The sequence below is a fragment of the Artibeus jamaicensis genome, unplaced genomic scaffold, assembly GCF_021234435.1.
Source record: "Artibeus jamaicensis isolate MK-2021 breed Jamaican fruit bat unplaced genomic scaffold, CSHL_Jam_final contig_685, whole genome shotgun sequence".
NCBI classification, from domain to species: Eukaryota; Metazoa; Chordata; class Mammalia; order Chiroptera; family Phyllostomidae; genus Artibeus; species Artibeus jamaicensis.
In genome coordinates this window covers 12,014,375-12,157,588 of record NW_026521924.1, presented here as the reverse complement: position 1 = coordinate 12,157,588, position 143,214 = coordinate 12,014,375, and the positions used below count along the sequence as shown (strand labels likewise).

Genomic DNA, 143,214 nt, shown 5'->3' with positions numbered 1-143,214 from the left:
CAGCCCCGCCCAGCTCAGCCCAGCCCCACCCCATACCCTCATTGAACACCTGCCTGATTGTGATAGGATTTCTGGGGGGCACAGAGAAACAGGAGGAATGAGAGTCAGAGAGGAAGTTTTAGAGTAGCATTTTCCAGAATCTTTCACAGTTGTTCACAACTGTTATGTGAAAAAGGGTTAAAGAAAATAATACTATAATTACTGTTTTAGTTAGCATTTGTTGAGCCTAAACTATATGCTAAGCATATGTTCTTAGCCTTTCATGTATATGAACTCATTTAATCCTTGTAACAGTCTTTTACAGTAGGTACAGTTATTAACCCCACCTTACAGATGAGTAAAGTGAGGTACAGAGAGTTTAAGGAACTTTGCCTGTACAAGGTTATGTGGCTAGAAAGCAGTAGAGCTGGATTTGACTGTGGGCAGGCAAACACCAGTATGGATTAGACATGCTTTGCAGTGTAGGACTTCTCATGGCCTTTAGTGTACCTAAAGGCTTTATCCGCCTGTAAGTAAGAGAGAATATGCTACATGGGATCTCTTTATGTCCAGAGCCTTCCAAAAGCCTGGGATCCACAGAGTACAGTTTGGGAAACACTGTTCCAGGTGGGGTGGGGTTTGTCCAGCCAAGGGTGGCTGGCCTTGGGCCTTCCCTTCCTAGACAGAGTCAGCAGGTGCCAGAATCTCCTGGTCCCTGTGCGTTCTGGAGGGAGGGAGGAAGGTTGACACTCTGGGACAGCCCTCTGTCAGACTTCTGCCATCCACTGGTTTCTCTGGGCCTCTGCACCCTCCTGTGACACAGAAAACCAGACAGATTCCTTTCAGACCATCTTGTGTACTGCCCAAGTTGGAGGGCAGTTCAGGAGGGTTCAGCGAGTGCTTGCAGAAGCCTGGATGGTCAAGGGAAAGGTCTTTCTTTTTTATTTGGGGAGGGTTGCAGGATGGGATGAGGGTGGAGAGTGTGGACAGCCCAGGGTGGACCTGGCTTTGACACCACGTCTCCCTGATTGCTTTTGTTTATGTTGAGAAGGCCTCTGTGAAGCAGGTGTGTCAGGATCTTCCCCAGGTACCCTTTTCTAGCTCAAGGAACTGCGTTCAAAACCTTCCTTCTCTTGGCCACACTGAAATGATTCAGGGCCCGGAGACTGGAGCCTGGATTTACATTCCAGCTTACACTTCCTTCTCTGGGGCCCCAGGCAGGTCATTGAGTCTTTCTGGGACTCAGTTTCTTTATCTCAGATATGGGGATAATGGCATCTCCCATCTCCAGGGGTGATCATGAGGATGACAGAAGTTGTTGACCCACCTACTCCCCCCAGGCAGGTGGAGTCCATGTGCCGGCTACAGCAGCAGGCATCTGGCAGGCCCCCCATGGACCTGCAGCCCCAGTCCTCAGACGAGCCGGTGCCCCTGCACGAGGCCCCACAAGGGGCCTTCCGCCTGGAGGCAGGGGACCCTTTCCAGCAGCCTCGAACAGTGGTGTGGCTGGGTGTGCTCTCATTAGGCTTTGCACTGGTGCTGGATGCCCACGAGAACCTGCTGCTGGCCGAGGGCACACTCCGGCTGCTGGCACGCCTCCTCTTCGACCACCTCCGGCTCCTGGTCCCTGGCTCCAATCTCCTGCTGCGGGCTGACCGAATTGAGGGGATCCTGGCCCGCTTCCTGCCCCATGGGCAGCTGCTCTTCCTCAACGACCAGTTTGTCCAGGGTCTGGAGAAGGAATTCAGTGCTGCCTGTCCCCGCTGACCCCTCACCGAATGGGACTTTCCAAAAGGGCAAGGAGAAAGGGCAAAGATGTTTACACACAGCCAGGTAAAACTAGGCATCCACCTTCTACCCAGCTTGCTCCCAGCTCTGGTGTGCTGCTGTACCCAGGACAAGTGCACAGGACAAGGTGGCAGGACAGAAGGTGGAGGGGAGGAATCACAGAACATTCTGTGCCTGGAGCTGCCTCATGACTTACTCAGACTGCTACAGTGAGCTCGCCCTACAAGTTCTTGAGCCCACTTTCTCCCATTCCCACCAGCCAGCCCATGGAGTCCACCAGCCCCCTAGTGCTAGGGTGATGAAGAGCAGCGACCTGGAACTCGGCCCACCTTTTTCTTCTAAACACACTGTCATCACAGGACAAAAGGAGTCCGAGACTCAGCTCCACCACAGTTCACAAATATGTCAGTTCAAGGGGATTTTGTAGGTCTTTTCGGGCCAGCCCATGCCCACCGGGCAGCCTCAAAATAATCATGGGCTTCCCTGTCTGCACGGAGAGGGTGCCATCAGATGGGTGTAAGAGTTTTGGCCTGGATGATGTTGTCTTTCTCACTTTGAATTAGAAGCACCGACTATGATGTTGTTACCCCCATGGGTTGGGGACCCAAAATCATTGTTATTCTGTTCAGTGTTGCTTGGCACCAATAAAACAAAACCGTTTGATAAAGCAGATCAGAAAGTTTTTTCTTTGGTGAAGGAATTGAGAAGGACAAGTTGTGCTCAGAAGATCCTTTTCCCCTCAATTCCATGGAGATAGGAAAGTCTTAAAGGGTTTGGGGGAAGTTAGGCAGGCTCAGGGGGCAGAGATTTCCAAGGGAGGGTGGAGGGTTCAAAATTCCCCAGGGAGCATGCACAGTCCCCAAACATGCTTGAAACATGCCTAGCCATACATTGCATGTCTCATTTTATTTTTTTAAGTTTTTTTTTTTTTTTAGATTTTATTTATTTATCTTTAGAGGGGAAGGGAAGGAGAGAGGGAGAGAAATGTCAATGTATGGTTGCCTCTCGTGTGTCCCCTGCTGGGAACTGGCCTGCAACCCAGGCATGTGCCCTGACTGGGAATCGAACCGTGATACTCTGGTTCGCAGGCCCATGCTCAATCCACTGAGCCACACCAGTCAGGGCCACATGTCTCCTTTTAATATTAAGTCTCCATCCCTAGGCATAATTTTTAGTATGCTATTGAAGGAAAGTTTGTCAAAGGTCACTTGGGGAAGGGGTTTCAGACACCATCTTGGATCTTTCTGGTGCAAACCAGTTCCTTAATTGTGGTCCTTGGGTTCCTCGTCTGGGTCCTGGCTCTAGGCTCAGCTAGCCTCCTTGGAATTTCTCTTTCCTCATGATGTGTTCAACCTGCTGTGTGAGAGGAGCTCTTGGGGAGAATACAAGAAAGTTAATGGAAGTTTAAAAATTAATAATGGGGCAAAACTCAGTGACGGTTTCACCCTCCATTTCTGTGAACTCCATTAATACATATCAGCTACTGTGAGTAAGTCCTCTATGGCCCTGAGCTGGGTCTGAGCCCTCATGGTCAAGGATGCCCCCAAGAGGCTTCTTGTGAGGTCTCTGCTGCTTGTCTGCCATGTCACCTCTGCCTCCTTCTGTGCCTTCTTTGAATGGTAGCACTTGATTCCTTTACCAAAATGTGATGGTTTGGTGGATCCCTGAGAAGTAGGCTGAGATGAGGGTTAGGTGCATGTGGGAGGTGATCCCAGGAAGCTCTGGAAGGGGAGGCAGCCCATACAGGTGCGTTATCCGGGCAGGTGAGGAGCTTAGTGCCTCTGGGGACCCGCACGCAACCGGCACCTCGGGAAGACCTCACCTGAGGGGAAAGGGGCTCTCGGTGTTTGTCTGCCACTCTCTTCAGTCAGTGGCCATGGAGCCCGTTCCAGGGGAAATTTCCTGGGTCTTTGCGCCCCCAGAAAAAGCTCTCCAGCTGCCCGGAGCTTTGGCCGCCCTCCTGAACAGTGGTCAGCCCCAAAGGGATGTGGGTGGGGCATGAAACTGCCGGTACAGAGTCGTTCATCAGCAGCTCCTAAGTGGTGGCTTAAAATAACTCCATTGGAAGAAAACCTTAGCTTACATCTGTTTTCCTGATCTTCCTGTTACCTGTGAAGTGTGACTTTCTTAGCCTCTTCCTGGATTGTCAGGGTGCACACATCAGCTCTGTCTCCCTCCCGCTGAGCATCAGTTGCTCTTTGGCATCCAGGAAGGACCCACCCACACCCGCTGGGGAGGCAGCACTTGTGATTGGGGTTTTGCCCTTCCAAGTTTGCAGCCAAGGCCACCAAGCATGCTGTGCCTTTCACCACTGTCACCACTGGGATGAGTCCACCTTCTCCACAAATCACTCTCTGACCGTGAAGACTTAAAGGGACCTCAGGATGTGCATGCGGCAAACCGCACCACTGGAATGTCCCACAGGTTCCCAGAGGGACACCCCTACCCCGTACAGTCTGCTCTCCTGGGCCCCTCCCCTCATTCCACGCTGGTGGTCCTGGGGGAGTGGCCGTGCTGTTATAGGAACAGGCCCCTGTGGCCTCTGTTGAAGGGCCCACGCTTGGCTGGGCTGAAACCTTCCTGCCTATTTTTCAAATTGACCTGGAGGAAGAGGGTGAGACCAGCTCCCCTGGAAGCTGTGGGAAGTTGGGACTAAGCAGGCTGGTGGCCTTGGTTCCCATGGAGGAAACTGGTGTGTGGGGAATGGCGCCGACTGAAACCCTGCCCCGGCGCCATTGTTCGGGGGCCCTCACAGCTTGCCTAGCACCCTCTCCGTATGTTCCCAGTGTCGCCCCGCCCCTCTGGGCCAGGTTTCCACCACTACTTTTTATTTTAATCCCCGCCCAAGGATATATGTATTGATTTTAAAGGAGGGAGGGAGGGAGGGGGAAACATCAGTCAGTTGCTTCCCACCTGCACCCCAACCAGGGACTGAATCCGCAACCTAGGTGTGTGTTTGGACTGGGTACGGAACCCGCAGACTTTCGGTGTGTGGGGTGACGCACCAGCCACCCGAGCCACCTGGCCAGCGCTCCGCCGCTTCCTCTGCTTAATGGCCTCCCCTCCATCCAGCCTGCCTTGGGCCCGAGGCTGCTGCTCCCTTCCTTCTCATTTATTTATTTTTATTAAAAATTGTTTATATTATAAAATATATGTAGCATAAAATTGACCACTGTATTAAGGGTATAGTTCTGTAGGGCCAGGTACATTCCCGGGATTTTACCTGTTTTCATCGTCTGAAACAGAAACTCTGTGCCCGCCAAGCGGTAACTTTCCCGTTTCCCTCCTGCGCTCTGGTCTTTAGCACCCTCATCGTTCCTGTTCGTCCGCCTTGCCTGTTCACACCGAGCAGTTCAGGGCTCCTCTTTCACCGGACTTGGTGCCAGGCCTAGATTTTGATAGCCTAGCTGTGCCCACGTAAAAAAGAGAAAAGACTGTTCTGGGGCTCCATCTTCATCAACTCAAAGCGCATTTTCCATTCTGTTTTGAAATCACAAACTCTTATGGGACGTGATTAAATTCTCAGGCAAGACTTCCTTCCCCACTAATGTTTGCAAGCTGGACCATAAAAAGATATTTCCTTCCAGAGATGAATCATAACATTCCCCTTTAGAGACTGGTATAGCTCTACTAATTCTGTTTGCTTTTTTATTTAGTGATTTTAGAGAGAAAGGGAGAGAGAAAGAAACATTGATTTGTTGTTCTACTTATTTATACATTTATTGGTTGCTTCTTGTGTGTGCCCTGACTGGAGATCGAACCTGCAACCTTGGTGTATCAGGATGATGGTCTCACCAACTGAACTATCCTGCCAGGGCCTGTACTAATTTTTTTTAAAGATTTTATTTATTTATGTTTAGAAAGGAAGGGAAGGAGAGAGGGAGAGAAATATCAATGAATGGTTGCTTTTTGTGCACCCCCTTCTGGGAACTGGCCTGCAACCCAGGCATGTGCCCTGACTGGGAATTGAACCACGATCCTTTGCTATGTAGGCCCGCTCTCAATCCACTGAGCTACACTAGCCAGGGCCTGTACTAATTTTTTAACAGCCTTCTCCACCTACCTCATTCTCAGTTACATATGTTTATTCGTATGTTATTTAATGTTTCTTTTCCCAGCAGGTTATAACCCCCAGGAGGGTTTATATTGTGTCTCTTTGGTATTAATGCCTGGCATAGCACGGGCACATAGGAGGTACCCAGTATAAATTGGAGAAGTGAATGAATGAATGTTCGCTGGTTTATAGGAGACTGTTGGGGCCAGGGACTCTGTAGCATCACCATGTAACATCTTTTTCTTTCTCTGAGGAAGCAAATAGAAACAATACACTGTGTCTGTTATCTCTCAGGGACAGTAGCCCAGGATCACATGTCCGTTTCCCAAATGATAAACTCGCAACAGCAGCGGAAGCAGTCATGTTGCACGTGCATGTTTCCTGCTACACAGCCCCTTGTCTTTGTAAGTTACGCCAGCTTGCCTTCTACACCACTGCCAAGGAGTAGAAGTGATCTTTCCTCCCAGTGCTCTCAAAGAGGGCAGAGTTAAGATTGGGTATTGCTAAGGCCTGTGATTTCTGCCCCTAGAAAAGCTGAATGAAGTATCCCGAACTCTTCCTCTCTCTGAAACAGTCTCCTAAGTTTACCAAGCCTAGCAGGGTTCAGAACGACAGACACCTTCTAGGTGCACCTCTGTTATACCAGCCTTGAGGGTCCAGATGTCTTTGAACCAGTAAAGATTCCACCTTAAGCTAGAGCTGGGAGCAGAACCTTTACTGTCTGGGTGTTGCTTGGGAGTGAGACTTGATCGCAAGTAAAATGATCAGGGCCCTGTGACAGCCCTGACTGGCGTGGCTCTCGGTTGGTTGAGTATTGTCCCGCCCGCAGAGCAAAAAGTCGCGGTTTGATTCCTGGTCAGGCGCGTGCCTGGATTGCAGGCCTGCATGCGTGAGAGGGAACCAATTGATGTTTCTCTCACACACCGATGTTTCTCTCCTTTTTTCCCTCCCTTCCCCTCTCTCTAAATATACATAAATAAAATCTTTTTTAAAAAGCAACCAACTCTGTGGCAGATCTCTGGCTCATCTGATAGTAGCCATGCGATGAAAACAGGAAGTTCTGGCCAAGAGAGGAGCCTTCCCGGTCCTGGAGACGCCCTCCGGCAGGTGGCTGATAAGTGATGAGCCGCCCTGGCTGGTGTGGCTCAGTGGACTGAGTGCTGGCCTGCAGAGCAACGGGTTGTTGATTCGATTCCTGGTCAGGGCACATGCTTGGGTGCCGGACCGGCCCCCAGTTGGGGATGTGTGAGAGGCAACCAATCAACGTGACGTTTTTCTTGTACATCAGTGGTTCTATTCTCTTCTCCTACCTTTCCCCTCTCTCTTAAAAAAAAAAAAAAAGTAATGAGCAAAAATCAGTACTTTCCCATGTCAACAAAAATAAACATAGTGAAAGACAAGATCCTATTCAGCGTAAAGACAAAAAATATAAATACCTAGGATCAGACATAATTGGAAATACACTGGGTCTGTACAAAGATCGATGAACAGTCCCGAGATGCTAAAACCAGTGGGTGAAAGGTCGATGAAGAACAGGATTTTTACATGGCCTCTAAGTGCCTTTCCATGAATTACTACTTCTTAATGAAAAAATGGGGAAATAGTAAATCTGCAGAGAACCCTGGAGGGCCCTCCCTTTCCCAGGTAGTCAAAGTGAGCACCCTCAGTAATGAGACAAACGAACCTCCTGTTCATCTGCACATCTGCCTCCGAGGTGCAGCAGGACACGCAGTCACCTCTGGCCGTCAACATTGCTTAGCGTGACTTCGAGAGGAAGAAAGCCCAGGCAGACCCAAAGGGGGGGGGGGTGCGGAATTCTGGCCTGTCTTCAAACTTACGACAGTGAAGGGCTGAGGAATGGCTTCAGACTAAAGGAGACAAAGAACTAGGATGACTCAAGGCAAAGCGTGATCACACAGATTTGTGGGGGGGAAGCAGTTTATGTCACCCCACCTTGCATTTTGTGTTTCAGTTATTTTTAATATTTCCTTGTAAACATTTTGTAATATTGTAGCAAAGTGGGTTGCAATGTAATAATAGAAAGCCAAATGTGTGGGAAGAAAATGTACAGTTCTTTAAAATCGTTTCCCACTGACCTAAACTCTAAGTGTTTCATGGAATAAATAAATACATGTCCTATGCCAAGAAAAAAAATGCTTTTCTTGAGTGAGGAAAAAACTGTTATTGTTAGGGCATTGGTGGGACAGTGATGGGAGCCTGGAGCCACAGACCACAAGGGACGCGCAGGTAAAACTCAGGGATTCTGCCAACTTAGATGGGAAAGAAAATGCATCTTTTCTAATCATCATTTATTGAAATTAACATCTCCATATTTTTTTGGAAAATGGTTACAGTTTTATGAGGTATGGTTGGCGTGCAGTAAGCTGCTGTCAGGATAAACAAAATGATTTTGTTGTTGTTTGATGAAGTAGCTGCTTCTCCCGTCACGTTAGGCCGACTCCTTAGACTCGTCATAGGCCCAGCGGGTTGGTGAGAAATCAGACGAGCCCGGTCTCTGGATTCCACAGGGCAGGCCCTCTCGCCTCGGACCCCGGCCCGCCAGCCTCTGAAAGTGACTCAGGCTCTCTCGTCAGGTGGACAGAAAACAATTCGTTTGTCTCCCAAGAAGCTGAGAGAAGTTTTCACTGTTCCTCCTTCTCCTTCACTAGACAGGAAGGGGAAAATGCTGCCCAGATGCTGAGTGTCTAACGAAGTACCTGCATGCTTGTAATCTGGCCAAAATTTTAACACTAGTGTTTTCTCTCTATAGATTGGTGTACGAGGGTCTTTCTGTTGTCAGGATTCTTTATTTCCCCCAAATTGTACATAGTTCCAGTGTATAGTTTGATGAGATTTGATATATGTACATACCCATGAAAGCATCACCACAAACAAGATAATTAATACGTATCCATTACTCCCCCAAAGTGGGCCTTTTTAAATTTGCTTTCATTTTATATGTTGGCCACAAATGACAATGGTATTAGCAGAATATGAGACTTGTTCATCAAAAGAAATTATGGATATTTTCTTTCTAATTTTTATTGATTGATTTTAGAGAGGAGGGGGAGAGAGAGAGAGAGAAAGAGATCAATTTGTCCTTCCACTATTTATGCATTCGTTGGTTGATTCTTGTATGTGCCCTGCCAGGCTACTGACCCCACAACCTTGGCGTATCGGGACAACACTCTAAACCAACGGGGCAGCCTGGCCGGGGCTGGACATTTTCACCTCACCATAGGGTTGATGTAGAGACCTCAGATTGTCATTTATGCACGACAGTACTTAAGTATTTCATTTACTGCAACAAACATTTATTTAGTACTTTACTAATTTTTTGGTAACCTTAGTAACCCTGTGTGTCTCTAAATGCCTATAAAAACATTGTTCTGGCCCATGGACTTGACCTTGTCAGGTGGACAGGCAGAACCAGGCAGGTGACAGGCCTGAACAAGGCAGGTGACGTGCCTTGCTCTAAAGAAACAGAACAGCCCCATGTGAGAGACCCTCGTGTTCTGGCCTGTAGGGGGTCTTCTACAGTGGGTCCCCACCTGGACCCCCCAAAAGGAAGCTAGCCAGGAGATGCACACACAGTATCCTCAGTGTTTCGGTTGTCTCGGTTTTAATGTGAACAGTGGTCCCCAGACAGCTGGGGACAGCCTGCCACACTAAAGAGAAACTCAGTAAGCAAACAGCAAAAAAATGGTTTCCGAGAAAAAGCATGCAGGGAGCATAAGAGAATTATAGAAACAAATTTAAAAGGGCTCTCTAATTACTATTCTTAGTAATTAGATTCAGGAAGATATAACATCCATAAAGCAAAGACGAGAACAAGAACAAATTCTCAGAAAAGTGTTTGTACTTACATTAAAAATTAATTAGATTTGGAAAGTAAAGTAACCCAGGAAACAGGACAAAATGAAGGAACAGAAAAGGTAAGATACAAGGAATCTTGTTGCTTTGCACAAAAGAGAAGCAGGGTGCTCGGGAGTTGCCGGCTGGTTTCGGGAGGGGCAGGGACAGCGGGTGCTGTGGACTAGTGTGCAGATCGCCCTGATTTTTCATTTGCCCTTTGACCACAGCCTTGCAATATGGCTCTACACCACCTCCTGGAGGAGGTGGAGCCCATTTCCACTCTCCTAGCTAAGCCCAGCCCCAAATCACCAACCCATAGAACTGCGAGCTGAGTACATGGCTGCTGTTATGTTTTGGGGTAGCTTTCTTTTTTTTTTTTTTTTAAATATTTTATTTTTATTAGAGGGGGGAGAGGAGAGAGGGGGAGGTAGGGACTGGGAAAATTGTGCTTTCTATTCAACAAAAGCTAACTGATACAGCGGGCTCTCTCTACCTCCCTACAGGGCGCTTTCCTACATTTTGTAGAAGCTGGAAAGAAAAAAAACCCTAAGTTTCCCAGACTCCTTTGCAGCCAGAGTTATGACTATAAAATGAAGTCTGGCAATTAAGTACCCCATCAGAGATTTAGGGGGTAGAAGCTGTCTTCCTGCTGCCACTTCTGCTGAGAGCAAGGACACAAAAGATGTGAGGGTCCAGAGCCATTATCCACAGCCAGACTCAGCATTTCCTTACCAGCCAGACGCTGAGACAGAGGCAAGTGGAGCTGGGGGGGCAGCAGTGGCCCCCTCACTTCTGACCATGGTCATAGTGACGTGCTCTTGATTCAGCTACTGTGCTGGCAGTCTGCTGACTCCGGCTCCTCCAGCCCTGCTCACAGTTTCACAACCAACTAATTTTCTGTATTAACTCCCTGTGAAGGAAGGCCAGGTTGCTCAGTTGGTTGGAGCATCATTCTGTACACAAAAAAGTTGTGGGTTGGATTCCCATCAGGGCACCTAGGTTGCGGGTTGGGACGTGTGTGGGAGGCGATCTATGGATGTGTCTCTATTCTCTCACCTCCTTCCTCTGTCTCTAAAATCAACGAACGTATCCTCTAGTAAGTAGCAAAAAAACTTCTTCCTGTGAAAATGCAGTCCATGTCAAGTGTTGGTGAAGAAAACTGGACCGTAGCGCCCGGGGCCGTCCATACACCGCTGGTGGGAGTGGAAAGGGGTGCAGCCGCTCCACAGAAATGTGTGGGAGCTGCTAACACAGCCAAACGTGCCCTGCCCTACGGTGCAGCTCTTTTAAAATAACTCCACAAAAGACATCTATGTGAATGTCGGCAGCATTCGTTCCTACTAGCCCAAACGTGGAAAAGCCCAAATATTCCATTAAAATATAGAATGAATAAGCGAATTGTGGTACTACTGGTACCATTGTGGTACCACAATGGACTACTACTCAACAATGAAAGAACAGATTCCTGATACCTGCAGCGACCTACATGGATGTCAAAAACTTGGGGAGGGAAAGATGCCAGGCACAAAATGGCATGCAGTATCTGATTCCATTGGTATTAAATTCAAGAACAGGCAAAACCAAACCACGGTGATGAAATCAGAGTAATGGTTGGGGATTGATGAACAAGGATTACAAGGGAACTTTCTGGGGAGATGGAAATATTCCAGATCTTGATGTAGGTGCTGGTCACACAAGTATTTCTTTAGATAAGTATCCAATTGCACAGTTAAGACTGATCTATTTCCCTGTCATGCTATGCCTCTTGTTCTCCCTCTCATGTCTTTCCCTTTTCCCGTCCACCTTTTCTTCCTCATCCGACCGGTTACCTTTTTTTTTTTTTTAATCCTCATCTGAGAATTTTTTAACTGATGGGAGGAAGGGGGAGAGAGAGACATTGATGTGAGAGAAACATCCATTGGTTGCGTCCTGTATGCACTCCAACCAATCAAACCCTAAACCTTTTGATATGCGGGACGATGCTCCAACCAGCTGAACCGCCTGGCCAGGGCAGGCGTGTTGCCTTTGACTTTCTGTCTCCGAAGCTCCAGGGGCGCTTCTTCTGCCTCTGTAACTGGTTTCCTGAGCCTACACAGCCCAGCTGGCTTGCTTCTACTACCTCTGAAACTTTCCAAATAAACTTCTTTTTATAATTTGAAAAAATAAAAATGAACAAAACCCTTTCTGTACAAACTACTGCCAGTGGTCTTGGTTTTGTGCTCTGAGCTCCAGGTCCTGGGGGAGGGGCCCAGGACAACAGACAAGGAGAAGAACGGCTGAAAGCAAGCCGGGCACCAGCAGTGCGGTAGGAAGCTGGGGCCCTGGGAGGGTGTGGCCGGGAAAAGTCTGCACTGCGGGAGGTCTGTGAATTTTAGGAACTCTGATGTCTTCGGTTCGAGGGCATGTCCTGGCCACGCACTCACTTCCGTTTCCCACCAACCCCCATGTACATGTCTGTCGGCAGACAACTTATACCAGTGTTCTCAGGAATGAGTAGCAGGATGGCAGCCCCTGAGTGGCAGGTGACCAGCAACACAATGTCCCGAGGCTGATTAGGAGGCCACACTGGCCACAGGAGCAGGACAGCTCTGGAGAAGCTGGATGCAGCAGCTGACATGGCCCAAGTCCCCTCGTTCTCCTGAGGCCCCGGAGAGATAAAGGATCTTCCAGAGACGCCAGCATATCCTAGATGGTGACTTGAGCCATCTCATGTGGCTGGTCAAAGCAAGGGGGACTGCAGGAAGCCAGAGAAAAAGAGAATACTAGAAGAGAAGACACCAGGTATCACTAGCACTTTCTCCTGGGTGGTGACATTGAGTCCGGATTTTGATTTTCTTCATCAAACACATCTGCTTTCCCTTATATGAATATATGGACGTATACTAATTTTCTCCCAGCTTCACTGAGCATGTTATTTTTTTTGTAATAAAACCGACAGTATGAAAATATAAAGTAGTTTAAAGAGTTAAGAAACTTACTTGAAACAAGGTTGTAAAGGCAGAGATTATACTTTGTTTTCCAGTTTTGAAGAGTTCCCTGAAGGGACTCAGACGTGAGAACATGTCCCTTTTTGGGGCTCTCTGGCACTGTCTTTGGGCCTGACTTTGCCCTGTGGGGGAAATGTGAGCTGGCGGTTGCTGAGTCATCACATGGGAGCCCTGTAAGCCACAGCCTGCCTTGGAGTGCTGGCAGGCAGACACGGGCCACCTGTCTGGGGTGAGCTTTCCTGGTGGGGGGAGCTCTGGGGCCATCACTGGGGGAGCGGCCTGGTGTATGGATCACTCTCTGGACTCACCCTTCCACTAGTAAATGGACAATAATCAGTGAATTCTACTCAGGAAATAGGGTGGGACGCAATCAGCAGTAAAAGATAACACAAGTAGCCGGTTGGGTTTGACCCAACACTTGCCATTTTCTATTCTTCGGTTTTAGTAATAGCCATCTTTGTGGTTGATATCTGCCATAGACTGAATGCTTATGTCTGCCCCTCCCATTCATACGTGGAAAACTGATCCCCAGTGTGATGATACTTGCATGTGGGGCCCTTGGGGGTGCTTAACTAGGTCATAAGGGTGAAGGCTTCAGGAATAGAATCAGTGCTGTCTTAAAGAAGACCCCAGAGAGCTCCCAAATCTGCCAGCCCCTTGATCTTAGACTGCCAAGCCTCCAGGATTGAGCAATAAACTTGTTTAAGCCACCCAGTCTGTGGTATTTTATGGCATCCCTAGTGAACTGAGATACTATCTCACTATACTATGTACAGTATATACATATTAAATATACACATTTAATGCCCTGTGAGGGCCAGCCAAAATGAGTGACAACTGCATTTGAAAGCAAGTCACCACATTCTCAATGCTCTTCCTGCAAGAATTAGAAATGAAGTCACTGGATCTGGGGTGGGTAATTTTCGAACCATTCCACATTCAGGAGTAATTTTTGAACCATTCCACATTCACCCTGTCTTGGCTGAACTAAACAAGGAAGGCATAGCTGACTTTATAACAGTTAGTTGAATTCCGGCTGATATTAACATTTTGTAGATGCTGAATGTTGGGAAATAGCAACAACGTTACCAAGTAAAGAGAGAAAATGTCATCCGAAAAGTGTTCAGGCAGTGCTGGCTTTGGAGACGGGTATGTATTCAGGCATTTGCACATGATCTTGGCCAAACCTTTTAATCCTCAGGTATCTTTTTTTTTTTAGAGATTTTATTTTTAGAGAGAGGGGAAGGGAGGGAGAAAGAGAGGGAGAGAAACATCGATGTGTGAGAGAAACATTGATTGGTTGCCTCTTGCACGCCCCCAACTGGGACCTGGCCCACAACCCAGGCGTGTGCCCTGACCCAGAATTGAACCAGCCAGCTTTTGGTTCACAGGAAGACGTCCAATTCTCTGAGTTACATCAGTCAGGGTTGTCTTTTTTTTTTTAATTTAATTTATTTATCTTTAGAAGGGAAGGGAAGGAGAGAGGGAGAGAAACATCAATGTATGGTTGCCTCTCGTGCGTCTCCTGCTGGGAACTGGCCTGCAACCCAGGCATGTGCCCTGACTGGGAATCGAATTGAGATCCTTTGGTTCGCAGGCCCTTGCTCAATCCACTGAGCTACACCAGCCAGGGCAGGGCTGTCTTTTTTAAGTTGTAGTATAAAGTATAACAATCTGAAGTGTACAGCTGATGCATTTTTACATAGGCACAAGCCAACGTTCCCAAAACTCACATCAATATACACATTATGTCCATCCCTACAGAAGGCTCCTTCGTACCCATCCCTCAACGTCCCCAGAGGTAACGAGTGATTTAATTTCTATTTATGTAGATGAGTTTTGTCTGTTTTGGAGCCTGACCTTGTGACTGGGAACAGACAGTATGTATCTACTCTCTGTGCTTGACTTGGTTAGCCAGGGGGCCCATTCATCCTGTGAGAGTTAGTGTGTATCAGTAGTTTGTTACTTTTCACTGTTGTATACTATTCCATGATGTGAGCACACCGGAATTTGTCTCTCCATTCTCCAGCTCGTAGACCTTTGTGTTGTTTCTAGAATTCGCCTATTGTGAATAAAGCTGCTATGAACTTTATCTGTTGTGCATGTTTCTAGGTCAGTGATTTTTAAGCAGTGTGCTACAAGAATTTTTAAAAAAGAATTTTAATAAGGATTTAAAAAACATTTTTATTTATTTTAGAGAGGAGAAGGGAGAAACATCAATGTGTGCACCCCCCACTGGGGACGTGGCCCACAGTCCAGGCATGTGCCCTGACTGGGAATTGAACCGGCAACCCTTTGGTTTGCAGGCTGGTGCTCAGTCCACTGAGCTACACCAGCCAGGGCTGCTGCATTAATTTTTCAAACATGTAATACTTGACTTTTTAGTCAGCAGCACTGATCTCTTTTCTCTTAGACTGTCAAATAAAAAAAGATAATAGCCAACACAACAATAACTGTGTGTTGTGAATGAGTCAAAATTATACCTACTTTTGAATCAAAGTTATCCTCCTGATCTGTATGGCTCAGTTGGTTGGGCGTTGTTCAGCAAAGCAAAGGGTTGTGGGTTTCATTCCCCTGTCAGGGCACATGCCTGGGTTAAGGGATCGGTCCCCAGTCAGGTTGCACAGGTGAGGCAAACCCCTGGAAGTTTCTCTCCCTGTCTTTCTCCTCACCTTCCCTGCTCTCTAAAAGTAAATAAATACATATCATTTAAAAAAATCACACCTATTTTTGTCAGATCAGCCAAAATAATATATCTTTTGGTGTGCTGCAGAACTTTAGTAATTAGTTTATTTGTCCCATTAGATGAAAAGGCTGACAATCGCTGTTCTAGGTGGATGCATGTTATAGAACAGACCCAAGGGGGGGTTCAGTATACTGTTACCGAAATGATCCCCCACTAGGTTCCCTATGCCTGCCACCAGATGAAAGACGTCTCTCAATGCCAGAGATTTGGGAGAAGGAAAGGACATATTTACTTAAAACTTATACAGACTATAAGTCCTTTAGGGTACCCACAGAGACACACAGTCCTTCCTTCTCCCTTTGCCCTAATCTGAGCTGCTGTATCTCAGGAAAAGAACTAGAAGTCCGCCATTTGAGCTCCTGGCACCATCAGCTGTGTCACCACCAGGATCTCCAGTTAATCCAGAGCCATGTGGCACCGTCTCATGGCCCACCAGCAAGAATCCTTTCACCCCTTTTCTTCCAGGCAAAGTCTCTCCTGCTTCCTAAGCCATGTGGTCCCCACTCTGCCAAAGCCGCCCGATTCTCCCCTCGCATGGCTGCTGCATCTGGGTTTAAATTCCCACGCCAGTCTTCCTCTGCAGCTCCATTTCCCACTCCTCCTACAATCGGTTACACCTGCCAGCATTCCTGTATTGTTCCAGCTTTTCTGGGCTGCCATAATGAGTTTGGGCAGGCGTGGCCCCAGGGCAGGAAGCCATCCTTCTCTAAGCTCTCATGTAGGTGCTATAACCAGGGCAAGTTGCCTCCCAGTTACATCTTGGGTGGAAGTCTCTTCCATCCCCCTGGCTCAGAGCATGGCCACAGCTATTTAACATATCTATGCAACCACTTAAAAGTTATAGATATGTTAAATGGCCATGCCAGAGGTTAGCTGCAAAGCTGGTGCTGTAGGAAACAGCTCTCAATGGCCCTGCTCCATCTGTCCCATTCCCCCAGCTCAGACTTGTGGGGCGAAGACATCCCATATATATTTTTCTAATATTTCCTGGACACCTTGAGTTCTGGACCCCATTACAAATGCCTATTTGGGGCCCCCCTCTTACCCTCCCCCCTGTTACATGCATACCCGGGAGTAGTTGCTGAGTTGGTATGTTTAAACCTTGGGAAGAACTGCCAGACATTTTCCCAAAACTTTAAATCTACCTTTAAGTCAGAAAAAAGTAAACCTGTATCTCGTTATTGTGAGAGATTTAATGGCTCTAAGTAGGGACTTTAAGTCTGTATGTAGAACACAATAGGGCTCAGTAGTGCTGGCTTCGGCCCCAGTACATGTCCTCTGCCCCGTCAGAGGAAGGACAAGGCGGTCGGCAAGCACCGAGGGGAGGCACCCGCGGGGGCGGGGAAACCTGTCCGGTGCGGAGCTCAAGGCCCGCACTTAGGGTGCAGGAGAGCCAACCTTGGCGCTCACGCCCTGCATCCAGATCCTGCTTCCTCCGGCCCAGCCTGCGCCCTTGGCTGGCTGGGCGCTTGCGCCATGTAAACTTTGCGAGTCACCGAGGTTTACTGAACACTGTGTGCCAGGCTCTGGGCTCCCAAGAGAGAACGACAGAAAGCCTCTTCCCTCCTTTAAATTACTCTGCGAGAGGAGGGTCGCTTCTCAGACTTGGAGGTCTGCCGCCCACTTGGTTTCCAGCCAGACCCTGGACTTCCCCTGAACGTTGCTCGAAAGGAACAAGGAAAAAAAAAAAAATCTCCTTCGGGTCCCAGCAAGAACTTAGGTCTGTCCAGAGCGAGGGTCCAGCGGATCCAGTCCCCAGTTCCCCAGTCCCAGGCCAAGCGTCCACCCCGGCAGTCCAGCTGCCCCCGCCAGCCGCGAAGTCCCGCCCCAGCAGCCCGCCAGTGGCCCCGCAGCCCTGGCCCGGCCCCTGCCCCTCCCTCCGCGCAGGGAGGGTTCCGGGTTGTAGGTGACGGTCGGTGGCTGTCCGCAGGTCGCCGGGTCGTGGCTACCCGAGGTAAGATCGCCGTCCCGCGCACTCATTCCTTTGGGCCAAGGGCGCACGGACGCCTTTCGGGGAGGCGGCCCGCGGAGGCAGGAGCCAAGTGGGACTCGGAGTCCGCCGGGGCGCACGGGATGTGGGGCGCGCGGGGGGCGGGGGAGGACACAGGGCGCGCGGGGCTCGGGGCAGCGAGGGCTCCACGCACCGCATCCAGCACGGGGGGTGGGGGTGCGGAGGCGGGTTCCGGGGCGTCTGCTCGGGCCGTGGCGGAGGTGAGGCCGGAAGGAGACGGCTCGGGCGGCAGGGCTCCTCCCGCCGCCCGCAGGCCCTGCGTGACCCCGGGGCGCGGCCTACTCCGGGGGCACTAACCTCAGGCGGCAGCTGCAGAGCCTGGCAGTGGACGGGTACCGCCCTTCTCTAGGTCTTGACAGTTTTCGATGGTGACAGCCACTCGGAGGAGCGGCCTCCCTCCCTCTGTGGTCCGGGGCCCGGCCCAGACACCCGGGAATCGGAGCCGAGGCGGCGAGGCCTGGCCTCTCCCGTGCGGTTGGATACTTCTCTCTTCAATGCGCTCGGAGCAACCAGGGCAACCAGCCCACTCCGCCGCCTAGGTTCTCCGAGACCGTAAAGAGGGGGCAGGGAAACTGGGGGGGAAACAAACCAACCCAGAACGACGTTCTCCGCACAGATGTTGAGCAGCCTCGAAAACATCAGGGAGGGGAATCAGCGACCTGATACCATGGAGGGCACGGTTAGAGAAGTTCCTCGGCCCTTTCTGGTGAGAGACTGCCGTTTCTCACCAGAGAAGGGACTAAATGTTGCATCCTCCAAGGCACAGCCTCCCTCAGCAACATGCTGCAACAACGCCCCCCTCCCCCGCAGCCCCAGCTCAAGCAGTGACCTTGGCAGGCACTGGGCTGTGTGAGTCTCGCTGGCTGCAGGGCCTCAGTGCCCTGCAAAGTCTATGGTGAGCTGCAGCGCGGCAGGAAGTCAGTTCTAGGGTCAGACCCTGTCAGGGCCACCAGTCAGCTGTGCAACTTGGCATCACTTCTGCTCTCATGGGATTGTGGCAAGGATTAAATGGAAATTACGATGTGCCTGCCTATAGTGGATCCTCAATAAATGTGAAAAATATGGGCTTCCTTTCTTCTTGGTGGGATCATACATATCATGAAACCCTATCCCCCAAACTCTGAGTCTTAAGGGCTGAGGCTGGGATGCAGAAGAATGTATCACCTTTCGCCTGGTATATTCCTGGATGTCATGGGAGGGAAGGAGAAATGGGTCTTTTCGGTGCCAGAGTTGTTCTTTGCTCATCTCCTGAAGCCTCCGAGGACCCCTGCCCCACCTCCCTGATCCTCTTCACCTCTGTCATGAGCACTTGCCTCACCAGGAATGTAACTCCTGGTTGGTTGGCAAAGCAAGTCATGCAGCTGTGCCAGTCTCTTTCCCAGGTGATGAGGAACTGGTGAGCTCAGCAGCTTTGGGGCACTCTCTGCTCTGAAGCACTGTCTCCTGGAGGTCTCACTCAGGCCTGCCACCCACGTTTCCACTCCAGCCAGGCCTTCTCTGCCCCTTCCCTCCCTGAAAGCCCATTTGGACATCCAGTAGCATCTCAAGCTTCACTTGTTCCGAATGGAGCTTGGGAGTCTCTCGACATTACTCCTCCCCCTGAATTCCATGGCTGGCTAAATGGTACCATCCATCCACCCTGCACCCAAGGAGTCATCCTTGATTCTTCTCTTTTCCTCACCTCCCAAGTCCACAAAACACCAGGAATTCAACCATCTCTTGCACCTCCATGGTTATCATTCCAGTCATACTCATCATGTGTTTGTCACCTGCGGTGGCCTCCTGACTTGTCTCCCTGTGTCCATCCTGGCCCCTCCACAATCCAAGGTCCTTACAACTGCCACAAAGGTCTTTGACATAAGTCCTCTCCCTTTCCTGCTCAGAACCCTCCAAGAGCGCCCTGTTTCCCTCCAAATAAAACCCAATAACATGATACGTGAGTCCCTTCCAACCTCCTTGACCTTGATCTCTGCCTTTCCCCCTACCTTCCTAACGCTGGCCCACCTGGACTAGCTTTCTATTCTTTAAACATATCAAACTTGTTTCCACCTTAGGACTTCTTACTTGCTGTGCCCTCTCTGCCCAAAACACAATCTCACAGGCAAGAATGGCTCTGCTCAAATGTGGCCAATTCTGAAAGGCTTCTCTGACTATCCCATTTCAAGTGGTGTGCCCTTCTGCATGGGCTCTTTCCCTTATCCTGCTTTATTTTCTTTGTAACCTTTATTACTATCCGGGATTCTTCTTCATGTATATGTTTACTAATTTGCTATGTGCCCCACAAAATAGAATATAAATTGGACGAAGACAGAGATCTTGTCTCATTCCCTGCAGCTCTCCCCAGGGGGTGAAGCAAATAAACAAACAGACGCATCTGTAATCACAAATTGTGGTAAGTGCTACATAAGCAACTGCCAGGAATTGCTTGTATTTGAGGCACTGGTAAATTTCAACTTATAAGGCAGAACAGTATTGTCTGAACAAGCTCTCTGAGCAGTTTCAGGATAAAACTGGTAACTTGCCCCAGGTCAACAGTGTGCGCAGGGCAGAGGGACTCAGCCTCCTGTCCTAAGCACATGTATGTAGCAAGCTTTAAATGGTGAACCTGCAGTAATGCCCTGGAAAGAGCCTGATCCCAGAGACTGCGGTTCTCTGCTGTTCCACTAACTGGCAAACCCCCTTCTTTTCTTAGTACTTTATTTTCTTTACCTTTCAAGTAGGATGGATCCCATGATTATCACGTTGGGCTGCCGCTTCTTGTTTTCCCAGGGTACTGCAAAGGAACAGCACCTCTAGGTGGAGCCCTCTGGCTCTCAGCGGCTAGGGGCCCACGCACACTGTCCACCCGTCAGAGCCCTCCGTCACTTCAGAACCTGAACAGTGATGACGGTTGCAGAGGACAAGACTTACGAGTATATCCGCCACCATTTCCGCAATTTTTACCATATTCATGTTCTGGAGATTCTGCCTTACTTGTCTTGCCTCACAGCAAGTGACCAGGTGAGCCAGGGTGTGACAGCCAGCCAGACTCGGGGGCCAGGGCCATGGACTTCAGAGCTTCACCCAAGCCAGCTCCCACTCCTTCCTTCCCAGTTGTCTATCCCGCTTCTTGCCCTTGTCCCTTTTCTAACTTTCAGAATGAAGTGTGGTTCAGGCTGGCTTTCCCCACTCTCCTGAGCTCCCTCTGGTGTTGTTTTGGTGTAGTGCTCAACAACGTGGCCCTCGGCTGCCTGAAATTTGCATTCCGGGCCCCTCACCAACTTTATCAAAACCGGCTTTTTCTTTATCTCGTTTTGTTGGCTCAGTTTAGAGTCAATTCTCCCCATGGGATCCTGTTCTGGTATGAAGCCCAGGACTCAGCTTTGAGAGTTTATGAGTACCAGACCACCCTAGCCCCCTCAGAGCCACCTGGGGTCCCCTAGCGAAGTGGGCCAGACCTTTCCCAGCTTTTGCTGTTCTTAGATCGAACCCCCCTGTTCTCTGCTTCTTCCCCCACAGATGCCCCGCAGATGTTGGTAGCACCAGTTTGTGGCTGATTGAGCTTAGTGGGGATACTTTGTTACCTTGTTGTTTAAAGATTTTATTGATTTATATTTAAAGAGAGGGGAAGGGAGGGAGAAAGAAAAGGGGGGGAAACCTTGATGTGCTAGAGATACACTGATAGGTTGCCTCTCTCACACCCCCAACTGGGGACCTGGCCCACATCCCAGGCATGTGCCCTGATTGGGAATGGAACCGGTGACCTTTCGGTTTGCAGGCCAGCACTCACTGCACTGAGTGAGCCACACCAGCCAGGACTCGTTACCTTGTTTAACAGTAAATGTTTTCTGTGCCTGCTGTCTGGTTGCTTGTTTGTATGTGGGAATTCAGGTGGATTTTAAAACTGCAGCTGCTACATTATCCCAGAGTCTCCCGAGTCCCTCATCTCTCCTAGTTCGTGTTGTTGGCCTCTCTTCTCCATTACGTCCTTCTTCATCCGCTGTTTCCTACACACCTTTTCCTCCTCAGCTAATCTAAACCTTTGTACCTCGGAGGCTGTACAAACAAACCGCAGGCTTTGGCACCAGACCATCAGACCAGCCGCTGCAGAGTCCTGCCCCGCTGCTGCAGGGTCTTTGCTGCCTTACTGTGCAAAGTCGCTGTTTCCTCATCAGCAGAGTAGGAATAATTGCATTTTCGTGAAATAAGATAATTCATGAAAAGTCCTGAGTTGGAGAGCCCAGGGCACAGGAAGAGCCTCTTTCTTGGTAGCTGCTTTTAAACTGGAACTCAACCCCTAGCCTTGTCCTGAGTTCTGACCCAGTTTTACATGGCTGCCCCCCCGCCTGCCGCTGTCCCCTCTGGGGTGGGGAAAGGGCCAGGGCCACCTGGCTTGAGCAAGGTCGTGGGCTGTGTCTTCCAGGATCTACTGCGGGCCCACTACAATCTCAAGGGGAACCGGAACACTATCTGGGAACTCTTCAACAGCCTTCAGCGGCGGAGTGGTTGGGTGGAGTCCCTCATCCGGGCACTGAGGGCCTGCGAGCTGACTGGTCTCGCCGACGAAGTGGCCCACGTCTACCAGAGCAACCTGCCCTGTAAGCCTCCTGCCCCGGGCCTTCTCTTGGAATTCCTGCCTGGTCCCCTAGCCTCCATGTTCCCTGTCCCCTCACTCCTGTACCTCTTTCCTTCCTCCATCACCCCTGGGCAATAGACAAACCTGGGTTTCGATCTCAGCTTAGCTACTTATTAGCTGTGTCCCTTTGGCCAAGTCCCTTAATTTCCCTGAGCCGTGGTCTTCTCCTCAGTAAAACAGGGCTAATGGGGTCATCTGCCTCGTGGGGCTGCAGTGGGTGCCAGGGGAGGTTGGCTTTTCTAGTGCTTTGGCGGGGCCGGGCCCCTCCCAGTGCTCAGCACATTGGGCCTCCTCTCATTTTTGTGGCTGTGACATTTGCCTCTCGGTCCTGTTCTCACTTCCTCCTGTCTCCTCGCCCTCAGTTTGCTTTCTTTCTCTGCCCTCCTCTCTCCTCCTTCCCCTTTGCAGTCTCCTTTCTCTCCCTTGTGAGTTTTCTTTTTCCCTCATCGCTTCCCATCTGCTGGCTTCCCTTAGCCTCCTAAGGTTCCCCACCCCAGTTGCCCCTTGGCTCCTTCGGATACTCCCAGCCACAGATGCCCGCGGGGGGTTCTGTGAGGTCGGGGTCTGAGGAACCGAGACAGGAAGAAAAGGCAAGCCAGCGCCAATTATTTGTATGTCAGACTAGACACCACTCCTGAAGTCCCGGCTGGATTCGGAGCCTTAGAATGTCCCCGTTTGTCTTCCGTTGCTTTTCTGTGCCTTCCGTCCTCCCCTTCTGCCTCTCCTTTCAAACATGTGTCTTCATTTGTGGAGATTCACAGTGATTCTCTAAATACAGACGGCTGCGGTGGGGCCCGTGCTGAGTGGTGGGAGTTACGGAGGAAGGGCTGAGGAGGACACCGCATCGGGTCGGGGGTCAGTGGGTGGTGACAGACACCCACGAGGGGGAGAAAGGCACTGGGTCCCAGAACGCCTGGGGGCAGGGAAGCGGTAACTGCTGACCCAGTCTGGGCGGCCAGAGACCAGCGAGGCCCCCTGCACGCTCCCCCTCCGTCTCACTCCGCCTTTCTCTCCTTGTCCTCCCCAACCCCCGCCTCCCTCCTCGTCTGCCTCCCACGAAGCGAAGCCTGTCTCCTCCGAGGAGTACATTCTGTGTCGGGGCAGCCCCTGGCGCCGTGGGAGTCCAACGGCCATGGCCCTGAGGGTCGGTCCAAGAGCACCCAGGCCTTTCCCCGCCCTGGGGACACACCCGACTCCTCCGTGACATCACTGTGTCTTTGTCCTCCAGTGAACCAAAGAGGCCCCCAGCCGTCAGCTTCAGCTGAGGCTCCAGGGCCCTCCGCGCCTGCTGTGGCCTCCAGTGCCTCCCACGACAGCTATAGAGACGAGGAGTCGAGTTACCCCATACCCGTCCAGGACACCCAGTCGCCAGCATCCCTGGGAGAGGTGCGTCCTCACCATCCACCTTCTACCCTGTGCTTTGTGTTGCCACCTGCCTGCTTCCGCTCACCCTGCCTTCCAGGAGCCCTCTCCTGCCCCCTGCAAATTGTGCCTAATCTCTGATCAGAACCCAGGGCCCCCCTAGTGGGGATCTGCCCCAGACCAGCTCCCAGACTGCTGACCAGGGCTTTACTCTGTGGCCCCAATCTTCTCATCAGCCAGCTGTGAGGTCCCAGGCTGGGGTCTTTGCAGTGGTACTTGTGAGGTGTCCAGGGACCAGCAGCTGACCAGATGAGGGGGAGTGAGGGGCCAGAAGGTGATGGGGTAGTGGGTGGATGGTGGCACTATAATTATTGCCAGTAACGTGAACTTTCGGAAAAGGTGACTGACTCTATTGGGATATGATGAATGGGCAGTGGGTGCCCAAGAGACACAAAACCGTGCATGTGAAGCGCAAGAAAGGGGTCTATGCAAGGAGGGCCTTACAGAGGGGGACCTTTCTACAGGGCCAGGCAGATAAGGACTCCCCAGGGGATGGTACGTGTGTGTTATGAGGTGGGTTGAAAGTCACTTGTAGACCGAGGGCCTGGCAGGGACCGAAGTCAAGACAGCAGCTTCCTTGTTTCCTGTGCTCCGTGACATGGGCTGAGGTCTGTAGATGCTGCCCTATGAACATCACCTGTCCTTTACCATCTCCTGGGAAAAGCAACTACCTCATTCATATTTTCCCTCTTGCAGAGTTCCAGGAAGGGCCCACAGACACCCAGCCCTGGGACTGTCCTGAGGAGGTCCAGTGGCCCCCAGAATCCTTCCTCTGACATGGCAACCCTCAGCCCTCAGCCCTCCAGTGGGCCACAGGAGCAGGACTCAGAACCGGGCAGTACCCACACAGAAGGTATGTGTGGGACCTGTAATTCTAGGGCCTTTCTGACCTCTCAGTGAGGGTGAGGGTTAGAGTCGTCCCTCTGGCTTTTCTTGGACAAGAGGCAAGGGTGGGAATAAAGGGAGCGTACCCCAGGGAGCAACCCAGTTCCTTAGAGGGTGTATTGGTTAGCATTTGCTGTATAACAAACAGTTCCCCAAATTTAATAGCTTAAAATATGCCTATTTATTTAGTTCACGCCTCTGTGGGTCAGCAGTTTGGGCTGGTTCAGATCTTGGCTGAATTCCGTCTTGCGTACACACTGGTGTAGCGTGTGGCTGTTGTCCGGGGCACCTTGGTTCTCTTCCATGAGTCCCTCGTCCTCCAGCAACAAGCTCATTTGTTGGCACCTGGGGCACAGGCTCAGAACTGGCGCAGTGTTCCTTTGGCCTCCTCCTGTGGGCCAAAGCAAGTCACAGGTCAGCCCGAAGTCAAGGAGCAGGGAAATACTCTGTCCTTCAGTGAGAGGACCGACAAAGTCACATTGCAGAGGGTATAGATACAGGTAGGAGAAGAGAATTAGGGCCACTTCTGCTCTCTACCAAAGGGGCTCTGTAGGGATCTGCCAGCACCTGGGGGGTAGCACGGAAGGGAGAGTATAGGGCTGGGTCTGCTCTTGGCAGGTGAGCCCTTGGGAAGGGCCCTGCCATAAGATGGTCTCTAGCTCCCCCAAAAATCACTAAAATTTCTCATCCCCCAGAGGAAGTGTGGTCTTCATCAGCCAAGGGCCTGGATCCCCACACCAGACCTCAGTGTTCTCCCTCAGGAATGTGCACACACAGGTCCCACAAGGTTCCGTGGTGTTATATTTGGGGCGGAGGGAACATCAGAAGGATGCCTGGCCTTTGTCAGCCACGGGGCCTGGCATGTGCATTCTCAGAGTTCCACCGAAATCCTGATTGAACGGCTTTCTGGACCGTCACTTCCTGCTCCCTTCCGCTTCCCCCAGAGCAGGCCCTTCTCCCGGGGGTGGGTTTCCCTAGGAGAGTTGCACACGCTAGGGGTTGGTTGGTTGGGCCACTGGGACCACAGGACCGGTGTGAGCTCTTCCGCTTGAGCCGTCCTGCTGGCCCTTGCCCTGGTCCAGGATCGCTCCTGCTGGGGGTGGGGCGGGGAGGAGAGATGGCAGTGGAAGGAGTATCCAGGATTCCACCGGGCTACGGAAAAGGTGGAAAAGGTGGAAAAGGTAGACACAGGAGGAGAGGGAGGGTCTCCCGGGCAGGAGAAGAAAAAGCAGAGCAGGTAATGAATGATATTCAAGCTCCTAGGGGCTGTGGGAGAGAACAGACTCAGGAGGACAGGTCAAGGTGTGTGGACAGACAACACCAAGTATGTGCCTGCAGCTGTCGGGCCTTGAGGCCTGGGAGCAGTGACCAAAGGGACTGTGGAGACTCCTCCATGGGCAGGAGGCTGGGAGGCCTTGATGCCATAGAGATGGTGTAAGCTGGGGCAGAGGGGCCCTTCTCCAGACCGCTGATTCCAGCCTTCCTGTGGCTCTGTGTTTCTCCTTTAGCTTTGCCACCTGCGGGCACGGTCTCCAGCCTCACATCGTCACCTCATGGGCCCGTATCTCCGACTGTGTCCTTCCAGCCCCTGGCCCGTTCCACCCCCAGGGCAAGCCGCTTGCCTGGACCTGCAGTGTCAGCTCTGTCTACCGCCACCTCCTCCTCCTCTGTAGGGGGTGCTGGTGGCCAGGCTGAGGCTACTGTCTGCTCCAGTGGGGTAGGGGTGCCCACCAACTCTACGACCACCAGCATAGCGCCCTCCAAGGTGCCCACCCACTCGGCATTTACCAGCACAGTGCCTTCTAACTTGCCCACCTGCTCAAAGCCTCCCACTAATGTGCCCACCAGTCTACCACCATCCAAATTGCCTATCAACACAACACGCGCTGGCACAGTGCCACCCAAGGTGCCTGCTGGCTTGGTGCCTGACCACAGGATGCCCACGAGTTCGGTGCCCAGCAAGGTGCCTGCCAACAAAGCACCCCCCATCAGGAGCAGCAACAGACCCGCAGAGGTGAGTCCTCGCCCCTCCTAGCAGTGATCTGGGCCCCTTCCCTAGCCCTGTCCTTGGCCCCTGCCCTGTCTCCATTCTAGGCTGATCCAGGGCCTCCTTTAAAGGTATAGGGATCACTGAGAAGTAGCCTCATCCAGACCCCGCACTACTCCTTTGGAGTCATAATTAATAATCATTCGAGCTCTTAAGTGTGGATGCCTCAGGAGAGTCAGGCATGGTGGGCCACCCCCACTGGTCACGTGTGTTAATCCATTTAGATTTCCCAGCTCCCTGGTAAGCTTGGTAATTCCATTTTGCAGAGGAGGAAGCAGTGACGGATAGGATGGGATGGCCTGTTGGTCGCGACAGCTCCGTGACCCGGGTTTCACTGACAGCAGTCCCAGCCCGTCCAACCTGGGCAGCTGCTCTGACCCAGCGGCCCTCCCACAGTTGTCCCCCCTCTCCAAGCTTTCACATACCACCCTACTTCTGCTGTCTGCCCAGAGGAGCCAGTCCCATGGAGTCTCTTGAGTGCACAACCAGGCCTCTGACACTGTGGCTGGCCACTCCATGGCCCTCAAGCCCGGGCAGAACGTTGATGCAAGATGAGGCCTCACACCACCAACGGCTCCCAGGGGTGGGGCTGAATTCACAGGCAGGCCACTGAGTAGGGACTGAGCTGCCCTGGGGGGTCACCACCGATGCTGTTGCAGTGCCTGGGTCCCCCTCGTATTGCCTGCCTTCCTGCACTGTCAGTGGGTTGGCTCCCTGAGAAAAGGTGGCCTCCCAGGCACTGTGGGCTGGGAATTGTGAGGTTGGGCTGCTAGTTCATGCCCTGGCCCAGGAATGAGGCCGCACAACCTGGCTTTTCCCCCCGTCACCCCCAGTCCCGTCTATCCTTTCTCTCTCTCTCTTTTTTTTAACCAGGAGACACCAGTGTCTCCAGTGCCCACAGGTGCCCCTGCTGGAGGCAGCTCGTCGAGTGCAGACAGAAGCTCTGACAGCTGGGGCTCAGGGCCAGAGCTGAGCAAACCAGGCAGGCTGTCTTCCCAGGACAGCCCGCTGTTCTCCGGCTGCTCCGAGGACCTTGCCATTAGCAGCGACTCCTCGGGCCCAAAACCTAACAATGCCCCAGAGGAGAATGAGTACAGTTCGGTGAATGGCCTGAGCATCCACGTGGCTGAGGGTCCCAGTGTTGACCTCATGGCGGGCAACTCTGGGGTGCAGGCTGTCCCCCTGCACAGGGCAGAGGAGGAGGAGGAGTCCCAGCTTGTGGGGACACCAGTGCCATGGGCTCCACAGGCTCTGTGGCTCGGGGCGGCTGCTGCTGGGGCGCTCCTGGCCGCACTGCTGGCTGTGCTGTACCGGCGGCGCCTGCTCCAGTGAGGCCCCTCTGCTCTCCCGGTCATGTATCTGCTCCCTTCCCCTCAGTACATTTGGCCTGAGTCACGGAGCTGGTCCCATCCACTTTGTCCCTTTCTTGGGATTGGCAGAGGCTGGATCAGAGGGGACTCGAGGCCGTAGCCTTGTGTGGAGGCTGAGCCATTGCCAACTGAGTCCTGGGAGGCCACATTTCTGTCGCACGCAGCTGGTGCACCCTGCAGCTCCCTTACCATCCTTGGCTTCCTGGGTCCAGGGTTGCCCCATTTCTCCAGACCTGCCACCTGGCAATCTGGGTTGTCGCCCTTGTCCTCTGGAGGAGGTGCCTCCATCCAGGCCTCATTTCTCTTTGTCCAAGCCCATGGATGGGGAGGTGCCACTGAAGAGTGCAGGGGATTGGCAACACCCAGCCCCAGCCCCACCCCAGTCCTGCCCTGGTCCCTGGCTGCTGCTGACCCATGTCTGGGAAAAGGAATCCACAAGACCTCCCTCCCGGCCCCCAGCAGCGCAGCCGGAGGCCGTTGCCCTTGAGAGCACCCTAGAGAAGACCAGAGCTGCTGCTGGCCCTCCACTCGTGCTGGGCAAGGTTGGGGAAAGGTCTGGAGGTCCCTGTAGACCCCTGGGAAGCCTGACACAGCTGCCAGCCCTGAGGATCCCCTCCGAAGCCCCTCTCCAGCTTCCTCCCCTCCCCTTCTCTTTCCCTTCCTCTTGGTCCCCATCCCCATGCAGAGTGGGGAGGGGCCCTTTGGGAACGGGAGGGGACCTTCTGGACAGAGCTCAGGTCAAAAGTTTGGACTGCAGCTTCACCCCTTCCTGGGCTGTGTGGTTTGGGCAGATGATCTGACTTCTCTGGTCTTGTCTCCCCACATGGACTGTATCATGGCTCATCCTTCACTGGTTTCTAATGAGACGGAAGCATACACGTGTGTGTCAAGTGCCTGCCTGGCCCAGAGTAGGTGGCCACTAAATGCTTCTCCCACCTCTCCCCTGCCCACCCTAGTAGAGACGATGGCAGGAGAGGCAGGGTGCCCGTTGGTAAGGGTGCAGCTGCAGCACAGGGTAGCCTGGGCCTGAATCCCGCTGTGCCTCTCATCACTGTGCTCTTGGGTAAGGTGTTAACCTCTGTGCGTCTGTTTTCTTAGCTGTGAAAGAGGGATGAAAAATACTAAGGGATGAAAGGGAGTAAAAAATAATAATAAATAAGTGTATGTGTATATATATATATATATATACATACATACACACATATATACACACACACACTGGGCTAATATATATATATTTCTCTTAGTGTTGTTGTGAGGATTAGAAGAGTTTATAGAAATCTTAGACTGGCTCCTGGCACTCACTAAGGGTGGGAAACGTGCTACTATCACTGTTCACACTGGAGCGGCCGGAGCACTTGGCTGCACCTTTAGAGGCAGACTCAGACCCCACTGCTGCCCCTCACACCTTTATATTTGCCCCGTACTTGATCCTGTGTGCTGGAGGATTCTTAGGGATTGGGGAGAGAGGCACATGCACTGAGGTAGCCGTGCAGGGTGAGGGCTGAGATGCCCTCCAGCAGCCAGATGGATTAGGTCTCCTTGTGGGTTCTTTTCAGGCGGCCATCAAAGGACACAGGGCAGGCAAGGGACCTTGGGAGCCGATTCCATTTCGGAGTTCTGTAAGGGACAGGGACTAGAACCCTGGAGACGCGGGGGGTGTCACTGTGGCCCGCCTCAAGCTGTCAGCCTGCGGGGTTCTGCACTGTGCTTTGGCTACTGCGGTCTTTCTTTGCACTGCCCCAGGGGACTCCAGCAACCTCTACCTTTAATGACCTCTGCCTCTGAACTTCTTTTCAGCCCTCACTCCAAACCCAGTAATTTGCACACTGAAACTAGGAGGGGTCCCTGCCCAAGCTGCCTGTACAACTCCCCGTCACCCTTACTTTTAACCTATCCTCTCTGCTTCCCCTGCCCTCCCAGGTACCCAGGTCAGTCAGTAAACAATTCATGCACAGGTATGAGCTTTTTTTGTTTGTTTTTGTTTTTTTAATTAATCTTCACCTGAGGACATTTTTTCCCCATGACTATTAGAGAGAAAGAGGGAGAGAGAAACATCTATATGAGGGAAATATTGACCCGCCGCCTCCTGCATGCACCCCACCTGGGGAGTGAACCCACAACCCAGGTATGTGCCCCAACTGGGAACCTAACCTGCAACCTTTTGGAGCACACGATGATGCTCCAACCAACTGTGCCACTGGCCAGGGCGCCCAGGCACCAGTTTTAATGCATTCCCCTCCCAGGGCATCTCTGGAAAAGTTTCTCAAGAAAGTAATGCGTAACTCCAAAGAACGCTGTTTAAATGGAATTTCAAGCACAGTGACTGGTGCGTCAGATGGCAGTGGGCCTCTGGCCCCAGCCCAGCCTTCAGCCCAAGGTGAAGTGTGTCTCCCCGACAGTGTGGGAGGCATTCAGGCACTTTTCAGATTACGCTGCCCAGAAGCCCTGCCTTGGCCTGCACTGAACGGCATCCCTGTATTGGCTGTTGTTAACCCGAGTGCCTCTAAAATGCCAGCTTCAAGCAGGTTGGGAATTGACCCGTGTATCGAGGCCTGTGGTCACAAGAGGGCTTGGGGCAGTTGATAAGAGGTGTCAGATGTCACAGCCTTGTCCTGAATGGTGGAGGCCAGAACCCAAGGAAAGGAGGGAGACCCTCCACCCCGAGTGGGGAGTTGAGGCACCTATACTCAGAGACTTGGGAAAGCACACTTTACCTTGTGCTAAAGGTTGGGCTGGGGCCAGAGACCCAGTGCTAATAAGCTACATGCTTGGGGCAGACTCACCAGCAGCCAAAGTACCTTCATGTAAGTGCCTATCCACCTTCTGCTGAAACGACCTTTATGTCAAAGCTCAGAAGCTGTCACTGCTGCTTTCTCCCTGGAAAACACCTGTGCATCCTGCTTGTTCACTTACTAAATCCAGACCGGTGCCACACCCTCACCCTACTTCCCTTCTGGATGTGCTCAGTTCTAATTGCATTTAGGGGGAACTCCCAGTCAAAGATCAGGAAATTTTACCTTTTACCCTGCAGGCCTTGAATTATTCAGAGCTTCTTTTAAGAAACATTTTTTATTATGGAAAACTTTCAATACACAAAAATAGAACATAAGCTACCACTTACCCTACACTTTGCTGTGTGCCAGGCACTGGGCTAAGCACTTTATATGCATTAACTCCTTTAACCCTCACCATGACCTATGAAGGGGGCATCATTATGACCCAGTTTACAGCTAGTCTGCAAGACTGGGAGGGAGGATCAGAAGGGACAATGGAAGCGAAAACTGGACTCTGAGCCCCAGAGCTGTGTGTGTCTATGCCCATGGCCCATTGCAGATTGGGTGTCGAGCCCAGGAGCCCATTTAAAGTGAGATTTCAGCCCTCACCAGTGTGGCTCAGTTGGTTGGGTATCATCCCACAAAGCAAAGGGTCACCGGTTCCTGGCCAGGTCCCCTGAATGTGCCTTGGCTGTGGGTTCGGTCCCAGTTGGAACACAGGAAGGAAGCAATCAATTGATGCTTTTCTCTCACATTGATGTTTCTGAACCTCTCTTCTTCCCTTCCTCTCAAAAAACAAAATCTTATTTTAAAAAAAGTGAGATTTCATACTGACACATCTCTGTCCAGTGTGCCAAGATCTGCTGCCTGCTATAATAGTGTAATAACATGCAATAAATAATGAATATAGTCTTAGGGATGACTATAATCATCGCGTGTGTCCAGGCTCAATGGTCTGAGGCTATCTGGGTGAGGCAGGGCAGGGGCACAGGCCTGACATGCCGGTTCTCCAGAAGCCAGTTTGGTGTAGTGGACATTGTTCATTAAAGGATTTCCCTCCTCTGGGTCTAAGACCTGAAATGAGGAAGACACCCACTTGCATACCCTGCCTTGGTTGGGGATGGCTTACCAAATGTGGAGACAAACGAGCTTTCATGTCATCAGCTCATGTATTTATACAGTATATATTTTGTACCTACTGTGCGCAGAGTACTGGGGAAGGCTTTGGAGACACAATAATACAGCAAAGACCCACCCTAAGAGTCCCCTTCCCCCACCCATTATTTCCAGTACAGTAATGAGCGGTGTAAGGGAACGTTCTGAAGCATGGGTAGGGATGGATGGGGAGACAAGTATGGTTTTGATCAGTTAGATACCATTAATCATTGTAACACCGAAACCCTGGAAAACAGTAACACTTAGAGCTGGTAGGGAATAAGAAAAACATTACAATGGCACCTACCAGAAAGGCTAAAATGAAAGTGTCTTGACAGGCCCTGGCTGGGTAGTTGGTTGGAGCGTCGTCCTGATGCACTGAGGTTGCCAATTTGATCCTTGGTCAGGGCACATACAGGAATCAACCAATGAATGCATGGATGGGTGGAACAACAAATCAATATTTCTCTCTCTCAATAAATAAGTAAATAAATAAAAAATTTAAGAAAAGTGTTTGACAAGATCAACTGTTGGTGAAAATATACAGCAACGAATGCTCATGAACTGTTGGGGGCATGTAAGTTGGTATGTACCCTTTAGCAAAACTGGCAGTACCTACTAAAGCTAAATACACGCATAACCTATGACTCAGCAGTTCCACCCTTGGGTATGTACACAGCAGCAACAAGAGTTCCTGCCTACCAAGATATGTGCAAGAATGTCTCTAATGGCACTGTTTGTGATACCTTCAAACGGGCATCAACTCGGATATCTATTCCCAGTAGCACGGATGTGTAAGTGGCGGTAAAGTCACACAGGGGAATGCTGGTATACAGCCATGAGCATGAATGAACACGAATGCACATAACCATAGGGACATATCTCATAGGATGTTGAGCAAGAGAAGTCAGTATACACAAAAATATGCTCACTGTATGATTCCATTCATGTTAAAAGTACAGAAATAAGCAAAACTGGTCCATGGCATTGAAAGTCAGAATGGTTACATTTGGGAGAGAGTCTCCAACCCCTGCAGGTCAGGGACCCCAAATTGTGGTGGTTCTGTCCCGTGTCGCTCACATCAATGGACGAGATTGTTCCATAAAGCAGGTCAGGAACTTTATTCGTTGGCCAAGAAATGGAGAAGGATAATTCAATGCTGTAATGATTCCTCCTTCCTGATTCTGGGGAATTAGGAAAGTATAAAGGGTCTTGGGGGAAGGAGGCAGGTTCAAGAAAGGATTTTTGAGGAAGGGTGGTGGGTCCTCAGCTTCCAAGGGAGCATGGCCAGTCCTCAAACATGCTTGGACCATGCCTAGTCATCGCCTGTATCATTTTAATGTTAAATCTGCACCCGAGTGGTATTTTCAGTATGCTAATTTAAAAAGTTTATCAAAGGTCACTTGGAAAGGGGTTTCAGCTGCTATCTTGGATTTTTCTGGCATGAACTGGTTTCTTGGTGGTGGTCCCTGGGTTCTTTATCTGATTTCCTGCTGGCAGGCTCAGCTAGCCCTGGAATTTCCACCTTTTCTTGACAAATTCGGCCTGCTTTTGTCAGAGGATGTGTTGGAAAGAGTACAAGAAAGTAGAAGTTTAAAGATTAACCGATGATGTGGTGGCACAACCCAGTGACAACAGAACCGAAAGGGACGTGGGTGGGGGGTGGCTCTACCTCCCGATTTGGGTTTTGGTTTCATGCATATGCTCAGTCTGTTTCCGGACTCCCTGTTGGAGATATGGAAGGAAACCAAGATCATTCAAATGAGAACAAATAGGCTATTCATTCAGAACTTGCAGGAGTCGGCCACCATCAAGTGCATTTGGTAGGGAGGCACTCAAAGAATCTGAAACAGTATTTAGTAATCATGTTGTTGAAAATTATATTGGAATTTTTATTCTGAAACTATCATTTATTAGCATATTTAATGATAAAGCAAAAAAGTAGTGAATGTTGTTAAGAACTTAGATTTTCAGGTAAAAGAGAAATATTACACCAAAAAAATTAAGTAAAAACTCTGTAACCTTACAAACAGATGGCTGATGTGGCTCAGTGAATTGAGCACCGGCCTGTGAACCTTGTGAACCGAAGGGTTGCTGGTTGGATTCCCAGTCAAGGCACATGCCTGGGTTGAGAGCCTAGTCGTCCCCCAGTAGGGGGCGCGCGAGAGAGGCAACCGCACATTGATGTTTCCCTCTCTTCCCTTTCTCTAAAAATAAACAAAATATTTTTTTAAAAACCTGGAAAATAAATTCATGATCCGGTTTTCTCTTTGAAAATGTATTTTGTAGTCCTACTCACCTAAAGAGCCTGGAAACAATGAACAACACAATAGCAGTGAGCACTTCTAGTGGCTTTGAAATACCATTGCTCATTGAAAAGGAGCAATTACTCCTTGGAGAAATTGCTAATTCAGGATCTGGACAGAGCTGAGGTTGGAAACTTATCAAACCAAAAGAAAAAAAATGAGGCTACTTAAGACTACTAGAGTCATGTTTAAATGAATATGGAATTATTCTGGAGAACTTTCATTGGCCAAATGTGGGACAATTTGTACATCAAAGTAGATTGAAATTCATCAAAAATGTTTCTACAATGTGTAAGTTCATAATAATACTAAAAAGAAAATAATTCATTAGATGCTTCTACAGGATGCTAGGAAACCACTTCATTCTGAGACTGGTGAATGAAAAGAATCAATTGTGCCTTTCTATACTTCAGAATAAATAGAGTCAATGAGGGAAGGTTCTTCATTACCAGAGAATTATACTTATTGGGTGCAGAAGAAACAATAAAATTAGAATATCACAATTTTGGACTATGTCATCATTAGTCAATATCATGAATAGCTGCTATAACCAGTAGGTGAAAAGCTGATGGAGAACTTTATTAAGGATGAAACAGTTTCAGGATCCCTGTCCCAACAGACCAATATTAACACCTCAAAAACAGATCATAATGAAAATATGTCGTTAATGTTATGAAGTAGGATTTTCCTGGTGAGATGAATAGATGTAATAGCATCACCTGTAAAAAATTCTTTTAAAGAAAGCAAACCTAAATCTAATCACGCACCTCCATCTAACTACCAGTATACAGAAATATAAAGGACAGAAGAACACATTTAACTACAAGAATGAAGTCATCAAAATCCTGAATGTGGAAAATTCTTCTGGGCAAACAATCTGGTTTATCCAATAAATATATTGCAAGGGAAAATAAGTAGAGGGGAAACCTATAAGTTAAAGAAGATTTAAAAGATGAAGCAATCAAAATAATATGTTGACCTTGTTTGGATACTAGCTCGTACAAAAACAATTGTAAAAAAAAGGTTGACAATCAGGGAAATTTAAACACTAGTATTTAATGATATTAGGAAATTATTTTTAGGTGTTAAAATGATTCTGTGGGAGTGTTACAAAAAGCATCCTCATCTTTTATAGGTACATATTAAAGTATCTACTTTTCCTCCTTTTTTCCAATAGTTTATTTTTTATTGTATTTTTCCCATTACCATTTACCTCCCGGTGTTAAAGTATTTCTGATGAAGAGTGAAATGTCTGGGATTTACGTATTTCTGATGAAGAGTGATTTATCTGAAATTTACTTCAAAATAACCCAGGGAGGCATGGAAGGAGGGAGGGTAGAGATGGAAGAAGGAAGCCTACGAAGTAGGGTTATCGGAATGTGAGGGTTCATTGATAGTTGACGTTTGTACATTTTTGAAGCTTCTCATAACAAAAGGTTAATAAGCCCACATTTTTATTTTGTATCCTGCTAGCATGAGATTTCTCTAAGTGCCTTACTGAAACCGTGGCATAACAGAGCCACAGCATCCACATCATTTCTCTGAGCTGCCTGCTAGTAACTGAGGAATAACGATACCTGCTATTTGTTAAGCACTTCACTATTTATAGAAACAATGCTAATGGTTTTCTATATATTATTTAATTTTTCCCTAATGCCCATTAAAATTTTTTTTCTGTTTAAACAATATATGTGTATACTTTTCCTTTTTTTTTTAAGTTAAAATCTGTGGGAATCACTCCATAGTGTCTAAAGACATTACAAATTCCTTCTTATGGCTGCATAGTGTTCCATTGTGTGAACCTGTCATAGTTTATTCAATTGAAGTTCAGCTAGTTTAAATATCTTAACCAGTATCCGTTAGCTGGTGCAGCCAGGATTAGAATCAAGATTCAGCTGACTCCAAAGCCTATCTTCTACACTGGTGCTTCCAAAATTTAACACATATGAGTCAACTAACAGTCTTTCTAAAAATGCAGAAAAGGTGGATGTGGGGTGGGGCCTGAAATTCTGCATTTCTTACAAACTACTAATTATGCTAAAGACAGACCAGCCTGGAACACTGGATCTCAACCTTAACTGCACATTGGAATCACCTTTAAACACTACTGATGCTTGGTCCCGCCCCCAGATGCCAACTTCATTTGTCTGGGATACACGCAGCCTGGCTATCTTCCCCCCACCCCCAAACTCCCCAGGTGATACCAGGTGCAACCTGGGATGAAACTGTCCCAGAAGCCTGCTTGTTTTGAGGAATTCCTCCACAATCACGAATCTACTCTATCCAGCTGGCTCCTGGGTAGTTGATTGGCATCAAGTGACAGCTAATTAGGGCAGCCTGGTGCCATATTATATATCCTGCTCCAATTACTTTATCTTGAGTTAGTTCTACTTTTACATATGATGGCCCACTGTGTGCCAGCCACGTACTACTGGGCTGGGGGAAGTGTACACAAAAGATGACAAAATCGCAGCTCCTTCTCTCAAGGACAAGGTGTTTACAACCCAGATGCTTTTCTCCTGAAGGTAAGCCCCAGAAACAGTAAGAAAAATAGAGGTTTGGGATTTATGGGCCCAAAGCACCATAACCATTTCTATTTTTCTGAGACAAGAATAGCAATCAGATAATAATAAAAATACCATCTTTTTACACTTCTGAATATGGTTTTAGGCCTATGGCTGAGTGCTCAAGCCTTGAATTTGACAGACTTCTCCGGCTGTTCACAGCAATTCTGGATACTTCAGACCTCCTCTGATCTCCACAGGGGTGCCTCTTACCAGGTGGCAGCTAGCAGACCAGAAAGCACAGACCCCACAAGCCCCTGACACCACAGGGAAGGGAGTTAGGGCCCAGTGAAACATGCCCAGTTCCTTCTTCCAAACTTACCAATCGGATAATACATTTCTTCTCCTATGGGGAGGACAGTTTCCTCACTTTGGACTGCATCGGCAGCTGCCTCCTTCGGCCATGTTTAGGGTCCACCCCACTGCCTAATGGTATGTGGTGCCCATAACCAGAACTCGCTGGCTCTTCAGTTATGTCAGGTTGATCTGCTAGCTTCCCAGAAGCCCAGCGCCTCTGACTTTTGTGGTATTCAGGTCATGAAGCATACCTTTTAAAAAATTATATTTTATTGATTATGCTATTACGGTTCTCCAAAATTTGTCCCCTTTGCCCCCCTCCATCCAGCAATCCCCATTCCCTCGGGAAATCCCTACACCATTGTTCATGTCCATCAGTCATGTGAAGGTTCTTTGGCCATTCCATTTTCTACACTGTACTTTATATCCCCAGGGATATTCAGTAACTACTTAATTCCCTCACTTCTTCACCCATTCCCCCGCACCTGCCTCCCATCTGGCAACCATCAAAATGCTCTCCGTATCCATGATTCTGTCTGTTGTTCTTATTTGCTTAGTTTGTTTTTTAGATTCAATTGTTGATAGGTATGTATTAACTGCTATTTTATTGTTCATAGTTTAGATCTTCTTTTTCTTAAATTAAGTCCCTTTAACATTTCATATAATGACGGCTTGGTGATGTTGAACTCCTTTAGTTTTTTCTTGTCTGGGAAGCTCTTTATCTGCCCTTTGATTCTAAATGATATAATTGCTGAGTAGAGCGATTTGGGCTGTAGGTCCCTGCTTTTCATGACTTTGAAAATTTTTTGCCAGTCCCTTCTAGCCTGGAAGGTTTCTTTTGAGAAATCAGCTGACAGTCTTAGGGGAATTCCCCTGTAGGTAACTAACCTCTCTTCTCTTGCTGCTTTTAAGATCTTTATCTTTAACCTTTGGCTTTTAAATTGTGATATATCTTGGAGTGGGCCTCTTTGCATCCATCTTGTTTGGGACTCTGTGCTTCCTGGACTAGCATGTCTATTTCCTTCACCAAATTAGGGAAGTTTTCTTTCATTATTTTTTCAAATAGATTTCCAATTTCTTGCTTCTTACTTTTTCCTTTTGGCACCCCTATGATGCAAACGTTGGACCTCTTGAAGTGGTCCCCGAGGCTACATTCTCTATCCTTGTTTTTTTCTTGTTGTTCTGATCAACTGTTTTTTGCTTCCTTATGTTCCAAATCATTGATTTGATTCTTGGCTTCTCCCACTCTATTGTTGTTTCCTTGTAAAGTTGTTCTTTATTTCAATTAGTGTGCCCTTTGTTTCTGACTGGATCTTTTACATGCTGTTGAAGTCCTAAGTTCCTTTGGCATCCTTATAACCAGTGTTTTGAACTCTGCATCCGGTAGGTTGCTTATCTCCATTTTATTTAGTTCTTTTTCTGGATTTCTGATCTGTTCTTTTCATTTGGGCCATGTTTCTTTTTCTGCTCATGTTGGCAACCTCCCTATGTTTGTTTTTGTGTATTAGGTAGAGCTGCTGACTCTGTGTCTTGGTAGTGTGGCCTAATGTAGTAGACATCCTGTAGCGTCGACGAGCGGCACAGCCTCCCCTTTCACCCAAGCTGGGTATTCAAGGTGCACCCTTCGTGTGGGCTAAGTACACCCTCCTCCTGTAGTTGAGCCTTGATTGCTGTTGTCAGGTCAATGGAAGGGATTTATCTAGGCATGTCAACTACAACTACTACTATATAGGCCTGGCTGTGACCACTGACCATGAACCACCTCCCCTGTGTGAGGAGGTGAGCCATGTTTACCTATGCTGCTATCATGACTGGATATCTTAACCTTCTGCACTGATAGATGTTTTGAAGAGATTTATTTTTTTAATATTTTATTTATTTTTAGAGAGTGCAAAAGGGAGGGAGAAAAAGAGGGAGAGAAACATCGGTGTGTGATAACATTGCTCTGTTGTCTTTGCAACTCAGGCATGTGCCCTGACTGGGAATTGAACCAGTGACCTTTTGGTTCACAGGCCAGCACTCAACCCACCGAGCCACACCAGCCAGGGCTGAATAAAATTTTTTTTAATTTTAAAATTTTTATTAAAAAATAAATTATTCAAAATTTTTTGGAGTTTATAGTTAAGGCCTCATTCATTTGAGCCTTTTAATTTCAAATTCATGATATTTCAAGCAAGATCAATTTAATTTTTTTTCTATTCAAACACTCAATCAAAAACATTCATGCCCGGACTGGTGCAGCTCAGTGGATTGAGCATGGGCCTGTGAATCAAAAAGAACGCGGTTCGATTCCCCGTCAGGGCACATGCCTGGGTTGCAGGCCAGTTTCCAGCAGGGGATGCACCAGAAGCAATCATACATTGATGTTTTTCTCCTTCTCTCCTTCCCTTCCCTTCTAAAGATAAATAAATAAAAATTAAAAAAAAATTCATTAAGGCTCCAGCTGGAGTGGCTCAATTGGTTGGGCATTGCCCCACAAAGCAAAAGTTCACTGGTTTGATTCCTGATCCAGGCACATGCCTAGGCTGCGGGTTCAATCCCTGGTCGGGCACATACGGAAGGCAACCAATCGATGTTTAATTACAGTGTAATGGAGAGATGGGTAAATGAAAGGGAAGAATCAAGTTACCTGGGGCAACAGAAATGGCAGTACCATTAAAAGAACTGAGGAGCCCTGGCTGGTGTGGCTCAGCAGATTCAGCACTGGACTGCAAATCAAAGGGTCACTGGTTCGATTCCTAGTCAGGGCACATGCCTGGGTTGTGGGACCAGGTCTGCAGTTGGGGGCACTTGAGAGGCAACCACACATTGATGTTTCTCTCCCTTTTTCTCCCTCCCTTCCCTTCTCCAAAAATAAATAAATAAAATATTTAAAAGAAAAAAAACCCTAAGGAAAGATGAACTATTCAAAGAATAAGAGGACAAACTTGTTTTCAAAAAACAGATGCCAGGGTAGGGGGAGGGTATATAAAAGGATTAAATGGTAATAGAAAAAATACAATAAAAAGCTTTTAAAAATAAAATAAAATGCATTATTTAGAAACAGAAAACCAGATGCTTTTACAAATATGTTTATTTGGAAACAAAATGCTATCAAGCTTTCAAAACGGAAAGAATTATACGTTCACTGCCATTAATATAAGAGATGCCAATGATTTTTATACCCAAAGATGATTTTCAGAAAGTGTGTCTGAGGAATACATTCTGTGAAAAAAGGGCCCATGCTCAATCCCATTTGGAAGATAGATGCATACATGTCTCCTCTTAGAGATTTGTCTTTCCCTTCAGCACATTAAAATCTTTTAAGAAATTGCACTAAACTAAACCTCATATTTTCCAAGCTCATTTGAGTACAGGTTGCTTTCCTAACAATTATTAAAGTGCAAAACTATTAGTGGTTATCTAATATTAGTATACAAATCAGGGATATTTAGTCAAAGATAAGCTAGGCCTTGAGCTTGAAAACTAAGAGAAAATAGTCCTTTCAATACTTGGAAGGAATGGGATTTTCTTCGCATTTAGGAAACTCTTGAGTTGTTCTAAACTCACTGTCATTTCATCTTGAATTTTCTTTCTTTATTCTCCTGAGACAAGTTGAGCTTTTTTGTGTGAAAGCAGGCAAGAGTATGTTTATATTGCCTGTGAGCTCTGGTGATGCTCAGAGCCGCAGGCTAGCTATGCTGCGTGTGTGTGCAGCGCAGACTGGCCCACCTCCATCCCTCTTCGAAGTGGACTCTGGGCCAGGGGCCAGGTATGGGAATAACGTCTAGAGGCTTAAGAACTTCAGGTTCTTCATATTGTTCTTCGTATTGTTGTCCTTTGGTAGGGATAATAGGCAAGGTTTTCCCAAATTCCCATCATGACACTTTGGAAAAAAGGCCTTGTGCTTGAAAGGGGCTTGAGCTACACCCTTCAATTTCCTGCCTCCAATGAAACCCAATGAAAGAACTTGGTCTATAAACCTTGTGGCCTGGCACTCTTGAGAAAAGACTTTAATTTTACTCTACTTTAGCTGTAGAAAATGAATACTCAGAGAGGGTCTGTCCCCTGGCTCTTAGAAAGTGGTAAGATGATGTAAATCTCACATTCTCGGGGGCGAGAGTGCAGACTGTGGGTTCCAAGATGGCCTCCAGGGATTCTCTCCCTCCTGGCATTTAAGTCCTTGGGTGATACCAACCCATGCTGAATAGGGCTAATCTGTGTAATAATAAGATTTGCAGTCCTAGCTGGTGTGGCTCAGTGGATTGAGTGCTGGACTGTGAAACAAAAGGTCACCAGTTTGATTCCCAGTCAGAGCACATGCCTAGGTTGTGGGCTAGGTCCCCAGTAGGGGATGCATGAGAGGCAACCACACATTGATGTTTCTCTTCCTCTCTCTAAAAATAAATAAATAAATAAATAAAATCTAAAAAAAAAAAGATATTGCAGAAACAATGAAGTGTGACTTTCCTGTCTACATCTTAAGACATATTGTGACTTTGCCTGGCTAGTGTGGCTCAGTGGACTGAGTGCTGGCCTGTGGGCTGAAATGTTGCCAGTTTGATGCCCCATTGGGGCACATGCCTGGGGTTGTGGGCCAGGTCCCCAGGTGGGGGTGTGCAGGAGGCGACTGATGGATGTATCTCTCGCTCATTGATATTTCTCTTTCCCTACTCTTTAAAAATAAAGAAAATCTTAAGAGAAAAAGAAATATATACATATGGTGACTAGTCTAGACTTCTCTTGCCTCACTAGCTCTGAAAGAAGCGAGTGTCAAGAGGACACTCAAGCAACCCTTTGGTGAGGTCCACGTTGTGGGAACTGAGGACTCTTGCTGAAAGCCGTTTTGTAAGTGGATCCTCCAGGGCATGATGGCGACTTTATGGAAGACCTCGAACCAGAACCACACCTGTAAGCCACTTGCAAATTCTTGACCTACAGAAACTGAGGTAATACAAAATATTTATTACTGTTTCAAGCCACTAAGTTTTGGAGTTTTTACCTTGCCATAAGCAACCAATATGGTAGATATGTTTTGTATGATGTCTTGTCACCAAAATGGCTCTAGATTTGCAAGTCATTATCTAGAATTTGGTCAGTTCCTCTGAAGCACAATGCTTGTCATGACTTCAGTGCTTCTTATTCTGGTGTGTACACCAGAAAATTAGCCTCTCCCCAAGGGTAAATAACTGACAGTGATAAAGAACTTAAATTATTGTTATTATTTATCTTAGAGGGGAAGAGAGAGAGAAATAAAAGGGAAACTTCGATCGTTTGCTACTCCATATATGCCCCAACTGGGCACCTGAACCTGCAACCCAGGCATTATGTCCAGACTGGGAATTGAACTGGCAACCTTCCACTTTGTGGGAACAAGCCAAACAACTGAGCCACACCAAAAATAAATTATAGTAACTCAGAGAAAGGAAATCTCTTAATTGCTCCTTTCACTTTTTGAAAAAAAAACTTACTCATGGGTTTATTTTGCTCCAAGGCAAATCTTTCTTTTAAAAAAATTTTTTAATTTTTAAAAGATTTATTTAGAGAGGGGAAGAGGGAGAGAAATATTGGTGTGAGAGAGAAACCTCAACTGGTTGCCTCTTGCGTGCACCCTGAACAAGACTTAACTCACAATCTGGGTGTACCGTGGCTGGGAATCAAACCCGCTGAGAACTTTTGGTTTACAGGATGATGCCCAAACAACCAAGACACTCCAGTCAGGGCTCAGTGTCTTCTTTTGATTATCATAGGCAGAGTAGTTAACTTCTCTGAGGTTCTGTCTTTTTTTTTCATTAATTTATTTATTTTCAGACAGAGAGGAATGAAGGGAGAAAGGAGGAGAAACAGCGATTAGTTGCCTTTTGAGACCCCCCAACTGCAGAACTGGCTTCCAGCCGAGGCATGTGTCCTGACTGGGAATTGAGGGCAGATTCTGCCATTTTTAAAAACTCTGTGCTGCTGGGTAAGTTGCCTTATCATCCAAATGTTGCTAGGAGTGAGACGTAAAGACACTGTGTAAATTGTAAAAAATGCTACATATATTTCAGGTGTTGTTTTCATGTTGAGATTCACCTTGACAGCCTCAGATGATACTGATTCTCTGATTCCGCAGGATGCTCTATGAAAGCTCAAAGACTTGGATAGAAGCTTCCTCCTGCCAAGGAGGACCTTATACATTTTTTTTTTTTTTGTGGTGATGGCAGGGGAGGGGAAGGAGGCAGAAAGATAGGCAAGGCTAGGCACTGATATTTGGAAGAGAAGATATAGTTGTTTGGTTCTTGTAGGATCCATTTGGGGGTAGCTTCCTGAAGGAGCTAGGATTTCCAGAGTTGGATAATTGGGGTTCCAGAGTTATTCCTACAGTGAGGGGAGCAAGTTTGCAGTGAGCATGGTCATTCTATTCAACAAGCAAGAAAGAAGCTCATCTTTCTTTTTTTTATTTTTTGAAAAATATTTTATTTATTTATCTTTAGAGAGGAAGGGAAGGAGAGAAAGAGAGAATTATCAATGTATGGTTGCCTCTTGTGAGTCCCCTGCTGGGAACTGGTGTTCAACCCAGGCACATGCCCTGACTGGGAATCGAACCACAATCGTGTGGTTCGCAGGCCTGTGCTCAATCCACTGAGCTACACCAGCCAGGGCTCATCTTTCTCTTTTTATGTGTAATTTATTTATTTTGATCTTCAGAAGAAAACTTCCTTGTTTACATTCGTTTTTATTTTTCATTTAAAATTTTATTTTATTTTTTCTATTACCATTTATCCCCCCTCCCCATATCCTCCACCACCTCCAACCACCCCAAAGGTCATCTTTTTTGCTCGGCCTGCTACCAGCAGTCATTACAGAAAAGGTGAAGAAACTAAAGGACATCACCCAAGGGCCATTAGTCTCCCAGTTTCTAACGAAATAATTTGCAAGTAAGATGAACCCACAGTCTCTTTAAACTTGATGGGGTGAGGGCCTTCCATTAAGGTAGAGAGGGGCGGGATCATAACAGACTTGGGTTAACTCTCTGAGAGAAGGGGTGCTTGGAAGGCCCTTAGGTAGATGTGCGAGGTTAGGCTCTCAGGGCTGGAGGTGACCATGTTCTTGCCCCCAAAGAGAAGGGAAGGATACTTAAAAAAAAAAAAAAAAAAAAAAAAAACGCCCGTCCCCACTAGGCTCCCAGGAGGCCACCATATCCTTCTGTGTCCCCTAGTGCATCACGCAGAAAGAGGGGTCAGACTCCTTCAAAAAGCCAACCTTACTTCGTCTCCCATACTCCTTCCTTCATCACAGGAGGGTGGCAAAAGATTCATAACCCACCTTTTTCATCCAGTTGTCATGGAGACCTACCCAGTCTTTTCATCCCTTCTGGTACCAGGAACATTTCTCCAACGCAGGCGGATGGAGGGGGATTAATCCAAAAGCACCAGTGGTGGTTCTGGGGGAGGGGGTGGTAGTAAAAAATAGCATGGAAGGGCTGGCGTCCTAGACCGCAGCGGAGGAACCAGGCCGAGGGACAAAGGCTATAAGTCAGCCGCAGTTCCAGCCCTTCAGTCGGCCGACTGAAGCTGCGGGGGCGCTGCTGGGCTGGAGGAAGGAACAGGGAGGATGGAACGGAGCAGCATGGCGAGACTCGGGGGCGCGCGGCGGGTCCCGGGAGAGTTCTTGGGCCCCAGAGCACCGACTTGTCCACACAAGCAGGGGGGTGTTACAGGCGGAGGGCACAAGCCCCTCCACCCCGACGTCCTTTGGGCGGTGCCGCCATCACTTCCCCCTTAGCCACACTGCCTTTTCCTCCTCCGCGGATCCCCCCCCTCTCTGCCCCGCCACCGAATTAAGAGTCTCTCATTGGACAGAGTTGAAGTCAATCTATCTCGAGTCAGGAAGTCGATTGGATACGAGGCCTGCGGGCCTCCCGTAGCCTGTTGGGATTGGTTTGTTGCCCATTGGCGCAACGGAAGAGGCTGACGGTCGAGGGTTCGCCTCTGCTCCTGCTGGACTGCCGCGGAGGAGGCAACCAGGAGTTTGACCCTGGGTGGCTGGTTCAGGAGGTAGCCGTGGCTGCTGTGGATGGGAGCGGACCTGCTCGGTGTGCCCATGGAGCACCAAGGCAGGGCCGCCACCACCTCCGCTTTGTCGACCCGGGACCCGGCGTCTGAGGAGCCAGATGGGCGGCGGCAGGAGCCGCTGCGGCGCCGGTCGAATAGTGCGTCGGCACCCGCGGTCGGAGCCTCGGCCTTTACTGAGGAAGTAAGGCGGGACCGACCCAGCTCGTACAGCGGCAATACCTCGGTCTCCCGCCAGCGCGTGGAAACACTCAGGAAGAAGCGGCCGCGTAAGTGCCCGGCGGGGCGCCCTCGCGGCTCGCCCTGCCCCCTTCAGGCCCAGCCGCCGTTTTTCCCGCGCGCCCGCGAGGGGACAGTGCCCCCTCACGGTGGTCCCAGGTTGGTGCGTGGTCAGAGAGCGGGTTGGAGGCCTGGGGTCCCACAGACACTGTGGCTTCGGGGTTCGGCTCTTGCGCACAGTCATCTCCGTGGTCATTTCCCCAGGACCCTTCCTCCCTCCTAGCTCCTTAGACATTCCATGCCCGAGAGTCACATGATTTTACCCTGGAGAAGGCTTCTTTTGATTCATTTCCACTGCCTCCCTTCCCCCCAAGACCTTCGAATCCACAGTCTGTCTTGTGTGGGTTTTTAAAGAGTTGCTCTCCAGGACAAATCTTTTTTTGTCTGGACATTTCAGGCTTACTGGAAGATGGTTCACTGACCCCTGCAAGCCTAAAACTAGATTCCATGTTTTGTGCACTAAGCTTTGGCTCTTTTTCTTCCCATGAGAATTCGGGTCATCTCTCACCCAGATATCACATCACCTCTTTCCTTTACATCTATTTGCTGTTAGGATTCAGGGCTGGAGTGTTCTGGGCATTAAGGCTTTTTGTTTTCAGGGAAAATGACGTCTTCTTGCATCTCACCTTGGGGCTTGCACACACTTATCAGAGAATCGTTTTCTCCATTTTATTAGTTTTTTTTTTCCTGTTTTTACATCTTACAGGTCTTTAATTCAGGCCGTCTTCCTAGCACCATGGGTGCTGTTGAAAGTACTTACTGTCCGGATACTCTAATATTAGCCTTACAATATAGTGGCATTTTACATATGATTAGACTTATTGTTGATGTTGTAGCCAAATTCCCACGTTAGGAAATTAACTTGTTTTAAATGCAGATTTGAGAGAGAGAAAGTGGCAGGATGGGTGTGAAGTGTTTATTGGATGGCTTTGTCTTGTACCTTGGTCCAACCACCCATTTGCTTTAGTTTTAACGCATTATGATGGAGATGATTAAATACAATCATATTTTGCTATGGAATGTGTGGAGAGTTTTCATTCCCTTTGTTTTTCTTATCCTCTTGAAAGATTTATTTGGAAAACATCTCTCAACCTACCATTTTTAGAGCTTGGTTTATGTTTTATTTGAGGAGCACTTGATTTTTTAAAAAATGCATGTTATTTACTTTTAGAGGGGAAGAGTAAAGACAGGGAGAGAGAGAAACATCTGTGTGAGGAGAAACATCAGTGGGTTGCCTCTCTTGTTACACAGTCAGGGGGAGCGGGCGCTGAACCTGCAACCCAGGCATATGTCCTGTTTGGCGGGGGGGCTGAACTGGTGATCTTTTGCTTTGCAGGACTATGCTCAACCAAACTCCACACTGGTCAGGGTGCGCCTGATTTTTAAACAGTATAAAACATTAGTTCCTTCGTGGTTTTGTATTGTATCATTGGATATAGATGCAAATTCAGAGACTCAGCAGGTAAGATTCACAGCCATATAGCCAGCTGTTTGTGGACATTGGCCACAAGGATTTGAAATAATTATTGTATTTTGAGTGTTGGACGGGTCAGGCACTCTAAAAACTTTTTTTAGTTAAAAAAATTTTTTTTCAGCCCTGGCTGGTGGGGTTGAATGGATTGAGCACTGGCCTGCTAACCAAACGGTCATCTGGGCACATGCCTGGATTGTGGGCCAGGTCCCCAATAGGGGATGCATGAGAAGCAACCACATACTGAATTTCTCTCTCTCTCTTTCTCCCTTTCTTCTCCTCTAAAAATAAATAAGTAAAATATTTAAAAATTTTTTTCAGATATTCCTCTGAGAGTTTTAATAACTCATTAACCCTCACAACTCTGAGATAGGTAGTAGTAATTTATTTTGCAGACGAGAAAATTGGGGCTCATTTGCCCAGTGTCAAATGGCTAGTGAACAGAATTGTAAACTCAGGAACTGTAGCTTCATAGTATCTGCTCTTAGCGACCGTTGCTTTACAGATTGTCATGTTCTAGTAGCTAATTTTTATTGCTTTAAGAGCAAGCATAGTCATGATCTTTTTTTTTTTTTTTTAAGATTTTATTTTTTTATCTTTAGAGGGCAAGGGAAGGAGAGAGGGAGAAAAATATCAATGTATGGTCACCTCTCCCGCGTCTCCTGCTGGGAATTGACCTGCAATCTAGTCGTGTGCCCTGACTGGGAACTGAACCACGGTTGTTTGGTTCGGAGGCCTGCGCTCAGTCCACTGAGCTGTACCAGCCAGTACGAGTCATGATCTTTTGTGTTCAAGGTTTTTTTTACCTAAGGTGAACATTTCTAGCTACCTGCAAATTTTGAGCATAAAAATGACCTGGGGAGTTAAAAATGCAGATTCCCTGGGTTTGGTTCTCTTTTGAATCAAAATATGGAAAGGGTTCTAAGAAGCACCTCATATCATTCAGATACTGGTGACTCAAAGAACACTCTGAAAAACACAGGTTTAGACCAGTGAAGGGGGGAGTCATATAAGGTGGTTTTGAAACTTCTTTTAGGAACTAAGACAAATTTTCAGGTTGTAGGATTTACTTTTTTTGTTGTTGTCTATTGTTTGGTGTCTCTCAGGTATAGATCTACTAAAGAAATAAGGTGTTATTCTTCCATTTGCACTTTCTCTACAATGCCAGGTGTACCCGTTAGAGGGAGAAACAGCATGTTAGACTGCTGAACCCTCCAAGAATATACATACAGTTGACCCTGGAACAATATGAGTCTGAACTGCATGGGTGCAGTTATATGAGGATTTTTTTTTCAGTAGACATGTGTTGTTTCCATTTGTAGATGCAGAGTGCCAGCTGTATGCATTGGTCTGTGCCATTTTATATTACATCTTGGTATCTGGGCGGGGGTCCTTAACTTCCTTTTAGATACTGTGAGACAACTAAGATTTTTGGGAGTCAGGTTACATGGATTTTAAAATGTTTTAAAAAATATTTAGTTTCTTTTTAAGAGAGAGGAAGGGGGTGAGAAGGAAGAATAACATCAATGTGGGAGAGAAACATCAGAAACATCAATCAGGCCTCTTGTGCATCCCCAAGTTGGGACCTGGCCCGCAACCCAGGCATGTGCCCTGACTGGGAATCAACCAGTGACCCTTTGGTTTGTAGGTTGGCATTCAGTCCACTGAGCCACACCAGTCAGGGCACATCTTTTAAAATTTTTTTTAAAGATTTTATTCATTTATTTTTTGAGGGGAAAGGAAGGAGAGAAGGAGAGAAATATCAGTGTATGGTTGCCTCTTGTGTGTCCCCCACTAGGAACTGGCCTGCAACCCAGGCATGTGCCCTGACTGGGAATCGAACTGTGATCCCTTAGTTTGTAGGCCCGTGCTCCATCCTCTGAGCTACACCAGCCAGGGTGAATCTTTTCATTAAAAAAAATAATAAATATTATTTTTAGAGAGAGGGGATGGGAAAGAGAAAGAGTGGGAGAGAAACATCAGTGTGTGGTTGTCTCTCATGTGTCCCCTACTGGGGTCCTGGCCTGCAACTCAGGCATGTGCCCTGACTGGGAATCGAACCAGTGACCCTTTGCTTCACAGGCCTGTGCTCAATCCACTGAGCTACAACACCCAGGGCTAATTTTTAAAATTTTAATGAGGCATAATTACATATGGTAAAACGTATAATTTTGACAAATGTGTACACTCATGTATTCAGAGAACTTTTTTTTAAATCCCCATTTGAGGACATTTCTTTATAGCTTCTAGAGAGAGAGGAAGTTGTAGGGAGCAGAGAGAGAAACAAACATGGAACATCCATGGCTGCCTTTTCATACACACTCTGACTGAGTTGGGGGGGAATAAAACCAACCTGGGTATGTGACCTGACTGGTCCTGACTTGGAATCGAACCTATGACCTTTTGGTCTGTGCAACGTTTCAAGCCAACTGAACCATGTTGCTCCAGCTGGTTGAGCCACACCGCCAGGGCTGGAGAATATTTTAATCAAGGGCCCCAGATGTGCAGAAGATGTGGGAACCCTGGGATCAGAGCGTTCTGTAGCAGTGGGTGAGCTGGCTCTTTCAGGGTGATTCCCAAGCATGTTGTAACTCCATTAGTTTAGAAAATAAAACTTTTTTGTTTGTAGCTTGACAATTTTAAAGCAGAAAATGGATTGCTTTTCCTTGACTTCAGGAGAGTATCAGTATCTGCAGAATGGAACTGGTGTGGGGGCCTCAGGAGATGGCCTTTTATCAGATGCAGTGTTTCATCTTTAGTAGGGAATTAGGAAGCACTGCCCACTGGAAACTAGGTATCTTTTGCTTTGTAGCTCATTTTTGAGAAACAGTGGGAGAGGATGCTTTGGACCTATATCATTAACTTTAAATGAAATTGAAGAAAACATGACCCCTCTTTGGAATGTAAAACAAATATAAAATGTTAAGTAGGGCCTAAAAATAGCCCCATTGTGCAAGTGTATAAAATGGTACAGTTTGTTACTTTAGGGAAGTTATATATGAGTTACATATTTAGGTAATATGATTGCTCAATGTTGGCATCCCTGCCCTCTGTTTATCTGGGGGAATGGTAAGCAAGAGACGAATGCTATTAAAAACATTTGCTTAGTCCTGGCTGGGTGGCTCAGTTGGTTGGAGCATTGTCCTGTACACCAGAAGGTTGTGGGTTTGATTCCTTGTCAGGCACACACCTAGGTTGTGGGTTCCATCCCTTGGTGGGGTGCTTATGATAGGCAACTGATCAATGTTTTTTTCTCACATTGATATTTCTCTTGTCTCTTTATCTCTCTAAAATCAATAAACATATCCTTGGGTGAGAATTAAAAAATAAATATTTAAATAATTGCTTAAACACATTAAAAATTATTTATTTATTTTTTTAGCAAGAGGGGGAGGGAGAAAGGGAGAAAAACATCAGTCACTTGCCTCTTGTTTGGGCCCCGCCTGGGACTGAACCTGCAACCTGAACTTGTGCCCTGACCAGGAATTCAACCAGTGGCCTTTTGCTGTGGCGGACAATGTTCAACCAACTAAGCCACGCAGGCCAGGGCTTTGCTTAAACACATTTGAAAGGAAAGGCTATGGGAGAAGATTTTATCAGAAAGTGGTAAGAATGGCTATTTCAACTGGTCATAGAAGGTTGGTGATGTCCCTCTGGCTAAATTTATATAATGAGCATTTTTCAGGTTCATAACGTGGGGACTCTTTATCTTCAGACACTTTTTCTTTCTCAGTTTATATCAGTGAGAATGACTAGGATGTGAAAATCCACCTTTTAAAATAATGTCTTAAATTTTGCTGTCTGAAAGGGAAAGCCATCTAGCAGTTTTAGTAGTCTTTATTTTGTGTGTTTTTTTTTCCTGAATGTAAAGTTTATCATTGAGCCTGCTGATTTTATAACAGTATTTTGTAAGTATCTAGTCCCTGAGTTAAAAACTATTTTGTGACTAGGAATAATTGTTAGTAAGATACATCTTTTTAAAAATTTATTGATTTGAGAAAGAGATGAAGTGGGGGGGGAGACAGGGAGAGAGAAATTTGTTGTTCTGCTCATTTATGCGTTTATTGGGTGATTCTTTTATGTGCTCTGTCTGGGATTTGGACTGTCCACCCTTTGGTTCACAGGCCAACACTGAATCCACTGAGCAACACGAGCTAGGGCTCTAATTTCGTTTATATCTTTTATCTTTAATAACTTCATTCTGTTTATTTTTTGGCTCTGTTTGATTTGTTTTATTTTTTTCTAGCATCTCAAGTTGTATGTGATATTCCCTTTTATTCACACTTTCTTCTTTTAAAATACATTTGATAAGCATTTATGGCTAGAGTTTCCCTTTGAGTATTACCTTGGTTGTATCATGCTGTTTTTGATATGTAGTGATATCATTGTCATTCATTTTAAAATTACTTTGATTTTTTCTTTAATCGCAGAGTTAATAATAGTGGATTTAAAAATTCCCAGGTGGGCCCTGGCTGATGTGGCTAGGTGGATTGAGTGCTGGCCTGAGAACCAAAGGGTTGCTGGTTTGATTCCCAGTCAGGACACGTGCCCAGGTTGTGGGCCAGGTGCCCGGTAGGGGGTGTGTGAGAGGCAACCACACATTAATGTTTCTCTTCCTTCCTCTTTTTCCTCTCTTTAAAAATAAATAAAGATCTTTAAAATTTTTTTCCAGGTGGATGCATTTTTTGTCTGTTGGACTAATTTCTTTTTCTTTTTTTTTAACGATTTTATTTAGTCCTGGCTGGCGTGGCTCAGTGGATTGAGGGTGGGGCTATGAACCAAACAACTGCAGTTCAATCCCCAGTCAGGTCACATGCCTAAGTTGCAGGCTGGTTCCCAGCAGGGGACGCATGAGAGGCAACCGTACATTGATATTTCTCTCCCTCTCTTCTTCCCTTCCCCTCTAAAGATAAATAAATAAAATCTTTTTAAAAATTAAAAAAATAGTCCTGGCTGGTGTAGCTCAGTGGATTGAGCACAGGCCTGTGAAGCAAAGGGTCACTGGTTCGATTCCCAGTCAGGGCACATGCCTGGATTGCAGGCCAGGACCCCAGTAGGGGACACATGAGAGGCAACCACACATTGATGTTTCTCCACTCTTTCTTCTTCCTATCCCCTCCCCCCAAAATAAATACATAAAATATTTTTAAAAATTAAAAAAACAAAAGATTTTATTTTAGAGAGGGGAAGGAAGAGGGAAAGAAGAATTAATATCTAATTTTGAAGTACTGTGGAAAGTAAATGTTTTTGTTCTTTGGAATTTGAGGTTCTTTAACTAGACTGACTAACTAATACAGTTAATTTTTGTGAAGGGTTTATGGGTATTTGAAAGGAAAGTGTATTTTTTTTAAAAAACATTTTATTTATTTTTAGAGAGAGGGGAAGGGAAGGAGAAGAAGAGGGAAACATCAATCAGTTGCCTGTCATGTGTCCCCAATCACAGTCTATAACCCAGGTTTGTGCCCTGACCAAGAATTTAACTGGCAATTTTTTGGTTTGCAGGATAAGGCTCAATGCACTGATCAACATTAGTCAGGGCAAAAGGAAAGTGTATTTGGTTTTTTGATACAGTTATATTTTTAATAGATCACCTTATTAGCTGTGGTAGTCACATCCTCTGAACATCTTTATTTTGTGTGTGTATGTGGGCACATTTCTGAGACCTGTATCATTCTCACACTGGTTTGTAGATTAGTCAGTTTCTCCTTATGTTTAAATTTTTTTAATGTAATTTTAAGGAAATATTTTTTAAACTTTATTTATCTTTAAGAGGAAGGGAAGGAGAGAAGGACAGAAACATCAGTGTGTGGTTGCCTCTCGTGAGTCCCTTGCTGGGAACTGGCCTGGAACCCAGGCAGGTGCACTAACTGGGAATTGAACCGTGATCATGTGGTTCGCAGGCTCGCACTCAATACACTGAGCTACACTAGCCAGGGCGTTCAATTATACTGTTTTATGCAATGACATAATTCCTTTTTTGTCCCTTCACCCTTTTTTAATATTTTCTTTTTAGTTTTTCATTCAGCAGGGAAGGGAGGGAGAAAGAGATGGCAAGAAACATAGATGTGAGAGGGAAACTGGCTACCTCGTGCATATGCCTATCTCAGGGGACTGAACCTGCAGCCTAGGCATGTGCTCTGGCTGGGAATTGAACCAGCGACTTTTCATTGTGCTGGATGATGCCCAACCAGCTGAGCCCACTGTTGGGGATGGACTTTTTTTTCCCCTCTAATGCTTTTTGTGTGAATTTTGATTAGTTTCTTTGTATTGTATTGGTTTGCTCTGAACATTTGCTTGATACAGTGGAGTAGCATTGTCCAAGCATTTATTTTGCATACACAAATTTAACTGTGTAAGTATAGCTGATAAGTTACTTAAATAGTGCCAGTGATTTCTACCCACTGATTTGGTCAGTGAATATGTACATAATTCGGAGTAAACATAGGTATGAGAGTTGTGAATCTTATTTTCTTGGTAGGTTATTGCTTGCAGGGGTGGGGCACCTTTCATCTTGTGAGTGTAGCACCTGTTAAATGCAGTGCTGGTCTTGAAACATGGGTTTCACTTTGAAAATACCATGGTTCCTACCTGTAAGTCAAGTGCTCTGTCAGTCTTCAGTGAAGTGCTTAAGATTTTGATATGAGTACTTTTGACTAGAAGCTGATTTTATGTTGAAAAGTATCTGACTCTTCCTTATTATGGGACTCCATCGTGGCTGTTTTGCCGTTTGTTTATCTTCACTCTACTTGTATAATCTTGTTTTAGATGTATTTTTTAAAGTAAGAATATAGTTGAATTTCCTCTTGAGTCTGGAAGAGACATTTGATCTATTTCTGATTACTGACACATTTAGCTATAATTTTTAACTTTGTATTTATCATATTTTTATTTCTTTGTTTTAAAAAGATTTAAAATCTCACTTATTTTTAGAGAGCGAGGAAGGGACGGAGAAAGAGAGGGAGAGAAATACCATTGTGTGGCTGCTTCTTGTGTCCCACAATGGGGACCTGGCCCACAACCCAGGCATGTTCCCTGACCCGGAATTGAATGGGCGACCCCTTGGTTTATAGGCCAGCACTCAGTCCACTGAGCCAAACCAGCCAGGGTGTGTTACTTTGTTTTTTAACTGATTTTTTTTTCCTACTTATTTGAAGGTCATATGTTCATTTCTTTTCTTTTGGGTGGTTCAATGCATATAGACTATCACTCTGAATTAGTGAGAATCCATATCTTTTTTTACTCAAAAGGACAAAACTGCTGCTTACTTTCACTTCCTTCTCTTTCTCTTCCCTCTTCTTCTTCCCGTCTTGAAATTATCTAAGTATTTTAGTTTCAGATTGCTTCTTTTTTTTTTTTTTTTTTAAGACTTTATTTATTTTTAGAGAGAGGGGAAGGGAGGGAGAAAGAGGGAGAGAAAAATTGATCAGTTGCCTCTGTGCCCCTAACTGGGGATCCTGCCCACAACCCAGGCATGTGCTCTGACTAGGAATCAAACCAGACCTTTGGGTTTGCAGACCTGCACTCAATCCACTGAGCCACACCAGCCAGGGCAGATTACTTATTTTTCTAAAAGTTAGCATGTGTTGCTTCTTTTGCTTATTACTATTGTTCCTCATAGCTCATTTTTTAGATGCTTTTAAAAACATATTGGAGTGCATTTTACTAATTACTTCAGAGAAGCTCTTTGGGTAGTAAATGTTGAGCTCTTTTATGTGTGAAAATGTCTTTTGCACTGCCACTTGAAAGCTGGCTTATCTGGAGCTCAAAGTTTTTCAAAGTTTTTCCTTATCACTTTGAAGTTATTGCACCATTGTCTTCTGCCATCTGTGTTGTTGATGAAGTCTTAATTTTATGTGAGACTTGTTTTATGTGACTTGTTTATCTTTGTAGGAATTCACTTATTTCTTTGGAAGTTTTTAGGATTTCCTGAAATTTCAATACGGTATTTCCAAGTCTTCCCTTTCTCTACTAATTGATTGTTTAACACTTAGTGAATCTTTCAACCTGATGATTGATGTCCTTCCTATATCCCCTGTTTTCCCCCAGAAAAATTCTAGCACTCATGTAAGATGGATGTTGGACTGTGGTTCTGCATTCTGTATATCTACCTTTCCTTTATACTCAAGAGACATTTTGGGATATTTTCTCAGTTTTCCATTTTTTTTTCCTGTGCCTATTTTCTTGTTGAATGTACTTGTTAAGCTTTATTTTAGAAATCAGTTTTTCTCCTTTTTTGTAAATGTGTCTTTATTGCAGTATAATCTACATAAAATAAACTGCTTTCATTACAAGTGTACAGTTCCATACATTTTGACAGATACGTACACCTATGGTGCTTCCCCCAACCCCCACCCCAACAATCATGATTTGGGTGACTGTGGAAAGTTTTCTTTTGCCCCTGGCGGTCCTTCCTCCTTTCCTCCAGCCTGTGATCTGCTTTCTCTCAGATGCAGGAATAATTAGTTTGTACTTTCTGGTTTCATAGAAATGGAATCATATAGCATGTAGCCTTCTGTGTAAGTCTGTTTTTGAGATTCATCTATGTTAAGTATATAGTAGTTTGTCTTTTATTTGGTTTTGAACCTTGCCCCCACAAATGTGGATACAGCTCACAGACATTAATTTCTCATTTTTTAAATGGTAGCTTATTCATTTTTCAAGGATAAAATCTCATTTTACCTCTGAGATATTAGTGATTGTTAAGTCTTCTCTTTGTCCTTGCAACTCTTTCTTCATATGTTTTGCTTCTTGTTTTTGTGGTGTTGATTTCTCTTGGTGATTCTAATTTGCGAAATGATCATCTCTGGTTGGAGGATTGCTGTTTCCCTGTCCATGGATACAGTGTCTGTTTACTGGTCTGTCAGTTGGATTATAGGCGAGAGGTGGGATATATGGCCGGAGCTGGACACATTTCTTCTGGTTAATAACTGCTGCTTGGGTGCCATGCTGAGTCGGGCTCAAGTGCCTGTACTCTTGGAAATCTTTGCCTCCCTTGGCTGGAGGAAGGGAGGTGGGGAGTGAGTCTCAGTAGAGGAAAGTGACTGGCTTGTCCATGATTGTACCAGAGCTCCTGTTTCCCCATGGCAGTCACGCCATCTGTAGCTTGGATAGAACACCCCATTCTCCACCCACCCTCATAGCTACTCCCCAATTATTATAGTATTCTTCTTTTGAAGTTTCTGGACAGTTACTGCCTTTGTGAGCCTAGTTCTGCTGATAGTGTCACTTCTTGTTTCCAGAATTATTTTAGAAAATGGTATATCAATAAATGTATTATCTTTAGTCATTTCTGGGATTTAGAGTGAGAAGGGAAGACATGTATATCTATGCAGTCTATCTTGATCCAACCTCCTGAAGCCATTCCCTTGGGAAGGATCTTTTTGGTTACAGATAATAACTTTGAAACCTCTGTTCCATTGAAACGTTGGGTTTTGAGAGAAATTGAACACTGGAGCTTATATTATGTTACATGGGGTGGGGAGTTTTCCTTTACCCCTAATTTGAGTACTAAACCAGAGTTCTGAGAGCTTCCAAGATTTCTTCTGTAAGCTGAGGGGAAGGGTGGTTTTCATTTTCATTTTTTCCCAAGAAGGTTCATAGGTAGTCATTTTGTTGTTTTTATTTATTTATTTATTTATTTTTTTAAAGAGTTATTTATTTATCTTTTAGAGGGGAAGGGGAGAGGGAGAGAAATATCAATGTATGGTTGCCTCTAGTGCACCCCCTGCAGGGAACTGGCTTGCAGGGAACCTGCCTGCAACCCAGGCATGTGCCCTGACTGGGAATTGAACCGCGATCCTCTGGTTCACAGGCCCGTGCTCAATCCACTGAGCTACACCAGCCAGGTGTTGTTTTTAAATATTTCATAGTGTAGTTTGGGCATGTCTGTTGTATAAGAGTGTTGGGTTGGCTCAATATTCTGAAATTTTTCTTCTTGGTCTTGATAACTTTTTTTAAAAAGTCTGCTTCCAGATCATGCAGTTGTATTTCTTTTCCTCCAAGCCTGTTTGTTTATATAGTCCTAGGGAAACTTTAGGGTATGGAATAAGTTTCTGATCTAGTAAGTGTAAATTTAGTTTTCATGAAAAAGCTGTTTTTGACTTTTTTTTTCCTCCCCATTTAGTTTTTCCATGGTTTGGCTTGGATATTGGTGGAACACTAGTCAAGCTGGTTTATTTTGAACCCAAAGACATCACTGCTGAAGAAGAAGAGGAAGAAGTGGAAAGCCTTAAAAGCATTCGGAAGTACCTGACCTCCAATGTGGCTTATGGGTCCACGGGTATTCGGGACGTGCACCTGGAACTGAAGGACCTGACTCTGTGTGGACGCAAAGGCAATCTGCACTTTATACGCTTTCCCACTCATGACATGCCTGCTTTTATTCAAATGGGCAGAGATAAAAACTTCTCAAGTCTCCACACTGTCTTTTGTGCCACTGGAGGTGGAGCGTACAAATTTGAGCAGGATTTTCTCACAGTATGCATTTTTTTAGCTTGTATACCATTTATGATAATCTGTTAAAAATAACCAGTAGCAAGTGGTGGAATCATTTCCATCTCTAATGGAACTTAAATATTCTTGAGTCAAATTAAGATTAAATATAACTTAGTGATAGGAGTTAGCCATCTAGAGATTGGGGTATAGTTTACTTTTTTGCCCAGTTCAGATGGATTGATGAGAACCACTAAAAAGAGAGCATTTTGTTCTTTAGTATGAAAAAATAGTGAAGCTGTGATAAACAGAGTAAATGACCGGGATGAGCAACATCTGGAACAATGAGATTGAAAAATAATAAAATTAATGTCATTTCATGTCATAATATTGTTCCAATCTCCTCTACCTCATAGCGTTTCTTGTCCCCTTCAGTTGTTTCTTGGCAAGTGTAAAGAAAAAAAACAAAAACAAAAACAAGATAAAAATAAGACCAGAAAACCCTCTTAAGGAAATGCAGATCTCTAAACTAGTTAGAGATGGTTGACAGCAGACCCACCTCTCCCCTAACGCCTTCTGATGTGTTCTGTGCAGCACGCTCATTAACAGGAGTCTCTAGACCGTGTCTGGGAATAGGCACTGTGTGCAGGACCTTGAGGCTAGCACCTGAAGTGGATATGGGGGTAGGTGGGAAAATTGGTAAGTGTGTTGTTGGCCAAGACTCGGACCTTCAGGTTTAAAATACTTTCAGTGGCCATGTTTTTAATGCCACCAGTGAGAATATTATTGCAGAGATTCTGCCTTTGTGTTATTCTACATGTCTTCCCTCCACCCTGTGTCACTGTATGATTTATGAGCTTGTTTTCTTTGTTCTTTATCTCATGACGTTCTCTCATAATGACCATAATCATAATATAGAATAGAATTTTGAAAATTAATTTTTAAATATGGTTTTATATTCTTTGTATTTTCCTTGGTTGTTGGTTTTCAGTGGTTTCTTTTCACCTGTGAGGAGAGAAAGTTCTGCTTGTGGACTCTGGACCATGACTGATAGGTAGAGGAGAAAACCTATTTTCAGGACCCTGCAGAGATGCCCTTTGGAACATATGTGAAAACCATTCAGGCTGTTACCGGAGGTTCAGAGTTGTGTGGTAAATTCAGGGGGGGTACAAAGTGGATTTTAGATCTTAGGGACGGCTTTTTAGGCTGTCAGGGCTTCTCGTTTGTGTGCACCAGTACCATCTTTGAAAACTGAGAACAAAATTCCTGTCAAATCCTGTTTGTGCTTTAGGAGTGAGTAATGTTTAATAAACCACAGTGAAATCGTTTTTTAAAATTCTGTTTTAAATTATTTTTTAATTTTTCAATTATAGTTGACATAACTTACTATATTAGTTTCAGGTGTATACCCCAGTGATTAGATATTACATAACTTACTTAGTGATCATCCTGATAAATCTTGTATCTGTCTGGCACCATACATAGTTATTAGAACATTATTGACTATATTCTCTGTACTGTACTTTACATACCCATGGCTGTTCTATAACAGTCAATTTGTGTTTAATTTCTTCACCTTTTTTACTCACCCCCAAAGCCACTTCCTCTTTTGCAACCATCAAAATGTTCTCTGCATCTCTGAATCTGTTTTCTGTTTTGCTCGGTCTGTTTTTTATAGTCATTTGTTGATAGATATGTATTTTTTGCCATTTTCATACTTTCAATCTTTTTTTTTTTTCTTAAAGAAGACTCTAACATTTCATATAATACTGGTTTGGTGGTGATGAACTCCTTTAGCTTTTTCTTGTCTGAGAAGCTCTTTATCTTTGATTTCTAAATGATAGAAGTTCTTTGATTCTAAATGATAGCTTTGCTGGGTAGATTAATCTTGGTTGTAGGTCCTTGCTTTTCATCACTTTGAATATTTCCAGTCCTTTCTGGCCTGCTGATAGTGCCTGGCCTGGGGCCACTTAGTGAGAGGTATGGGCAAAATGCTGCTTGTTTGAGAGTTTTTAGGAAAATCCGAAGGATAAGCCAAGGTAGGCGGGCCATTTGTATGGAAAAGCCACTGGAATCAGGGTGGGTGAGCCAGAAATTGGTGATGCGGGCCTCAGGGAATCACAAAGGGGCAGGGGACAGTGCATTGTGAGCCAGGTTGGTGGAAACTCTGATATGGTACCCACCTGCCTGCTCTGGGTAGGGGGTAGCTCAGAAAAGGAACAGTGGCCTCTGTCAGCACTTTCTGTCTGGGAGAAAGCTCCACCTGTCCTCCATCCCTTCTCCCCCCAGCTCTTACCCTGATACTGAACAATTCATTTCCTCCCTGTATGTCTCTGGTGTCTTTCAAGCTGCTGCCCCAGTGCTGGAGGTCAGAGGAAGTGAGTCTGAGTAAATTCATGTATGGGTCCTTTAAGAGGAACCGCCTGAGATTCTAGAAGCCTTCCACCTCCCTCAGCCTCAATCCTTAATGGTTTTTATAGCCAGAGGTTGTGGGGACTTCCCTTCTTGGCACTGGAACCCTGGTATGTCGTAGGAGGGGGCAGCTGGTGTGGGGCTGGGTGTCCTTGCTCCTTGGCGAGGGGGGGGGCAGGGGGTGGGTGGCTCTGCAGCCAAGGTACCATTCCCAGTTTTATCCACCACACCTGGATGTGGAACCAGCCCGTTCTGTGTCTCTGTCCCTCCTATCACCAGTCTTGATATGGTTTCTTTAATTCTCTAGTTGTAGGACTGCAGTCAGCCTGATTTCAGGCGGTTCTGAAAGATGGTTGTTCTCTTCTGTAGGTAGGTGTAATTTTGATGTAGTGGGAAGAGCTGCCTCTTCCCACTGTGTTTACTTATGCCTCCATCCTGACAGGAAGTCAGAGCTGTCTCTGAAAGAATTTTTTAAATAGTTATTTTTTTTAAATTTGAATCAGATTTCCTCACACAGTGATTTTTGCATGTTGGTGTAGGACTTACATAGACTGCCAGGAGTTAGTGGAATTACTTATGCATTTTATCATCTAACTGTCATTGAGGCTGGGTTTTATTAGGAGTAATAACGGCACAGCAGGGCCCTTCAGGATAACATGAATTATGGGAAGGACAAAAGGAGATGCTGGTTTGACATACAGTCGCAGAAAACTACTTGGATTCCAATAAGCCACTAGTATATGATTTGCCTAAGAAATGAAAATGCTAGGACTTGAGATTCAAGTGTCAGGAAATTGGTATTTAAGTTTCTGACACTTGAATCTCCCTCCCAGGGAGGGCTGTGGCAGATGAAATGACAGTGGTAAACAAAGGGCTTGGTTTGGTCAGAAGAGTAACTTAATCTTAATTAGGGATTAATTAAGGATTAAGATGAAGTTACCTATTAATTTCTATCTCCACTCTGGATCAGAATAAATTGCATGTAAATTAATCAAACAAATGGGAGTTGATTTAATGGGGGAGAACTTGAGGGCTGACCTTGGTTGTCATCAGAAATAGGTGCTTTATTGGTTGAGGCGTCTTTACCTTTGTCATATATTTTGAGTATATATGCTTGTAAACATTCAAATAGGTTAGAAGTTCATAGAGTAGAGCATGGAAGTTTCTTATCTCCAGTGTTACCACTGTTAAAAGTTTATGTATCTTTTTTTTTTTTTTCTGTGCACGACTATATGGCACCGGCATATAAACATGGTTTTACAAGTAGGCACATTGAATCACTATAAAATGTTTCAGCTTTTGTTGATTAACATGTCTTGAAATTCTTCCCACTTCAACTTTTTATTGAATGAAGATCCTCTTCATTCTTAATTTCTGTACAGCGTTCTGTAATATAAATAATAATTACTTATTGATTCCTTAAAAAGTTGAGTTGATCATGATGTTTTAAATTCTGATGAAATCTCCCTGTCCACTAGAGGCTGTAACTTATGTAGTGGAAAATCTTACCTTCTGGTTGTCCACTTGCAGCCTTTTGGCTTTACGTAATTAATAATAAAGTGTGGCCTACTTTGTTACTGCTCCATAGCCTTGAAGATGGTCTTTTGGAAGGCAGATGTCAGTCTTTGTGGCTTCTGCCTGTGTCACAAATGCTTGTGTCATTTAGATTTCTTGGAGCCTTGCTTTTGGTAGGGCTGTGACCTCAGCTGTGCTCCTGCTCCCTGCCTGTGAGCAGGTGTCTTGTTTTCTGCGTGGGTGTTGGGCACATTCTCTCCAGCTGCTGCTGTGGTTTGTAGGTAGAGTGCATTTGAGGCTGTGGGAGCAGGGGTCTGCCTTATCAGCTCATCGTGTATGTTGTCTGCAGATTTGTTCTGTAAAGCATGCACAAATAATACACATCCTTGAGTGCTTTTATGGTTTAATGTAGATGGGATGCCTTATTAAATGGAATTTTTATTTCTGTTGGCTTGTTAAAAAGTCTAAAACATTTTATTTTGTTACAGATAGGTGATCTTCAGCTTCGCAAACTTGATGAACTAGATTGCTTAATAAAAGGAATTTTATACATTGACTCAGTTGGATTCAATGGACGGTCACAGTGCTATTACTTCGAAAACCCTGCTGATTCTGAAAATTGTCAGAAGTTACCGTTTGATTTGAAAAATCCATACCCTCTGCTTCTGGTGAACATTGGCTCCGGGGTTAGCATCTTAGCAGTGTATTCCAAAGATAATTACAAGCGGGTCACTGGTACCAGGTAGGTCTTTTGATTCTTGATATCATATAGGTATTGCATGTAAATATACCTTCTTTTAAAGATTTTATTTTTAGAGAGGGGGGAAGGGAGGGAGTAAAAGGGAGAAATACTAGTGTGTGGTTGCCTCTCGCATGACCCCTACTGGGGACCTAGGCTGCAACCCAGGCATGCACCCTGAACTGGGAATCGAACTAGAGACCCTTTGGTTCCCAGGCTGGCAGCACTCAGTCCACTGAGCCATGCCAGCAAGGGCATATATAAATACCTTTAAGAATTTGTTAAAATTATGTGAAAATAAAACTTTTTCTGGGATTATGCAAACAAATGTTTTGCTTTGAAAATTCTGATTTCATGACCTACTTTTTAAAAATCCGTATTGCTCCAGGTTTCATTACCATAGTTTCATAAACTCTCATCAGCAGACTCACTGATCCCATAGTCCCTGCTCTCAGATAGCATAGGGTGTGCCTGTATCATAAAGAACCACAGCTCGGTAGCACCTATGAGAAGAAGGCAAGAAAAGGCAACGTTCTAGCTTTGAAAGCGGCCTAGATGTTATACGTGTATGTAAACACATGCACGCATGCACGTGCTCATGTGGCCTGAGGATGATGTAAGATTTAGAAGTTGAGATATTGAGCAATAGAAAAATGGTTGGGGGCAAATAGTTTGAAAAGGGAAAATTGGATGGCAGATGGGAAAGGAATACACTTTAAGGATCAGAGACCACTTGAAAACTAAGGAGCTGGGAATTGGGATAAACAAGTTTTTTAATAGGTGTGAGTTGAATGAAAGGAGTAATTGTTTTTTTAGAAAAAGGCATTCTTGGAAGACATGCTGTGGAGTAGGGGTTGATGAGCCAGGGTGACAACCAAAATCTTGTATGAGGGTAACTCGGGGCCTGCACTTGGAGAGGGAAAGGGAAGAGGCACCAGCATTGTCCTAGGTGTGGCAGGCTGATTTGCACTCGGGGTTTCTCAAACTCAGTAGTTGCCCAGACTAGACTGGAGATGTGGGTGGAGTGGTGGTTCCTGTGTTTTGCCATGTTGCTTGTTGGCACACATGAATGTTTATCTTCAAGGGCATATTAGGGGCCTGTTATTTTCACAGACTTGTTTCTTTTTTATTTTTTAAGATTTGTTTTTAGAGAGAAGGGAAGGGAGGAAAAAAAGGGGGAGAAACATCAGTGTGCTAGAGAAACATTGATTGGTTGCCTCTTGTATGTCCCCAGCTGCACCACAGCACAGGCATGTGCCCTGACCGGGAATCGTACCAGTGACCTTTTGTTTGAAGGGTGACACCCAACCTACTGAGACACCAGTCAGGGCTTCAGACTTTTACTGGTGACATCTGCATGATTGGGTGGGGGCAAGAGTGGATGGATATGTGAATAGGGTTTGGGGTTTATAAATATTACCTTCCTATTATTTAAAAAAAATGTTAAAATACTGTGCTGTTTTTAATTATAGTCTTGGAGGAGGAACTTTTTTTGGTCTCTGCTGTCTGCTTACTGGCTGTACTACGTTTGAAGAAGCTCTTGAAATGGCATCTCGTGGAGATAGCACCAAAGTAGACAAACTAGTTCGAGACATTTATGGAGGGGACTATGAAAGGTTTGGACTGCCGGGCTGGGCTGTGGCTTCAAGGTAAGGGGGCTTCTGTGTTCTAAGAAATACAGAAATAAAAATATTGGGCAAACTTTTTCCTTCTAAATAGCTTTACATATTATACAGTCACCTGTTTAATGTGCCCAATTTAGTGATTTCTAGTGTATCTACAGAATTGTGCAGTCATCACCATAATCCGATTTTAGAACAGTTTTAACGTTGCAGAAAGAAACTGTTCACTAGCTGTCACTTCTCGTCTCCTCACCGCCCAGTCCCTGATAAACACTAATCTATTTTCTGTCTCTATAGCTTTGCCTGTTCTGGATATTTCATGTAAATGGAATCATACGATATGTGATTTTTGTTTAGCTTAATGTTTTGAAGGTTCACCCATATTGTAGCATAAGTCAGTGTTCTTTTTTGGTTTGTTTTTAAATTTTTATTTATTTATTTGAGAGAGAGAAAGAGGGAAACATTGCTTTGTTGTTCCACTTATTTATGCATTCATTGATTATTTCTCATATGTGCCCTGACTGGGGATCAAACCTGCAACCTTAGTATATTGGGATGACACCCTAACCAGCTGAGTTAGCCAGCCAGGGCCTAGTATTTGTTCCTTTTTACTGATGGATGATATTCCATGTATGGATATATAACATTTTATTTATCCATTTATCAGTTGATGAACATCTGGGTTGTCAGCTTTTTGGTGGACATAATGTTTTGAATGCTCTTGGGTGTATACCAAGGACTGGAATTGCTGGAACATGTGGTAACTCTGTGCTCAATCTTTTGAGGAACTACAGACTATTTTCCAAAGGGGCTATACCATTTAACAATCACACCTGCAGTATATAATGGTTTAAATTTCTCCACATCCTTGCTAACACTTTTTTTTGGTGTTTAAACTGCTTTAATAGGTGTAAAGTAGTCTCTCCTTATAGTTTTAATTTGCATTTCCCTAAGGATGTTGGACATCTTTTCATGAACTTCTGTCCAGCCTCTTTGGAGGAATGTCTTTTCAAGTCTTTTGCTCATTTTTTAGTTGGATTATTTGTCTTTTACTATTAAGTTGTAAGAATTCTTACATGTTCTAGGTACAAGTCCCTTATATAAAATACATAACTTGCAAATATTTTTTCATTCTATTGGTTGTCTTTACTCCTTCGATGGTATCCTTCGCGACATAGAAGTTTTACATTTTAGATCTTTTCTGTCTACTCTTTCATCACTGTACTTTTGCTGTTACCTAAAAGAAAGTATTGCCTAACCCTAAGACCATGAAGATTTACTTTTTGTATTTTCTTTTAATAGTTTTATAGTTTTAGCGCTACCATTTAGGTCTGTGGTCCATTTTGAGTTATTTTTGTGTATGGTGGAAGGTAGAGGTTCAGACTCATTCTTTTGCATGTGGATATACAGTTGTCTCAGCACCATTTGTTGAATAGACTACTTTCCTCATTGACTTTTGGCTCCTTTGTTGAAAACAGTTGACCATAAATGTATAGTTTATTTCTGAACTCTCAATTCTGTTCCATTGATGTTTATCATTATGCCAGTACCACACTGCTTTGATTACTGCAGCTTTGTGTTAAGTTTTGAAATTGAGAAGTGTGGGTCTTCCAACTTGCTCTTTTTCAAGGTTGTTTTGGCTTGTCTGGGTCCCTTGACTTTCTATATGAATTTTAGGATCAGCTTGCCAATATCTGCAAAAAAGGACAACTTGAATTTTGATAGGGATTGTGTTGAATCTGTAGATCATTTTGGAGAATATTACAGCTTTTAACACTATCTAGTCTTATGATCCAAGTACATGGCATGTCTGCTTACTTAGATCTTTGCTTTCTTTTCCCCAGTATTTTATAGTTTTCAGTGTATATACTTTTGTTAAATATATTTCTAAATATTTTATTCTCTTTGATGTTGTAAGTGGAATTTTTTTTAAATTTTATTTTTGAATTGTTTGGAGATATAATTTTTTTGTGCGTTTTGGGACACATGGTTTTTAATAATAGAAAAGGCACTCATACATATGCTTGTTTACTAATTTTAGGCACTTTGTACATAGATTTCATTTTTGATGAGCAGCATTTGCTCATTGGTAATCACATCTGTTTATGATTGCTTGGGTTTGTTTTCTGGTCACACTTTGCTGGGATAAAGCAGTTTATCAGATGTGAATATGACCCCGTCAGCTGAGTGGGACAGCTGGGCAATTGGGGAGGAATTGTTAGTAGAGGTGACTTTCTGGACATTTTCCCTGTTTGCAGAAGGAGCAGTAGTGCCTTGCAGTGGATCTGGTGAGATTCTAACTGATATGTTAATATCTGGTATCAAAGCTCGATATAATGCAGTGGAAGCCATTGCTCATTCAGAGTACTTGAGGGTTCTCTTTGAAGCTGCATTTCTCTTGGAGCAAATGCTCCTTTATTTTGTAATGAAAAGTTTGAAGATTTGAACATTACTCTAAAAGTCACATTCAAGTTCTTTTGGGCCGTGTTGCCAAACAGAATATATATATTTATTTATTTTGAATATATATATATTTATTTGAATATATTTATTTATGTGAATATCTGTATATTTTTTTAATTTTTTTCCCCTATCACAGCTTTGGAAACATGATGAGCAAGGAGAAGCGAGAGGCTGCCAGTAAAGAGGACCTCGCCAGAGCAACTTTGATCACCATCACCAACAACATTGGCTCCATAGCAAGAATGTGTGCCCTTAATGAAGTAAGGGGACAGGAATTTCTTTAGTTGCTCTGAGGAAAATACAGAACACCCTAAAGTGGGCCCCACTTCGTATAGAACATCTGTCTTCTCCGAACTGGGCCTAATTGTGGTCATATGTGGTGGAATTTGTTTCATTGGCAAAGTTAAAACTCTTCATCTGTAGATTAATCTTAATTGATATATTTTTTCTTAGACTGAAAATAAACACTGTACTGTCTACAAGTAGAGGAGAAAGTAGAGGAAGGCAGGAAGGGAGCCAGTGTGCCAGATGATGGGGGGATGTTGGGTGGCAATATGGGTAGCGATGCTGAACCCAGACTCCATGCTCGTTGTGGCTGGCTCTAGAATCCCTGGGAAGGAATCCAGAGGAAGTCCTGGAAGCTGGGAGAAGACCAAGCGGGCCTCGCAGTGCCTGCCCTGCCCCCTCCACTGCAGCAGAGCTGTCTTTGTGCTTTCAGCTTCTTTACAGTGCTGCCTTGTAGCATTCAGGTCAAGCAGCATTGTACAGGGCTATGAAAGAACCAAGAATGGCCTTCCCTTGGTGGTCCAGTTGGTGCAGCTTTATAGCTTGTCCCTATGTATACATTTTTGTTTAAAATTATTCTTTTAAACAGATAAGATAGAGATGTGGCTTTAAAAAAAACCCTTAAAAGGTGCAGGATTGTGTCATTTTTAAGTAAAAAGATACTGTATCAGCATCAAGTAATTAAAAAAGCCTCTTCATTTGAATATTTTAACTCTGTTTTCTTTATTGCATGTTCTCTTTCCTGTGTTTATGTATTTAAGATTTTAGTTGGTATACATACCATTTTATATTTTTATGTAACTATAAACATGATGCATATTTGATTTATTTTAATGTCATACATCATTCACATCAAGCTGGGCACTTGGTTGCTTGCCAGTGATAGCTGTGTAGTAAAGCATTTTTAAACACAAAGCTGTTCCTTGGTTGGATTTTATTCTTGATAAGAGACTTAGTCAGAAGTGAGTTTTCTCCTGTAAAGAACATGACCACGTTATGAATCTTGGTAGGTATTGCCAAGGTGCTTTCTTTGCAGAAGGGATGCAACAATTTAGAACATTTTGAGCAGTATATGAGTGGGTCAGTTTTACTACAATTTGACTAATAGTGAGTGGAATTTCAGTTGTTTTGTTAACACTTAATGGGTCTAAAATTTTTACTTTTTTTGGATCATTAGTAAGGTTAAATTTCTTTTCTGTGATATTTCTTACATAATTTGCCTATTTGTGTTACTTTGATTTGGGTCTTTTTACTTTGTATAAAACTTTTAATAGTTATTTGTCATTATTTTTTAAAGATTTATTTATTTTTTAGAGAGGGCTGTGGGGAGGGAGAGAAACATCGTTGTGTGGTTGCCTCTTGCGCTCCTCCTACTGGGGACCTGGCCTGCAACACAGGCGTGTGCCCTGACTGGGAATGGAACCAGTAAACCTTTGCTATCACAGGCCAGCACTTAACCACTGAGCCTCACCAGCCAGGACTATTTGTCATATTTAATACACATGTTTTTCTTAGAAAATCTGTTTTTTCCCGTGATATTTTCTGGCATGCTTTGAAGTGGGGCCAGAGTTGTTTGGGGATCAAGTTAAGCAGTCCTTGATCAATTGGATTAAATATAAGTACTTACTTATTTGTGATCAGCAGTCAATTTGCTTCCAGAAACTAGGCATGTGGTCTTTGTTTGGGGTAGCTTTTACAAGAGGACAGAAATTAAGATGAAAACTAATTGCCTTCTTTTGATGTGCTCAGAATATTAACCAGGTGGTATTTGTTGGAAATTTCTTGAGAGTTAATACGATCGCCATGCGGCTTTTGGCATATGCTTTGGATTATTGGTCCAAGGGACAGTTGAAAGCACTTTTTTCGGAACACGAGGTAAGCAGACTTATTTCCTGCAATATGTCACTTACATAAAGGGCATTTAATTCACACTGTTGGAATTTGAAGTGGAGGTGAAAGGCACTTCAGCACTCACATGTTTTTGTAATTGTATGATATGGGGTTTAACTTTGATTGTATTAATGTTCAAAAGCTATTTCTTAAACTTGATTTAATGCAAGAAAGATTTTTAGTTAATTTCATTGTGAGCTTCAGCAATTTTCAAGAAAGAGGTCTTGATGAACATTCAGCCATATTTCTGATGCCTTATTCTTTTCTGAACCATCCATTATTTTTCCCATTGTACTTTATAAATGCACTTCTCTGGGTTCTGCTTATTTTATTTTTTGATGTCAGTTTTTATGCATTGGTCTAGTTCATCCCATTTATTTAATATGTATGTTTTGAAAACAAATAGGTCAGTAAAAAGCATTCCAAGACTAGAAACAGCACCATAAAAACTTAACACATAGACATGCTAGAAAAGACAAAGTGGAAAAGAATCGTTGAGTTACTCAACCTGATATCCTATTTTGGAAGGTGCTTTCTCTTTCCTCTTCTTGGTTGTGTGGCAGTTGAACTATTTCAAGTGTTGTTGGATTTTAGATAGTGTTATCATGAATGTTTTTCAAAATCGTGTGTGTGTGTGTGTCTATTTTTTATCTTCACCTGATGACATACTTACTGATTTTAGAGGGAGGGAAAAGGAGGAAGAGAGAAGAGAAACTAACGCAAGATAGAAATATCAGTTGGTTGCCTCTCATATATGTCCCGAATGGGGACTGACCCCACAGCCTAGGAAATGTGCCCTGACTGGGAGTGGAACCTGGGCCTTCAGGCTTTTGGGATGACGCTGCACCCAACTGGCCACACTGGCCAGGGCTGTCTGTCTGTATTTACTTTCAATGGTGTTTATATGAATTGACAAATCGAAGTAAGATTTGAAGTGCTAGAGAGGTTGCTTTTTCCTTTAAAATAGCTCTAAGTTTTTCTTTTCAAGTTGCTTAAGTTCATGGTTAAAACCCAAAGTACACAAATTTCCTATATCAAGATGCTTAAAGTTTAAGACATATAACTTGTTTATTGCTTCTAATGTTATATTAGTAAATCAGTACCAAGTTACCATTGTTTTTTATACCTTTTATATACATCTTGTTTGTTGTGATCTTTTTACCTGTTCTATGTTAGAATAAAAAGAAATCATGTTTAATGTTAAATTTTAGTGTAACTTTCCTCCTGCTGAATTTCTACTTCTTGAACCTTTTTCCTAGTTAGAACATGGAGATTGATTTCTTAGGTTAACTTTTTTTTTTTTTAACTTAAATTGTCATGTCATCACAGTTAAAATGTGAACCCTTCGGGAAATTTTGTTTTTATATTTTGGCCTGCCAACTTGATTTTCTACTCTGGTTAGCATTGCTGGTCCACTTCTCTTTTGTGTGTTTTCTTGTATTCAGGCTTCTGATTCTAGGGTTAATTCCTGCAAATATGGAACTTAGATTATTTCAGGCCCTCTGAGTCTTGAAATTCACTTGACCCTTGAACATTAATGAGAATTTGAATTGTGCAGGTCCATGTATACTTGAAATTTTTTATTTCACTTATTTTTAGAGGAGAGGGAGGGAGAGAAACATCTATGTGAGATGGACAGTGAAATATCAGCTGGTTGCCTCCTGCATGCCCCCACCTGGGGACCTTGCCCGCAACTCATGCTTGTGCCCTGACCAGGAAGTAAACCGGCAACTTTTCAGTTTGCGGGCTGTTGCTCAATCCACTGAGCCACACCAGCTAGGGCTGAATATTTTCAGAAATACAGTTGACACTTTGTACCCATGAATTCAATAAACCACAGATCAAGAACAGTATTTTTGAATTCCCAACCTCAGTTTCCCAACAGCCGATCAGAAATCTACTTAGGAAATGGGTGTCAGGAATTAATGTCAGTGTTGGCTTTAACACTAGTAATCATTTATGGTAATTTAAATAAGTCTAAAGAAAATTGCTCATTTTTTGTGTTTTTTTTCCCCCCCCAGGGTTATTTTGGAGCTGTAGGAGCACTACTTGAGCTGTTGAAGATCCCCTGACTGTTACCTGGGGAGGGGGAGTTCCTGGAACACTCTGCAGTGGGATCTGTGAACTTCTGTTTTTTAAGAGCCTTATTTATTACTTAATTTTATGATTGTTTATGACCTGAATCAAAGCAAGAAAGGACAAGGGAATTTTTCTAAGTCATCAAGATAATTCAGTCTAAACTAGTAACCAGTAAGGAAAGATTACATGTATGTAACGTGGACCATGCCTGTGACAGTGAGGATTTGCTGTAATACCCGCTGTGTCTTTTTGAAGTTTAGTGTCACTCGCTGAAGTGCTGCAGGGGAGAGCTATTCCGTGTTCCCCTGACTGTGGTTTTGTATGCCATTGAATGTGCTAAATGTAAGGCAAGTTACATGTATTATAATCTAATCACAATTTTGTCAGTATGGCCTTGGAGATCATCACCTGTTCATGAAATCTGTTGTGCATTTAGCCTTTGTGTGAACATACTGAAAAACATGTTTTATTTCAAGATTCTACAAGATCAATTGGACAGGTTAATTCTATATCTGTAATTTTGACAATTAAGCAACTTTTAGAAAGACAATTCCAGATCACTTTATACCATAAATCCTATAGGCAGATATGTTTGGAAAGACAGGACTTCAGTGGGGCAGAATCACCTTGGGTATTGGGCTGATTATTGACCTAATGGAAGTGAGTAAACTGGGACAAAAAGAATAGAAGACTAAAACCGGACAAAGAGTACTGCTCTGCACCCCGCCTCACCCCCCAGGAAACTGGGGAGAGAATCTGGTTTCACTTTCAGGCTAATAGAAATCAAGGAGTTGAGGTGCCTGTTAACTCATGGGGAGCAGGGTGGGGTTCTTGCCACCTCTCTCCCCCACTCCTGGTCTTGGCACTTGCCAGCCCCTAGGTGCAGTCCTGACTTCTCTGACAGTCTTGCTCAAAAGGCTCCTGCTTGGGAGAAAGGTTTTGAGATAGAGTATTGCTACACTCTGGACCTTTTCTTTCTGCTGTGCAGAATAATTTTTAAAAACCTCCTTGGAGATGCAACATTTGTGTCTTATTTTTGTATATTACTTGGCACCTGTATTGCCGTTGAAGGCAATTAAGGGTCTATATAAAGCAGCTTTTTTTTTTTTTTTATAAATCCCCACCCAAGGACATGCTTACTGATTTGAGAGACAGGGAAAGGGAGGGAGAGGTAAAACATCTGGGAGAAACATTGGTTGGTTGGTTCCTGCACCTACCTAGACCAGGGACTGGTCCAAACCTGCAATCTAGGTATGTGTCCTGACTGGGAACCAAACCTGTGACCTTTTGGTTTACTGGACAGTGCTTCAACCGAACCATACTGCCAGGGCTAAAGCAGCTCTTGAACTAGAAGGAAACAACAAGGTTCTGTGATGGTTTCAGGTGAGGAGACTGGCAAAGGAGGGATCTGGTGGATAAGTTCCAAGGGATAGAAGAGAGCAGGGGGCACTGCTGGGTTGTTGGGGGAGGAGGAGCTCAGGCACTTGCCTAGTGGCTGGGTTGCTGGTGCCTCCCATGTTGGCCACGTGGGGGCAGCAGAGACCCGTGCCTGTGGCTTGTTAGAGGGGTTGGCCATTTCCTCCCCGTGGGTTACACTCCTGCATGGTCCCTGGCACCTGTAGGTGCTGCTGCCCTGGTGTAAGCCCCAGAGCTGGAGGGCCATTGGGGGTGTGTGGTGGGAATTGTCACCCTTGTATGGCACTGGCTGTCTCTGCTCCTGCTCCTTGTAGCACTCCCTGTTCTCAGCTTGAACCATGCCACCCCCATCCTGTCCTGTGTCACTTCCAGGCACCTCGCTTGGTCCCCATAGGCAGGAAAGACAGCGCCAGCATTCACTCACTGGTTATCACAGTTGTATTTCTTGGGCCCCTCATGTCCTAGGCATTCCTCTGCTGCCTTCGTGGGCCAAGTACCAGTCCTGTCCTCTGCACGTGCCTCCCCCCGCCCCCCATCAAGGCAGAGAAGGTGGAGGGAGCAGGAGCCAGCCTTCTTCTCAGGCCTGTGTTGTGGGTCCTACCTGTCCTTTATAGGCTCTGCCAGTGTTTTACATGTGTCGTCTCATGCAGTATTTGTCATCTCTAGAATTCAACAGAAAAGCAAACCAACCCAAGGCCATACAGGCTGAGTTCCCCCTCCTCCCTTGCATTAGCCTTCCACCTCCTAGGACCCACTTGGCACTCGCACTTGAGAAGTTTCCTCTGATCTCACTTCGGGGGTTCTTAGCTCACACTACCACTCCATGGATTGGTTCCTGATAGGTCCACTGGTGAATCTTGCTAAGTCTTATGTATATTTTATGTCCTCATCTTCCTCAGTTCTAACGCATTAGACCTCTCTTGGCTTTCCTTCTTCCTTCCAGGCCCCTTTGTCTCTGCCAGCTTATTTTCAAATTGAAGACAATTTGAAATGGCTTCAGGTGCAGTCCTCATTTCTCTAAGCAGTTATGAGCACACACCTTAACTCTTAACTTCCAAGGTAGCATGCCCAGGCCAGCACTTGCCTTTGAGCTCCAGTCCTATTGCAGTGACTGCCTTCCCTTCTCTCTACTTTATCTCCAAGGCCATTCCTACACAGAAATGTCCACACCCTTTCTCCTGAAACTCCTCCCCTCCAGGTTAAAATCTCCACCATTGCCACCACTGTAGTCTAAACCACTGCTGTCTTATCCCAGCAATTGTCCTTTCCAGCCTGCTTGAGGGTCCCACCCCACACTCCACCAGAGGCAGTGTGGATGGCTTTGGTCATGGCCCAGGTGAGAAAGGAACCAAGATGGGAGCAGTAGGTGGTCCGCTGGGGAGAGGAATGGTTAGAGGATTGCCTGTTGGGCTGTGATCGTTGGTATGGGGGAGGGAGGCTTTGTAAGTGCACTGAGGCTTGTTGGAGAGGCTTGGTTTTGAGCTGTGATTAATACCAAATAGCTGGATATTTTAAGTTGTAGAAAACAGCTGAGAATGATGTGCAAATAGGTGGGCAAGCTGTAGGAGGGAATTTAGTGAATGCCAGGGGAGAGGGAGAACAACTGAGATGGGCAGAGAAAGGAAATCTGCAAGAGACTGAAGAGAAGTCAGAGAGGGGGCTGGGAGGTTCTGTTGCTCAGAAGAATGAGGGGAGAGGAGCTCTCCAGACAACTGAAGTAAGGATTAAAGGTGGCCCAGAGATGGCCTCCTAGGGAACAATTTCCCCAAAGCCTCTGGTCCTCGTGAGGGATGGTGAGGAGAAAGGGCAGCTGCCCACAGTATGACCTTGGACCAAGAGATTTTTTTTTTCTCTTAACAAGTTAACTCACAGGTGTGGGATACAGAGGTATGAGGTATGGGCTAATTCTGCCTCTTAAGGCCTCCTGAGTACCAGTACCTGTATTTGGGAAGCTAGTAGTTTTCTGTGCAGCTGTATTTGCAAAGCTGAGGCCAGGGTGGCAGGTGGCCTTGGCTTCTCTGCTTTTTCTCTCATTTTGGCCTAGTGCTTTACTCACCACCCCTGACCTGTACCTCACACTTCTGGAGGGGACAGCCCAGAAGCTCCTTTATCACCATTACCTTTGCTGGTGACCAGCTCAGTTTGATCAGAACTACTCACCTTGACTTTCCAACTCTTGCAACAATGGGCTGAAGTGGGGTGTGGATGACCACACGTGGGTATTTGATTAACATGAAGTATTTTTCAAAATCTGTTTATTTACATTTAAGTCAATTACATGCATGTTTCATTTTTAAACGAGTAATTAGCAAAAAATGCATTAAAACTTTAAAATAGCAATTAAATATACAAAAATATACCTTACAAAAAACTGCGAATGTTTAAAAATATTCTGCTGCAGAACTCGTAGTGTACAAACATGTCTATGAAACCTGAAGCTCAGAATTTCATAAACCTTTTTTTTGAGGGAGTTATATATCTAGTGAATGAACCCCGGTGGGCTAAACTACAAGACTAAATGATCCTTCATGGCAATGATCTGTTGAGAGACTCAGAGACAACAGTTATCAGGAACACTATCTTGGAAGACTGGTGTCAACCAGGAGGGGCCCCATCTGCCTACCTGGCCCTAGCGGAACCTGGGAGGGAAGGTGTAGACAGGGATGGTGTGCAGCTGGTCCAAAGCACAGGCTTGTACTGGCAGAGGAGTTGCATCGAAGTACAGATAAGTCCCTTGATAGTGGGTGGTTCACTTTGTAGGTACACATACCTGGCTCAGGCAGTGTGGTTTCCCCAACTCCAGCCACAAAAGAGGTTTATTTATTTTTTTTTGAGGGGGATGTTCATAGAGTGGGGAGGGAAAGGAAGGCCAGCCCATGTACCTGAACATCTGATTGATTCTGAGATGGACCAGCTACTTGCTTAGCAACATCTGAGACATCTGCCCCACAAGATAGGTATGTTTTTGAAGGAAGGCATTCTGTCTGAGATGGACCAGCTACTTGCTTAGCAACATCTGAGACATCTGCCCCACAAGATAGGTACCATGGCCTTCAGTTGCTGCTTCTCAAACTGCTGCCTCAGAAACATGGGTGCCCACCTAAGAAAGCAAGAGTTAACAGACATCACTGCTGTACTCGGGCATCACTTGGAAGTGGCCAAGAGGGAGTGGGGGCAGCCTGGAAACTGGTTGTGCTCCCATATTATCTGGACATTTGTGGTAAAGGTTAGGGAGGGATTGCAGTTAATGATTTTTGTATAGAAAACCATTCCAGTGTGCTGCAATCAAGAAAAATGCTTATTCAAAAGGAATGTGATTACAAAATCACCCACCACTTCTGGACTCATCATTTACACACATTCTGACTTCTGGTACAGTTCTTCCCACACGAATAGGAATGCTCTTTGAATATCCTCTGGTTATCACATGAGGGGAAAAAATTAATACGCGCATACACAAGTGTTGCTCGTATATACATAAATAACCTCTGGAATGATACGTGAGGAACAAGACAATTTTCCAGGGGTGAGAAGCTGGGTTTGCTGGAGGGTGCGGTTCAAGGAAGACTGATTTGTGAGCCATGTAAAGCGATTGCTTACTCAAGTTTAAAGTTATTCAGCAGTAAGCAAATGAGGGAGCACTGGGTGACCCAGATGGAGGTGACTAGGGAAGATCAGGAAGGGGAAGAAGGGAGCCAGCAGGCCTGGGACAATGAAGGACCCCCCTCCCCCCGAAAACAAACAAACAAACAAACAAACAAACCATGCAGACCTGTCGTCTTACAGGCTCTGGACACAGCTAATCCTTGCAAAGAGCTAGTAGAAATACCATTACAATCCCTGGGCAATGGATGAGGAAACAGGCTGAGAGCTAACTGGTAGGCACCTAGCTGCTGAGTGATAGATGGTTCAAATCACTCATTACTTTTTCCATCCAGTGCTCTGGGGATACCTCTGCATTTTGTAATTCCCAGAAAGCCTCTCAGAAAAGTAATTACTATAGTTATTAGCTGATCAGAGTGGGGTCAGGCCATGGAGATAACACTGGAGTGGGGCTGTGGAAAGTGCTTGAGATCAAGGCTCCAAGGGGTTGGCACTAGGGAGAAAGCTTTTCACTTGTCAAGACTTGCAAAGAACAGGCATCTGGCCATGGTGGGAGGTCCCCTGTATCCCTCAGCCCAGGCTTCCCCATGGGCCACCAATTTCCTTTTGGCCATTTCTGTCTAACCAGATCACCTGGTGGCAAAGTAAAATGGCAGACAAAAAGCAAGAACCCAGTTGGGCTGATTTTCTGTTTCTAAAGCCCACTGAGTTCAGTTGTGCCCCTGGCAACCATTAGATAACAATTGGGTCACCAGGGGAAACCAGCTGGGGCTGAGCTCTGTTCCACTAACCCATGGCACACAAGTAACATCCAGTTTTGGAGCTGCTTAAGATGCATTTAGACAAAGTAAAAAAGTCACCATGTCATTAGCCAGTGGCACAAAAGCAGATCAGAGCCTCCATGTTTATAAAGATTAACAAGGCCCCCCCCCCCCCACTTGGACAGATTGGGACAGGGTGGCTTCACTGAGGTGTGAGCCTGAGCCAAGGGTACTAAGAAATCCTTGACTCCTTAAAAAAGTCCACATAGAAATTTAACCTTGTCTGTCACATGAAACTGATTTTCATCAGGATGTAGGGAAGATGTACATAACCCCCCAGCCACATGCAGTTGTCACTGCAGCACAGGTCGGTGCTGGAGGAAGACCCAAATGTGGGTGGCAGATGCATTCAGATTGTGTTCTAAGAGTTGCAGGAGCTACTGTCAAGTGACAACGGCTATGCTGTGGCCGGGCACCAAGCCAAGAAAGAGGGGATAACTATGAGCAGAGTGGGCAATTGGCACTCCAATGTCCAGCCCCATCCTGGTGGAAGCTGTATTTTAAAAAGCCCTCCATATTCACAAGTGTTGAGGTCATGTTAGTGGTGCCTCATGGGGCAAAATGGTGCTGGAGGGAGAGTGCACAGCACTCTCGGGCTTCCCTCCAGACTATCTGGCTTTGCTCCTCCAGTCCAGTGTGGACCAACCACATCAATCTGCTTTTAGCTGTGACGCAATGAAATGAATTTGTTTGCCTCCTTACAAATAGAGGGACTTGGTGGGGCACTGCCTCCTTGGTACTGACACGGATGGAAAAAGCTGCAACCGAAAGGTCATAATTCTATAAAAATGGAGTCGAAGCACTTTACAGTATAGAGCACAAGCATTCCTCCTTTGAGGGGAAAAGTTCTTTCCTATTCAAACCTCGTAAAGACAAGATGACATTTGTCCCATGGCCATTTCATGGAAAATGGTGGGTGTTGGTCATTAACAAGGCTAGTCCAGAAGCAAGCCTTCGGACACTGGTCACTGAAAACATTTCACTGTAACTTAGATGCTTTGCAGCATTCAACTCTATTGTGCTACAAACAGAATGCAGAAACAGGATGAAAGTCTGAGTGTACAAATAGTTCTTTTCATTGGGTGCCAAACAGGCTAAGGCTTTCATAAAAAATATTTCACACTTTCCTTGCCCTGCTTAAGAAACAGTCCAGTTGGCATACCATAGGAATACCATACGGCAGGTCATACACAGGAACAGCCAATTCTGACCAACTGGATTTGTAATTTTCCAAACTGGATTCTGCCCAGCACTTTTCTAGGCTAATGGGAATTTTTCTTATCCTGTAACCCCAGCCACCAGGTTCCCTTGCCCATTCTAGGGCAGTACAGGCTGGACTCCAGAAAAAATTCCTGGAGACATGCTATGAACAGAATTGCAAAGCTTCCTCCTTCCTCTCTGTACCGTGCAGATGGTGTTTCCAGTGAGCAACTGCCCCACGCACACCACTGAGGGAGCAGAGGCAAAGCTGCTGAGGAGGAGCCCATCCCTCTAAAGGGAGGAGGTGGAGAACGGGACTGAGGAAAGGAACTAGAAAGTTCTTAGCTAATTTACACACATTCATGAATCCTAATGGACTCTGAGTCATTTCTAGAATAGTTGGACAGAAAGAGCCCAAGAATAGCATGCATTGCTCTCATAAAGACACTTTCAGCTTTTGCAAGTTTGAATACTGAGGCACACACCAATGAGTGAACAGCCCTGCAGGAGCTTCCTGGTACTATTTACAATTTTAAGTGGATCCCTGCCTAAAGAATAACAGAGGGATCTTATTTGGGATGCTTTAAATTGTTAAACCGATAACAGGCATTTTCTCTGAAGCAGAAACAGGGCAAGAGAGGGAAGAGAACAAAGGGAAGGAAGAAGGGGAGAGGCAAGGGGGTCCCAATCGTCCTATCTCAACAGGGCCAGGACTAGCCATTCTTAGAGAGGCTCCCAGAGCTCCTACCAAGGCAGCGGGTGAAGACCAGCAGCTGTGCTGGAGCCACGCCTCACATGGGGGGATGTGGGCAGCACTCTGAGAACCCGGGTCACACAGAGACGCGTGGGCTCAGAGACCCAGCCCCTGCTGGGGCTCCTGATGGGCAGTGTGGCCGTGCCTCCCTGATGGGGTGGGGGTGGGAAAATGAGAAATGGCAGGTTCCGGGGTGGCCTTATCAAAGGAACGTAAGAGGAAAAGCCTTGTTGGCACTGCCTGACCAACCAGGCAACCGGTCATGCTTCGGCTGAGGTAACCACTGGTTTTACTTGGCTCAGGGGCTGCCAGGAAGGTTTGCTGCGGCTAAGGCATGCACAGTCTGCATAGAAGCTCGTCTGTCCACAGGGTGGGGGTTGGTGGCTTTAAAGACCTGCTCTCAGTTCCCTTCTCTAATATTTGTGTTTATCTTCCCTCTTGCTTGAGAAAGATTTCACCTTACGTGGAGATAAGTGTTCCAGGAGACAGCATGTAACTGAGTCAGCAAGAGACTCATGAAGTTTCTTGAAATAAACCCGCAGACTCATTCAACTTCTCTTGATGTGGGGTAGTGTCAGCGTGCTTTGGTTGTCACAAGACCCAGAAGTCTGGGTTCTCGCTTAGTTGGCCCGAGAGTTCTTCATGAGACAAAGGAAGTGGCAGCTGGTGCCCCAGGTAGAGCAGCCAACACAGAGGATACTTGTGTTCCTCCTGCTTCAATGCAGACATGGGATCCCACAACTGTTTGATGCTTGTGGTGAACTACACAATGTTCTCTGCCCCGGGAAGGGGTCCCTGTGGGGGTCCGTGGTCCTGCTTACTGTGCAACTGGGCCAGCTGCAGAACTGGCATGTTGCATAGTGGACACACTTTCCGAACCTCCAGCCACTTAATAAGGCACCTGTAGGATGAGACACCACAAGAGGAAAGACATCAGTCCTGTGCTCATGGTACCCCCGCCCACACACCTGGCATGGTGACACATGTGTGGCCCAGAACAGTGAGGTCCAGAGAAGCTCCACCTCTTGGTGGAGAATGCACTTCACCCTCTGGAGGACCCAGAGCCTCCAATCTTCCAAAAGGCCATCGTAAGAAGCCCGTCCGCATGCCATGGTTGACATGTACCACTGAGATGGTACGAAGCAGGAGAAATAAAGTTTTCTAATAGAAATGCAAATGCATAAAATACAAGAGAAAGCAGAATATGAATATGTCTGTGGGAGGGGGCAGGAGACAGCCCTGCAGTGCCATTTACATTCAGGATTATTTATCTTGATTTAAAATAACTATGGTTTTGATTAAAATAAGTTTTTGGAGTGGAAGCTCTCACTGGAAAGTTCCAGTTAAACAGCTGTTTACAGCCTGGGCTCTCAGGAGGTATGGGCTTGTCTGGCTGTCTGCCAGAGTCCTGCCACGGTGGTTACGTTCCACCGCAGTCCCTCCTAATGTCATGTAAACACACCTGCCCCACCCTTAGGGTGCTTTCTGCACTACACACCAATCATGAAGCCGTCACTCGTCTGGCACGGTCTCAAGATAACAGTAAGCTGCTTGATGTGCCCCAAACTCAGGTCCCCCTAAATGATTCCAAACCAATACTCACTTTCTGTGGAAGGCATGCTTACATGGACAAATCCCCAGCTCATCTCGAGGCTTGAAGTCTTCTAGACAAACGGCACAGAGCTGAAAGATAAATTCATGGATTAGGCTGAGTATCTGCTAAGGACCCTCTCAAACCACAAAGTAAAGTGCAGGCCCCTCAGGCCCAGCCAGCTGAAGGAATTTGCAGTCTTCCACAGTTCCTTCAGCGAAAGAAACAGGCTCCTCTGGACAAGGTCTTCTGAAGAAGAATCTCCTGCTCTTCCTGTCACGTCTTCAGAGATGGAGGGCACACAGGAGAAGACAGAAAGGAAGAGGAAGTTTCCTTTACTTGCTTCAGTGCCTCCGAAGAGTCGAACTTAGGTTAACTCTCACTAGACAGGCGGGACGTAATGTACTGTGCCCAGGGGCAGACTTTCCATAGGGGGGCTCTGCCTGCTCAGCAGCATGGCCCCTAAAGGGGACTGTTCATACCCTGGGGAGGAGCGGGGGGGGGGGCTGGGGCTCTCCTTTCTCTGCTAACATGCTTTTATAATTCCTGGGTCCCCTCACTTTGGCACTGTCCTCCTGTCAGTGTCTGTCCTTGTCATATAAAAAGTTATTCAAGAGTCACTGAATTTAAACTTGAGAAAATGTGCAGACAGGGCTGAGATTGCTCTGACGGGTGGCCAGGCCCCACGGCTTGGAACACCCAGATGTGTTCCACGGACTGTGCTCCTTAATTTTGCTGCTGTACAGCACCTCATTGTATGAATCACCGTATCAGGTTTTTCTTCCTTTCCTCTCTCCCTCTCTCGGTGGGTAATCTGCCAGCATATCATATTTTATTTATTTGTTACAGTACCGACGGACATTCAGCTTGTCGCTCATTTTTCACTATTATATTCATTAATAATAGTATCCACATTGAAATTTCATGTTGTTACATAGGACCAAGCTATGTATCACTGTGTAATTAGGCTACACACATATAAAAATTTGACAAAAATAGTTTGATTACCAAGAAATGTAGCTGGAAAGAACCAAGTGAATTGTGAAAGACGCATCATGGCCTCTAAACACAAGGTGTAGCAAGGTCAGGTTTTCCTTGCTACAGTTTCAAGTAACGGGGAGGGTGGATCAGCAGCCTGGTCAGACTCGGTGAAGTTGGCGGGGACAGCTGGATACTAGCTTGGACATCCATGCCGTGACACAGTGCATTTACTCAGGATAAAGATGGTAAACTGATGGGCCAGACCAGTGAGGAAGACATCTGTTCCCGGCAAATCTGGTTATTCAATATTGCGAATGTACAAGTATGTCAGGATTTAATGTTTTAATTAATAGTCATCAAAGACACCCCAAACAGAAAAGGGATCACCCTCTATTACTTCATGTTAATTTTGGCCACGTGCCAAAGTTAACTTTGGGGGAAAATTAAAAATAAAACAGTAATTGATGCTTGAGTTTAATGCAAGGTTAGGTGTGAAATGCTGTGACCTATCAACTCTGATGAAAAAATGTGCAGAAAGAGCAAAGGAGCAGCAGATGACATCAAAGTATTCAACAATAATATAAATCATTATTATTATTGTTCAAATAATTTCACAAACTATCTTTAAAGAGAGTGGCAATATAGCTCACCACAGTTAATCCACATAAAACATAGATATTACATATGCAGCTTTCTAAGTCCTTGCTTTAAACACCAGCTCAAAAGCTCAGAAAGACAGGAAGAGAAAGGGCCCTAAAATTTAAAATTCTGAATATCTGTAGTTAAAGGCAACACACGAAATAAAACAAAAAAGAATTCTTACAGACTGTGTGTCTTAAGGTATATCAGGATACACATACAAGTTTGTATTGAAGTTACAAAGCATAACATAGGGAACACCTATGAACCTGCAACCACGCAACCCCGACACTAGGTAATCCTGAGGGTATACCTCTCCTCGAATGGTCTTCCCTACTGCGTCCCTCTGTCCCACCTCCCCAAACTCCTGTTCCCAAGAAATAATTACTGTCTTTTTTGTGACAATGGTAAGTAAGAAGGGACTACTGGGAACACTTTCAAGAGTGTGATTACTGCAAATTCGCCTTGAGCAGAAGAACTCACATCCACCTATCTCCTCCTCACCGGCACTGACAGCGGGCAGCATCCCTGCCGCTACACAAGCTTATGTGGGCCACCATTCCTATGAAAAATATGAGTTATGTTACTCTCTTAAAGTCTTCACACAATTGATTTTTATGTGACCTCATCCTCAAATATTCTATTAAGCTGATCACAATCTAATTATTCAACTTCTGAAAATAAAGATGTTTAAGCATACCACTCTACTAAAAAATAGCTCAAGACTAAAACACTCATACGACAACTTACCTCATGTAAATTCAATTCTTTTACTTTCTCTTTTAATATAACCTGTAAGACAAAAAGTATGTTCTTATGCCCATTTAAATCTGTAATTTAACTCTTCTGAAAGTGACCAGAAGTGACCTCTGAAGATGGTTCGCTATTCACTTGACCCAGAGAACCCCACAAAATCATGCAAATCAAGAGGCTCAAATCTTTGTGTTCACTTTAAGAACACTCTGGGAAACTGCCCAGGCCATCAAGGTATGCATGTTCGAAAAGCCACCAAGTATCTGAATGATGTCACTTTAAAGCAGCAGCATGTCCCGTTCTGTTGATACGATGGTGGAGTGGGTGGGTGTGCCCAGCAGTGGGGCTGGACACAGGGTCAGTGGCCCAAAAAGAGCGCTGAGTTTTTGCTGCATGTGCTTAAAAATGCAGAGAGTATGCTGAATTAAGGGTTTAGATGTGGATTCTCTGGTCATTGAGCACATCCAGGTGAACAAAAGCTCCCACGATGTGGCGCAGAACTCAGAGAACCCATGGGCGGATTCACCCGCCCATCGGCTCTCCCTGCCACAGGGAGACGGTCCTCACGGAGAAGGAGCAGACTGTTCCTAAACCAGAAGAGGGGGCTGCACAGAAGAAAAAGGCCCCAGAAGAAATTGAAGAAACAAAAGCTTATGGCCCAGAAGTAAATTCAGCATAAAATAAATACTAATAAAAGTAAAAGCAGAAAAAAAAATCTGTAATTAAAAAATTTCTCATTAGCCCTGGCTGGTGTAGCTCAGTGGATTGAGCACAGGCCTGCAAACTAAGGGACTGCAGTTCGATTCCCAGTCAGGGCACATGCCTGGGTTGCAAGCCAGTTCCCAGCCGGGGACTCACGGGAAGCAACCATACATTGGTACTTCTCTCCTTCTCTCCTTCCCTTCCCCTCTAAAGATACATGAATAAAATCTTTAAAAAAATAAAAATAAAAATTTCTCATTATATTTACAAATACTTTTCTTCTTGCATACAGCTAGTTTCCCCTTATAGTCAATACTGGAGAGGGCTCTCATTTACAGTTTGAGACAGAACATTTTATCAACATTCTTTGAACCTGAGCAATGACACAAAATTCTGGAAAGCAATTTAAAAATCTCTTTGACAACAGACTAAACTCTGGGAAAAGACATTAACACACGAGCATCTGGACAAAGTGCTGACGTGGGAGGAGATAAATGAGGCGGACTCCTCACGGTTCAGCAAAACCCAGCACTGCCTGTTGTGACTGACTGACTGGTAATTTATTATTATTTATTCATTTATTAGTTTGAAAAAGATTTTTAATTTATTTATCTTTAGAGGGGGAAGGGAAGGAGAGAGGGAGAGAAACATCAATGTATGGTGGTTGCCTCTCATGTACCCCCTTCCTGGGAACTGGCCTGCAACCCAGGCATGTGCCCTGACTGGGAATTGAACCCGTGACCCTTTGGTTCTCAGGCTGGTGCTCAATCCACTGAGCCACACCAGCCAGGGCTATTATTTTTTTAAAAATCCTCACTTGCAGATATATTTACTGATTTTAGAGAGAGAGGAAGGGAGAGAGGGAGAGAGGAAAACACTGATGTGAGAGAAATAGCAATTAGTTGTTTCCTGTGTACTCCCCAACCAGGACCGAACCAGCCTAGGTATGTGCCCTGCCTGGGAACTGACCTGTGAACTCTGTGTGTGTGTGTGTGTGTGTGTGTGTGTGTGTGTGTGTACAGGATGATGCGACAACCAACAGAGCCACCAAACCAGGGACTATTGATCATTTATAAAAGATTAAAAAGTAAGACGAGTCTTAAATTTAGAAGTTTTGCTCATTATTGTATGTTACTATCCTCAGAAAGCTGTCGCTCTCTCTGGAGTTACGTAGATAGACTTAACATTCCTCCTGGTGCTGCCCCTGACTGGACTTTGTAGGGACTATCAGTTAGAAAGAATACCAGGTGATAAGAGGGTAAATATTTATTTAAATAGAAAAATTCTGAGAGTAAACATATATATATCATTTCAAGTGAAAAAACAGGCAAGTGAAAATTTGAGAAATCTCTACTTTGAGTATCTTATATTGCTAAACCTAAACTAATTTTGAGAGTAAATCACGTTTTCAAAAATCACAACCAAAAGCTATTATCTTGCTACGCAGGGGTGTATTAAATTTCAAATTCAGTATTTTTTAAAGACAATTTTGTTTACCATATGTCTTGTGACTCTGTTAGTTTCATCAGTCAATTTCACCTTTTAAATGACCACCAAGGCCAATTTTATTTTCTAGTTAGTTTTTTCAAATACCTTATGGGTTGTCAAAACCATGACAGAACTGACACAAAAAGATTCATTCATTTAGAAAACTGAAACATTCCACTCTGTGTATGAATCTCACATGAGACCTATGGGGAAGAGTATGGGGTTACCCAGGACAACAGTATGAACATCTAAGGAACTGGCCAAGAGCTCAGATTTCAAAGAGACATGGACAAAAGACAGACAAAAAATGGACAAAAAAGATATGTAATCCTATAATGGTGAAATGGTTCTGTGAATCCTAAAATGGTGAAATGGCTCTGTGTTGGGGACTGCTCTGTGTGGTTTCAGAAGCTATAACCCCAAGTAAAAAGACCTTGGGACCATAAGTCACCAAGGAGACAAAGTTTATCCTCCCGGCAGGGGCGCTGCCTCTGACCCCTTTACTTCACCCTGCTTGGCCCCTGGTAGATGACTGGTTAGCCAATGATGGGTAAGATTCCTCAACAGAGGGACGACCTAAGACAGGCACAGTTGTGAAGGGGCCATCAGGGAAGGAATCAGGAGATTATAGAAAAGGGGTGATGGACTCTCATCCCTTGGCTTTTCAAGAGCCTGAGTTGTCATTCTATCTGTAAAAAGTCTCCTAATCTCTTGGCTGCTTTACTTCCCTCTCCTGACTTAAGCCTGAAACAATGTGGAAGGCAGGTGTGGCCCTGTGCTGGAATGGGCGGTTTCCTGGGGTGATCAGGCCTAAGAAAGAATGCATAAAATCCTGTGAAACCTGCTTTGATAAGAATTCCCTCAATTTAACTGATAAGGGTCCAAGCATAAAATGAGTTTGTTTTCCTCTATCTATCTGACTCTGACTCAGAATAGGATCCCAGAGTTCTTTGAATATTTTCTATTCTTTGATCATTACTGCCTGACAATGATGAGCTTTATGTATATGACCTGTATTCCTATGCAAATTAAACCCGATAAAACCTATGAAAAAACAGGCTCAAGACCCTTCTCCTCTGAGACATTGGCCACCTTTCCTCCCCAAGCAGATCATGCCTAGGTAAACTTACTCTCATCTGTGGTGGATGGGGGTGCTCTGTGGGTGGAGCCCCCCCACAGTTCTGTAACATCACATCAGTGAGGTTGAAGACCCTCTGTGACTTTCTAAATAAACTTTCTTTTACAGGAAAAAATTATATTACTATATCATCTGAACTTTCTATAAATTCAAATAATAAGAAAGAAGAGTACTTAAGATTGATTTATTTTGTACTGCCAACTGGCAAGTGAAATGCTAAAATGAACACAAGTTCTAGTTTAAAATGAGAGGAAATATAAGTTCTCAATTCTAGGGGGTAAAAAACATGATCAAAGCCAATCTGAAGTAAATTTCTTACCTGTTTGTAGGCATAAAATTCTTTGTGTGCTTGATGTCTTAGCCTAGAAGACAAATGAACAATGCAATATTAAGATTTCCAATATAATAATTTTTATATTGATGACAGTCCACTTGTTTCAATATTTAATATTTTTCTTAATTTAAAAACAAGTACATCTAATAATGTACAAAAGTCTTAAGAATTTAACTATATAAAAATACATACACACACATATATACATACTAGTGTAACTACCACCAAGATCAAGATATATATTTCCAGTATCCCTTAAATGATTCCTCCTAATCAACATCCACCCTTAAGAGGTACCCAATATCCTGATTTTCTATCACTGTAGATTAATGATGCTTATTTTTGAGCTTCGCATAAATGGATCATTTGGTATCCAAAAGCTAACTCTTTTGCTTTAGCTTCTTTCAGTCAACATGCCCTCTTTCCTTCCCTTGCTTACTGGCACTGACAGATGTTCCAGACTCATCTTCTATTTTCCATGCCCCAGTTGTGGAATTAATCACTTCTCCCAAAGAGCCTTGATTCACTCTACAGGAGAATAGTTATCTAGAAAGCAAGATCTGGGTGCTAGGTGACTAGCACTCTGTTTTAGGTACTGGAGCTCTGTAACAAGTCTTGGGGTCTGGTAGTATAAGTACTCAAGCTTTGTTCTTAACTATAAATTGCATGACCTCATCAATTTCTATGAAAAATCTGTTGGGATTTTGACTGAGATTGTGTGGAATTTATAGATCAGTTGGGGAAGAACAGACATCTTTGCAAGACTGAGTTTCCAACCTATGCACATAGTATATTCCTCTATTAGATCTTAATTTCTGTCTATATATTTCTAGGTAGAACACTTTACACATCTTTCATTAGATTTATTCCTAGGAATCTGGTAATTTTTAATGTACTATAAATGATATTTTTTTAATTTTCTAATTCTTTGTTGGTACTATATAAAAAAGATATTGTACATCCATCTTGTATCTAGTGACTTGTTAAGTTCTTATTAATTTTAAATAGTTTATCTGTAGAATCTTTTGGATTTTTAAATATATACAATCATTCTGTCTACAAATAGGTGTTAAACTCTGCCTTTATAATCTCTATGTATTTTATTTCTTTATACTATATTTCATTTCTTTTATTCCTCTTTTTGTTCTGCATTGGCTAAGAACTTTAACATTGTTGCCCTGGCTGGTGTGGCTCAGTGGACTGAACACTGGCTTATGAACCAAAGGGTCACCGGTTCCATTCCCAGTCGGGGCACATGCCTGGGTTTTAGGCCAGTCCCCAGTAGGTGGCCCCTGAGGGGCAACCACACATTGATGTTTCTCTCCCTCTCTTTCTCCATCTTTTCTCCTCTGTCTAAGACTTCACCATTTTGTGCCTGGGTAAGTAGAGGGCTCTGGGAGGGGACAATACTGCTGCCTGGCTTCTGGAGGTTTTCCTGGCACTTGTCCCATTTCCAGTCACTCCACCCACTTCCTGTATGTGACTGGCTGTGCATACATTCTAAGTCTGTGCAGGTCCTTTCAGCTGAGTCTCCTGAAAATCCAGCAGTTTCTTCTGCCTCCCCAAACCCTGCTGGTTTTTATAGCCAGAAGTTATGGGGATTTATCTTCCCAGTGCTGGGCTGGGTGACCTGGCCTGGGGCTGGGATCACTTGTTCCCAAGGTATCCCTCCCAATTTTCATCCGCCATATGCGAATGTGAGATAGTCTGTTCTGCCTCTCTGTGCCACACCAGGTCTTTCGAACCTGTCTTTGACTCTACCCCTCCTACCCATCTGACTCAATGGCTTCTTTAAATCCTTGGTTGTTGGATTTCCATACAGCTCAATTTTCTAACGGTTCTGGGTGTTACTTGTTTTGAGATCTATTTATAATTCTATGGTTGCACGAGGAGATGATACATATCTCCTACCACTCTATCTTGACCAGAAGTCTCAAATGCTTCCTCCTCCCCTTTTTACTATTAATTAGGTATATTGTATTGATACCTTAATCCCTGGAATGAAGCCCACTTGGTTTTAATGTACTACCTTTTAATTTTTTGCACATTCCTGAATTTGACCAATATTTTGTTTATGAGAGACCCAAGTCTATAATTTCCTTTCTTGTAATGTCCTTGTGAGGTTTTGTATTATTTCAATCAAAATGATGCTGGCTTCATTATATGAGTTGAGAAGTATTCTGTTCTCTGGAAGGGTCATTTAAGGATGGTACTTTTTCTTAAATGTTTGAAGGAATTCACTGGTGAGGTTACCTGGCTTACAGTCTCTGTGGGAACGCTTTGATAATACATTTCATTTTTTACTATATATTTATTAATATTTCATATTTCAGGCTTTTACTTTATTTTAAAAAATTTCTGTTGTTTTATTTTTAAATATTTTATTTATTTTAGAGAGGGGAAGGGAGGAGGAAAAGAGAAGGCGAGAAACATCAGTGTGTGGTTGCCTCTCCAGTGCTCCCTACTGGGGAGCTGGCCCACAACCCAGGCATGTACCCTGACTGGGAATTGAACTGGCGACCCTTTGGGTCACAGTGTGGCACTCAATCTACTGAGCCAGAGCAGCCAGGGCTTGTTTTCAGGTTTTTAATCCTTTAATAAAATTTTTAATATTTCTTTATTTTCATTCTCATAACTTACAATCGAACATTTTAAAATGTACAATTCAGTGGTGTTTAGTGTGGTCACAATGTTGTGTAACCACTGGCTCTCTCTAGTTCAAAACTTTCATCACCCTCCAAAAACATGTGGTCTCACTAAGCAGTCACTCCCAAGTGCCCTCTTCTCTGGGAAACCTATAATCTGCTCTGTCTCTATGGATTTGCTTACTACGGATAATATGCAAAATACATATATAAAAGGAATCCTGCAATATGTGACCTTTTGTGTCTGGTTTTTTATTTAATATAATGTTTTTGAGGCTCATCCTAACTGTAGCAGGTTATCAGTTATTCACTCCTTTTAATGGCTGAATATACTGTATTTTTGAGACCATAAGACACATGTGGCTTTTAGAGGAAAATAGGGAAAAAATTTTTGAAGCAAACAATGTGGTAAAATATTTAATATCATAAATAAATAATATTTGACTAATGTAAATGTAAACAGAACTCAACGGCAGCATTAACCACCATTATTCCTTCCAAATTTGGCGGGGTGGGGGAGTTTGGTAGGGAGAGCAGGGTGCGTCTTATAGTCCGAAAAATCGGGTATACGTGTAATTAAATTTGGTTATTTTTCTTTTGTTAACCTGTCCCATGTCAGTCTGATTATTAGACTAGCCGAAAGAACCTAGAAGGGGTAAGGATATCTTCTGTCTCCCCCACAATCTTACAAAAAATTTTAACCTAAAGGCAGAAAGTTAATTTATTATTGATTGTTTAACATACTCTGAAGTAACATAGAATGAAAATTGATTACCGGATCAAGTAGCAACAGAAGAGTAAACTGAGGATGAAGACAAATATAGCAGTGCCAAATACCACAATATATATGTTGAGAGGCAGATTCTGGAATCCAATGTTAGGCATCCTGAAGTTGTAATGCGGGAAATCTGAGCTCATGGATGAACTGTGGGGGGAAAAAGAATAAAAAATTAGGTTGTAAAGGCTAAGGACCAAGATAGCATCATCTTTGTACATTACAGAATTCCCTTCTTATCTCTGGGAAATACGTTCCAAGACCCTCAGTGGACTACCACAGAGTAACAAACCCTATATACATTATGTCTTTTTCCTGTATGTGCATACCTATGATAAAGTTTAATTTATAAATAAGGCACAGTAAGAGATTAAAAGTTATGTGAATGTGGTCTTTCCCTCTCTCTCAAAAGATTTTATTGTTCTGTAGGTACACCGTGGGTATGCTGGACAAAGGGAGGGTTCATGTCCAGGTGTGGATGGTGAGAGGTTTCCTCACACTCCTTAGAACAACACTCGATTTAAAACTTATGAATTGTTTGTTTCTGGTATTGTCCATAAATATTAATGTCAAGGGAAATGTGAAGATATGTGGGAAAATAGGGTATAAATTGTGTGTGTGTGTGTGTGTGTGTGTGTGTGTGTGTGTGTAATGATTCTTGTCCACAATTTCTGGCTGATTGCTCTAGAAACCCTTAGTTTCTGGGGAGTGAAATGGGTATCTCTTGTTATGTTAATGTGGCAAGTTCTGAAAACAATATAAGGATGGACAGCTCACTGGTCCTTTTTTGGAGAGCTTCCAGGCCAGTGAACACACGGAGGTGCTGGGAGAGTGATGTGCCTGGAGAGGGCATGGAAACTCCAAGTATCTTCAAACAAACCTTGTCCTGTGCACCTCTTCCATCTGGCTGTTCCTGAGTTATATCTTTTTGTAATAAACCAATGAACTAATAAGTAAAATGTTTCTTTGAGTTCTGTGAGCCATTCTAGCAAATAATTGAAACCAAGGAGGGGATTGTGGGAATGACCGACTTAGAGCCAGTTCATCAGAAGTATAGTTCAGGATCTGGACTTGCGATTGGCGTTATGAGCTGGAGGGGGCATTGGAGCCTCCATCCTCTACTGGTTGGTCAGAAGCACAGGTAAGAGAACAGGCTTGAGTCTGGTGTCTTAAGTGTACGCATGTGTGTGCAGTCTTGATAGAGTCTTGTAGGACTGAGCCATTAACCTGTGGACTCTGATGCTATCTCTGGGCAGAGAGTGTCAGGATTTAGTTAAATTGTTGGACATCCTGCTAGGGTCCAAAAGCTCCACCCTGTGTTGGAACTGGGTCCAGTAACCCTTTCAATCCCTTAGAAATATCCTTCACCACACAAATTAGATTTGGTAAAATAACTCTCAGTTTAGGAAATAAGAGATTTACACATCCATACTGAGAGGACTAAGGATGGAGAAATGTTCAAACAGACAGAAAGTGGTGTGGTGGGGAAAGCAGCAAGTCTGCACTCGGCAATTCTGGATGTTGTTCCCAGAATGTCACAAGCTAGATGTCAATACTTGACCCGTTTACACCTCAATTTTCTCATCTCATGTAAGGCTTCAATGTGCGCATGTGTGTGTGTGCATTTCAGTGGGGGCTGTGGGGAAGGAAGACATTAGAGGAAAAGTAGTAAATAACATAGAAGAAGCCTTGACAAACATAAGTCTCTGGAAAGGATTCTATCAACCCAGTGCTCCTTTCTCAGGGAGCTCCTCTGCACACAATGCCAGGTTTTGTGTCAAGTGGCCGCCCAGACGCAGAACCTGGAAACCTATCTTTGCCTAAGGCAGCCATCGCGCCAGGCCAGCTGGGAGTGAGCTACTAGTGTGAGAATGCGGCCCCTGCATGGGTCCTTGCACTGGGTGGCACCAGCAAGGAACTCTTGGGGAATTCTGAACAGAGACACTGACGTGCAGAGTATTAGAGGTAGTGCTGTCATAACAGGGAAGGGACACCTTCTTCAGTGCTCTTGGGAGCTGACTGCTGATAATTCCCTTTGAGTTGTCCCTTCTTGGCAGGGCCTTCCAACCCATTACTAGAGAGGTGGGGGCTGGCAGAGGATACTCTGATGCAGAATACAGTTTAGGACTGTTTTGTCTTTCATTCACTGAATTGCTTAGCTATGAATGATATGTTGGATCAACAGCCTAATTAGATGGTGTATTATTCCAAAATATTAATCCTGGTCTAGTGATACATTAGTTTTATGATATTTTCATCATACCTTTTTAGCATGAGTATTAATAACCTTTTAAAATAAGATAATATTTAAAAGGGGAGACTATCATCCTAGTAATAAGCATTCTTTGCCTTTTAATATTACAAATGTGAAAGGTATTTAGTAACTTTGTTGGAGTGAAGAGGAGAAAGAACATACATGCACTGCTGGATCTTACTTTGCATTTCTGACTCCAATTACATGAAAATCTTCTCACCCTTTGTATAATGAATAGTTCCTGAAATTTCTAAATTCCAAACCATCTAATCAGTTTAATTTAAAGAAAAGTAACAGAAGATGGATATTTTATTGGCAGCAGGATTTCTCACCAAGATACAAAAGGGAAAGGGTACCTGAGAATTTGGCTCCAAAGAGAACCTGTAATTTAATACATTTTTATCATATCCTGCCTTCTACTTTCTTTGGGTTTAGTTTGCTCTTCTTTTTCTAGCTTCTTTATAGTGGAAGTGTAGGTTATTGATTTGAGATTTTGTACTCTTTTCTAATACAGACATTTATAGCCACAAATTTCTCTCTAACCTCTGCTTTAACTATGTCCTATTATTCTTTTTGTAAGCATCAATTATCTAATTTTCTAAGCAACAATCAACAAAATAACTTATTAAGTAAATTTCTTAAGTCAAGTAGCAAATGATTATTACAAAAGTGGTACTTCTGAATATAACTTAGGAAATTTAGGTTTATCACAACTTCTTAAGAGAATCTTAAAACCAGGTGAAATTCATATTACAATGAACTATTTTATTTATTTGTATTTTTTTACAATGAACTATTTTAAAGTGAGCAATTTAAAGGCATTTAGTGCATTCACAACATTGTGCAACCACCTCTATCTAAATGCAAAATATTTAATCACTCTAAATTTAATAAAACCCTGTACCATGAAACAGTGACTCCCTATGCCCTTCCCTCTCTGCACACCCAGCAATCACCAAAACTCCTTTCTGTTTCTATGGATTTACTTACTCTGGATATTTCATATATATGGGATCAAACATATGACTTAACTGCTTTAGAGGGCGAGAGGAAGAAGAGAGAGAAACATTGATTTATTTTTCCACTTATTGATTCACTTATGCCCTTATTTATGCCCTGACTGGGGATTGAACCTGCAGCCTTAGTGTATTGGGATGACGCTTAAATAACTGAGTTACTCAACCAGATATATGACTTTTATCTGGCTTCTTTCACTTAGCATGTTTCTGAGGTTCATATTCATGCTGTAGTATATATATCAGTACTTAATTTCTTTTTGTGGTTGAATAATATTCTATTATATGTATATCCCATGATTTGTTTATCCATTCATCCCTTGATGAACATTTGGGTTCAAGGATTTGCTTAGGTATCTGTTTTTAATTGTTTTCTTTTGGGTATATTCCTAAAAGTAGATTGCTGGATCATATGATAATTCTATGTTTACTTTCTGAGGAATCACCAAACTGTTTTCCACAGTGGCTATATACCATAGTACATTCCTATCAGCAATGTAAGAGGATTCAAATTCCTTCATATCCTCACTAACACTTGTTTATTTCTGTGCTTTTTATTTTTTAAATATCCATCCTCATGGGTGTGAAGTGCCATTTCATTGTGACTTTAATTTGCATTTCTCCAATGACTAATGGTGTAGAGCATTCTTTCATGTGCTTATTTCATTTGTGTATCTTTGTAGAAATGGCTATTTAAGTACTATGCCTATTCTAAAGCTGAACTTTTTTTTAAGTTGTAAAGGTTCTTTGTGTATTCTGGATACTAAACCCTTATTAAATATATGATTTACAAATATTTTCTCCCACTTTGCAGTTTGCCTTTTCACTTTCTTGATGTCCCTTGATGCACAAAAAATTGTAATTCTGATAAAGTCTAATTTCTCTCTTTCTTTTGTGGCTTATGCCTTTTGTGTCATTTCTAAGGTCATGTAGATTCACCTCTATGTTTTCTTTTAAGAGTTTTCGCTCTTCTATTTAGGTAATTGGTGTATTTTTTTCAGTTAATTTTTGTATAGGATATGATGGAGAGGTCCAGCTTTATTCTTTTGCATGTGAATCTCCAGTTGTCCAGCACCATTTTCTGGATGATTCTTTCCCCATTCAATAGTCTTTGCACTCATCGATAATCAATTGATCATAGATGTCTTGGGTTTGTTTCTGGACTCTCAAATCTACTCCATGGATCTGTATGTCTATCTTTATGCCAGACCACAGTTTCGATGACTTTAGCCTTGTAGTAAGTTTAGAAACTGGAAAGAATGAAATCTTCCCACTCTGTCCCCCGCCCTGCCCAAATTGTTTTGGCTATTTGGGGCCTCCTGCAAATCCCTAAGAATTTGAGGACTGGCTTTTCTATTTCTGCAAAAAGATCATCGGAACTGGGATTGGGGTTGCACTGAATCTGCAGATTGCACTGGGCAGTCACGCCATTATTGTTGTTTGCTGTCTGTATTTTCATTTCCATCCAGTCAAAATGTTTTCTAATTTTCCTTGTATTTCTTCCTTAACCTATGGACTCCTTAAGTAGTATAAAGTTTAATTTCCAAATATTTATGGATTTCCCAAATTCCCTTTTGGTGATATCTAATTTAATCCCATCAAGTTAGGTTACAATTCTTTTAAATTTATTGAGACTTGTTTTATGACCTAGCACAGGGATTGGCAAACTCCTCACCGCTCACTTGTTTCTGTAAATAAAATTTAGTGGAACACGTCCACGTCCACTTGTCAATGTGTCATCTATGGCTGCTTTTGAGTTAAAATTGCAGAGTCGAATAGCTGTGACAGAGACCGTTATAGGCAACAGACCTAAAAGATTTACTATAGAGCCCTTTAAGAAACTTTTTATAACCCCCTGGCCTACATACATAGTCTATCTTGGAAAATGTTCCAGGTGTGCTGAAGAAGAATGTGTATTCTGCTCTCATTAGGTAGAGTGTTCCATAAATGCCCTCCCCCTTGGGGAGGGGGTTCAAGTTCTCAAGATGAACGTCTCTGCCCAGAGAGAAGGTGAGCTTAGCTCTGAGAAATGAACTTGTAGTCGACAGAACAAGAGGAAAAAAGAGAGCTCTCTGAAAAACAGGAATAAGAAATTGAAGATGCTTTTGAACCATCTGACAAAGATAAAGTAATAGATTGTCAGGAGTCAAAGGCGACAGTGAGAGCGCCAGGGTTTGATGTAAAGAAAGCTGATGTACTGAAGGTATTCTTTTAAATTTTATTTTCAATTACTGCTGATATTCAATATTATTTTGTACTAGTTTCGGGTGTACAGCATAGTGACTAGATAATCACATACTTTACAAAATGCTCCTCCTGATATTTCTAGTGCTCACCTGACACCATATACAGTTATCACAACTTTACTGCTGTATTCCCTGTGCTGTACTTTACATCCCGGTGACTATTTTTGTGCTGAAGATTCTGAAAGATTTTGACAGAGCAGCCACAGGGAAAGTTATCTTTGAAGATTTTAATGAAGTTGTGACAGACTGGATATTGGAAAGAGATCCACATGAAGAAATATTGGAGGCATTTAAATTATTTGGTGATGATTATTCAGGTAAAATAAGCTTGAGAAATTTGTGATATGTTGCTAGAGAACTGGGTGAAAACATTGAGTGATGACAGAGAATTTGATAAAGATGGTGATAGAGAAATAAATCAAAAGGAGTTCATTGCTATTATGACTGGTGACATTTGAAGCATTACAAGGATAAACACTAAGAATGTTACAGTTATCATCTTATATTCTATTTTTGTGCTTGGAGGAATGTAAAAAATCTCCCAACCTTAGCTTTTTTTCCCAGAACGACCAAAAATAAGCACCTTATGTACTCATTATTTTACTACTGTTAAGTTTCTTTGTACGAACAGAACTGTTATCACTCTAATAATTCATAGCTTTGTATTTATAATGTAGCTTTCCTGTATATATAAAGTTTAAAAATGGAATCATGTGGTACACATTTTTATTCAGCATTCATTAGTAGTCACTTTTGTTCTGGTACACATATTTATCAGTATTTTAAAAAAGAAATAATAGATCGCTTATATACTTTGCCAATTTCCCACAATGGTTAACATTTTACCATATAAAATCACAACTATATATTAGTTATATTTACCACTATAACATGTCACAAACAAAAAACAGACACTGATATAACCAATCTTACTCAGATTTATCCAGTTTCATTTGTACTCATTTGTGTAGGAGTGTGTATGTGTGTGGCTACCACCACAAATAAGATAATGAACAGTTACAATATCACAAGGGTCCCTAGTGATACCCTTTTGTAACCACACATACTTCCACCCTTTACCCTTAGTACCTAAGCTCTTCCAGCAATGACCAATCTGCTCTCCATGCCTAAAATGTTATTTCAAAGATGATATATAAGTGAAATCATAAAGTATGTAACTTTGGAGTTAGCTTTTTTTCACTTGCATAATTCTCTAGAGATTCATCCAGGCAGTTGCGTGTATCAATAATTTGTCCCTTTATATTGCTGAGTAGTATTCCATGGTTATGTTTATGTACTGCAGTTTATTCATCTGCTGAAGGATATCTGGTTTGTTTCCAGTTTGGAGCTATTATAAAAAAGCTGCTATGAACATTCTGATACAGGGTATAGTGTGAACATAAGTTTTCATTCTGCTGGGATAAATGCCCAGGAGAGATATGCTGCTTTTAAAAGTATAGTATTGTAGTTATTTTCTCAGTGGTTACTCTAAGGATTACAATATACATCTTATCACAATACAGTCATGACCTGTTTAACAACTGGGACAGAGTCCGAGAAGTGCATCATGCGTTTAGGACTTTGTCCTTGTGCAAACATCATAGAGTACGTACACTTACACAGACCTAGATGCTATGTATAGCCAACTACACACCTAAGCTATATGATATAGATATAGCCTATTGCTCAGTAGGGGAGGAAAAATAATTTTCCCTCTACCCTTTTGGAGTCTTGGTGGACACCCTCCTATGATAAAAGGTAGATTAACATGAGAAAAACAAACAAAATTTTAATAACATGTATACCTCGTGTTTGCATGGGAGAGACCCAGGAAACTGAGTAACTTGCCAAAATGTCTGAAGCCACCATCCTAAATACCAGCCTCAGGTGAAGGCAAAAGAAGGTGTTAGGGGTGAGGAGAGTCAGTTATGGAAGGTTACTGACCAGGAAAAAGCAAATAAACAAGGATAAGGTTGTTGGGCAGATTTTAGTTGTTCTCTTCTGTCCTGATAAACAAGCAAAAAAAAAACCCCAAAAACTAACTATTTGGAAATTTAAAAAAAATCTTTGAAATGACTTGGGTCCAAGGGGTAGTCAAAGCAAGCCACAGACCATTTATAAATTAATGACATTGGGGGGAAAAAGAATTGCACTGAGAGAAAAACTCATAATCTTCAATACTTGTATTATCAATTTAAAAAGAATAAAAAGAATTACGAAAACTGAACAAAAAATTCACTGTAAAAGCTAGAAAAAGAACAAATCAAACTAGAAGGAATTAACAAAGCCAAACAAAAACAGATAAATTAAACAAAAAATCCAGAGGGGAACTGAAGTCAAACAATCAAGAAAATATTAAGAAATGAGAAAGAGATAAAAACTATTGATATGCTATGATTAAAATAAAAACTATAAGATAATTTATTTAAACCTAGATTAAATGTGTGATTTTTATAGGAATATAAATAATCAAAACTAGCTCAAGAAAAAATAAAACTGTCTTCACATAAATGCCCAGACCCTCATGGCAATAGATGTGGAAGTCAATCTAAACTTCTACAGTTAATTCCTCTGCTATCCAAAGAATTGTATTTGGTGGGTGGGTGGAGGGGAGAGGGGGAGAGAGGGAGAGGGAGGGGGGAGGGAGGGAGGGAGGGAGGGAGGGAGGGAGGGAGGGAGGGAGGAAAGCATCTCAAGTCATTTAAGGTGGTAAGCATAATCCTGAAACCAAAAGCAAAACTATACAGCTACAGTTCATAAACTCTGAGACCTATGGGCTGAATTTGGCCTGCGAATGTTTTGTTTCATAAGTTTAAAAAATTGAGATGACACTTCAAACTTGGGAGATTTAACATAAAATCTGCAATTTTCAAATTTATATGGGGAGAGTTCAGATGATTCGTAACTCTTGTAGCTTCATTCCTGCATGGATGGCAACAATCACTTTGAGCTGAGTGGCCTTGGGGCCTTCAGGCTGCCATGTTTTTGCACAATTGGGAGGAGGGGAGGGGCACACCTGGGATGAGGTCAGCATGCTTTCATATGTCACAATTTCCACCATTCCCTATCACTCTATAACTCTGAACCAAATGTTGATGGTCACTTATTGTTGCTTTTCTCAAAGAAGATAAATAGTTCTACCTCTATCAAAAGAATAAATAAATAAAAATTAGCCCTGGCTGGGTATCTCAGTTGGTTAGAACATCGTCCTGATATGCCAGGGTTGCAGGTTTGATTCCTGGGTGGAGCCAATACAAGGAGCAACCAATGAATGAGTAAATAAGTGAAACAACAAATTGGTGTTTCTCCCTCCCTCCTTCCCTTCCTCTCGGTCTCTCTCTAAAATCAATAAATAAAAAATTTAAATCAAAATAAAAATTAAAAAAATGGACTGCGCGATTTTCTTTTTTACCCAGTACACTAGAAAAAGTCAACTTCTGGCCTGGCCATTGCCCTGTTGGCGCTGAGTCTGAGACTCTGCTTTGTGGTTTCTGTCTTTGATTTCCCCACACCAGATTATAGAAATACACACTTGCATTCTCTTACTACTTACATGGTTAAGCATGTTTATTTAAATATTTAGATTTAATTGACTCTATGGCATGGGAAAAAGACCTAAAATTGTTTTCTAAATGATCAGTCATTTGTTCTAGTAGCATTTATAAGATTCTACCTTTCTCAGATCACTTTTTATACATGGGTCTGTTTCTGACTTTGCAGTCTGTTCCCTTTTTTCTGTCTATGTCTTGCATCAGCATGCAATGTTTTGTTTTAATGTAAATTCAGCGTAACAACAATTCATATTCAATAGGGTAATATGTTCATCATTACTCTTCCTTTTTAATATTTTATTTATTTATTTATTTATTTATTTTAAAGATATGAGCTATTTTATTTTTTAAAAAAGATTTTATTTTTTTAGAGAGGGAAAGGGAGGAAAAAAGAGAGGAAGAAAAGCATCAGTGTGTGGTTGCCTCTTGCACATTCCCTACTGGGGACCTGGCCCATAACCCAGGCATGTGCCCTGACTGGGAATCAAATTGGTGACCCTTTGGTTCACAGGCCAGCACTCACACTGAGCCACACTAGCCAGAGCTTAATATTTTTCTTAACAAAAAAATTTTTTTAAATTTATTTTTAGAGAGAGGGGAAGGGAGGGAGAAAGAGAGTGAGAGAAACAGTGATGTGCAAGAGAAACATCTATCAGCTGGTTGCCTCTCGCATGCCCCCCAAGCAGGGATCAGGTCTGCCAACTCAGGCAGGTGCCCTGACTAGGATCAAACTGGTAACTTTTTGGTTGGCAGGCCAGCACTCAGTCCACTGAGACACACCAGCCAGGGCCCTATTTAATATTTTCAAGGCTATTTCTTTTTTGAGATAAGCAATTTTTTAAAATCCTGTTGAGAAGTTAACCAATAGTGTATTATATTTATAGCTTACTTTAGGGAGAACAGGTCTTTACATCCAGGCATATGATTTCTCATTTCTTCAAGTTTTATTTATGCCTCTCAGTAGCTTTGTATAGCTTATTCATAGAGGTTTTATACTTTTCTCTAGTTATTCCCAGTTATTATGTATATATTTTTTCCTATTAAGAATAGGATCTTTTTTCCCATTATATTTTCTAAGCTGTTTCTTCCAAGAAAAGAGAAAATCTACTGCTTTTTATACACAGATGGTCCCCAATTTATGACAGTTCCACTTTATGATGGTGTAAAAGTGAGATGCTTTCAGTAGAAACTGTACTTTGAGTTCTGATTTTTTTCCCAGGCTACTGATATTTGTGATGCTGGGTGGCGATAGCGAATGGCAGCTCCCAGTCAGCCAGGATCACCAGGATGAACAACTGATATTCTACAGTGTGCTGTGTTGCCAGCATTTTGGGGATGTGTGTTTTTTGTTTTCACATCTCATCATGTCTGCAAAATGCCCATCTGTGTCTCCTGCTTCTGGTAAGAGGAAGGCAATTACTCTTGAGATGAAACTCAAGATAATCGCCCAACTGTAGGCTAAGGTAGTGTTCTGAGGAGGTTTGAGGTAGGGTAGGGCAGGGTAGCTGCGATGTTTGGTAAGTTTGGTGTATTAACTGCATTTTCAACTTACGATATTTTCAACTTACAGTGGATTTATTGGGATGTAACCCCACCGCAAGTCAAGGGGTATCTGTATTTATTTTGGAGCCAAACTTGGAAAAAACTTTTTAGGGCAGACAGAACCAATTATCTGCATACAAATAAATCTTAATAAAGTATCCACGGAACACTGAGCTCTAAGCAGTGAGCACTCCAAGAAAAACTAGCTACAAGACATACACCAAGGCAACTGAACAGTTACTTTCTACATGAGTTTTTTACTCACATCATCACCTAAAATAATTATTAAAAATACTATCACCCAATATAACTTTTGTTTTGGACTGGCTGATCTCTAGCTCATCTTTCTGACAATAAAAGAGCAAACTGGCAGGTTGTTTCTTCAGACCCCACCCAAATGGGACTGCGCCCAAAGCCTGTGCTTTAGAAGATGCAATCTTTTTGCTTTCTAACATAATCAAACTAGTCTCAGGAACAGATTAAAAATACAAGAAAACCAGGATACATCCTCGTTTTGTTCAGCTAGAGTATAGGAATTAACTTCAGGAGAGCTCATTCTCTCAGAATTCTGACTGAAGGTCAGCTGATGAGCCAGTGAGTGGCCTAACTGGACTGGCCAGTACCTGGCCCTACTAACCTGTAACTACAGGTAGCCTGTAGTTACCTGGGCCTGAGAGAACTAGATGGCAGGTTCTATGTCAGTATTAACAATCAGTGCTGGATGTGAAGCCTCTGCAGCTCAGCCCATAGCTGACTGCCCTGCCTCATGTCACTGGTAACACCGAGAACACATCTATTACTAGTTGGATTTGATAGCTGTCACTACTAAAGAACACAGAAATTTGCTTGAATATAGACAAACCATCCCTAAAAGGACATTGAAGAAGTTGATAACGTGAGCTGCTTTTGCTGAGAGAATAACGACCCTGGGGAGGACAGGGTCATACCTATATCTATATCTGTATCTATATCCTTTTTTATCTTTTGAATTTAAAAGAAACTTAAAATGGCCCTGGCTGGTGTAGCTCAGTGGATTGAGCATGGGCCTGCGAAGCACACGATTGAGGTCTGATTCCCAGTCAGGGCACACGCCTGGGTTGCAGGCCTGTTCCCAGCAGGGGACACATGAGAAGCAACCATACATTGATATTTCTCTCCTTCTCTCTTTCCCTTCCCCTCTAAAGATAAATAAATAAAATCTTATAAAAAAAGAAACTTAAAATGATGTATTTGACCAATATTTGCCTACATCTGTACAAAAAGCTGGTAGAGACAATGGTACTAAATGATTTAAAAGGAGATGATGTTAATACATATCTGTGTGTATAGAAGCATAGATTATATAAACAGAATTAAGCATACATTTCCTGCTATATCCAGAGTCTGCCAGTGAATGTCACACACTTGGACATTACAGGTCCACCAGAAAGCCCTATACCAGGGAAGAATACTGCAAGGTTAGCAGAGAAATTCTTCTTAAAACCACTTACCTTTCTTTATTCTACCTCTAAATCCGCCAAAGTTATACAATGATTTTAATTCTGTTTTCCCTATGACTTACCTAAGGGAAAGTGCAAAAATGTTATTCATATTTAATCAAGGTTCAAGTTCACGTGAAAATTCTATTTCTCATGCCAAATCTATAAATTGGAAGTCCTGTGAGATTTGGTCTGCAAGATTTTCCTAGGCCCTGGTTATCACTGAGTTAAGCTAAGGCTGCATTTCTGTTCTCGCAGAGGCCGAGACAGTGGAACGCAGCCCCTCAGGTACAAATCCTGCACCGAGAAGTCGTCCGCCCCAGTACTGAAGTTACCAGTCCTGGAGGTTCCACTGCCTCTTCCTTCCGAGTGCTCCGGTTTCTACCACTTATATTTCAGAAGTTTCCTCTGCGTTCCAAGTCTTTTATAATCTTCTCTGGTACTTGGCCATTCAAAATCCTTCTAAGATATGAGAGTTCAAAATCCTTTATCTTCAGAAGGCAGAGATAGGCAAGATAAATTGGCTGCTATTTTGTAAATATTTCCCTAAATGCATCTTCTCTCTATAATCTCAATTATAAAGTCTGAGGTCATCCTTTTATTCTCCAGAGAATAGTTTTTCCTTCTTTCCAGTTTTATAGAACTGATAAGTAGGTATGTCTTTAAGTGCCAAATCAGGGGGGGAAAAGAAAGTACTCCACGAATTCTCAATCTGTAAGCAAAGGTCTACTTTTCTCTACAACAACACCTTCAATTTTTCATTTACTGAGGCACCTTTCCACTTTAACTCTCACCCCTTCCCCACTTTATTTAAAGGAGATTAACTAGAGCTATAGAATTTGATGTAACTTATTTGTCTATTCCATCTGCATTTTAATCTGTATATCTTCATGCAGCCTCAATTTTACTGACCACCCCATTATTTTGATGCCATTTTTCCCTTAAGGGATGGAAATTTATATTTTTTATCATAGTGTTTCAAGGTTTTGTTTTCTTTTTCTTTTACTATAACTAACTAGTTCCTTTTAATAGCATTTGTACCTTTTATCCTTTTCAGCCCTATATTGACAATTCCATTCTCTGCAGTTTGGGTTTTCTTTTTTGTCTCCTTTACCCCCATTGTTTTCTCTGGATTTGTGCACAGCTTTTCTCTGTGTTGGTGTTACCAAAATTCTAAAATCAAGTCTGAAGTGCTATCTTTGCTATCATAATGAAAGTTCACATTCGAAAACACTTTTTAAATTTCAGATGTTTGTTATTTCGGTTGGTCTGTTTTTACTCTGCCATATTCCTAGTAATTATTCTATGTTGGCTCCATAAAGATTTTTTTTCCATTTTTAGGTAATGATAAAGTCTCTATTTGCAATATAAATCACTCCATCAGATCTTTATGAGAAGTTGCAGGTGGCAAGGGATTTGAATTTGATAACTTATATCCCCTGCTGCCCCCCATCCCAGACAACCATACATGTACTGTTAATCATAAATAATCTGCTTATCAGTATTTAACTGTTGATTTCTATTTAATTTACAGTCATCATTAATTAATGAGGGGTCTCTTAAGAGTATGTATGAAAAAGAGCACAGAATAAATGCTGAGATAGAAGGAGAATGAGGATTTCTGCCAAGATGGAGGCATAGGTGAAAACACTGTACCTTCTTGCACAACCAAGTTTAAAGACAACAAAGTTTTAGTAACAAAAAACTCAGCCAGAACACAGAAAATTGAACTAAACGGAAGTCCAACAACAACAGACCTTTCAGCCAGACTGGTAAGAGGGGTGAAGCCAGCAGCGGTGCCGGGTCAGGCAGGAAAGATCCACCAGATGACCCAGGTGCGCCACCCAGGCGCGCATGCAGTCCTGGGCGGATCCCAGTGAGGAGTAGCAACAGGCGGACCCACTGGAGTAGCGCGAGGCGGCAGGCTGACCAAGGTCATGCGTTCGCACGCAGATATACCAGCAAAGGAGTGAGCAGAGAGACAGACCACGCAGGCCCCAGTGGTGGGGGACCACCATTGCCTCCCCTTTGACCCCACCCCCACATACAGTGTCATATGGTAGGTGTGTGTTTAACTTTTTAAGGAACTGCCAAACTTTTTCCAAAATAGTTTTATCATTCTCATTCCTAACCACACTGTATGAGGGTTCATCTTTACTGTCCACAAGACTTGTTTTGATCTTCCTTTTACTTTCAGCCATTCTAATAGGTGTGTGGTGAGATGTCATTGTGGTTTAGCTTGCAGTTTCCTTATGACTAATAAGACTGAATGTTGAACATCTTTTTGTGTTTATTTGCTATCTGCATTTCTTCTTTGGTGAAGTACCTGTTCAAAGCTTTTTCCTGTGTTTTTTGGGGAAAAAATAGTCTCAGGGGAACCCCATTGGGGAATCACCAAAGTTCTTACCAGATCCACAAGGGGGAAAAAGAGAGTCAATGTACCTACTGAGATCCTTCCTCTGGCTGCCATCAGAGGGAGGAAGTTCAGGGCAGAGATGAGACCCGACTCCACTCTGGGCTTGTGTGGGTAGGGAGGAGGCAAGGGAAAGAGAGGCCCCAGGAACATGTCCACTGCTCCCTTGCCTTCACTTCTGCTGTGGGGAAGACCTCTGCCAGCCCCCAACCTGCTAGGCAGAGGTGTGGTTTCAACTGTATTCTAGTGCCAGCCATCAGACTCACCTAGTGGCTTAATGTAACACTCACCTATTGGCTATAGGCTGCTGGGGGTGGAGCCCATAGCCTATCAAGCACAAAGGCTCTCTTTGGTCTGAGTATAACTCTCCAAAGAAGGCAGGCAATGGTGTGCCTGCAGCAGGAAGTATGTGCAGCAGTCCTGGGTGGTAAAGGGAAATGGGCGAGGCACCATCAGTGTCCACCCACTTCAGTCCCCTGTCCAGTTTACTCCTGTCCCCTTCCAGCCTCTCTCCTGCTCTTTCCAGGGTAGGAACCAGATGGCCTATCTGCATGCGGATGCAAATATTAAGAGAGGGTTTTCACAGGGACAAAGTCTGTGCCACTTTCATGTGTGCTGAGGCCCGACCTCCTGCAAACTGGACTCCTCTGGCCGTCTCCTCCTTTCCAGGCCCAGGAAAAGCTCTCTTGCACATTCACCTCGCCTCCTATCTCCTGCCTGACTACCGAGGAATTAGGTCATGCCCTTAGCTTTTAACCTGTTTCTTTTTCTGTAGATGACCAGGCTTTACAAAAAAAAGCAAAGGTCCCATCCTTACCACTTTATCACTTAAATCACTTAAAAGGGGTTTGTGACTTTTAACTAAAAGAATACTTATTACGGCAGAAATACTACATGTCAACTAAGATACCCACACAGCCTTGGTGGTTCTGGGAGTCCGCTAAGCACAGTATCTCATGAGAGTGATTGAGTGTCCGGCATCTGAATCTCTTACCTATAATAACCAAAGTAGGTAGAAAAAAAATACCATTTACAATTGTTCAAAATCAATGAGATATTTATAAAAGGTCCAGCACAAACAACACCCTTTTTTTAATTAAAAAATCATAAGCATGTATTTCTGTAACAGAATACACATTCAAGCATATCCTATGACATTTTGGGTAAAATGTTCAAATTAAAACTATAAATCATCACACCCACATTATTAACTTATGAACCACAATCAAGCGGGCGTTACTTCTGCTGGACCCTGTATATAAATTTAACAAAAGATGCGTAGGACTGATATGCTAAAAATACAAAATGCCAGTTAAAGGGGAAAAAGTAAAAAAAAACCCTAAATCAGTGGAGAGACATAATGTGTTGAAAAGCCCACTAAAGCACAGAAATCCATTCTCCCTAAATTGATATACAAGTTTAATAGAATTCCTATTAAAATCTCAGCAAGATTTTTGTATAAACAAGATTGTTCTCCAATTTATGTGAAGAAAACTAATAATTTTGAAAAACTAATGAAGTGGGAAGAATCAGTTCTTGATATTGAGGCCTGCTATACAGCTACAGTAATCAAGACAGTGTTATCGGTGGAGAGACAGACTGTAGATCAATGGAACAGAACAGAGAACCTAGAAATCAGCCTACGCAGGCACAGCCGACTGATCTTTGACAAAACACAGTGGCATTGGACAGAGAAAGGGTAGTCTTTTCAACAAATGGTGCTAGAGCCTTTGGTAGCCATGGGCAAATCTATGAACCTCACAACTTACACAAAAAGTCACTCAAATGGGTCACAGATTTAAACACACAACTATAAAACTTTCAGAGGGGAAAATCATTAGGGCTTAGGTGCTTAGACTTGACACCCAAATGATGATCCATAAAAATCAATAAATTGGACTTCGTCAAAGTGAAAAACTTTTGCTCAGTAGGGACACTGTGAAAAGGCTGAGAACACAGGCTACAGACACTGGGAGAAAACAGCTGCAGACCCCACGTGACTGACAGAGGGTGCGTATCAGAATGCAAAAAGAACCCCCAAATCGCAACAGTTCAAAAAGCCCAACGAGAAGACGGGCAAAAGACATGAAGAGACACTTTATAAAGAGGATATAAAGTGGTAAATAAGCACATGGAAATATGCTCAAAACCTTAAGCTTTCAGGGAAATGCAAATTAACACCATGATGAGACGCCACTACACATTGATTACAACAGCTAACACAAAAGCAATGACAATACCACACACTTGAGAGGATGCGGAGAACCTGGATCTCATAGGTTGCTGGTGGAAATGTAAGATGGAAGAGCCACTCTGGAAAATAGTTTGGCGGTTTCTTTAAAAATGAAATATACTTTCCATGCAACCTAGCGATTGCACTCCAGGCGTTTGTCCCAGAACTTTCCAGAATATGCCATCAACTGTTCATGGCAGCTTCATTTATTGAATATAATAGCAAAGACTGGAAACAACCAAATATCCTACAAGTGAATGATTAAACATATGGTACCTTCAAACCATGAATTACAACTTAAAGAAAAATGAAACTGTTGATACCAGCAACAACCTGGATGGATCTTGGAAGCATGATTTTGAGTGGGAAAAAATGGACAAATCTCACACTGCATGTTTCCATTTGCATAACATTCTCAAAATGACAAAAATATAATGAGAGAGGACACTTGAGTGGTTGCCAGGGCTTAAGGATGGTGGAGAGAGAAGTAGGTGTAACTACAAAGGAGCAGCAGGACAGAGGTCTTTGTGGCAATGAAATAGTTCTGTATCCTTTTTTAAAGATTTTATTTATTTATTTTTAGAGAGGGGGGAGGGAAGAAGAAAGAGAAGGAGAGAAATGTCAATGTGTGAAAGAAACATCGATTGGTTGCCTTCTGCTCACGTCCCGTCCAGGCACCGAACCCACAACCCAGGCCTGTGCCCTGACCAGGAATTAACCCAGAGACCTTTCACTTTGTGGGATGATGGCCAACCAACTGAGCCATACCAGTCAGGGCGGAATAGTTCAGTGTCTCGAACAGGGTGGTGGTTACACAGATGTACACCAGTGATAAAATAACAGAACTATACACACGTCGTACCAAGGTCAATTTCCCAGTTTTGACACTATGCTATAGTTAAGTGAGATGTAACCACTGGGGGGAACCAGAGGAGGGGTCCATGTTATACAGATCTCCTTGTGTTATCTTTTCAACTGTGCATATACAATCATTTCAAATAAAATGGGGTTTTTGAAAATTTATATATAAGAGTTCACAGTAACTAGCACCCAGGTGAGACAGGGTTGGGTTTGATGCCCTGGAATGGGAAAGGGCTGAGCGTGTATTTTTGGCATGTGGGGAGAGCAGGAGAGAAACCAAAACACACATATGAGTTTCAACTGTGGCTTATGACACTTTTCCCTGTTGGTGGCAGGAAGTGGCAGTCAGGATGCAAAGACCTGGAAGCTCAAGGCTCTGAGGACTGCTTACACTGCAGTTTCTGGACCCTAGCGGGTCACCCACCCCACCATGGGGTTGCTCATTGTCCAGGACACAGCCAGCCCCTCAGTGCCATAACTCACCAGAAAATACATGATTTGTGCTGGTCGCAGGCAAGCATCTGGACCAACTTCTCCTGTGACCAGTGGGGGACTAAGGCTTAGATGGGACAGCAACCTTCACAGTGTCACACAGGTACATTATTGCTCAGGGTAGGGACACAGATATGTAACTCTGACTTCTGAGTGCAGGTTGCAGGAGTTAGTGATGCAGTGGTAGTAAGTATGAGGGTGGGAAGAGAGGGTGCTGGGAGACCAGTTAAGGGCCATTAAAATAGTCATGATGTCAGACAAGATGACAGGACTTACCAATAGACTGCATGGGTGTGCGTGGGAATAGGGGAGGCGTCTGGCTGTCTACAGCCCTCAGGCTGTGCACTAGTTGGGCGGAGCCACCATTTTCCAGCAATGTGGAGTGGAATGCGGAATATTTGCTAGAGCCAGATTAGGGAGGACTGCAAGTTTCATCTCAGGTCTGTTCAGGCTGAGGTACCTGGGAGGCAACCAGGGGAGTCTGTCTGGGACACACTGGGCAACTTCAGTCTGGTGCTCCAGGAAGAGGTCAGCATTAGTCATGGAAGAATAACCTTAGAACCAGGCAAGCACATTAAAAAAAAAGAAAGTCAAATTTGATCCAGCATGAAAAAAAAAGAGCTGCATCTCGGTGGAAGAGAAACCCAAAGGGAGGACTGGTTTACAAAATCCCAGGTTAGATGATCCAGTAGAGAGAGGCATCCAAAGAAGCAGGCAGGGGGTTATTAGAGTAACACTGATTCCTGCTGCCCCACTAACAGATCAGAGGTAGAAAACTGAGAGTCAGAGCCACCATCTAATCAACAATTGATTAAAAACGTGTCATTCCCAGCTCAGTTCAGCGACTCTCAGCAGCCTCCCACCTTCTCAGCCACGTTGTGTCCCGCACCCCAGGGCCTCCTTTATAGAGATTCTAGAGCTGTATCACCTCTCCTCACCCCTAGCAGGGAACCATGATTTAGGGCTGGACAAACTGACACCAAAAGCTTTGGCTCGTCCAAGTCTACTGCCCCTGGGTCCCAAGTCTGCTTTTGCACAGCCATTTGCACACAGTTTACACTGCTCTGCAAAGACTGGGTTCCTCTTTAAAGAAGGGCTCATGCCTTTCTTTCCCACACCATCTCATCTCTCCACCATAGCCCTAACAATGTGGACTTTGGTGATAAAAAAAAGAAAGAGTCTTCTGTTTGTGGGGTCCTAAGCTTCTGTATTTGTTCAAAATCCATTTATTGAGAGTCCAAAATTCCGTAATGGAAGCACAGGCTGCCCTCAAGAACTGGAGGCTGTGCCTTGCTCTCCTGCCCCTGTCTCATGGCTGGCACACCATAGAGATGCAGAGGGGTACACGGCCCAACCCCCACAAGGGTCCCAGCTGGACACTGAGCTGGCGGGGTAGGAGGAGGACTGGGACCTGAGGACCTGATAATACACTCAGCCTCGGACCCAGCCCAGCACTCAGAACTCCTTGCAACTCAACCAGAGTGACCTGTACATACAGCACATGGTCGGATAATAAAGGTCCTTAACCAGGGAAGGGTGAGTAATGCTCCCTAACCTGGAAGGCAGGAGAGACTTCATGGGACTGTGATTTGGGGACCGACACTGCCCTGGCTTTGTGGCACAGAGGAGACCCCCTCCTGTACTCCCTGCTCTGCCAGGGAGACTCCAGGATGAAGAAAACTCAAGCCTTTGAGATCAGAGACGCCTCTTCATCAAAGTGCCTCTACGCCACTCTTTGCTTGAACTTTGACACACCAGCTGAGAAGCTGCCTCAAGGGCCCTGGGCCTTTGTTATGGGGCATCTAAAAACGGAGACCAGATGACCCTTTCCGTCCCTCCCATTGGATCTAGTTAGCCTGCACTAAGCCACACTGCACAGCAGGGCTGGCTCCTGGGGCAACGTTATGTTCTCTCAGCAACCCATACACTTTAGCCAGGCCTTTGCTCCTCTGCAAAGCCTCTTGCTGACCACTGCAGTCTTCTGATGCCTCTGCTGTTGTTACAGCTCCACTGGAACCAAAGCCTCCACATGGATCCCCCCAGGGATACTCAGGAATCAGCGCATTAGAATTTCAAGGTGCCACAGGTGTGTGTGTGTGTGTGTGTGTGTGTGTGTGTGTTGCTCGTGTAGAACAAAGGAGGCATTAACCACGGTGGTCACCAGCCTCCAAGCTGGCCCCCAGTGATCCTCAGCTCCCAGCAGTCATGGCCTCATGTAGTCTCTCCACCACTGGACAGAGCTGGCCAAGTAATCAGTAGGATATTACATAAATGTCAGTCTGCTACGTGTCTTTCAGGACTAGGTCATAAAAGACATCCTAGCTTCTGCCTCACTCTCTTGGTTCACTTGCTCTGGGGGAAGCTGGCTGCCACGTCAGGAGGACACCTGAGCAGCCCTGTGGTAGAGATCCAAGTGGAGAAGACCTGAGGCCTCTCATCAGTCAGGACGAGCTTTCCAGGTGAATGAGCCATCTCGGGCACCACCTTGCAGCTCCATCAGGCCCTCCCCTTGGCCAGCCACCACGGTGACTGTGGCTTTATGAACCACCTCCAGCCAGAACCACCCTGCTCAGTTCCTCCTGGGTCCCTGACCCCAGAAACTGGAAAGAGAATAAACACTTATTGTCCTCTTAAGCTGCCAAGTTTTTGGCGTAATTTAGTATACAATAGTAAATAACTAACACAATATACTTCCACCAAGATGGAGGTGTAGGTGGAAACACTGTGCCTTCTCACACAACCAAGTTTAAAGGCAACAAAATTTTAGTAACAAAGAACACAACCAAAACACAGAAAATTGAACTATATGAAGTCTGACAACAACTAACCATTCAGCTAGACTGGTAAGAGGGGCGGAGCCAGGGACTGGCGGTGCAGAGTTGCGCAGGAAAACTCGGTCAGACTGACCCAGGTCCGTGGGCAGTGGTTGGCAGATCCCAGGCATGGGGTTTTCGATGGAGTGACCCAGTGAGGGCACAAGGCGGCAGGCTTACCGAGGTCACACATTCGAGTGCAGATTAACCAGTGAAGGAGTGAGCATTGAGACAGACCAAGCAGGCCACAGTGGCAGGAAGCAGCAGAGGGGACCGCTATCACCCTGGTCTGACACATACAGTGTCACAACCCAGCGACCCGGGTGGCCCCACCCTGGTGAACACCTAAGGCTCCACTCCTCATACCTAAAGGCACAAACAGACCAAAAATGGCTCAAGAAGAACTCAAAGCCCCAGAGCCCATAAGTCTGAGTGACCAAGAAATAGCAAAACTTTCAGATACACGGTTCAAAACACTGGTGATCAGGATGCTCACAGAACTGGTTGATTTTAGTCACAAATTAGAGGAACATATGAAGGCTAAAATAATTGAAATGAAGGGAAATGCACAGGAAACCAATAGTGATGGAAAGGAAACTGGAACTCAAAACAAGGGAGTGGACCAGAAAGAAAAAAAAAATGACCAAACAGAAAAGAATGAAAAACAAGAATTCAAAAAAATGAGGAGAGGCTTAGGAACCTCAAGGACATCTTTAAACGTTCCAACATCCGAATTATAGGGATACCAGAAGGGGAGGAGGAACAACCACGAGTGGAAAACTTATTTGAACAAATAATTAAGGAGAACTTCCCCAATCTGGCAAAGCACATAGACTTCCAGGAAATCCAGGAAGCTCAGAGAGTCCCAAAGAAGTTGGACCCAAGAAGGAACACACCAAGGCACATCATAATTACATTAGCCAAGATTAAAATGAAGGAGAGAATTCTAGAAGCAGCAAGAGCTAAGGGGACAGTCACCTACAAAGGAGTTCCCATCACAGACTGTCAGCGGAAATCTCAAAAGAGACCTTACAGGCAAGAAGGGGATGGAAAGAGGTATTCCAAGTCATGAAATCCACAGACCTACAACCAAGATTGCTCTATCCAGCAAGGCTTTCATTTAGAATGGAAGGGCAGATAAAGTGCTTCTCAGATAAGATCAAATTCAAGGAGTTCATTATCACCAAGCCCTTATTTTATGAAATGTTAAAGGGACTTGCCTATGAAAATGAAGGTAAAAAAGATGAACAGTGAAAGGACAGCAAACTCACAGTTATTAACAACCACACCTAGAACAAAAGCAAACTAAGTGGACAGCTAGATCAGGAGTGGAACCATCAAAAAGGAAGATAACACAGAGGGTTAGCAACAGGGGAGTGGGAGGAGGAGAAGGGGGGAGAAGATACAGAGAATAAGTAGCATAGATGGTAGGTAGAAAATAGATAGGGGGAGGGCAAGAATAGTAGGGGAAATATAGAATCTAAAGAACTTGAGACACGTGGTCATAAACTAAAGGGGGGGATAGTGGGGGTGTGTGCAGGGTGGAGGGGAATGAAGGGGAGGAATAGAACAACTGTAATGGCATAATCAATAAAATATATTTTTAAAAAAGTAAAAAAAAAAAAAAAAAGGAGCATGAAATGAAACACAAGTTGTTCGGGTAGAAACTAAGGGTGTGAGACCAGCCTGTTCTGCATCTGTGCCCTTCCTACCAGTCTGGATAGATGTGGTTTCTTTAATTCTGTAATTGTCAGACTTCTATTCAACTAGATTTCTGATGGCTCTGAGTGGTTTTTCTATATTTTAGCTGTAATTTTGATGTCATTGTGCAAAGAGGTGAGCCATGTCTGCATACACTGTCATCTGACTGGGAGTTGCTGTTTTCTTTTGTGCAATCATTAGGTCAGTTTTCCATGAACCCAGGACCCACTTCATATCCCTTCTGAAAGAGTATTTTAACTTTTAGTATGCAAAATTTATAACGTATTCCACAGACAGCGTTGACTAAGGCTCTTTGGAGCTCCATCTTCAAATTATATCCTAAGTAGTTTAAAGCAAACCAAACAGTAAATCAATAATCTTCCACAAACATCTTTGAAACAGTAAGCAATATTTTATTTCTAATAGAGCAACGGTTCTTAACCTGAAAATCTTTCTGTAGTTAAAAACTCTACATGTTTTTTAAAAGGTTTTATCATCGCTCTAAAGGCCCATTAGAAACCCTTGTAATGCAGTGTTGTAATGGGTAAGCAACTCTAAACAAAGTACAAATTCATCGACACTAAAGGCCTCCCAAATGACTTGGTCTATTCCACCCTGTTCTCCACTATTTCTCTAAGCACCACACTTCAGTCAAATGAAGACGGCTCCTTATCTTTGCTGCTGTGACCACTATCTGCATACTGCAGGCTATCCCAACCATCTGATAAAAGTCTATTTATCCTTCCTGATCTCTCATAAGCAATACAGCCTCCGTGAAACATTCCTTGATTTTCCTAACCTTCCTCTGAACTTCAGTCTTCAGTCCTTCTACACTTCCAATACCATTCCCCATTTTGTACTGTGGTCTACTGAATACTCGTCTAATCTGGGATTCTGTGTGATACAACAGTCAAAATGAAAATTAATACCAAGGAAGTCGTTACTATCTGTAGTGGGTTGAAGAGCAAAACCCCCTCCCCCCACCAAAAGATATGTTCACGTAACCCCAGGAACCTGTGAATGTGACCTTATTTGGAAAAAGGGTGTTTGTAAATGTAATGAAGTTAAAGACTTGGGGAGGAAATCATTTTGGGTTATCCACGTGGACTCTAAATCCAATGGCAATGTCTTTATTAGAGAGATAAAGAGGAGAAGGCTGTGTGAAGACAGAAGCAGAGACAGGGTTAGGTAGCCACAAGCCAAGGAACATGTAGAACCACCAAAAGCTGGAAGAATGAAGGAGGGATTCTTTCCTAGTCTTTGGAGGAAATGTAGTAAGTAGCCAGGCTCACACTTTGATTTCAGACTTCCGGCTTCCAGAACTAGGAGAGAATAAATTTCTATTGTCTTAGGCCACCAATTTTTGTGGTAATTTGTTACAGCAACCTTAGGAAACCACAGAGCGCCTTCATCCCATTCTAACAAGTCATTTTTATTTACTTCATCTTACTGCAATTCTGCAATGATTAATTATTTCAAGAACATCAAATATAGATGCTCCCCAAATGTCCCATTATTCTCCAACTATTTGCTGCAAAGGTTTCTGAATTTTCTTTATCAACAGTCTTCCAAAAGTGCCAGTGCTGGAATGTATCTAAATAGTAAAGAGATGTATTTTTGTGAAAGTTGACATCATCAACTGTGTAATGTGGCTGGTCAAAGGACAAAGGCTAGTCCTGGCTGGTGTAGCTCAGTGGACTGAGCGCAGGTCTGCGAACCAGAGGCTCACGGTTCAATTCCCAGTCAGGGCACATGCCTGGGTTGCAGGCCAGTTCCCTGCAGGCCAGTTCCCAGCAGGGGACGCACTAGAGGCAACCATACATTGATGTTTCTCTCCTCCTCTCCTTCCCTTCCCCTCTAAAGATAAATAAATAAATATTTTTTAAAAAAAAGGACAAAGGCTTAGGTTCTAAACCTAGCCCCTGACCTTGTGAACGTGAATGGGTTACTTCTCTTATTTATTTTTTTTTACTATTTATTTATTTATTTATTTGAGAGAGGGGAAAGCAGGGAGAAAGAGATGGAGAGAAATATCTATCAGTTGCCTCCACCCCCCACTCCTCGCATACGCTCTGCCCTGGGATTGAATCCGCAACCCAGCAAAGTGCTCTGACTGGGAATCAAACAGGCGACCCTTTGCTTTGTAGGACGACACCCACCCAACTGAGCTGCACTGGGCAGGGCTAAACAGGTTACTTCTTTGATCTTCTGTTTTATCATCCATAAACAACCCTTGGAGGGTCGCTGTTGTAAGGAATAAATATGCAATGTATGTAACACTACTGGCCTAACAGGTTTTGGGTCTAGCTTAGCTAAGGTAAAAGATGATTTTCTGTGTATACTATTGCCCATAGCTATTGGATTGTGGTCCAAGATTTAAAAAAATCTTTCTTAGTACGACAAAATTTCTTCAGGCTTGTTTTCAGGGATGTTAGGTTTAAGCAAAAACTTTTATTAATTATAGCCAAGCATGAGATACCCAACATACTTCTGAAAAAGTTTTGCAATTTCTTTTGTTCTAAAGAAAAAGAATGTTAGCTTACACCTTTGACTTCCTTTCTCACCCACTTCCCATAAATTACATTACCTCATACTTTAGTGTTTCATTATCTGCCAAACTTTTTCTTTTGGTTTGCAATGAAAAGCCTATTTGGACATGATACCTGGTTCTATTTCAAATTTACAGCACTGAGCATAATTTTTCATGCTCAGAGTTGGGTAAGAACACTAAGGAGATACAGGTTAGTTCATGCTTTTTTGGGTTTGCCTAGATAAAATGAATAAACCTAAGTAATGCAGCACCCATCTCCAAATTTGAAAAAAAAACTTAAAGGTAACATAAAGCATACTGATAGACTGTTGTGAAATTATTAATTTGAGAATTCAATAAACACTATCATCAAATGAACCGAATGCTCATATCTGTGGTGCCGTACTTGCACTTAACTTCCCTTGTTCTCGGTTAAATTATTATGACACTAAGTTCACTTCAGTGAAGAACTATATCTGACACAAGCATTTGTTTAGTTAGGAAAACAGAAATAGCAGACAAAAAGAGACCCAGATTTTTTTTTTGTCCTCACCCAAGGGTATGCTTATTGATTTGAGAGAGAGAGGAGGGGAGAGAGAGAGAGACAAGGATCAGTTGCCGCCTCTACACACCCCGACCAGAGATGAGCCCACAAACGAGGTATGTGCCCTGACCAGGAAATGAACCCACAGCCTTTTGGTGTGTGGGACAATGCGCCAACCAACCGAACCACCTGGCCAGGATATGAGACACAGATTTTAAGACAATACACATAATTAACCTCCTACAGAAGAAGTCTATGGTTTATATAGGAGAAAGCATTATGACAGATGAAAAAATTATAAATGACCAAAATTTTAGAAGACAAGGAAAATAGGCAAACCTCACTCTAAGAAAAGTCAAAACTTTTAGTCACGATGGTGGCATAGGCCGACACAGCTTGCCTCTTTGCACAATGACATCAAAATTAAGACTAAAATATACAACAACCATCACTCAGAACCATCAGAAATCGAGTTAGATGGAAGTCTGACAACTACAGAATTAAAGAAACCACAGCCATCCAGTCTGGTAGGAGGGGTTCAAACAAGGAATGAGCTGGTCCCACACCCACAAGTGGTGGATAAAAATATGGGAGGCATATCATGGGAGCAAGGAGTCCCAGACCCGTATCAGGCCGCCAAGCTCAGGGCTTCAGTGCCAGGAAGATAAGTTTCCACAACTTCTGACTGTAAAAACCAGTGGGGATTAAGTTGGTGAAAGAAACTTCTGGAGCCCCAAGCAGTTCCTCTTAAAGAAACCCACATGGACTTACCTACTCAGACTCACTTCCTCTGAGCTCCAGCACCAGGGTAGCAGCTTGAAAAGCACCAGTTGCACAGTGGAAGAAATGGAAGTGTCTGGCATCAAGATGAGCAGAGGACATTGTCCCCTTTCTAAACCCTTAGATCCACAGAGCCACTGAGCCAGTAAGCTGGTGACACATTTGAGTCTCTATCAACCTGACTAACACTGACGCACTTTGGAGATCGCCAGAGACTGCCCTGCCCAAGCTGCTTTTCCATAGGAATGGCTGGTCTTGGCTCATACTACACAACTTCCTAAATCTTCTCAAACAAGCAACAGCAGGCCTCAGTGAGCCCCAGGTCTAGCAGTGGCAGCCAGCCTTGATTCACAGCTTGGCTTAAACCTGGGAATCTCCAAGCCCAGCAAAAGTAGCAGCCATCTCAGATTGCTTTATAGCTCAAGCAGGGTGATCCAGGAGAAAACACAGGACAGGCTGACCTTGGCCTGCACAACCTAGGAAACCCCAGGTCCAGCACACCCAGTGGATAGCTATAGACCATGTTAGAATACTACCATCCTACCATTGCACAGCTGATCCTCCATAGAGGGTAGAGGTTGGTGGGTAAGTGGGCACAGCCAATCCTTGCAGCTGACTGGCCTGGGTAAATCCCTCCTATTCATCTGCCAACAGCAACCAAGGCTCAACTACAAGACAAGGGTGTACTCAGCCCACATGAAGTGCGCACCTTGAGTACCCAGCTTGGGTAACAGGGGAGGCTGTGCCACTGGATCTTACAGGATACCTACTACATTAAGCCACATGACCAAGACATTGAGTCAAAGCAGTGCTACTTAATATGTAGAAACAAACACAGGGAGGCTGCCAAAATGAGGAGACAAAACAAACATGGCCTAAATGAAAGCACAGATCAAAACTCCAGAAAAAGAGCTAAAAAATGGAGATAAGCAATCTAGAAGAAGCAAAGTTCAAAACACTGGTTATAAGGATGCTCAGAGTACTTAGTGAGGACCTCAGCAGCATAAAAAAGATCACATCAGAAACAAAGGACTCACAAATTGAAATAAAGAACAATTTACAGGGAAACAACAGTATAGTGGATGAAGCTGGGAATCAAATCAATGATCTGGAACATCAGGAAGCAAAAAACAACCACACAGAACATCAAAAAGAATAAAGAATCCAAAAAATGAAAACAGTATAAGCAGCTTCTGGGACAACTTCAAGAATTACAACATTCGCATCATAGGGGTGCCACAAGGAGAAGAGAAAGAGCAAGAAATTGGAAATCTATATGAAAAAACAATGAAAGAAAACTTTCCTAATTTGGTGAAGGAAACAGACATGCACAGAGAGTCCCAAACAAGATGGATGCAAAAAAGCCCACTCCAAGGCACATCATAATAGAAAGTCTGAAGGTTAAAGATACAGAAAGAATCCTAAAAGCTGCAAGAGAAAAGAAGTTAGTTACCTACAGGGGAGTTCCATAAGACTGTCAGCTGATTTCTCAAAAGAAACTTTGCAGGCTAGAGGGGACTGGCAAGAAATATTTAAAGTCATAAAAAGCAGGGACCTACAGACAAGACTGCTCTACTCAGCAAATATATAATTTAGAAGTGAAGGGGACTTCTGCCAAGATGGAGGCATAGGTGGAAACACTCTGCCTTCTCTCACAACCAAGTTTAAAAACAACAAAGTTTTAGCAACAAAAATGCAGCCAAATCACAGAAAATTGAACTATACGGAAGTCTGACAACAACTACCCCTTCAGCCAAACTGGTAAGAGGGGCAGAGCCAGCAGCAGAGCGGGGTCGGGCAGGAAAGATCCACCAGACCAACGGGGCGCGTGACCCAGGAGGGCAGGCTGTGGGCGGACCCCAGGTGTGGAGTAGCAGCGGGCGGACCCACTGAGGGCTGACTGCAGTCACACATTCTTGCGCAGATAACCGGTGAAGGAGCAAGCAGTGAGACTGAGACAAACCTCGCAGACTGAAGCGGCAGAAGGGACTGCCATTGTCCCTCTCTGACCCCACCCCCACATACAGCGTCACAAAACAGCAACCTGGGTAGCCCCACCCTGGTGAACACCTAAGGCTCCGTTCCTCATACCTAACAGGCACGAACAGAGCAAAACATTATGGCTCAAGAAGAACAGCTCAAAGCCCCAGAGCCAATAACTCTAAGCGACCAAGAAATAGCCAACCTATCAGATGCACAGTTCAAAACACTGGTGATCAGGATGCTCACAGAACTGGTTGATGTTAGTCACAAATTAGAGGAACATATGAAGGCTAAACTAATTGAAATGAAAGGAAATGCACAGGAAACCAATAGTAATGGAAAGGAAACTGGGACTCAAATCAAGGGAGTGAACCAGAAGGAAGAAAAAAATGACCAAAGAGAAAAGAATGAAGAAACAAGAATTCAAAAAAAAATGAGGAAAGGCTTAGGAACCTCCAGGACATCTTTAAATGTTCCAACATCCGAATTATAGGGATACCAGAAGGGGAAGAGGAACAGCCACGAGTGGAAAACTTATTTGAACAAATAATTAAGGAGAACTTCCCCAATCTGGCAAAGCACATAGACTTCCAGGAAATCCAGGAAGCTCAGAGAGTCCCAAAGAAGTTGGACCCAAGAAGGAACACACCAAGGCACATCATAATTACATTAGCCAAGATTAAAATGAAGGAGAGAATCCTAGAAGCAGCAAGAGCTAAGGGGACAGTCACCTACAAAGGAGTTCCCATCAGACTGTCAGCGGATTTCTCAAAAGAGACCTTACAGGCAAGAAGGGGCTGGAAACAAGTATTCCAAGTCATGAAAACCAAAGACCTAAAACCAAGATTGCTCTATCCAGCAAAGCTTTCATTTAGAATGGAAGGGCAGATAAAGTGCTTCTCAGATAAGATCAAATTCAAGGAGTTGAATCACCAAGCCCTTATTTTATGAAATGTTAAAGGGACTTACCTATGAAAATGAAGGTAAAAAAGATGAACAGTGAAAGGACAGCAAACTCACAGTTATTAACAACCACACCTAGAACAAAAGCAAACTAAGAGGACAGCTAGATCAGGAGTGGAACCATAGAAATGAAGATCACATGGAGGGTTAGCAACAGGGGAGCGGGAGGAGGAGAAGGGGGGAGAAGGTACAGAGAATAAGTAGCATAGATGTTAGGTAGAAAATAGATAGGGGGGGAGGGCAAGAATAGTAGGGGAAATATAGAATCTAAAGAACTTGAGACACGTGGTCATAAACTAAAGGGGAAATGGTAGGGGAGGGGGTGTGCAGGGTGGAGGGGAATGAAGGGGAGGAATAGAACAACTGTAATGGCATAATCAATAAAATATATATAAAAAAACTAATAAAAAAAAAGAGAGAGAGAAAAAAAAAGTGAAGGGCAGATAAAGAGCTTCCCAGACAAGAAAAAACTAAAGGAGTTCACTGTCACTAAGACATTATTATATGAAATGTTAAAGGGACTTATTTAAGAAAAAGACCAAAACTATGAGCAATAAAATGGCAAAGCTATGTATCTATCAACAATTGAATCTAAAAGACAAACTAAGCAAACACGAAGAACAGAGACAGAATCATGGATACAGAAAGTGTTTGACGGTTGCAAGATGGGAGCGGGATATGGGAGAATGGATGAAGAGGTAAGGGGACCAAGAAGTACAAATAGGTAGTTACAGAATATCCATGGGGATATAATGTACAGTATAGGAAATGGAGTAACCAAAGAACTTAAACATACACGTGACCCCTGGACATGAACAATGGTAGGGGGATTGCCTGAGGGAGTGGGGGTGGAGGGCAAAGGGGGAAAAGTCAGGACAACTATAATAGTATAATTAATAAAATGTTATTAAAAAATTTAAAAAGTCAGTATATGAAAGCAGGAACTTTAAAAGCCAATCAAATGGAAGTTATTTACAATATGAAAACATTTACTATATTGCTCTGGCTGAGTAAGTCAGTTGGTTGGAGAGTCATCTGTACACCAAAAAATTTTGGGTTCTATCCCCAGTCAGGGCACATTACTTAGGTTGCAAGTTACCATCCCCGGTCAGGGAGCGCACAGGAGGCAATGGACTGATGTCTCTTTCTCAAAAAGTCATATCCTCGGTTGAGTATTAAAATAAAAACAAAATTGAAAAAGCATTTACTTCAGCTACAGATACTTCAGCTATAGATACTTCAGCTATAAGCAATTCTAATACAATACATCCAACAGCATTGAATCCATAAAAACTTAAGTTGCATTACACTCATTTACAGAGCAAGGTCACAACTTAATGTGAGGTTCACCTGCAATGATATCTAAAAAGTGGCTTCCTTTCCTTGCCACTCAGGCTTGTTCCAATTCCCTAGAGCACCATGGAAGCACAGAGCAACTCTCTGGTATCAGACTGTCCTTATGGCAGATGGACGGCCCAGGCTGGCTTTCCCAGGAATGGCCAACCAAAATAAGTCCACTGGCCAGCTACTCTGGGGCCAGCTGGCTCAGAACAAAGTGTCTGATTCTTACCTCCAGAGCAGACAAGGCTCAGCCAGCTGGCTTTCAATGCAGTGCACTAGTTGGAGTGCTCACAATTCCTTTCAAACCATCTGGCATCTTTTGAACCCTAAATTTACCCAACACTATACTCTGATGTCAGAGATGCCCAGATAACTGGAGGAGTCCACACTGCCTACCTAGACAAGGAAAGAAAGAGGGAGAGTAACTACTAAGTTAACTACTTCAAGGAAAAATTTCTAAAATGAAAAACTGCTCTAAATTTTAGCTTGTGTATTATTGGCCTTAAAATCTAAATAAACTACTGCCATGATTATCAAGCCAACTTTCAAAATAAAAATGAGACAAAATGATACGGGAATAGGCTAAAACAGAATTTAACATGCAGGAAATCTGTAAGAATCCCTTAAGGCTGACAGGACATGCACCTCCCTACTCTGAACTTCTACAGAGCCTGTCTTTATTCCTCATGTGGCCTGCAGAATGGCCTTTGTGTTGCTGAACATATTTATCTTCCCAGTCAGCTAGTAAGGGAAAACAACAGTGTCTTATAGCTACTAAAAATAATCTGTTAATAATGTACTGGATGATTTAAAAGTTCCATTTCCAGAAACAAGAAAACTTAATGTGGAATAACATGAAGAAGAAACCTCACTCCTGGGCAGGCCAAGTAAAGAATGGGACTGGGCTTGAAATAATATTTTATCAAGCTATCAAAATGATTAATCAAATCACCAAACTGCTAGGAAGGGCTATAGGCTGCTCCTGTGTCAACGGTAGATCATTTTACCAACTTACCACATGGGATAATCTGGGAAATAGAGAGGCAAGGAATCAGGAAAAAAAAACCATAAAAGAAAAACAGCTGAGTCACATTCATAGCCAACCTACTCTAGGAGCTATAAGTACTTCAGATAAAAATATTACAGTGACTAAGTCAGATCAAATACCAGAAATTGGAGTCTATACAAATAACTATAATTATTTTTCATTATATTTACCCCCCATGCCAAATACTGAGTTTAGTGTTTTACATGTTATCTCACTTGACCCACATAAAAAACATGAGCTGGGTACTACTCTTATTTCCACCTTGCAGATGAGGAAACACAGAAGTTAGGAAATCTGTCAAGGTCACAAGGCAAAAGTGAAAGAGCTACAATTCAACACCAAGCAGTTCGACTCAGAATCCAGGTGCGTGACTGCCCATGTTAAATTATATCTATGAAAGAATAAAATATAATGTAGGGAAAAATTCAAGTATTAATATAGTCACAACTTTTCAAGCATAGCAAAAAGTGAGTGGTTTAAAAAAGAAATAAAAATTGATTTTTGTTAGAAATTTTTAAAAAGCAAGAACTATTTATTTTACCAGGTTAAGAAAAATGTCAGTTGTGCCTTTTTTTTTTTTGCCAATATAATTGAGTAAGGTACTCAGTTTATATTAATTTACTACATTGTAGGTACAGCAATTGTGCTCGTTGCTGTCCTAGGGAACAGAGTGGTAAACAGGACAGATGAGGTCCTTGACTTCCAGAAGCTGACCTTCCAGTGGGGGGAAGAGTCAAAAGTACCAGTCACGAGAGATTTTCAGACAGTGTTATGTATTACACAGGAAGTAGGGGGGAAATACAGACTTTTCTTTTGAGACATATAACCATCCCCAAGAAGGGGATAGATGGGAAATCTGGAAAAAGTTACAATTTTTTCTTCCGTTTTCAAAGATGGGCAATATAAGAACGTGTGTATGTTCACAGGGATGGTACCCTGGAGAATTGCTAATGAAAGAGAGGGTACAAATGCAAGAGTCAAATCCTAAAGTAGATATGTGGGAGGAATATGGTGGGAGAGAAGTTGGCTTTTCATAGGAAAATAACAGAAAACATGAGTACTAAGGAAGGTAAATTTCTAGATTTAGTGAGGGGAAGAAGAGGGGTATCTGTGTGATAACTTCTAAACCCTCAATGAAGCATAAAGCCTGCTTATCAGTACGGGAGGGGGTGGGCCACTCATAAGCAAAAAGAGTGGGGAGAAATTACTAAATAGTTATAGGCAAGAGATCTTATTAGGAATCTCGTATCTTTTTTCCTGGGCAGTGCTGAGAGCTCACTTCAGATTTTTAATCATGATTCTCAAGTTCTCCAGTAATATTCACTCATGTGCACTCATGAAAAAGCTAGATGAGGGATAAGGCAGCTGTAAGTAGAAAAAAATTCATGGGTAAAAAATATTTTAAAAAGATATGTATCTATAAGAAAAACACAAAATCACTGACAATGTCCATTCAAGCTGTGGTCTACACAGTTTCATTTGTCTCCATCTTCTCATCACAGAAAATCTTGCAAATAGTATATTTGTCGTATTTAGTCACAACATTATTTAATCATGGAGCTTAAAGAGTGTTTCTTTATTGGTCACGGACAGTTCTGTCACTGCCTACGGTGGATTTTGAAAAATGCACCTGGTAGCCTTTGGGTTGATTACTAAGGTGATTATTGCATTTCAATGCTTGAAGAAATTTTCTTTGATGCCAACTGACATTGCCAGTGAAGATCCCATTTAAAAGTAAAAAATAAAAAATACCCGCCCTCTGAGATGCATGCTCTTGATCCTTCAGCTGTGCTCCTAAGTCATGATTTTGCCTTATGACCCAACATTCTGGGGAGAAATCATATCTTCACAGGTTCAAGGAGGGAAAACAAAGACCCCGCTTCTTGAGGGAGGCATATCAACACCATAAAGAATAGCATTTTGAGTGAGATGGGGTGCGTGTGTCTGCGTGGACATATATACCGAATAGTCACTTAGAGAAAATGTTGTATGTTCTATGAGCACACAAAAAAAGATGTTTCGTGAAACATCATGAAATGTCAGGGACACCAGACACAAACAAAAGGTTTACCCAAACCTTTTTCTAGGGTGGGAGGAAAAAGGATGTGGAGATTAAGATAGCAATAGACTTCTAAAGAGCAATTCTGAAAGCTAATGGAACAACACTTTCAAAAGAGGGACACTAATTTTCAATCTAGAATTCAATATCCAGTTAAACCACGCAACTTGTGAATTTAGGAAGAATTTCACAGTCTGTATGTGCCCTTTCTCAGGGAGCTACTAAAGAATGAGTGAGGAAGACACAGGATCCAGGAAAAAAAAAAGGATTTAACACAGGAAGAAGGCAAAGGGAATTCCCAAGATGATAACAAAAGGAAACCCTAGATGACAGCTAGAAAAAAGAAATGAAACAATTATTTGAAAATATTGAAAGATTATTAGTTCTGTCATAGAATTTGAGGATGAATTAGTGACTGGTACAAAGAAAACTAAGCAAATGAAAAATAAAGAAAAGAGGTGAATATTTAATTCAGGAGAAAGAAAAGTTGAACAAGAAAGAAAATGTAATATTAACACTTTACATAGCTCATCTGTGAATAACGGGTACATCGTCACAGTCAAATAAATACTGAAAACGGATTAACTGGGAACTGTAAAGTTTATGTGTGAGCAGAGAACAGAAGGATGGCTGTATGGGATAGCTAAGTCCTGACTTCCAAAACAGAAATCTATAGGTAATATCCAAATATCCAAAGGTGAAAAATCAAGAAATAACAGTTTAAATATTAAAAATGAAATAAAGGTAAATAACAGAAGGAACTGCTGAAAGTTGAAAGTGACTGAACCATATGAAATTGTTTATTTTAGCCTTGGCTGGTGTAGCTCAGTGGATTGAGCACAGGCCTGTGAACCAAAGGGTCTCAGTTCAATTCCCAGTCAGGGCACATGCCTGGGCTGCAGGCCAGTTCCCAGCAGGGGACACATGAGAGGTAACCATACACTGATACTTCTCTCCCTCTCTACTTCCCTTCCCCTCTAAAGATAAATAAAATTTAAAAAAAATTGTTGATTTGTTTACTACTCCCCAATCTAAAAAAATGGCAGTTTCATATAGTTTAAGATACATTATAACAATGAAAACAATCATTGATAGAAAATGCTCAACAGAAAAAAGTTTCTGTTGAGCATTCTACTTTTTATTATCAGCTATTGTTGGGGGGATAATGTATTCCAGTTTTGAGTAACTGTTACCATACCTGCTATTACCATCACTAACATAACAATATTAGTATTTCTAATTAATATATTTACTACTAAAACAGCATTTAACATAATTTAATTTATTTTGATGATCTAGAAATTACTTTAGAATTCTTTCTTTAATCATCATGCTACAGGAAATGCCATGCTATGGGTTGGTAAAGATTTTGGTTAACCGAGTGCTGAACAAGGCCAGGATGTTTTTAGGTTCCTTTGTTGATTCAAACAATAGCTAAGTCACTCTTGCAAAATTAAAGTTCCACAGTATTGTGGTACTATGCAAGCCTATTTCAGCAATAATTCCGGTTATACTACTTTGTTTATCTAAGACTTCCCCTTATGGTTTATTTTAAGGAGATTCCTAAAAAAATAATCAGATGTGGGCAGTTTATAAAATTATTGGGGTTGCTTCAACATTAGTGATACTAGTTAAGGAAGTTAATGACGCTCTTGTTTTTAAAGTCAACTTATTTTTAGTGAAATTCAAGGATATTAAAATTTATTTAAATTCTACATCATAAAACCAAAACTTCCCCAAACTGAAAAGTCAACTTTTACTAATTTTAACTTCTACAAAAAAACCTGACCATAAGGTAAGAATTTTTTTTTTTATCAAGAATGACAGATCCCAAGACAACTGATGGAAAATTTCCCCTTCAAATTAAAAGCAAATGTTTTTAATAAAGGGAATATACATAAACAATGTTGTGGAAAACTGCTTAGTTTAAATATTATTTTGCAATAAAAACTAAAAGGAATTAAAATACACGTGACTAAAAAGAATCTTAAAGAGAATCTTAACATTGAACCAATTCAATTTTTCATATCATTCAATAAGTCCTCCTAATTTTTTACCAGTATTTTATATCAAAAGATAATAATTAAAATATTTTCGAGGTGTGTTTCTTATGACCAACTTCAGCCAATTTCCCATCACTCTGTGAATTTATAAGGGTAAAATGGAATTATAAAAATTATAAACTAGTAATGCAATAAACTATCTTCTAAAGCTTATAAAATCTGATTTAGAAAGAGAAAAAGGTCCAAAAGAAATAGCAAGGAATAGTTCATGCTACTACAATTGCTTCTTTTTAACTGGTCTACATCAACTTGTAACTCTTGGTCTTCTTCATTTTAGGAGCAAAGTCAGGCAGTCAGTCTCACTGAGCAAGTGAAAGTCTGGGAACCTGCAGAGTTCCCTTTTCTCTCTGGGGATGCGGACTGCGATAAAAGGTGTTCTGTTTTCCAGTAGTCCTGTAAGAGGAGCCATCGAGCTGGGCTGCACAACCAGACAACAGAACACAGGAAAATTCAGATCAAAGCAAGGGCACATGCCAAGATAATATGCAATAAAAACCCTGTGCCAAAGCATTGGGGGGAGGGGGGAAGGAGGTGGACAGAACCTGCTGGACCTCCTTCTTAACTCAGGGGCAGGAAGAAACAAAATCTGCCTGTACTGAGCAGCTGGGAAAAGTGTCCTGGATACAAACTGGAGTATTTCTATAGACATATACACAAGTGTAGGTGTATATTATAAATGAACTAAACCCAGAAAACAGTGTCCTATATGTACTGAAGTATTCCCATGTATATGCACAGCAGTATTTTACTATTATCTAAACCCCAAAAACAAAGTGTTCTGAGTGTACAGATACATGGGAACATAGACATACATTTTCAATTAACGAAGCCCACTGATTTTTACAGTAAGAAACAAACAAAAAATGTTTGTTTGAAACGGTGTTTGAAAGGACATCAGAGACAGAACTGGGTGAAGGTCTGATGATAATGTCTTTTTTCCTCAGACCCTTTTTTAATGATCTGATTCATTTCATAGGAGACACACACACACACACACACACACACACACACACACACACACACACACACACACACCATTAGGTCTCTGGAAACAAAGGAAGGTCCTCAATTCTCTGGCCTGTGGACGCACACGCGCCCCCAACCCACAGGCTGGAGGCCACCACCTGACTCTAATTAATGAGTAAGCCCAGTGGAGAGATCGCACCCTAGACCACAGCCACCGTACAGTGACAAACGGGCACGAGACAAATGCCACAAAGAAAGGGGAGGAACAGATGGGGATCAGGAAAACACTGCCACGCCGCACCCCCCAAGGCGCGTTCCCACTACCAACACCGAGGCAGCGGTCTTAGCTGTCCCCGTCCTCGCCTTCCCACACATCCCAGCCGCCTCCCACGCCCGGAGCCAGGTGCCCGGCACCCACAAGCGGGGCGAGCAAGGGGTCGCGAACCTCCCCTGCTGCGACTCTCAGCGCCAGCCCCTGCACCCTCGGGCCCCAGGGCGAGCCCTCCTCCGCATCCCTCCTGGCCTGGGGCCGCTGTCCCACTCTTCCCCGCCGGCCCCGCAGGGGGAGCCCGGAGTGAGTGTGTGGGAGGCTGGCGCTGGCCCGCGGTCTCCTCGGCATCTCGACCCGGACCTACCAGGTCCCCTAAGCCCGAACCTGGGGGGCGATGGGCCTCGGTATCCCGGCCCTCGCTCGGTCACTCACTCGGTAGAGCAGGCGGCAGCGGCAGCCTTGCGGACAGTCAGCGCCGAATGGCTAGCTGTGGGCAGCGAGCGTCTGCCGGAACGAAGTGCGGCTGAGGTGGCTGAGGTGGCCGCTACGGACTGCGCTCCGCGGCTAGGGGCGAGGGGCGGGCCCGGCGGGGGAGGGGCAGGCGCCGCGCCTCTCATTCATGCAGTGGGGCGGGGTGAGGGACCCGGATGCCCTGGCATCCCCCGCCCACCTCGCTTAGGACGCTTCAGGGTCTTCAATGCGCAGGCGCTGTGCTCCCCAAGTCCTGGTCCCGCCCCTCCTGCTGGGGAAGTCTTATGAGCAGAGCCGAGGTGAATAGACCCTCTCGCTTAATCCTTAGCACTTTTACATGTCCTGTAAACATTTTTAAGAGTGAAACCTTGGAACAACATCTCTTTCCGTAGTACCCAGTCTGCCAGCACCCGGGGACACAGGAGTGCCCATTAGTTTGATAGAGGTACTTGCATCCTGTCTCCTTCCTCCATTTGTCTCTCCTGCAACAGGTCCACCCAGCTGAGTGCTGGCACCTCAGTGACAGGTGAGGCCCAGAATTTGCCCAGATAGTAGAGGGAAGTGTGTCCTTTGTTTATTTGAACTGACTTAGTCCCCTCATCACCCAGTTCCCACAGGTCAGGCAACACACTGACCTTGGTTAGTGTCCAGGGCTTAGCCCTTCTGTAATTCCAAGGCCTAGGGCCTGTCTAACGCAACTCCAAAGATCTAGGGAGGTCACTCGCGCAGTGTCTTCAGTGGAGACAACCTCCAGTTCCCAGATCCTTGGCTCTGCCATTCCTGGGCTGAAGAAGTCTTTGGTGATGCTGGGAGCCTGCTGCAGGCCTCACAGCCATCCCTTCTGAGGCTCCTCAGCTGCATGCGTGGGCATTGTGGCTCAAGACTTACAGAAATGATTACCCCCTTTCCCTTAGCCCCCATATCCCCCTCTGAGGTTCTCCTTTCTTCTCCTACCTTCCAGGTTCCCTCACACGAACCATAAACAGTTCAGTGGCTTAAGGTTCGGAAGGAAAAGTCATCATGGAAACTGCCTGCTAGCAATCTCCTTCTGCTTTTACTTCCCCCGTCAAAGGAAGGGGTAAGTAAAGACAAAATCAATGAACATCTTAAGAAGTTACCGAATTGTCACAGTTCCCAAAGTGAGAGATGGATAAAGGCTTGTGCTAGGCAGCGTATGGCAAAAGGAAAGGTGTGGGAGACCCTTCTTCCTCTAAAGCCTCCCTGTCAATGCCGATCTCCCCTGCCACTCAACCCAAGAACCCCGGGATCGGTTTCCCCTTTCTCCCTTCACTCCTAGCTCTCATTTGGAGCAGGAGAACCTTTTCAACTCTAATTTGCTGATACCTCTCAATCTGTCTAAATCAGGTCTCCTCTCTTCAGAGCTATTGCTGAAGTTTCAGTCCATGCTTATGCAAATCAACTTACATGATATGCACATGTTTCCATATTTCTGTCCTTTTCTCTTTTCCTGCCCTACTTGTCACTTTGATTTTCCAGCCATTGCAGGAGCAGCACCATGGTGTTCACCCTCAATGTCTGTATCCTAGCTGTCCCCTTTATTTTGAAAGCAACACTTATCTAGGAACACTCAAAAGACACTTTATTTTTTTTTTATGAAATCTTCCTTCCTGTTCCCTCCTATTGACAGACTTTCTTCTGGAATTTTTACCTGTACTCACTTTCCTCTCAGCACCAGGCACACTTAGGTTTCCTACTCATTTACATATTTTCCATTGTTACCAGAATGTGAGCCTTTAAACAGTAGCAGCAATGTTTCCTCAAGACCCAGCAAGGAGGTGACTAGTGCACAGTGGTCATGCAATGATCTTTGGGATAGATGATGTTCCCTAGTGGGCTCCACAGAGGAGAGAAATGCTGAGCTCCCATTTCTTTCTCCTCCCTCCTTGTGGCTTCCTCCCCCTGACCGGTGTTTGGAAACATGTTTTGTTTGTTTACAGAGCTTGGTTAGAAATTTGCTAGTCCAAACAGGCTGTAGGGTAGAGGGTGGGTTGACTCTGGCTTCATGTCTTTCATCCTTGTAAAAATTAGGGCAGAGAGGAGAAAAAGAGAGACAGAAAGAGACTGCAAGGATGTAAGGAGTAAAGATGTGTTCAGTTGCTATTTTCAGGGAGACCCATCTTATGAAAATTTTATTGAGGCATCAGCTAGCCCAAGTACCCTTTGGGCCAAGGAGAAAGTCTCCTCTTGAGGCTGGACAGGAGGAAATGGGCCTCACAGCTTCCACAGGATCCTGCCTGAGTAGTGGATTGTTCCTTACCCCCCCTATAGGGGTAGAAGTCAGAGGTTTTGGTCTCCTGGTATCTCTAGCTGGAGATTCACTTGCTAGTCCTATCTGCCTAGTGATACAGAAGCTACTACTACCCACCTCAACATTCCCAGCCTTCTCTAGGCAAAATGTGTATGGGATGTGTGATGTGGGTGTATTAAGGAAGGCCTAGGCAGTTTAGGTGGGTACCCCAAAACAGCAGCCATCCGGGACTTGAAGTAGTCGCTTTCGAAGCTATTATGTTCCCTTGTTCCACATGATGGGGGATGGATGGAGGGGAAAACCTCATAGTTTAAGACTTCAGAGGATGTCCCTTTTTCTATCTCCCCTCCCCCCAGTTTTCTCCCATATTCTCCTGATACTATACTTTCTTTAAAGCATTTTCATCATCCCCAGCCCATTTCTCAGAAAGCTCTGCCCCTACTCACATGGTCAGAAGTCCTTTAAGACTCCTCTACCTCCTGGAAAAGAGATAACATCTAATTTTAAATAGAATGTCTATGACTAATTTTCTAATAGCAGTTTTCTGATGGTAACTATAGTAGGACCAGAGACTGGTTTTAGTCATCTTGGAGAGTGCTCAATACAAGTTTTTTTGAATGACCGCCTGACTGATAAAGGCAAAAATCAGTCTTTCAAACAGCAGCTAGAACTCCAAAGTTGTCTATAGCCCAACTCCTCTGCCTGTCCTCGCCACCCGGTGCAGCCTATGTATCTGTTGAATGGTGGGAATGGTCCCAGAAAAACATCCCTTGTATTGGCCAGTATTTGACTGCTTAGTTAATCTAGAGCTCTGAATAATGCCTTCAAGGGTTGGCCATTCAATGCTTTGACCCCTTGGACTGGGTCAGCAGATGAGTCTCACATTTCTGTAGGAGACTGAGGAATGGTTCTATGTTCCCTTCTATCCAAGATTTCCAAAAATCTCCTGCTGGGCCTCCTTCTCCTAGACTTATCCCAGTGGCCCTCCTCTCCCACAGCCCATGTTGATGAGGTATGGCCCTGTCCTTGGAGTGATGGAATTGCTTCTCAATGCATGACTGTGAAACAATGGGAGTGGGGGAGGAAGTATAGGTTCCTATGTGCATGGTAGCTTTGAGCTGAGCTATGTTTTCTGTCTGAAGCAGTAGCCAAGCATTCTGTTTTCCAAGCTGCCAACAATCCATGTTGCCTCTTGGCACACACAGGCCCAGTGACCCAAACAGAACTCAGAGCTCCTGAAAATATAAATGTACTCAGGATCCCACACGAGCACATTGTAGCCAAGACCAGCTGCAGACAGAGGAAGTGAAAGCACAGTTTCCCAGGGGTGGTGCAGGCTACTCTTACTCACTTTTGAATCGGAGGACACCTGTTTTAGAGTGAATTCTCCCAAAGCAGACCCTGAGACAAGGGCTGAAATCCAGGTATTTTATTCGGGAGGTTATCCCAGGAAACAGGAGTCAAGAAATGGGAAAGTAAGATATGGAAGGGAGAGAAGCCAATACTAAGGTGTGCTAGTGGGCAGGTTACTGCCATGGGCACCTGAAATTCCACCCTTTTGGGAACCCCCTGAGAAACATTGTGGGAACATCCTCACACTTTCCTCCCAGGTGATGATGAAGGAGGCTGGGGTATTTATTCACTGACTTCTAGTTGCTTCTAGAGGACCATTGGGAAACTTTCAAGTTTTATCTGTGCAGCAAGGTGAGCTGCCTCATTCAGCTCCTCCTACTATTGATTATACAGCCTCTACCACTATCATCACCAAAATTCCTGCCCCTCCTAAGTTCTCCCACCCAATTGTGTCTCTTTTCTGGGTGATTAGGTCTGACCTTGAAGGAGGAAGTGAAGTAAGATGATATCTCTGCCCACAAACATTTCAGGAAAAAGGAACTGTAGTGGTTTATTCCTTCCCTCTTTTCAACCTACCCAATCTACACAAATAGCTCTCTGCCACCATCACTTTATTCTAAAGCTAGGGACAATAAAGAGGGAAAGGGCAAAAAAGCAGTCTTTCTGGAATGACTTCTGGCCTCACAGAGTCATAGCAGCAGAGCTAGAAGGGATGCACTCATTAGAAAGATGAGACCCAGTATCTTTTGCTTCTCCTAATATTGCAGCACCTCCTCTAGGCAGGCTTCCATGGTTTGACTTGGCTTTTTGCCCTTCCAACCTACTTGATCGTAATCTGGACTCAGCCCTTTGTGCCCTCAGAGGCGAGCAAAGGCCACGATTAGGGGAAGAAGCTTGAACCCTGTAGGGGAGAGTATCCTCCACCCAGAGACACAGGTTCCATCACGGGCCTCTGGCTCCTTTACCTTAATTTCCCACTGGCCTGTATTCCAAAGGGGCTCACAGAGGAGAATGCTAGGAGGAAATATCTTCCTAACACGGCCAGAGGTTTCCCCTCCTGGGTTAAGATGGTGAATTGAATCCACACATCTCCTTTTGCTTTCTCCTGAAACCCATTAAAACTACTATACAGAGATTTTTAAGAAGACACAAACTTATGAGGGCAGAGAAAACAGAAGAGACAATAGCAAAAAGAATTTTGGAAGCTGGAAAACAGATGGATGACTGGTAATTGATTTAGCAGTCCCAAGAAGGTTGAAACGCAGAGAAAGCTAAGAGCAGACTTACTTTCATGGTAAAATACTAAAAATTAAAAAAAGAAAAGGGAATTGGCAGTCTTAGATATTTCTGGAACGGAGCAAGCCAAAATCAGGAGAACTGGGTGAAAGGTGACCGGGAAGCAGTTAAAGTTCTAGCCCTTCTCTTACACCCTTCATGCTGCTGGGTCCCTCTCCCACCAGGCAGAAGGCTGGAGATACAGTCTGGAGGGGATAAAACAGAGGGTCTCTGGGCTCAGGACACAGGCACAGCTGAGGACAAAGGTTTCATGTGAAGAAAAGGGGCGTTAAGTGAATATTTGCTCACTGCAGGCTGAGATCCTCAGCTTTCTTTTCTGCTCACTTTCCAAATCACTGGCAGCCACACTCCACCCCTCTTCTCTGGTACTCTGACTAGCCCTAAAGGAAAAAACTGAGAATATTGGCACTGGCCCTTCCAATAAATGACCACACCCCTATCTCCCTACAGTAAATCTCTGAGTTGAAGAGTCTGACTCCCAAATTCAGGGCTTTCAATACACTTTCCTCTTAATCAAGAGCAGACATCTAGGGCTTCTGGCTGAGATGGAGGCATAGGTAGAACACTGTGCTTCAACTTGCCCAACCAAAAGAAGGACAACAACAAATTTAAAAACAAAAAACAACCAGAACTGACAGAAAATTTAACTGTATGGAAGTCTGACAACCAAGGAGTTAAAGAAGAAACATTTGATCAGACTGGTAGGAGGGGCAGAGACAGGCAGCCAGGGTGGAGAGGACTCACGGCAAGGCAGTGGCTGGAGGACCCAGCAAGACGGTGGATTTTGGACTGGGTGGTCCCACAATCCTGGTTTGTGGGACCATGCAAAATGTGGTCCCACATTTGCATGCAGATAAACCAGGAGGAACAACTGGGGAGCGAGATAGAGCACACAACCCAGGGTTCCAGTGCAGGGAAATAAAGCCCCAAAGCCTCTGACTATAAAAACCTGTGGGGGTTTCAGCAGCAGGAGAAACTTTCAGCGCCACAGGGGAGTTGTTGGAGAGACCCACAGGGTCTTAGAACATACACAAACCCATCCACCTGGGAATCAGCACTAGAAGGGCCCAATTTGTGGGTAGTGGGGAAAGTGGATGAAAACTGAAAGAGAACAGAACAAATGGCACTGCTCTCTCTTGAACCCCTCCCCTACATATGTCATCACAACACAGTGATGTGGTTGACCCACCCTGGTAACCATCTAAGGCTCTGCCCCTTACTATGTAACAGGTACGCTGAGACAAAAAAAAAAAAAAAAAAAAAAAAAAAGGCCCAAATGAAAGAACAGATCAAAGCTCCAGAAAAAACACAACTAAGCAATGAAGAGATAGCCAACCTATCAGATGCACAGTTAAAAACACTGGTAATCCAGATGATCACAGAATTGGTTGCATATGGTTGCAAATTAGAGGGAAAAAAATGAGGGCTACACTAAGTGAAATAAAGAAAAATGTACAGGAAACCAACAGTGATGGGAAGGAAACTGGACTCAAATCAAGGACTTAAACCAGAAAGAAGAAATAAACATGCAACCAGAACAGAATAAAGAAACAAGAATTCAGAAAAAATTAGGAGAGGCCTAGGAACTTCCAGGACATCTTTAAATGTTCCAACATCCGAATCATAGGGGTGCCAGAAGGAGAACAACAGCAAGAAATTGAAAATTTATTTGAAAACATAATGAAGGAGAACATCCCCAATCTAGCGAAGGACTATTTCCTTTGCTAGAAGGAAGTCCAGGAAGCTCAGAGTCCCAGAGAAGCTGGACGCAAGGAAGCACACACCAAGGCACATCATAATTACATTACCTAAGATTAAAGATAAGGGGAAAATCTTAAAAGCAGCAAGAGAAAAGGAGACAGTTACGTACAAAGTAATGCCCATCAGACTGTCAGCTGATTTCTCAAAAGAAATTTTGCAGGCAAGAAGGGTCTGGAAAGAAGTGGTTGAAGTCATGAAAGGCAAGGGCCTACATCCAAGATTACTTTATTCAGCAAAGCTATCATTTAGAATGGAAGGGTATTCGGTGGTGGTCACCGAGCAGATTGGACTCTTCTCTCGTTCATGGGCCTCCCTCGGCTTCCTCTGCAACCATGTCTGATAAACATGATATGACCAAAATTGAAAAATTTGATAAGTCGAAATTGAAGAAAACAGAAATGCAATAGAATGGAAGGGCAGATAAAATGCTTCCCAGATAAGGGCAAGTTAAAAGGAATTCATCATCACTAAGCCCTTATTATATGAAATGTTAAAAGGACTTATCTAAAAACAAGAAGATAAAAACTATGAACAGTAAAATGACAACAAACTCACATTTATTAGCAACCAAATTGAAAAAGAAACCCAACAAACTAAGCAAACAACTAGAACAGGAACAGAATCAAAGAAATGGAGATCACATAGAGGGTTATCAGTGAGGTAGTAGGAGGGGGAGGGAATGAGGAAAAGGTATAGAGAATAAGTAGCATAAATTGTAGGTTAAATATTGTAGAAAATAGGGGGAGGTTAAGAATCGTATAGGAAATGTAGAAGCCAAAGAACTTATAAGTATGACCCATGGACATGAACGAAAGGTGGGCAATGCAGGTGGGAGGGGGTGTGCAGGGCAGAGGGGAATAAAGCGGGGAAAATGGGACAACTTAATAGCATAATCAGTAAACTATATTTTTAAAAAAGAGCAGACAGCTAAAGATGATGTCTTGGGTTCCCTATAAACAGAGGCTGAGGTGGCAATTCTGGTGCATGTGACTCATTGAGAGTGGTCTCTCAGGAAAAGACCGCCTCCCTGGCATCTGGCTTCTCTAGAAGCAGTGAAAGGAGCTGAAAGCAATGGTGCGGTCTTAGCTGGAGTCTAGCCTCAGTTATCCCACAGAGAACCCTGGAGTGTGAACTGCATTACAGAACTGATCTCACCTTGATGAGAGAGGGCTTCTTAATGTGTATATCCACATATTAATTAATCATTGTCTGTGGCCTGCCATGGAGGTGGCCATAACCTCCCAGACAAGGCAGCTCCTGGCTGAAGTCAATTCTCTAGAGCAGCGATTTTCAACCAGTATGCCACAAGATTTTTAAAACATGCAATACCTGACTATTTAGTCAGGGCACTGACCGCTTCTTCCTTAACTTTTCAAACAAACAAACAAATGGCAACAGTTAACACCACAGTAGCCCTCCCGTGTGAATGCCCTGTCTTGAACCATAAATATGTAGGTTATATAATAGAGTTGCATCTTATTGGTCACATTGCACAATAAGGTTGCATGTGACTAGTGACCTGATTTTTTTAAAAAGTATAGGCAACTGATTTTTTTAAAGTCATGTTGTATCAAAAAAATGACAGATAATTACTATTTTTGTAAATCAATATTATACCTGTCTTTTGTCAGATTGGCAAAAGATACAATATATTTTTTGGTGTGTGTGCTGCAGAATTTTAGTAATTAGTCTGTGTGCCATGAGATGTAAAAGGCTCAAAATCACTGCTCTAGAGAAAAGGGGCAACTGTGGTTCATTAGCAACCAGCACTCACAGCTGCTGAGGGTTGTGGCAGGGTAGCAATAAAATCTACTACAAATTACCACACATCTGAGGAACACTGCTAGCACGGAAGACAGCATAAATAAAAACGAGAATAAAAGAAAATAAACTCTCCAAGCACGAATCAAAAGAAACAGAACAAAGCAACTTGGAAGAAACCAAGACTTATTCTCAAGGATAAGAGATGGTACTCTACCTATGAAAAAGAATAAGAGGCTATATTAGAAGACAGAATATAGGAATAAACTTTTAAAATATAAAAACAAACCTGATTGCAGAAATGTAAGAACTCAGATGGCTTGAGAAATAAAGTCTGGGTTATCTCCCAAAAAATAGACCCAAAAGACAAGGCACTGAAAAAATAGGAAAGAGAAGAGGAATGTGGGAGGACTAGTCCAGACGGTTTAACATCTGAATAACAGGCATTCCAGAAGGAGGGGAGCAGATCATCCATGAGATAATTCAAGAAAAATTCCTCAAACTGAATAAACAAATTTCCACATTGAAAGGGCCCACCATGGACCTAGTTCAATGGGGACAAAAAGGCCCAACCAAGGTATGTCCTTGTGAAATTTCAGAACCCTGGAGACAAGAAGACTCCAGAAGTTGAGTAAAAAAAAAAAGCCAGTTTTACACCAAGTCTCAAGAATCAAAATGGCTTCACACTTCTCTTTGCTAAAACTGTTCAAGCAACACTGTAAGGTATAATACTAGAGTAATAGCTTCAAAATTTTAAAGGAAAATTGTTTCCAACCTAGAATTCTATTCCTACCCACACTATCAATCAAGAGACAAGTAGAATAAAACAATTTGCACAATCTCATATTTCCTTTTCTAGGAAGGAACTGAAGAAAGTACTTCACCAAGCCGAGGGGGAAAACCAAAGAGAAGGACACAGGATACAGGAAGCAAGGGATCCAACACAGGCAGAGGTGTGGGACTCTCCATGAGGCTGATGTGCGGTGAACCTAGGAGGGCTGCAGCAGAGACACTCAAGACACGCATATAATAAGGCCTGCCATCACCACGATGGTCACTACCATTGTGCCATCTTTTTTTTTTTATTTTCTTTTTTTAAAATACATTTTATTGATTATGCCATTACAGTTGTTCTGTTTTCCCCCTTCATTCCCCTCCACCCTGCACATCCCCTCCCCCACCATTCCCCCCCTTTAGTTTATGACCACGTGTCTCAAGTTCTTTAGATTCTATATTTCCCCTACTATTCTTGCCCTCCCCCTTATCTATTTTCTACCTACCATCTATGCTACTTATTTTCTGTACCTTCTCCTCCCTTCTCTTTCTCCCACTCCCCTGTTGCTAACCCTCCATGTGATCTTCATTTCTATGGTTCCACTCCTGATCTAGCTGTCCTCTTAGTTTGCTTTTGTTCTAGGTGTGGTTGTTAATAACTGTGAGTTTGCTGTCCTTTCACTGTTCATCTTTTTTATCTTCTTTTTCTTAGATAAGTCCCTTTAACATTTCATATAATAAGGGCTTGGTGATGATGAACTCCTTGAATCTGATCTTATCTGAGAAGCACTTTATCTGTCCTTCCATTCTAAATGAAAGTTTTGCTGGATAGATCAATCTTGGTTGTAGGTCTTTGGATTTCATGACTTGGAATACCTCTTTCCAGCCCCTTCTTGCCTGTAAGGTCTCTTTTGAGAAATCAGCTGACAGTCTGTGATGGGAAGTCCTTTGTATGTGACTGTCCCTGTATCTCTTGCTGCTTCTAGAATTCTCTCCTTCATTTTAATCTTGGCTAATTTAATGATGATGAGCCTTGGTGTGTTCCTTCTTGGGTCCAACTTCTTTGGGACTCTTTGAGCTTCCTGGATTTCCTGGAAGTCTATGTGCTTTGCCAGATTGGAGAAGTTCTCCTTTATTATTTGTTCAAATAAGTTTTCCACTCGTGGCTGTTCCTCTTCCCCTTCTGGTATCCCTATAATTCGGATGTTGGAACATTTAAAGATGTCCTGGAGGTTCCTAAGCCTCTCCTCATTTTTCTGAATTCTTGCTTCTTCATTTTTTTCTGTTTGGTCATTTTTTTCCCTCTTTCTGGTCCACGCCTTTGATTTGAGTCCCAGTTTCCTTTTCATCACTATTGGTTTCCTGTACATTACCATTCATTTCAATTATTTTAGCCTTCATATGTTCCTCTAATTTGTGACTAAAATCAACCAGTTCTATGAGCATCCTGATCACCAGTGTTTTGAACTGTGCATCTGAAAGTTTTGCTATTTCTTCGTTGCTTAGATTTATCGGCTCTGGGGCTCTGAGTTGTTCTTGAGCCATGTTTTGACCTGTTCGTGCCTGTTACACGTATGAGGAGAGGAGCCTTAGTGGGCAGGGCCACCCAGGTCGCTGGTTTGTGACGCTATATGTAGGGGCGAGAGAGAAGCCACCCAGGTCGCTGGTTTGTGACGCTATATGTGGGGCTGGGTCAGAGAGAAGCCACCCAGGTCGCTGGTTTGTGACGCTGTATGTGGGGCTGGGTCAGAGAGAAGCCACCCAGGTCGCTGGTTTGTGACGCTATATGTGGGGGCGGGTCAGAGAGAAGCCACCCAGGTCGCTGGTTTGTGATGCCGTATGTGGGGCTGGGTCAGAGAGAAGCCACCCAGGTCGCTGGTTTGTGACGCTGTATGTGGGAGCAGAGTCAGAGAGGTACAATGGCGGTTCCCTCTGCCGCTTCCCGCCACTGGGGCCTGCGCGGTTCCGTCAGTCTCACTGCTCGCTCCTTCACCAGTTTATCTGTGTGCAAATGTGTGACTGTGGTCAGCCGTCAGTGAGTCCACCCACTACTCCACACCTGGGATCCGTCTACGGCTGCCAGTGCGCCTGGGTTGCATGCCTGGGTTGGTCCGGTGGATCCTTCCTGCCCGACTCCGCTCTGCTGCTGGCTCTGCCCCTCTTACTGGTTTGGCTGAAGGGTTTGTTGTTGTCAGACTTCTGTATAGTTCAATTTTCTGTTGTTTGGCTGAGTTTTTGTTGCTAAAACTTTGTTGTTTTTAAACTTGGTTGTGTGAGAAGGCACAGTACTTCCACCTACGCCTCCATCTTGGTGGAAGTCCTTGTGCCATCTTTATAACAACTTTTTCTCATAGGCACAGACTTTGAGGCAAATTGGCTAAATGAGAGAAATCCTACTTATTGTTGGAAAGAGCACTAGCCTAATACCGCTGAGGCTTGGCATGCACTTCTGGCTTTGTCTTGAACTAGCTGTGGGACATAGGAGTGTCTCTTTCCCTTCCTGGACCTCAGGCTCATCCTCTGTAAATGTCAAGGATGGACACAGTGGGTCCATGGGTCTTTAAGGCTATCTGTGCCTCTGTGAAATTTATGATATATAGTTCTATGGGTTTTGAAAATTGTATCATCATGTAACTACCTCCACAATCATGCTACAGAACAGTTCCATTTCCCTAAAAAAATGCTCTTATGCTACCCCTTTGTAGTGAAACCCTTAAGCCCTGGTAACCAGTGATCTATTTTTTTATCCTAGTAGTTCTACTTTTTCTATAATGTCATATAAATGGAATCATACTGTATGAAGCTTTTTTGTGTCTGGCTTATTTCATTTAACACAATGCATTTGGATTGAGACTGGCCAGCAATTACCACTGACCTTGCTTTTAGTTGTTGCACAAAACAGATTCGGAAATAATTCAAATGCAAGTAGTTGATGTGGGAGATGATCCCAGGAAACACCAGTTAGGCGAATGAAGAAGTGAGACAGGGAAGGGAAGGAAGCCAATATAGTTTCTATTGTGAACTTCATTGCATTGATGTCAGTCCATTGTCGGCTGAGTTTCTGGGAGGTATTCAGAGTTCCAAAGCATTGGCAGATGGCATCTGGTCTGCATCATCACTGTATGCCTCAGCATCATAGGAGATGTGCTCTTTTGACCTTGTTTTTGGTGATCAGTTTACAAGAGTCCTTGCTAGCACAACTCTCATCCTTGACTGAGTGATTCCTTGGGGCGTGGGTGTCTCTCGGCTAACTCTTGTGACCCTCTTGATTTACAGGGTATTCTAAGGTTTTTTGATGGGCCAAGGGGACATGATGGATTATCTATAATACTCCAGATTTTCTAGGCTATTTACAGATGTACACAACTCATTCTATTACTTCCATACTTTGCTGGACTTTAGGAACCCTGACAGGACTGGCTTAACTTCCCATGTGCCCACAGCCATCTCTGTTGGGTGGTGTTATTGCCACCCTGAGCCCTACTGAGCATTCTTTCTGCACTTGGGGTCCCACACCGATATGAGGGGAGAAGGCATGGTGTAGAGCTTCTTTTTTTCTCAGACATCCAGCATCATGCAACTCTCCTCACTACTTAGTTTGGAGGTTTATTCTCATGTAGGTGTGAGTGAGTGCTTGCTGTCAATCAAAGGTATTCTCTCAAACATGTTATATTGTCTGCACATACATTCTTCTAGCTTTTTTTCTAGTGGTCTTTCTTTAAAATTAGCTTTTAATGTTGAAATAATTCTAGATTTACATGAAGTTGGAATAGTACAAAAAGATCCTTGTATCTTTCACCCTGTTTCCCCCAGTAACATCTTGTATACCTGTAGCACAATATCAGAGCCAGGAAATTGACATTCATACCATATACCAATCTCACTCAGTTTTCTCTAGTTTTACAGGCATGTGTGTATATTAAGTTTTGTGTAATTTATCATGTAAGAAGATTCAGGTAATCACCACCATAGTTAATATACAGGAGAGTTTGATCTCCACAAGCATCCCTTGGGCTGCATTTTTATAATCACACCCATCCCAGGTCCCCTCCTCCATGTTGTCTGCCCCTAATTCATGGCAACTACTAATAGATTCTCCATTTACATAACTTTGTCATTTCAATAATGATATATAAAGTTAACAGTACAGTATGTAGCCTTTGGGGATTTGCTTTATTTACACAGCATAATCCCCTGGAGATTCAAGCTGTTTCATGTATCAATAGTTTGTTCCTTTTTATTGCTGAGTAGTAGTCTGTGGTATGGAGGCCCCACAGTTTTTTCACCATTCACCCATTGAAGGACATCTGGATTGTTTCCAGTTTTCACTATTATGCATAGTCAAAACAATGCAATAGTGATGAACATTTGTATACAGGCTTTTGTGAAAAATATAATTTCCCTGGGATATAGTTACCTGGGAAAATATAATGCCCAGGAGTATAATTGCTGAGCCACATGGAACTTCATGTTTAGTTTTATAAGAAACTGTCAAACTGCTTCCTACAGTGGCTGTACCATTTTTCATTCCTGCCAAGGGTGTGTGAGTAGTCTAGATACTCTGTATTCTTGTCAGCATTTGGTGTTGTCACACTTAATTTGAGCTATTCTGGTAGGTGTGATATCTCATTATAGTTTTACTTTGTGTATTCCTAATGGATAATGATGTTGAACTTTTTTTCATGTAGTTATATGCCTTCTGTATATCCTCTTTGGTGAAATGTTTGGTCAGATCTTCTGCCCATTTTTTTTGAATTTTTTTTTTTTTTTTTTTACTGTTGAATTTTGAGAGTTCTTTGTATAGTCCAGGGACTAGTTTTCTGTTGGATACGTGGTTTAAAAATATTGTCCCCAATCTTTTTTTCATAGACTCTTTTCTTTTCAGACTCTCTTGTATGTTAACGGTGGCTTTTCTTTTCACGCTCTTACGTGGCCTTTCCCAGAGCAAAGGTTTTTAATTTTGATGAAGTCCAATTTGTCAAAAAAATTTTTTTGTGGATTGTGTTTTTTGGTGACAAGTTTAAGAACTCTTTACCTAGTCTTAGATCTTGAAGATTTTCTCTTAACTTTTTTCCTGAAATTTTACATTTTACATTTAAGTCCATGACTCATTTTGTTTTTTTAAGTGTATTTTATTGATTATGCTATTACAGTTTTTCCAATTTTTCCTCCCTTACCTCCTCTTCACTCTGTACTCCCTAAACCTCCAGCATTCTCCTGCCTTCATTCATGTCCATAGGCTGTACATGTAAGTTCTTTGAATTCTCCGTTTCCTATACTGCTTTTGACCTCTCCCCATCTATTTTATGCTTATCAGTTATGCTTCTTATTCTTTGTACCTTTTCCCCCTATTCTTCCCCTCCTTCTCCCCACTGAACCCTCCATGTGATCTCCATTTCTCTGATTCTGTTCCTGTTCTAGTTGTTTGCTTAGTTTTTACTTCATTGTTTTTCTTTTTCTTTTTTAGGTTCATTTGTTGATAGTTGTGAGTTTGTCATCATTTTACTGTTCATAGTTTTGATCTTCTTCAATTTCTTAGATAAGTCCCTTTAACATTTCATATAATAAGGGCTTGGTGATGATGAACTCCTTTAACTTGACCTTATCTGGGAAGGACTTTATCTGCCTTTCCATTCTAAATGAAAACTTTGCTGGATAGAGCAATCTTGGATGTAGGTCCTTGCCTTTCATGACTTTGAATACATCTTTCCAGGCCCTTCTTGCCTGTAAGGTTTCTTTCAAAAAATCAGCTGACAGTCTTATGGGCACTCCTTTGTAGGTAACTGTCTCTTTTTCTCTTTCTGCTTTTAAGATTCTCTTCTTATCTTTAATCCTGGCCAATGTAATTGTGATGTGCCTTGGTGTGTGCTTCCTTGGGTCCAACTTCTTTGGGACCCTCTGGGCTTCCTGGGCTTCCTGGACTTCCTGGAAGTCTCTTTTCTTCACCAGTTTGGGGTAGTTTTTCTTCATTATGTTTTCAAATAAGTTTTCAGTTTCTTGCTGTTTTTCTTCTGCTTCCGGCACCCTTATAATTTGGATATTGGAACATTTAAAGTTGTCCCAGAGGTTCCTAAGCCTCTCCTTATTTTTTAAAAATTTTGTTTCTTCATTCTGTTTTGATTGGATGTTTATTTCTTCCTTCTGGCTTAAATCCTTGATGTGAGTCCTGGTTTTCTCCCTGTCACTTCCTTGAATATTTTGCTTTGTTCCACTTTGGGTAGCCTTCACTTGTTCTTTCATTCTGTGACCAAGCTCAGTCAGTTCTGTGAGCATTTTGATTACCAGGCCTTTGAACTCTCCATCAGAGAGGTTGTCTATCTCCTCATTGCTTAGCTCTCTTTCTGGAGTTTTGCTCTGTTCTTTCATTTGGGCCTTATTTCTTTATCTTGGAACACCTGTTAAGTTCTAAGGGGGAGGGACCTTAGGTATTCACCAGGGCAAGGCAACCCTCTTTGCTGTCTGTGGGGGAGGGGCCAGAGAAGGAACAATGCAGCTTGCCTGCTGGGCTCTAGCCTCTTTCTTTCTTTCTTTCTTTCTTTCTTTCTTTCTTTCTTTCTTTCTTTCTTTCTTTCTTTCTTTCTTTCTTTCTTTCTTTCTTTCTTTCTTTCTTTCTCTCTCTCTCTCTCTCTTTCTTTCTCTCTTTCTCTCTTTCTCTCTCTCTCTCTCTCTTTCTCTCTTTCTCTCTCTCTCTTTCTCTTTCTTTCTTTCTCTCTCTCTCTCTTCTTTCTTTCTCTCTCTCTCTCTTTCTTTTTCTTCCTTCCTTCCTTCCTTTTCTTTCTTTCTTATTTAAGAAAGTATATTTCTTATTTTGTTCAAGTATAGTTTTACTCCCATCCCAGCCCACGCCCCCAGTGCTCCCCACCTCCCTCCCATTTACCCCTGCTCCCCCCACACCTTAGTTTTTGTCCATTTGTCCTTTATACTTGTTCCTGTGAATCCTTCCCCTTTCCCCTGAAATTCTCTTCCCTCTCCCCTCTGGTCCCTGTCAGCCTGTTCTCTATTTCAGTGTCTTTGGTTATATTTTGCTTGCTTGTTTCTTTTGTTGTTTAGGTTCCTGTTAATGGTGAGATCATATGGTATTTGTCTTTCACTGCCTGGCTTATTTCACTTAGCATAATGCTTTCCAGTTCCATCCATGCCGTTGCAAACAGTAGGAGCTCCTTCTTTCTTTCTGCTGCATAGAATTCCATTGTGTAAATGTACCACAGTTTTGTGATCCATTCATTTACTGATGGGCACCTAGGTTGCTTTCAGCTCTTGGCTGTTGTAAATTGCGCTGCTGTGAACATTGGTATGCATAGGTTCTTTTGGATTGGTGTTTCAGGGTTCTTAGTATATACTCCTAACAGTGGAATTGCTGGGTCAAAGGGCATAGTCATTTTTAGTTTTCTTAGAAAATTCCATACTGTTTTCCAATGAACACTCATGTGAGACTGGGAGTTTCTCCCACCGCTGCAACCCACCCCC

At 43.7% G+C, this 143,214-nt stretch overlaps 4 protein-coding genes and 2 pseudogenes across 10 annotated transcripts in view; 5 read left to right on the top strand and 1 right to left on the bottom strand.

Annotated features, from left to right (window-relative positions):
• The window catches only part of AP5S1 (adaptor related protein complex 5 subunit sigma 1), a 3,959-nt gene extending 1,522 nt beyond the window's left edge, over nucleotides 1-2,437 (top strand). For 2 of the 3 annotated variants that reach the window (XM_037147857.2, XM_037147856.2), the window contains one exon: nucleotides 1,320-2,437. In XM_037147857.2, coding sequence (XP_037003752.2) covers nucleotides 1,320-1,746 — 427 coding nt within the window. In that variant the 3' untranslated portion in view covers nucleotides 1,747-2,437. Of the gene's footprint in view, nucleotides 1-1,270 lie in introns of all 3 variants that reach the window. The other variant, XM_037147858.2, reaches the window with a different exon arrangement.
• Nucleotides 2,438-20,189: 17,752 nt separating this feature from the next.
• On the top strand, nucleotides 20,190-29,723 carry MAVS (mitochondrial antiviral signaling protein). The gene is made up of 6 exons (XM_037147757.2): nucleotides 20,190-20,420; nucleotides 21,823-21,997; nucleotides 23,264-23,421; nucleotides 24,154-24,310; nucleotides 25,851-26,356; nucleotides 27,263-29,723. The coding sequence occupies exons 1-6, from the start codon at nucleotides 20,304-20,306 to the stop codon at nucleotides 27,719-27,721; spliced, it is 1,572 nt and encodes a 523-aa protein (XP_037003652.2). The 5' UTR covers nucleotides 20,190-20,303; the 3' UTR covers nucleotides 27,722-29,723.
• A 15,061-nt stretch (nucleotides 29,724-44,784) lies between these two features.
• PANK2 (pantothenate kinase 2) lies at nucleotides 44,785-70,561 on the top strand. 2 transcript variants are annotated; one of them, XM_037147752.2, is made up of 7 exons: nucleotides 44,785-45,157; nucleotides 56,762-57,114; nucleotides 61,485-61,738; nucleotides 63,208-63,384; nucleotides 65,957-66,080; nucleotides 67,855-67,980; nucleotides 70,017-70,561. In XM_037147752.2, the coding sequence occupies exons 1-7, from the start codon at nucleotides 44,893-44,895 to the stop codon at nucleotides 70,065-70,067; spliced, it is 1,350 nt and encodes a 449-aa protein (XP_037003647.1). In that variant the 5' UTR covers nucleotides 44,785-44,892; the 3' UTR covers nucleotides 70,068-70,561. The 2 variants fall into 2 exon arrangements, with proteins under 2 accessions (XP_037003647.1, XP_037003649.1); XM_037147754.2 differs by lacking the exon at nucleotides 56,762-57,114 and having other exon boundaries at nucleotides 45,100-45,157.
• Nucleotides 70,562-74,479: 3,918 nt separating this feature from the next.
• Nucleotides 74,480-126,631, bottom strand: RNF24 (ring finger protein 24). 4 transcript variants are annotated; one of them, XM_037147749.2, is made up of 7 exons: nucleotides 126,495-126,580; nucleotides 104,329-104,408; nucleotides 88,915-89,064; nucleotides 85,480-85,522; nucleotides 81,830-81,871; nucleotides 79,472-79,551; nucleotides 74,480-78,769 (listed from the first exon to the last, which is right to left on the bottom strand). In XM_037147749.2, exons 3-7 carry the CDS (start codon nucleotides 89,055-89,057, stop codon nucleotides 78,631-78,633), a joined length of 447 nt encoding a protein of 148 aa, XP_037003644.1. In that variant the 5' UTR covers nucleotides 89,058-89,064; nucleotides 104,329-104,408; nucleotides 126,495-126,580; the 3' UTR covers nucleotides 74,480-78,630. The 4 variants fall into 4 exon arrangements, with proteins under 4 accessions (XP_037003644.1, XP_037003646.1, XP_053527283.1 ...); XM_037147751.2 differs by lacking the exon at nucleotides 104,329-104,408 and having other exon boundaries at nucleotides 126,495-126,631; XM_053671308.1 differs by lacking the exon at nucleotides 104,329-104,408 and having other exon boundaries at nucleotides 126,447-126,526.
• Nucleotides 81,604-82,500, top strand: LOC119051148 (60S ribosomal protein L17-like; annotated as a pseudogene).
• LOC119051161 (centrin-3-like) lies at nucleotides 93,364-95,006 on the top strand (annotated as a pseudogene).
• Nucleotides 126,632-143,214: the final 16,583 nt, after the last annotated feature.

Bases quoted from the DNA above. Each gene is read 5' to 3' on its own strand.
- RNF24 (XM_037147751.2), bottom strand. From the start codon at position 89,057: ATGAGCTCAGATTTCCCGCATTACAACTTCAGGATGCCTAACATTGGA. The intron at 79,552-81,829 runs GTAAGTTGTCGT...TTTATCTTTCAG, and splicing joins AAGAATTGAATTTACATGAG to CTCTGTGCCGTTTGTCTAGA. The intron at 78,770-79,471 runs GTGAGTATTGGT...CTCATCCTACAG, and splicing joins AAGCATGCCTTCCACAGAAA to GTGCCTTATTAAGTGGCTGG.
- PANK2 (XM_037147752.2), top strand. From the start codon at position 44,893: ATGGGAGCGGACCTGCTCGGTGTGCCCATGGAGCACCAAGGCAGGGCC. The intron at 66,081-67,854 runs GTAAGGGGACAG...TGATGTGCTCAG, and splicing joins GAATGTGTGCCCTTAATGAA to AATATTAACCAGGTGGTATT. The intron at 67,981-70,016 runs GTAAGCAGACTT...TTCCCCCCCCAG, and splicing joins CACTTTTTTCGGAACACGAG to GGTTATTTTGGAGCTGTAGG.
- MAVS (XM_037147757.2), top strand. From the start codon at position 20,304: ATGACGGTTGCAGAGGACAAGACTTACGAGTATATCCGCCACCATTTC. The intron at 20,421-21,822 runs GTGAGCCAGGGT...TGTGTCTTCCAG, and splicing joins GCCTCACAGCAAGTGACCAG to GATCTACTGCGGGCCCACTA. The intron at 26,357-27,262 runs GTGAGTCCTCGC...TTTTTTAACCAG, and splicing joins GCAGCAACAGACCCGCAGAG to GAGACACCAGTGTCTCCAGT.